At 58.0% G+C, this 113015-nt stretch overlaps 6 protein-coding genes, 1 long non-coding RNA gene and 1 pseudogene across 16 annotated transcripts; 3 read left to right on the top strand and 5 right to left on the bottom strand.

Moving 5' to 3' along the window:
* The first annotated feature begins 16222 nt into the window (after positions 1 to 16222).
* RFX1 (regulatory factor X1) lies at positions 16223 to 46926 on the top strand. Its single transcript, XM_012790373.3, has 21 exons — positions 16223 to 16327; positions 24328 to 24671; positions 31047 to 31156; positions 31388 to 31471; positions 32130 to 32237; positions 33140 to 33256; positions 34224 to 34319; positions 35734 to 35828; positions 38429 to 38807; positions 39748 to 39929; positions 40885 to 41004; positions 41095 to 41210; positions 42520 to 42638; positions 42724 to 42833; positions 43232 to 43383; positions 43472 to 43569; positions 44462 to 44611; positions 44690 to 44898; positions 45213 to 45366; positions 45450 to 45495; positions 45610 to 46926. The coding sequence occupies exons 2-21, from the start codon at positions 24377 to 24379 to the stop codon at positions 45777 to 45779; spliced, it is 2910 nt and encodes a 969-aa protein (XP_012645827.2). The 5' UTR covers positions 16223 to 16327; positions 24328 to 24376; the 3' UTR covers positions 45780 to 46926.
* LOC105885476 (uncharacterized) lies at positions 25275 to 29590 on the bottom strand. Its single transcript, XR_012918870.1, has 2 exons — positions 29140 to 29590; positions 25275 to 25616 (listed from the first exon to the last, which is right to left on the bottom strand). It is a non-coding gene; the product is annotated as an uncharacterized LOC105885476 (long non-coding RNA).
* Positions 46927 to 47002: 76 nt separating the features above from the next.
* DCAF15 (DDB1 and CUL4 associated factor 15) lies at positions 47003 to 54402 on the bottom strand. Its single transcript, XM_012790381.2, has 13 exons — positions 54249 to 54402; positions 52491 to 52588; positions 52270 to 52405; positions 51250 to 51356; positions 51012 to 51151; positions 50755 to 50925; positions 48827 to 49261; positions 48642 to 48733; positions 48425 to 48553; positions 48254 to 48339; positions 47982 to 48086; positions 47794 to 47909; positions 47003 to 47471 (listed from the first exon to the last, which is right to left on the bottom strand). The coding sequence occupies exons 1-13, from the start codon at positions 54378 to 54380 to the stop codon at positions 47416 to 47418; spliced, it is 1803 nt and encodes a 600-aa protein (XP_012645835.1). The 5' UTR covers positions 54381 to 54402; the 3' UTR covers positions 47003 to 47415.
* Positions 54403 to 63832: 9430 nt separating this feature from the next.
* On the top strand, positions 63833 to 69313 carry PODNL1 (podocan like 1). The gene is made up of 10 exons (XM_012790384.3): positions 63833 to 64078; positions 64272 to 64493; positions 65076 to 65169; positions 65446 to 65510; positions 65613 to 65722; positions 66477 to 66633; positions 66918 to 67033; positions 67458 to 68115; positions 68670 to 68818; positions 68927 to 69313. The coding sequence occupies exons 1-10, from the start codon at positions 64076 to 64078 to the stop codon at positions 69075 to 69077; spliced, it is 1725 nt and encodes a 574-aa protein (XP_012645838.2). The 5' UTR covers positions 63833 to 64075; the 3' UTR covers positions 69078 to 69313.
* Positions 69314 to 69717: 404 nt separating this feature from the next.
* On the bottom strand, positions 69718 to 86508 carry CC2D1A (coiled-coil and C2 domain containing 1A). Of its 7 annotated transcripts, none has more exons than XM_076001431.1 (29): positions 86377 to 86508; positions 84533 to 84668; positions 82901 to 83016; positions 82746 to 82811; positions 82336 to 82470; positions 82002 to 82236; positions 79032 to 79156; positions 78629 to 78701; positions 78387 to 78458; positions 78165 to 78295; positions 78006 to 78078; positions 77032 to 77165; positions 76754 to 76868; positions 76501 to 76673; positions 74811 to 74933; positions 74661 to 74719; positions 74460 to 74576; positions 73194 to 73267; positions 73060 to 73118; positions 72888 to 72939; positions 72697 to 72796; positions 72515 to 72605; positions 72103 to 72240; positions 71950 to 72014; positions 71357 to 71420; positions 71143 to 71269; positions 70389 to 70465; positions 70256 to 70303; positions 69718 to 70181 (listed from the first exon to the last, which is right to left on the bottom strand). In XM_076001431.1, the coding sequence occupies exons 1-29, from the start codon at positions 86434 to 86436 to the stop codon at positions 70161 to 70163; spliced, it is 2859 nt and encodes a 952-aa protein (XP_075857546.1). In that variant the 5' UTR covers positions 86437 to 86508; the 3' UTR covers positions 69718 to 70160. The 7 variants fall into 7 exon arrangements, with proteins under 7 accessions (XP_075857546.1, XP_075857548.1, XP_075857547.1 ...); XM_076001433.1 differs by having other exon boundaries at positions 71950 to 72011; XM_076001432.1 differs by having other exon boundaries at positions 76754 to 76865.
* Positions 85564 to 85660, bottom strand: LOC142870767 (uncharacterized; annotated as a pseudogene).
* Positions 86509 to 86788: 280 nt separating the features above from the next.
* BRME1 (break repair meiotic recombinase recruitment factor 1) lies at positions 86789 to 105127 on the top strand. Of its 4 annotated transcripts, none has more exons than XM_076001436.1 (10): positions 86789 to 86843; positions 87142 to 87201; positions 87706 to 87757; positions 91874 to 92048; positions 95257 to 95338; positions 95584 to 95688; positions 98144 to 99493; positions 102708 to 102802; positions 104105 to 104197; positions 104557 to 105127. In XM_076001436.1, the coding sequence occupies exons 3-10, from the start codon at positions 87727 to 87729 to the stop codon at positions 104705 to 104707; spliced, it is 2082 nt and encodes a 693-aa protein (XP_075857551.1). In that variant the 5' UTR covers positions 86789 to 86843; positions 87142 to 87201; positions 87706 to 87726; the 3' UTR covers positions 104708 to 105127. The 4 variants fall into 4 exon arrangements, with proteins under 4 accessions (XP_075857551.1, XP_075857550.1, XP_075857552.1 ...); XM_076001435.1 differs by having other exon boundaries at positions 86798 to 86843; positions 86984 to 87201; XM_076001437.1 differs by lacking the exons at positions 86789 to 86843; positions 104105 to 104197; positions 104557 to 105127 and adding an exon at positions 103318 to 103477 and having other exon boundaries at positions 86853 to 87201.
* Positions 105128 to 106529: 1402 nt separating this feature from the next.
* NANOS3 (nanos C2HC-type zinc finger 3) lies at positions 106530 to 109983 on the bottom strand. The gene is made up of 2 exons (XM_012790386.2): positions 108704 to 109983; positions 106530 to 106970 (listed from the first exon to the last, which is right to left on the bottom strand). Exons 1-2 carry the CDS (start codon positions 109164 to 109166, stop codon positions 106909 to 106911), a joined length of 525 nt encoding a protein of 174 aa, XP_012645840.1. The 5' UTR covers positions 109167 to 109983; the 3' UTR covers positions 106530 to 106908.
* Positions 109984 to 113015: the final 3032 nt, after the last annotated feature.

The following is a 113015-nucleotide window of genomic DNA, read 5'->3' as shown; positions in this document are numbered from 1 at the left end:
TGCCTCAGCCTCCCGAGTAGCTGGGACTACAGGCATGCGCCACCATGCCAGGCTAATTTTTTATTTTTAGTAGAGACGGGGTCTTGATCTTGCTCAGGCTGGTCTCGAACTCCTGAGCTCAAACGATCCTCCCACCATGACCATCCAGAGTGCCAGGATTACAGGCATGAACCACCAAGCCGTGCCTAGCATAATGTTCTTAAGGTTCAGCCATGTTGTAGCATGTGCCAGGATTTCTTTTTTTCTTTTTTCTTTTTTTTTTTTTTGAGACAGAGTCTCGCTTTGTTGCCCAGGCTAGAGTGAGTGCCGTGGCGTCAGCCTCGCTCACAGCAACCTCAAACTCCTGGGCTCAAGCGATCCTCCTGCCTCAGCCTCCCGAGTAGCTGGGACTACAGGCATGTGCCACCATGCCCGGCTAATTTTTCTTGTATATATTTTTAGTTGGCCAATTAATTTCTTTCTATTTTTAGTAGAGACAGGGTCTCGCTCTTTTTCAGGCTGATTTCGAACTCCTGACCTTGAGCAATCCACCCGCCTCAGCCTCGCAGAGTTGCTAGGATTACAGGCGTGAGCCACCGCGCCCGGCCTGGAGGACTTGTTAAAACACAAACTGCAAAGCTGGATGCAGTGGCTCACGCCTGTAATCCCAGTGCTTTGGGAGGCCGAGGTGGGAGGATCGCTTGAGGCCAGGAGTTAGAGACCAGAGTAAGTGACCTAGCAAGACCCCATCTCTATGAAAAATTTAAAAATTAGCCAGATGCGGAGGCACCTGTAGTCCCAGCCACTTGGGAGGCTGAAGCCAGAGGATCGTTTGAGCCCAAGAGTTTGAGGCCGCTGTGACCACGATGGCACCACTGCGCTCCAGCCTGGGCGGCAGAGCTAGACCCTGTCTCAAAAATAGACAAAAAACACAGGCCACTGAGTCCCAACCGCACTGGACCCAACAGGGCTGTGAAGGTCTGCCTTTCCAATCAGTTCCCAGGCGCTGCTTGCCCGGAGACCAGACTTTTGAGAGCTGCTGGGCTATTTACAGATGGGGAAACTGAGGCACGGAGGAATTTCACGAGGTGCTCGAGGTCAGTCAGTTGGTGGGGGATGAGGTTGGGGGTGGTTCAAACGGACCAGTCCTAGGGTCCACGCTCTGCGAGGGAAAAATCCCAATGATGTGAAAACGTGTCATGCAGCCAGAGTCTCAGTTTCAGAAGACGAAGGGTGCGGGGGACCGAGGCCGACGCTGGCGGCACAACGGCGTGAGCCCACTCAGCGCTGCCCAAGTGCCCACTTAAAAATGGGGAAGAGGAGCAATCTCATGTTGTGTGTTATTTCAGCACGGTTAAAAATAGCAATTAAAGAGTGTCTCATTGGCCAGGCTCAGAGGCTCACGCCTGTAATACTAGCGCACTGGGAGGCCGAGGCAGGAGGATCACTTGAGGTCAGGAGTTCAAGACCAGCGTGAGCAAGAGTGAGACCCCCATCTCTATTAAAAATAGAAAAAGACATATCCAATGTGCAATTCCTGAGTCAAAAAGAGAAAAAAAAAATGAAAAAGAATTAGCGAGGCGTGTAGTCCCAGCTACTAGGAGGCTGAGGCAGGAGGATCGCTTGAGCCCAGGAGTTTGAGGTTGCTGTGAGCGAGGCTGATGCCACGGCACTCCAGCCTGGGTGACAGAGGGAGACTCTGTCTCAAAAAAAGAAAAAAAAAGACCACATGTACTCACCAGTAAATTGGTATTAATGGATCAACACCTAAGTGGACATATAGGAAAAACATTTATCAGGTGGCCCGGTGGCCGGGCGCGGTGGCTCACAGCTATAATCCCAGCACTGTGGGAGGCCGAGGCGGGTGGATCGCTCAAGGTCAAGAGTTGGAAACCAGCCTGAGCAAGAGTGAGACCCCGTCTCTACTATAAATAGAAAGAAATTAATTGGCCAACTAATATATATAGAAAAAAATGAGCCAGGCATGGTGGCGCATGCCTGTAGTCCCAGCTACTCGGGAGGCTGAGGCAGGAGGATCGCTTGGGTCCAGGAGTTTGAGGTTGCTGTGAGCCAGGCTGACGCCACGGCACTCACTCTAGCCTGGGCAACAGAGCTAGACTCTGTCTCAAAACAAACAAACAAAAGAACATTTATCGGGTGTCTTGGCGGCTGGGAGGGGGAAGGAGGGACGGGCATATACAAACACAATGAGTGAGGTGTGCACCGTCTGGGGGATGGTCACGCTTGAAGCTCTGACTCGAGGGGGTAGGGGGGCATGGGCAATATATGTAATCTTAACATTTGTACCCCCATAATATGCTGAAATAAAAAAAAAAAAAAGAAAAGGCCAGGCGCGGTGGCTCACGCCTGTCATCCTAGCACTGTGGGAGGCCGAGGTGGGCGGATTGCTCAAGGTCAGGAGTTCGAAACCAGCCTGAGCAAGAGTAAGACCCGTCTCTACTATAAATAGAAAGAAAATTAATTGGCCAACTAATATATATAGAAAAAAAAATTAGCCGGGCATGGTGGCGCATGCCTGTAGTCCCAGCTACTCGGGAGGCTGAGGCAGGAGGATCGCTTGAGCCCAGGAGTTTGAGGTTGCTGTGAGCGAGGCTGATGCCACGGCACTCACTCTAGCCTGGGCAACAAAGTGAAACTCTGTCTCAAAAAAAAAAAAAAGAAAAAAAGAAAATACTTCCCCAAAAAAAAAAAAAAAAGATATTGCCAAAGTCACCCCAACCTTAAGCAACCACCACCCTGATCAGTAAGTAGCCATCAATAGTGAGGTAAAAAGATTGTAACTCATCGAAGATTCAGGTGATCATTAGCACTTTTCAGCAATAAAGTATTTTTCAATTCAGGTATGAGCATTTTTTAGACATAATGCCATTGCACACTTAATAGAGTACAATGGAGGCATAACTGTAACGTTTATTATACACTGGGAAACCAAAAAATTCGTGTGGCTCACTCTACCGTGGGAGTCTGAGATGGAATCTGCAATACCCCCAGGTATGCTTGTGTTATTTTCACTTTCCCTTCTATATGACCCACCAGCTGGTTGGATCCAAACCTTTCTTGTCAATTTTTTTTTTTAAATTTTTATTAAATAGCCCAATCGCCTCTCAATAAATTCTTTTTTTAAACTCAAAAAAAAAAAAAAAAAGTACCTCGTTAAAATCACACACACAGAGGAGCTGTGGTTCGCAGGGAAGTGACTAACCGTGGTCTCTCCAGCCCCGATTCGTAGTGGCTGTCAATTTCTGGCCGATTTCAAAATGTCAATGCCACGTCTCCAGATTCCTGAAAAGTTAACAATGGGCTCTCACAAGCTGCTGTGAACCAGCTTCGGCACACCACCGAAATGTGGAAAACACAGGTACAATTCAAAGAACTGTTGTAAACAGGACCCATGTAAGTCGTTACTCAGATCTGGAGACAGGATGGTGTTAGCACCGCAGATGTCTCCCCACCCCGTTTCCTCCTTCCGCTCGGTCCCTCGCTCCTTTCAGAGGTAGCTGCCATCTGACTTTTGCCATCATCATTTCTTTCTTTTTCTTCTTCTTCTGTCTTTTTTTGAGACAGGGTCTTACTCTGTCGCCCAGGCTGGAGTGCAGTGGCGTCATCATAGCTCACTGCAGCCTTGAACTCCTGGGCTCAAGCGATCCTCCTGAGTAGCTGGGACTACAGGCACATGTGACCACATCTGGCTAATTTTTGTATTTTTTGTAGAGGTGGGGTCTTGCTATGTTGCCCAGGCTGGTCTCCTACTCCCTGGCCTCAAGTGATCCTCCCACCTTGACCTCCCAAAGTGCTGGGATTACAGGTGTGAGCCACTGCAGCTGGCCAACTTTTCTTTTTTTTTTTTTTGAGACAGAGTCTCGCTTTATTGCCCAGGCTAGAGTGAGTGCTGTGGCGTCAGCCTCGCTCACAGCAACCTCAGACTCCTGGGCTCAAGCGATCCTCCTGCCTCAGCCTCCCGAGTAGCTGGGACTACAGGCATGCGCCACCATGCCCGGCTAATTTTTTTCTATATTTATTAGTTGGCCAATTAATTTCTTTGTATTTATAGTAGAGACGGGGTCTCACTCTTGCTCAGGCTGGTTTCGAACTCCTGACCATGAGCAATCCACCCACCTCGGCCTCCCAGAGAGCTAGGATGACAGGCGTGAGCCACCGTGCCCGGCCTGGCCAACTATTTTAATATTACATGTGTACATATGTTCACAGAGACACTATTCATAATAGCCACAAGGTGACAACAACCCAAACGTCCGTCCACAGGTGAATAAACACAATGTGGCATATGCATGCACTGGAATGCTATTCAGACATAAAAAGGAATAAACTCCTGACCCCTGCTGTGATGTGAATGAGCTTCAAAAACATAATGCTGGCAGGCGCGGTGGCTCACGCCTGTAATCCTAGCACTCTGGGAGGCCGAGGCGGGCGGATCACTGGAGGTCAGGAGTTCGAAACCAGCCTGAGCAAGAGCGAGACCCCGTCTCTACTATAAATAGAAAGAAATCAATTGGCCAACTAAAAATATATAGAAAAAATTAGCCGGGCATGGTGGCACACGCCTGTAGTCCCAGCTACTCGGGAGGCTGAGGCAGGAGGATCGCTTGAGCCCAGGAGTCTGAGGTTGCTGTGAGCGAGGCTGACGCCACGGCACTCACTCTAGCCTGGGCAACAAAGTGAGACTCTGTCTCAAAAAAAAACAAAAAAACAAACAAACAAAAAAAAACCCCACAATGCTGGCAGGCAAGGTGGCTCACGCCTGCAATCTCAGCACTCTGGGAGGCTGAGGCGGGCGGATCACTGGAGGTCAGGAGTTCAAAACCAGCCTGAGCAAGAGCGCAACTCCGTCTCTACTAAAAATACAAATTAATTAATTGGCCAACTAAAAATATATAGAAAAAATTAGCCGGGCATGGTGGCGAGTGCTTGTAGTCCCAGCTACTCAGGAGGCTGAGGCAGGAGGATCGCTTGAGCCCAGGAGTGTGAGGTTGCTGTGAGTGAGGCTGACGCCACAGCACTCACTCTAACCCGGGCAACAGAGTGAGACTCTGTCTCAAAAAAATAAAATAAAATAAAATAAAAAAAAAATACAGCAACAAGGGCTCTAATAATGGGTAGCTGTGGGTTTGAATTCCAGCTCTGCCTCTTTCTCGCTGTGTGACCCTGGATAAATGACTTAACCTCTCTGTGCCGTGGTTTCCTCACCAGCAACACGGGGCAGAGTCAGCGAGTGAGTGGAATTCTTACGACAGTCTCTGGCTTATGAAGTAGATGCTGTTTAAATGTTATCTCCGCTAGATGCATTCCCTTTGGATTAAAACTTTATCCTTTTGTCCTTTTGCTTGTCACAGATTCCTGGCCCCAGTTACCCCTGTCGGTGTCCCAGGCCAGGGCCACGCTCCAGAGGCAGAGGTCACTTCTGATGATGCGCTTTGAAAGGGCTGATGAATAATACACTCTTTTCCTCTGCATCTTCGCCAGGAAACTCAAGGGACGTGGCCTTCTGCCCTGGCCGGGGGGCGGTGAGCAACAAATGTGCAGGAAGTGTTCACTGCCTGACTTAACCGATGTGTCCACACCCAGAAGCTTTCTTTATTTTTATTTTATTTTATTTTATTTTATTTTTTTTGAGACAGAGTCTGGCTCTGTCGCCCAGGCTGGAGTGCCGTGGCGTCAGCCTAGCTCACAGCAACCTCCAACTCCTGGGCTCAAGAGATCCTCCTGCCTCAGCCTCCCGAGTAGCTGGGACTACAGGTGCACGCCACGCCCGGCTCATTTTTCTATTTTTAGTAGAGACAGGATCTCGATCTTGCTCAGGCTGGTCTTGAACTCCTGAGCTCAAATGATCCTCCCACCATGACCTTCCAGAGTGAGTGCTAGGATTACAGGCATGAACCACCACGCCCGGCCTAGCATAATGTTCTTAAGGTTCAGCCATGGTGTAGCATGTGCCAGGATTTCATTTAAAGGTAGCATGGGCCGGGCGCGGTGGCTCACGCCTGTAATCCCAGCACTCTGGGAGGCCGAGGCGGGCGGATTGCTCGAGGTCAGGAGTTCGAAACCAGCCTGAGCAAGAGCAAGACCCCGTCTCTACTATAAATAGAAAGAAATTAATTGGCCAACTAATACATATAGGAAAATGAGCCGGGCATGGTGGTGCATGCCTGTAGTCCCAGCTACTCGGGAGGCTGAGGCAGGAGGATCGCTTGAGCCCAGGGGTTGGAGGTTGCTGTGAGCGAGGCTGACGCCACGGCACTCACTCTAGCCTGGGCAACAAAGCGAGACTCTGTCTCAAAACAAAACAAACAAACAGAAAATAATAAAGGTAGCATGTTGTACACATTTTTCCACACTGTGCTTTCCCCCCCACTTACCAACAAATGCTAGAGATCCTCCTATTCCAGCCCTCTAAGCATCCTTCGTATCCTATTGTATTTTTATTTTTTTATTTTTTATCTTTTTTTTTTTTTGAGACAGTCTCACATTGTTCCCCAGGCTAGAGTGAGTGCCGTGGCCTCAGCCTAGCTCACAGCAACCTCCAACTCCTGGGCTCAAGCAATCCTCCTGCCTCAGCCTCCCCAGTAGCTGGGACTACAGGCATGCGCCACCATGCCCGGCTAATTTTTTCTATATATATTAGTTGGCCAATTAATTTCTTTCTATTTATAGTAGAGACGGGGGTCTCGCTCTTGCTCAGGCTGGTTTCGAACTCCTGACCTCGAGGAATCCTCCCGCCTCGGCCTCCCAGAGTGCTAGGATGACAGGCGTGAGCCGCCGCGCCCGGCCTGTATTTTTATTTTTTATAGCTGCATCGCATTCTGTTGTGTAAATGCCCCAGAGTTAATTTCACTCCCAGAGACAAACATTTTTCTTTTCATCCCTTTGCTCTTAGGCGGACACTGTAGGGAAGAAAGAGCTTTGCATGAACCTCGTTTGACACATATGCACGCGTATCTGTGTACACACTCCCCAAAGTGGGATTTCTGGCTCAGAGACTGTGCGCATTTGTAATTTTTATGGATATTGCCAACTTTTTCCCCTCAGGGGTTCGATAAATTAACACTCCCTCTAGCAATGGATACCAGGCCTGTGTCCTTGTAGCCTTACCAACAGAGGCATTGTCAAACTTTGGATTTTTGCCAATATGACAGGTGAAAACCAGTATCTCAGAGTAGAGAAAAATTTGCATTTTCCTTACCAGAAGCAAGGCAGAGCAAAGTCCCACGTGCTTGAAAGCTCTTAGTTTTCTCTGTACTCTCTGGTCACCTCCCTTCCCTGTCATATATTTGGGTGGTTGATCTTTTTGTTTTTGATTTTATAGGAGATTAATTGATTGATTGATTTACAGAGCCAGTACCAGGAGAAAGGAGTTCTTTATATATTAAGGAAATTTGCTATGTGGTTACAAAATGAGTTAGAAATATTTTTCCCCCAGTTTTTTTTCTTTTCTTTTCTTTTCTTTTCTTTTCTTTCTTTCTTTCTTTCTTTCTTTCTTTCTTTCTTTCTTTCTTTCTTTCTTTCTTTCTTTCTTTCTTTCTTCTTTCTTTCTTTCTTTCTCTCTCTCTCTCTCTTTCTCTCTCTCTCTCTCTTTCTCTCTCTCTCTCTCTCTCTTTCTTTCTTTCTTCCTTTCTCTTTCTTTCTTTCCAGCTAATTTCTATTTTTTTTTTTTTTTTAGTAGAGACAAGGTCTGATTCTTGCCCAGGCTGGTCTCGAACTCCTGGCCTGGAGCAATCCTCCCGTGTCAGCCTCCCAGAGTGCTAGGATTACAGCCATGAGCCACCACCCAACCATGCCAGCTTTTCATTTGCACAAGTTTTTTCTTTCTTTTTTTCCTTTTCTTTTGTTTTGTTTCATTCTTGGAGACAGGGTCTTACTCTCTTGCCTGGGCTAGAGTGCGGTGGTGTCATCATAGCTCACAGCAACCTCAAACTCCTGGGCTCAAGCGATCCTCCTGCCTCAGCCTCCCGAGTAGCTGGGACTACAGGTGAGCACCACCACGGCTGGCTAATTTTTCTATTTTTTGTAGTAGAGATGGTGTCTTGCTCTTGCTCAGGCTCGTCTCGAACTCCTGAGCTCAAGTGATCCTCCCATCTCAGCCTACCAGGGTGCTAGGATGACAGGCATGAAGCACCATGCCCAGCCATGCAAATTTCTTTAATATTAATGCCCACTTGCATTTATTAAGGACTTGATCCGTGCCTGGTTTTATCTTTTTCTTTTTCCCTTTTTTCCCCTTTTATTTATTTATTTTGAGACAGAGTCTCGCTTTGTTGCCCAGGCTAGAGTGAGTGCCATGGCGTCAGCCTAGCTCACAGCAACCTCAACCTCCTGGGCTCAAGCGATCCTCCTGCCTCAGCCTCCCGAGTAGCTGGGACTACAGGCATGTGCCACCATGCCCGGCTAATTTTTTCTATATATATTAGTCGGCCAGTTAATTTCTTTCTATTTATAGTAGAGACAGGGTCTCGCTCTTGCTCAGGCTGGTTTTTTTTTTTTTTTTTTTTTTTTTTGAGACAGAGTCTTGCTTTGTTGCCTAGGCTAGAGTGAGTGCCGTGGCGTCAGCCTAGCTCACAGCAACCTCAAACTCCTCAGCTCAAGCAATCCTCCTGCCTCAGCCTCCCAAGTAGCTGGGACTACAGGCATGTGCCACAATGCCCGGCTAATTTTTTCTATATATATTAGTTGGCCAATTAGTTTCTTTCTATTTATAGTAGAGACGGGGTCTCGCTCTTGCTCAGGCTGGTTTCGAACTCCCGACCTCGAGCAATCCGCCCGCCTCGGCCTCCCAGAGAGCTAGGATTACAGGCGTGACTCAGGCTGGTTTTGAACTCCTGATCTTGAGCGATCCGCCCGCCTCGGCCTCCCAGAGTGTTAGGATTACAGGCGTGAGCCACTGCGCCTGCCCTATTATTATTATTTTTTAGCTCCCACATATGAGTGAGAACATGCAATATTTATCTTTTTTTTTTTTGAGACAGAGTCTCACTCTGTTGCCCAGGCTACAGTGAGTGCCATGGCGTCAGCCTCGCTCACAGCAACCTCAAACTCCTGGGCTCAAGCGATCCTCCCGCCTCAGCCTCCCGAGTAGCTGGGACCACAGGCATGCACCACCATGCCTGGCTAATTTTTTCTATATATATCAGTTGGCCAATTAATTTCTTTCTATTTTTAGTAGAGACGGGGGTCTCGCTCTTGCTCAGGCTGGTCTCAAACTCCTGACCTCTAGCGATCCGCCTGCCTCGGCCTCCCAGAGTGCTAGGATGACAGGCGTGAGCCACCGCGCCCGGCCTTTTTCCCTTGTATTTCATTGGATATGCCTGGTTTTATGCTAAGTGATTCATACACACTATCTCTTTTTCACTCTATTGATGAGTTTTTGCCTCTAAATACTATACAGCTTGCATCTTTGAGAAGTAAGAACATTTTCCTACATAATCACAATACCGACGTTTACAGTCATCCCTCAGTACCATTTTACACTGAGCGCATATTCAAATTTCCCCGAGTCTTTGAAATGACTTACAGTTGGGTGAAAGCAATGCTGGCCAGTATAGCTTTCTCTGATGCTGATAAAAAATTGTCTATATCAATACTTTCTAAAACAGTAGTTACTCGCTCCATGTGGCTATTGAGCATTTGAAATGTGTCTGGCACAAATGAGGAACTGATTTGTTAGTTTTAATTCTTTTTAGTTACTTATAGTTTTATATTTATTTATTTATTTATTTTTATTTTTATTTTTTTGAGACAGAGTCTCGCTTTGTTGCCCAGGCTAGAGTGAGTGTCGTGGCGTCAGCCTCGCTCACAGCAACCTCAAACTCCTGGGCTCAAGCGATCCTCCTGCCTCAGCCTCCCGAGTAGCTGGGACTACAGGCATGCGCCACCACGCCCGGCTCATTTTTTCTATATATATTAGTTGGCCAATTAATTTCTTTCTATTTTTAGTAGAGACGGGGTCTCGCTCTTGCTCAGGCTGGTTTTGAACTCCTGACCTCGAGCAATCTGCCTGCCTCGGCCTCCCAGAGAGCTAGGATTAGAGGCGTGAGCCACCACCACGCCCGGCCTACTTATAGTTTTAATAGCCACATGTGGCCAGTGACTACTCTTGGGACAGTGCGGTTTAGCACCTGGCTTCCTGACCCAAAGTCATCTCCCCTGTACTCACTCTCCTCATTCCTCTCCTCCCGCTTGTCCCCCAGCCGATTGCAATGTGGTATCTGGCCCCAAAATACCACGAAACCCAGGTCCCATCCAGCCTGGCCTTTCCCCAAACTCTGTCATGCTTTCAGTCGTCCACCCAAACCCCTCCCTTGTTTAATTTCCACCCTTCCATCTCTGATCTCGAATCTAGGACCACTGCTAGCTTCTTCAATGTGTCAACTATGTATTCCTGAACAGGTAGATATCCTAGAATAATAGGATGTATCATTTTGTATACTTATATGTTTCTTTCATCTGTTTGCACAGGTATGTTGTAATTTTCACTGCAGCATTATATTCTAGATCTTAGTATACTTTGTATACAGAGCAAACTAGGATACTCTGTATACTTTTAGCTCAGTGCTACATTGTTTCATTTTGGTTTTCCCAGTCAAAGCATTTATTAACTTATTTCCTTCAGGCTCTGCGGAAGAAAAAGTTGCCTTTTAGCAGGGGGTAAAAAAAAAAAAAAAAAAAAAAAAAGACAGGTTAATACATGTCCCTGCAGATCTGCATGTGCCTGGAGCACTTTCTCTAAAAGCCCAAGGTATTAATATTTAGGGGATTGCCTATCAGGTTTTGTTTTTGCTTTTGAATCTCAGTTCATCCCTTTCTTCCCCAACTCTTCCTTTAGTTAGGACGATGCAAGAATTCCAGGAGTCGATCTCTAAGATGGTCTTCACTCATCAAAACTCTGCTTGTAACGTATTTTAGGAAACCTTTTCAGGGGAGTGTCCCCTGACACTAGATCCTGTTTTATCCACGGATATAGCTGCACAGCATTTATATATTTAGTTTTTTTTCTTTTATGCTATCATGCACATAGTTTGAAAAGTTTGTTAGAAGAACCAGCCTGTTTGTCATTCTCTGCACTTCCTGTATAGCAAGCAGAACTGTTCAGCTTTTATGACCAATTGCCAGTGTTTGCATTTTGTCGTGCCAAGTGCCAGATTCTTATTATATGAATTGCCCACACATTAGTGGGTGGTTTTTTAATTTCTTTTTCTCCACCCTCCTCCCTTTTATGTTTGGTATAACAGGGTAGAGACCTCTTGCCACTGCAAGGTTACAGTTTTTAAAAATGCTATAGTATCTGAGTCTGTCTTCATCAGTGCTACCATTTTTTTAAGAGCTACTTTGTTACTTTCGCCAGTTGGTTTAGTATTCTGTCCCGTGCAGCCTTATTATTTAAACTTTCTAGCCCCCCAGGGACTAGAAACCTACATTGCCTCCGGGTGCCTTAATGAATATCCTTATCTGGTACAAAACTTTCAATCAAGGTAAATACTTGGAGCAGGACTATGTAGGTCTTAGAGCTCCCAGTGTAGCAGGGATGCAATAAGTGGCTTAAACAAGACACAATGTTTACTTGTCTCAGCTGGCAGACAGCCTGGGGACCTGGGGTACTTGTTAGTTGCTTCCCCAGCCTCTGGAGACAGTGGTTCCAGACTGGGGGTGTTGGTGTTTTTTGTTTATTTGTTTGTTTAAACAGTGTCTCACTCTGTTGTCCGGGCTAGAGTGCAGTGGGGTCATTATAGCTCAGAGCAACCTCAAACTCCTGGGCTCAAGTGATCCTCCCACCTCAGCCTCCCGAGGAGCTGGGACTGCAGACATGCGCCACCACGCCCCGATAGTTTTTCTATTTTTTGTAGAGACAGGGTCTGGCTATGTTGCCCAGGCTGGTCTCAAACTCCTGGCCTCAAGCAAGTCCTCCTCCTTTACAAGTCCCAATGGTGGATTTGTCAAAGGGACTGGGAAAGCTATCTTCTAGTGTGCCCCGCTTTCTGGATTTGCCTGATGCTTCTTGATGTTGTCATTTAACTTGTTCCTCCACCCCTTCTATTTCCTGTAAACTGGAGGTTAGTTCAAGGGACTTGATCAGAGTGAGGATCAAGCTGGCAGGATGGGTCCCGAAAACTTCCTGGGTCTGCTTGTGCCTCTGCTGTGACCGTCAGCATCACTGCGGCTAACGCTGGTGACAGTCGTGCCTCCATGGTGAAGGCCTCTCCCCTACAGCCAGCAAGCCCTTTGGCGGGTCACACTTGGGTGCCCCCAGCAGACCTTGTTTGCCAGCGTCCTTGTGTTTTATGGCGCCCATACTTGATCACTGCCTAAATTGATGATTTTTTTGGCTTTGCAAAATGGCAATTTCCTTTATTTTATTTATTTTTTGAGACAGAGTCTCACTTTGTTGCCTGGGCTAGAGTGCCGTGGCATCAACCTAGCTCACAGCAACCTCAATCTCCTGGGCTCAAGCAATCCTCCTGCCTCAGCCTCCCGAGTAGCTGGGACTACAGGCATGCGCCACCATGCCCGGATAATTTTTTATATATATGTTTTTAGTTGTCCAATTAATTTCTTTTTATTTATAGTAGAGACGGGCTCTCGCTCTTGCTCAGGCTGGTTTCGAACTCCTGACCTTGAGCGATCCTCCCGCCTCAGCCTCCCAGAGTGCCAGGATTACAGGCGTGAGCCACCGCGCCCGGCCTAAAATGGCAATTTTCTAATTCTCTCTTTCCTTCCATGTTTTAAAAATTTCCAGCTGGCATTCTCCTTGGGCTGTTTGGTGGCCTTGAAACTCAACTACTATTGGAAAGGCAAGACTATGCTTAATTCCTTCCTTGTAATTACCAATATTTCTAGGAAGGGTTGGTTGACAGCTGTTTCCAGTGGCATCATAAAAGCATGAGTATTTTTTAAAACTTTTAAAAACTTGTCTTATTTATCTCACTGCTTGTGTTCCCCTTGCTAGGACGCAAAGTCAAGGGACCTGTTTTCTTCACCCTTACAACCCAGCGCCTAGCACAAAGGAAGCGTAAGGTTGGTTGAACTAGGAAACTGAAGCTCAGAGAGGTGGAGCCACTTTCTCAATGCCACACAGCAGAGCTAGAATTAGAACCCTGGGGCTCTGAGCCTTTGTTTTCTTTTTTCTTCCTTCTCCACCTTCATAGGGATGAGGCGTGAAATTTAAGGGGGTGCCAAAGAACTCAGTAATCAAGATAATTCATATTTAAAATATATATATATATATATATATATAACACATTGGGCCAGGCGTGGTGGCTCATGTCTGTAATCCTAGCACTTTGGGAGGCCGAGGTGGGAGGATCGCTCAAGGTCAGGAGTTGGAAACCAGCCTGAGCAAGAGCGAGACCCCGTCTCTACTAAAAATAGAAACAAATTAATTGGCCAACTAAAAATATATAGAGAAAAAATTAGCTGGGCATGGTGGCGGGTGCCTGTAGTCCCAGCTACTCGGGAGGCTGAGGCAGAAGGATTGCCTGAGCCCAGGAGTTTGAGGTTGCTGTGAGTGAGGCTGACACCACGGCACTCTAGCCTGGACAACATAGCCAGACTCTGTCTCAAAAAATAAAAATAAAAAAATAAAGCGCACACATCTTGGGTGAAGAGCTCAGTGAATCTGACATGTACACAGTTCCTCCTTTGGTACCCACCGGGGATTTGTTCCAGGACCCCTCGGGTACCAAAATCTTGCAGATGCCGAAATCTCCTACATAGAGCATAGTGTTTGCACATAACCTATGCACATCCGCCCGCACACTTTAAATCACCGTTAGATGTCACTTATAACACCGAATACAAGTGCTATGTAAATAGTTGTAATGCTGTTAGTCCTTTTATTGCTGTTGTTTCATTTATTTATTTTTCCAAGTATTTTCGCTTTCTGGTTGCTTGAATCCATGGATGAGGAACCTTCCTATTCACAGCGGGCCGACTGTATACATAATGGGCCACCACCACCAGATAAAAACATGCAGTATTCCTAGCCCCCGCCACGACAAAGGGGGTACTGAATGTTTCCCATGAAAGACACGTTCTCTGGGCTGGGCTGTGCACATCCTAAGGTGCTGGGACTTCTGGGACATGGGTGGGAGGTGGAGACAGACCCCACGGCTGGTCCCGGGGCCCTGGTCTCTTTCACGGGAGAAGCGGCAGGGGCTGCCTGGTGCCTCCTGCCCGGAAGCTGCATTAACTCCTGGGGGGACTTGTCGCTGCTGGCGTGGCCAGGCAGGCCGGGGCTGCTGCTGCTTCCGGTCACCCCCAGGGTCACATTCCCATCAAGGGAGACAGGCTGCCCCGGCTCTGTCTGCCGCCTCCACCCGCCTCATCCTGGGAGTTACTTCCCTGCTCTGAGCCTACAATTCGCTCACCTGTCACCTAGGGGGGAATGTGACACTTGGCTGGGGTTTTTGGGAGGATTTCTCCCATCTCACTGCCTGATGCTTTAACCCGGTGTTCCCGCCCTCAGCTCCTTCCCCCTGCAGTCCTCTCCACCTCAGCTCTGTCAGGTTCCCTTCTCCCCTCTCCACTCGGGCTCCTTCCGAGGCACCCCTCCTCCGATAACGCTGGCTACGGGATCCTGGCACCCAGGGAGCATAAGGTGGGTTGAACTAGGAAACAGAAGCTCAGAGAGGTGGAGCCACTTTCTCAATGCCACACAGCAGACCTGCAATTAGAATCCCGGAGCTCTGAGCCTTTTTCTTTTTTTTCTTCCTTCTCCACCTTTAAAGGGATGAAGGTACAAAATTAAGCGGGTGCCAAATAACTCAGTAATCAAGATAATTCATATTTAAAAAAGAAATATTAATGCAAGAACTACCCCAAAAATAAAAATATTAAAAAAAAAATTTTTTTTAAAAAACACAGGATCTGACTCTGAGCTTGCATGATTCACCTCACCCTAGTCCCGGTGCTGGCAGATCTTGTCTTTAGTTAAAATTTTGATGTTTTGTTGGTCACGGAATTTCCCAACGCTCCCCATGAATCTTGATATTTAAAAAAATGTTGCATCAGAATACTATTTATGTTGATGCGCCCAAGGCGCTCACCCTAGTCCGGGCCCCACTTCTGTCCCTCCTGCCCCTCCCCCTGTGCCTGGGCGGTCCTCTGGGGAAACTGAGGCACAGGCGGAGGGTGCGTGTGCGCGCGTGTGCGGGAGGGTGCGGAGTCCTGCCCGCGGCTCCAGCTCCCCCGGCAGAGGCCGGGCGCGACCTTTGCTTATCGCCCGCGGTGGGCGCCGCTGATTAAGTCCCCCGCCTCGCGGAGACCTTTCCCGCGGCAGCCGCGCCGCCTGCGGGGCCGAGATAGCTGCGGCCGCCCGGCAGCTGTGACCTTTCCCGGCCCGGCGGGGCAGGAAGCGGGGACGGGACGCAGCGGCCGCGCTCTCGGGCCAGCCGAGGCGGGGGAGCGGGGGGCGCCGGCGCCGGGCCCGGGAGCGAGCCCCGCCCCGGCCGCCCGCGTCCACCCAGCCCCGGCAGCGCGGCGGGCGGCGGAAGAGGCGCTCCCAGTGACGTCACCGAACCTCGAGCCCAGCCCCAGCCGCTGACGTCACAGAGGGGGCTGGGCAGCGTCATCGCATTCCTTCCCTGACGTCAGCGCGAGAGGCCAGAAACTGGTCCACCGAGGGAGGGACGAGTCTGAAGGCGGAGAGCTTTCCTTTCTCGCCTTTTTTTTATTCGGTAAGTCCTTCAAAGTACGTAGGAGCGGACTACAACTCCCGACTGGCCTTGCGTGGGGCGCGTGCGCACGGCCTCCAGCTGGAGAGCGCGGCAATCCTTTGGGTAGATTGACGTCCCTTCAGTCGAACCAGAAGGCAGGTTTTACAGCCGCCAGCCAATCCCAGCCTCACATATCCCACCCCTTTATTCTTAGCCTGCTGCTTCCTTGTGGGAGTGACGGGCTCCGCTGCCTTTGAGGGTTCAGTTTTCTTTGATGGACATTCAAACCGATGAATCAGAGTGCCGGGAAGTCGAGAGGGTGTTGAAAAGCGTGCCCTGCGACCAATAGCTTAGCGGCAAGGCCCGGCGCCGTCCAATCATGTCTCCCGGCGCCGCCAATCACCCATGGCTCCGCCCCCTGCGCGTGACGTAAGTAGGGTGGGTAGCAACAGTTGCCCCGGTGAGGGAAACGGAGGCGCCATAGCCACGGTAGTCGTGGCGACCAAGCAACCCGGCAACGCGAGTCAACAACAACAACCGCCCGGCCGACCCCCACCCCCACCCCCCCGGCCCGGCCCGGGGACCCCGGCACGTCCCGTCCCCCTCCCAACATCTACTCCGAGACCTCCGAAAAGCCCTTCCGCGGACAGAAGAGGGGAAAAGCCGAGGTAACTGGGGTGGCCCCGGGGTGGTGGGCCGGGCCAGGGCGGGCGGCGGGGCCGAGGCGGCGGTGTCGCTGTAATCACAGTCCGGGGGGAAGGGGCGGGCGGTCAAAATGGCGGCGGCGACTGTCTGGACCGTGGGGGAGGGGGCCAGGGCCCGGCCGGGGCGACACCACCCGCCCCAGGCTCGGCGGCCCGGCCCCCGCGAGGGGCGGGCGCTTAAAGGCCGGCGGCGAGTTGAGGTCGGCCGGCCGGGGCGGGGGGCTTTTATATGCCGGGAGGTGCGAAGGGGCGGGCCTGAGGAGGCTGGGCCAATGGGAGCGAGGGAGGGACGAGGCGGGGCCAAGGTGGATGGGCGGGGCCAAGCGGGAAGGTGTGGGCGGGACCAGCTGTCCCCCAGACCCCAAACCCGCGTAGGGCAGCAACCACCAGGCCTTCTCTATCCCCTAAGCGATCCTCTTGCCTTCTCCCTTAAGAGCCTCGCGGTTGTCCCCTGTCCCAGGACTGAGAGCTTGGGCGTGTGCCTGTCACATCCGAGGCCTCAGTTTTCCATCCTGTGAAATGGGGAGAACCATGGCCATCGCCCCTTTTCGACATTACAGGGACTCCCAGTTCCTTCCAGGAGTTTTTCTAGGTTCTCATCCTAGAACCTTTTACCCCTATCTGCTGTTTCTGAATGTGATTTTTGATAGATTAACAATTAGCTATTCTTAATTTCAACACTGCATTTCACTGCCTTGTTTTCTCTGGGAGGAGGCGAAGGAGAGAGAGTTTCTTGGAGGAGTTATGGGGCTAGGAGCAGACTTATCTTTAGCCTGGAGGGTTTGGTTTGCAGAAATCCAAGTCCATAGCAGGGAGGAGTGACCGTTGAGCGGCTGATTTAGAGGAACAGAAACCTGATTGCCTCTCTCTGGGCTGCTGTCTTAGACCTGGTGTGGTCCCTGGTTTAGGGGAGCGAGGGGACTTGTTCCTGGAGATGGGTGACCCATCAAGGTATCCTGTTCTGGGAATGGGGAACAAATGGCGCCTGAGGAAGTTTCTTAGATTCCTTAAGCCGCTTCTCTTGGCCAGACACATGTTTTTGTGTCAGGTGAGTGTCAACTGCCTCCTGTGTCACCGAGGAGGTTCCAGCCTCCAGAGCCACGTGGGCAGGACTGGTCAGAGGGAAGGGGAAGCTATCTACTTTTGTGAGAGAAGAATCCTTGCTACTGCTTTTCAGGGTGACAAGATCCAGCTGCTCTGGGGAAGAATTTTTTTTTTTTTTTTTTTTTTTTTTAAATAGCCAGGCAGGCAGACAGGCCAAATCTACTTGGCTTATTCCCCGTCTTGCTTCTGAGCTTAGTGTCAGCTGTGTGCCGACGACAGCTGTTTTCTTTGAAACCAATCAATAAACTCCAACAAAAAGGATCATTTCGGGCTTTTCCCCCAAGAATATGAGTTTAGTCTGGGGAGTCTCACTTTTCTCCGGGGGCTTTTTTTTTTTTTTTTTGAGACAGAGTCTCACTTTGTTGCCCAGGCTAGAGTGAGTGCCGTGGCGTCAGCCTCGCTCACAGCAACCTCAAACTCCTGGGCTCAAGCAATCCTCCTGCCTCAGCCTCCCGAGTAGCTGGGACTACAGGCATGCGCCACCATGCCCGGATAATTTTTTATATATATGTTTTTAGTTGTCCAATTAATTTCTTTTTATTTATAGTAGAGACGGGCTCTCGCTCTTGCTCAGGCTGGTTTCGAACTCCTGACCTCAGGCAATCCGCGCGCCTCGGCCTCCCAGAGTGCTAGGATTACAGGCGTGAGCCACCGCGCCCCCACTCTCTCCGGGGGCTTTTCTTAGGCCAGGCCCTCTTTGAGAGGAGGCAGGACTCCTTGAAAGTTAGGACTGATGGAGATTAACTCTCGGTAAAAATATGGAAATTCCAAGTTGCGAGGTGGATCATCGGCACCTGTTAGGAAGGCTAACTTTGAGCAGAGAGTGATGTTACCAGTTATCTGGTCCTGTTGAGTGCCCCAGACTCCCGCCCCCCAGTAACTTTTATAGAAGGACCTGAGCCCGAAGAGCCATTTGACTGTGGTGGGGAGCACTGGCTTGCCCGTGAAACAGTCAACTGTTTTCTACTTGTATGCTCTTCAGGCAAGTTCCTTGCCTTCTCTGGGCCTCCCATTGTTGTCATTTCATCTAGGGGACAGTGATCCTTGGTAATCATTGTAGTCTCATGTTACTGTGCTGTGGAGCCCATAAAATAATACATGTTGGGTATCAAATGCATAGTAATTTCTCAAGCTGTGTCAGCCTCCGCTGTCATTATGACGATTGTCCCTTCCTGCCCAAGCCTCGGAATTACACCGTTGGCTTTTATTTTTGTCATTTTGAATCCAGCGAGAGCCTCGTGGCTTTTAAAAGGTTGACTCACTTGCCGGGGCCGTGTGGGTCGGCGACGGGGATCCGGGAAGCCGGATGCCAGCACTCCAATTTGTAGTGGGAAAGTGTCGCTCCTTTTGCTGCGAAATGGCCTTCCTCTGGCTTTAGGAGAGTTGGCCAGAAAGAAAATTCCAGCTTTTGGGCCCAGGCCCGGACTCAGCCCCAAGCCTTCTAGGAGGCAGTGGGGTGAGTTGGGGTTCAATGTCATGGGAGAGGTGGGGGAGCTGGGAAGGGTGTCTCTGAGCTGAGGCTCTCACCCTCCTCCTCTGCCACATGCCTGAGCATCCGAGCAAGTGCACAGTGCACAGTCTTCCTAGGCTAGCTGAATTTTCTCCTCCTCGCTCCCCGGGCCTGTTCTGGACCAGCAGGCATTGCCCACCCCGGTAGCCGCTTCTGGGAGGAGGCAGTAAGCTCCTAACAAGGTCTCACCAGTCGACAGAGCCGAACTGGCCTCTGATGCCCACTGGCAGGGCGTTCCTGGCACGTTTATGCTCCCTGGACAGTAAGAGTTGAGCCCCACCGGGTGCCCGTCAGTTTTAGGGGCTGTGATGGGGAGCTTTGGCAGTTTCTGGGCAGAGGTGTGACAAGATAGGGCCTATGTTGTTTTGTTTTGTTTTGTTTTTTGGATTTCCATTAAGTTTCCAGGTATGGATCTATGTTTTCAAAGGATCTTATAGACTATAAAGGCAAGAGTGGGCCGGGCGCGGTGGCTCACGCCTGTCATCCCAGCACTCTGGGAGGCCGAGGCGAGCGGATTGCTTGAGGTCAGGAGTTCGAAACCAGCCTGAGCAAGAGCGAGACCCCGTCTCTACTAAAAACAGAAAGAAATTAATTGGCCAGCTAATATATATAGAAAAAATGAACCGGGCATGGTGGCGCATGCCTGTAGTCCCAGCTACTCGGGAGGCTGAGGCAGGAGGATGGCTTGAGCCCGGGAGTTTGAGGTTGCTGTGGGCTAGGCAGACCCTACTCACTCTAGCCTGAGCAACAAAGTGAGACTCTGTTTCAAAAAAAAAAAAAAGACAAGAGTGAAGCCAGGAGCTTCATGGGTCCAGGCAAAAGATGACAGCCGCTCTGACCAGCCCAGTCCTGGTGAACACGGAGGGAAGTGTGCAGCATTGGCGCGGTTTTGGAGGGAGTAAGTGACAAGCCGTGTGAACAGATTGGGTCTAGAGGACAAGGGAAACATACATCATTACATTTAATTTTCCCTTTCTCAGGCAAGTTAATTAGTGAAGCCATTCTACAGATGAGGGGCGTGGAGTTTTCTTTACATTTCCCTGGGAGGGCTTCACCCAGGATGTTAACTATTTGGTTATAGAACCTGGTATCTAAAATCAGGGGTTGGCAAACCATTGCCTGCCACCTGTTTTTGTATAGCAGATGAGCTAAGAATCGTTTTTAAATGATTAGAAAAAAAAAAAACAAACATCAAAGGAATATTTTATGACTAATATTTCAAGATGTGAAAAGTATGTGAAATGCACATCCCAGTGCCTAGAAATGAAGTTTTTTATCGGCACAGAGCCTGTTGTTCTGTTTCCCTGTATTGTCTGTGGCTAGTTTCACGCTACCATGGCAGAGTGGAGCAGTTGCAACAGAGGCTGCCCACAAAACCAAAAGTATTTGCTGTCTGGCCCTTTATAGAAGTATGCCAACCCCTGATTTAAAGTAATTGATTCCAACATCCTCCAAAATCAGTTGGTGGCTCTGCAGATAGGTGTAGCCACTAGTCCTTTTCTTGGTAGACTCATTGCCAAGGGATAGTTTCAGCAGTTCCTTTGTTGTATGTGCCATGCTTCGTAAAGAGAGGGGTCTCCCGCTCAAATATACGGGGAATATACCTCACACTACATAGATATATGTGATTTATTCCTCTTTATTTATTTATTTAGAGACAGAGCCTCACTCTGTTGCCTGGGCTAGAGTGCCGTGGCATCAGCCTAGCTCACAGCAACTTCAAACTCCTGGGCTCCAGTGATCCTTCTGCCTCAGCCTCCCGAGTAGCTGGGACTACAGGCATGTGCCACCATGCCCGGCTAATTTTTTGTATATATTTTTAGTTGGCCAATTAATTTCTTTCTATTTTTAGTAGAGACGGGGGTCTCGCTCTTGCTCAGGCTGGTTTCGAACTCCTGACTTCGAGCGATCCACCCGCCTCGGCCTCCCTCCCAGAGTGCTGGGATGACAGGCGTGAGCCGCCGCGCCCGGCCGGATTTATTTCTCTTTAGAGAGCACACCAGTGTAACTGCTTAATGTAGTCCTCCACAAATGGAAAAAAAGGGTTCCCTAATCAGATAGTCATGGGAAACAGATGGACAATGAAAGTGCTGAGAAGGCCTCCAGTAGAGAAGTTGGTTTAACTGTTCATCCATCTCCGGCTTTCAGGAACTCATGACTTTTCTCCTCCCCTTGCCCCCGAGTGGAAGGGATGAGGCCTGCTGGCTTTGTGTCCCTAGGAGGAGGAAGGGCCAGCCAGTGAGGAGCTTTTAAAGCCCTTTCCTTGTGGGAGGGGCCACAAGGGGCCAGCTCTCTCAGGGCTGAGAAAGTCTAGGCCAGGGTTTCTCAAAGAATGCCCTCAGGTCCACCTGCCTTGGAATCACCTGGCGAGGGGTTGGGGGGGCGGGGCTGGCTAAAACGGGCTCTGGAGCCATCTCAGACTCTCTGGGCAGTGGGGCCCAGGAGTCTGCATTTTAACCAGCTCCCCAAATGCTGGTGATGCTCATGAATGCTGAAGTTGGATTTCCTCTTGACCCATCCTTCCTAGCATTCGTGATGCTCATGAATGCTGAAGTTGGATTTCCTCTTGACCCATCCTACATTTGCCTGATGTAGAGTTGAAGGACCCTGTCTCCTTCCGCCTTTATCCCCACCTGACGTGTGTGTTTGTTGAATGAGTAATAAATAGCACCTGCCACTTGTGAGGGCTTCTCGGGTGCTGAGCTGATCTCCTTGGATCTTCACCGCAACCCTATGAACTGGTTGTTCTCATCGCCCCCAGGTGGCAGGTGGGCAAACTGAGGCCTAGAAAAGGGTTGGCAACATGTTTGTGAGTTAAAAGACAGTGCCGGGGTTCATGCCAGGCAGGTGTGACAGCAGGCAGATGGATGCTGATTGGCTACAGTGACTCAAGTCCTCGAGCTGGGCCAGACCTGGGCCCCCGAGGGTGTGAGGAGCCTTCAAGGGAGGCAGCCTCTCTTTTGCTGGCAGGACGGAGTTGGGGGAGGGCAGAGACCCCAGGAAGATGTCTCCTCCATGTGCAAGGCCGGCGGCAGCCTCTTACTTGCCCAGGTGGGCAGCTTCTTCCTTCCCCGCTGCCTGAGTCCCCAGGCAGGGGAGCAGCGAGGCTGGCCACCAGCCAGCTGGGGAAACCCCAGACAGCCCCCCATCCTGCCCACCCGGTGACCTGACCTGGCAGGGAAGGCGGCCCTAGGGCCCTGCTGGCTCCGCCCACACCAGCTAGCAGCAAATCCTGTGCCCCCTGCCCAGCCCACACCAAGCCCAAGGGACAGGCCCCTTTGTCCTGAAGTGGAGGCAGGGCCAGGAGGCTTTTTCCTCCTTCTGGAACCTTGTTAAAGGGCCCCGGGCAGTGTTGAGGCCAGAGCCCCTTCTGCAGCAGACCCTCGCTCGGCGAGGTGTTGCCCACACGGTCGGATTGAACTCCCCGCAGCCCCGCGTGGCACGGCCTGCTGTCCTCCCATTTCACAGATGGGGCGGTGGAGGCCCTCTCCAAAAGCCGCACAGCTAGGAGGTAGCCAAGTTCAAGTCACGCGCCCAGCCCTGTCCAGGGCCCGTCCCTCACCTGGCTTACCCCCTGCGGCGTCTTGAGTTTGGCACTGCAGGGCAGAACCCGGATCGTGGGGAGGGAGGTGGGAGGCATGAACAGCATGCCCAGCCCCGCTGGGGCTGCTCACCTGGCTCCCTGCTCCCTGGTCCCTGGTCCTGCCACCCTAACTGGGGCCCTGGGCAGGTGGCGCAGCCTCTGCAGGTGGTGCTGAGGTCTCCCTGTCAGCAAATTGGGGACGATGCCGTGTACCGATTGTGAGCAGCAGATGAGCCCTGCGCCCGGCATCCCGCGTGAGGATGGGGGCTGAGAGCATATGTCTGGGGGCCAGAGAGACCTAGCTTCGAGTCCTTCCCTTGCCGGTTTCTGCGAGGCTTTTGGTCCTCCCCCAGCCCCACCCCAGCCTTGGCTTAGCTCACCTGCGAAATGGGCGTGCCGGCGCCTCCAGCATGGGGCTGCCGGGGACAGATGATCCCAGTGGAGGGCTCTTGGAAAGACAGCCACAGTTGTTTTTCTCCTCCTCCTTCCCTTAAAAGTCCCCGTCTGGGTCACCCAGTGGCTGGAGGGCCGCCTGGGCGCGCCGCATGCAGGTGCTCAAGGGAGGGTGCAGAAGAGCCTCCTGCTCAGTGCCGGCGGGCTCAGAGTCACCCCGGGTCACGGCCAAGTGCAGGCAGGGCTCTCAGACGCAGACGCCTCCAGACGCCGGCCGCCACTGTGCAGGGGGTCGGAGCATCTCCTCTTACCCACTTACCCACTCGTTTGTTCCCCCGCCCCTCAGATGCTCAGGAGCGGGGGGCAGGGCTTCGTAGTGCCGGCCCCCAAGCCGCCTGCCCATCCCCTGCTGCGGCAAGAGTGAGCAGGAGGGCCCGTGCCCAGCCCGGCACCTGGGAGGAAGACCACGGCCCTTTAGTAGCCAGGAAAGCTGCCTCTGCCACCCAGCCAGGCCAGCCCCATTTCGAGGTCCGAGGTGGCTTGTCCCCGGCCTCGGAAGGGCACCGTGCCCTGAGGAGCTCACACCTGGTGTCGAGACCCACAACCACACCCGGGCAGAGGGCCCGAAAGCTCCTGTGGCCACCACCAGCTGGGGGGGGGGCACGTTTTAGCGTCACACGCCTTCCCGTGTCTGGCGCCCCACTGGGCATGATACCCAGTCGAGCATCCAAGTCCAGATGGCGGGCGCGTAGGGAGCTGGCATGGGCTTGCCGAGGGACAGCTTTCCCGGGACTTCGCTTTCTGGCCGTTAGCTGACTAGTCCCAGGTGCAGAACACCCAGGGTTCAAAACTCAGCCCTGCCGCTTACTTCCCAGCTGTGTGGCCTTGGGCAAGCGCCTTCACCTCTCTGAGCCTCCACCCTGCCCAGCCTACACAGCGCTCGGGAGATGCCACCGGGCATCGCTGCCCAGGGGCAGGAGGCAGGGTAGAGGCTGCCCCTGGCATCCGGGAGCCGGCCCAGTGGGAACGGTGCCGCCCATCTCCGGGTGAGGGCACAGAGCCACCAGACATGCCCGAGTCCCCCCGGCATGGGGGTGTGAATGACCCCACAGGGTGGGGGGTCCCTGGGCGCCAGGGGCAGGGGAGGAGGCAGGAGTCCGGACGCGGCCTCGGGCTCTGCCCGTCACCCTGCGGGGTGGGCTGGGGAGATCTGGCCATCAGCCTCGGGACTTAATTAAGTTACCCACGAACCCAAACGCATCTCCAGGGAGCCGGGAGCTGTCCCTGCTTTCTTCTTCCTGTAGATTAATTCCTGTTTTTCCTTCTTTTGTTTTTTTTTTTTTCCTCTCCCCCCTCCCCTTCTTTCTTCCCAAGGAAGAGAAAAAAAAAAGCCTTATTTATTATCATTTTCCCCACCGTTGGCATGGCAACACAGGCGTACACCGAGCTACAGGCAGCCCCGCAACCGTCCCAGACACCGCAGGCCCAGCCCCAGCCTCCACCCCCCGCCGCGCCGCAGCCCCCCCAGCCTCCCGCCGCCGCCGCCCCCCAGCCCCAGTATGTCACCGAGCTGCAGAGCCCCCAGCCCCAGGCGCAGCCACCGGGCGGCCAGAAGCCGTACGTGACGGAGCTGCCGGCCGCACCCACACCCGCGCCGGCCACCGGCGCGCCCACCCCAGCCCCCGCCTCCCAGCAGTACATCGTGGTCACCGTCTCCGGTAAGTGTCCTGCGCTGCGGGCCGGGGACTCTCCGAGCAACTCTGGGGGCAGTTGGCGGGTCTGGGGTGGCCACGCCCCTGCCCACCCGGGCGGCCCTCAGAGCGGTGTCCGAGTCCGTCCCCGACGGACCGGGCAGTGGGATCAAAGCCTGTGACACCAGCGCACCAGCCCCCCAGCCTCCCTGCCTCGGTCTCCTCATCTGTGAAGGGACCTTCACAGGCGCTCCTGCCCAGGGGACGTGTGAGAGGCGCTCACAGCTGGGCGGCCCAGGGCGGGCACCTCAGGGAGGTCAGCTGGGGCACCTGGAGGTGTCACCCCCCTTCCTAGAAGAGCCGCCCCGTTGTTGCCGGCGGGATCCAGGGGCCAAGCGGGGCTGTTGGCTGGGCAAGTTTGTGGCTGTCCCTTGCAGCCTTGGGGACGACGACAATGGGCACGTGGGTCATGGTGCCCGTGGGGTTTTGTCTCCTCCACGCCCTGGTTCCTTCCAGGACACAGCAGGCTGAGTGACAGGGAGCAGAGTGTTGGGACAGGTGGCTGACGCCTGCACGGGACCAGGGGGACCGGGCTCAGAACCAGGACTGGGCGCCGTTAGTGGTGGTTGGTTGTTTCTGTAGCTTTTTCTTTATTTTGGTTTCCTTTCTCGTGACATGCGCCGAGGCACACAGGACTGGGCAATGTAGCAGCGCTGCCTGGGGCTGCCCTAGGGCCGGGTCCGCGTCCTGCCTGCCCCGGGGCTCCCATGGGGACTCAGCAAGGCCCGGGTGTCAGGCTGGATCAGCTCGGTTTTTAAGGTGCTCGAAGCTGGCCCTGGTCCCTCCTGAAGTGGAGAGGGATGTGGCCAGACATCAGGGCGTGCTGAGAGGCGTGGAAGGGGCAGGTCCCGGCAGGCTTGGGGACCATCAGGCCATAGAGAGTCATCAAAATCTGTGGCAACTGACGAGGACCTGGGGGACAGAACAGAGGGGGCCGGGGCTCTGGGCTCGTCCCCGAGGCTTCTTGCAGAGCCTATACGGGAGGTCCAGGGTCCCCAGGGAAGACTAGGGGACAGGGGCATGCAGGGGCTCAGGGCAGCGACTGTCACGCGGCTGGCGTGGAGGGGTGTCCACACTTAGTGCCTGCCTGTGTGGACACATCCCTGCCTTGGTGTAGGGGTCACAGCTGGGGTCATCAGGCTGAAACCTACAGTGGGTTCCCCGCACTGCCCCCGCCCCACCTGCCGTCACTGCTGTCGCCTGTCTCCTGCTGCGCTCCTGGCCCCCGACCCCACAGTTGACCTTACGGGGGACAGGGTTCCATCAGATGACCACGAGGGCCCCTTCTCCTGCCCATCTCCTGGGATCCGCCTGCTCCCACTGGCTCTGCCTTCTCGCTGATCCCTGGGGGCAGAGGGGCTCCACGCCTGTCCCAGGCCACCCCCTCTACGACTCGCTCCTGCCATTGCTCCCACTGGTCCCCACTTTGTGGCTTGGTCTTTCCCAGCCGCCCATAGAGGTGGAACAGCCCCCACTTTCACCAGGAAGCTCCAGCTCCTGCACCCCCTGCAGCTGGTCCCTTCCCCCCAGAGAGGCCCTCCTGCGAGGCCTACAGGAGCCCACACCAGGCCCGGGTCTCTGCCCACCTCCTGGTGGCCCCTTCTTGGTTCTCCGTGCCATTTCCTCCTCATCTCCCCGACCTCGTTAGCAACGGAGGAAGAGTCCTGGGCTCACCATTAGTGGTGAGTAGTTCTCCCTTCAGGGTGGTCTCGTCCCGAGTCACGGCTCTCGTGTCCACTTTGAGATCTCCACCCTGCGCCTCGGCCCCGAACCCCAGGACCCTGAGTGCGGCCGCTACTGGCCCATCCGCTCAGGGCCAGACAGGCCTCCCGAACCAGCCTGGCCAAATCGAATTCTGGAATTTTTTCCCCTCTTCAAATCTTTGTTCCTTAGAGGTGTCTTTGTCCTCCCAGGCCCAGGGTCAGCCTTGAGTCCTGTCCTGCTCGTCCTTGAGCAGCAACTCTTGGCTCTACCTCCTAAACCCGTCCAGAACCGGCCCGCCTCTCCACCTCCCTGGCCCCCGCCCTGGTCCAGCCTCTGCCCTCAAAGTCTGTCCCCCTACAGCAGCCACAGGGGACCTGTTGACAATTGTCACTTAGGACCTCTCACATCCTAGCTCAAGCCAGATGATTCCAAGGCAGGTGGTCCCTGGAGCGCTCTTTGAGAAACCCTGGCCTAGGCTTTCTCAGCCTGGAAGAACTAGCCCCTTCACCCCTGCCCCACCCGAACAAAAAAGGGCTTTAAAAGCTCCACACAGCCTGTGCCTCTACTAACAAACGCCAAGCCCTCCAACTCTGGGCTGCCAGCCACCCAGCCCCACCCGCCTCCGCTGACCCCCGCACATACTTGCTCCAGCCCCTCTGGCCTTCCTGCAGTTACGCAAACCCACCAGGCTCAGTCCTGCCCCCTGGCCTTTGCACCTGCAGTGCCCTCTGCCTAGAGCACTCCCCTCTCAGACTTTCTGGCAGCTTGTCCCTCATGTCCTTCAGCTGTCTGCTCAGATGCCACCTCCCTGACTTCCACAGCTCTCTACCCTCCCCGCCGCCACTGTTCACTCGCTGTCTTCTTATTTTGCCTTATCGCCACCACTTTAAGTTATGATGATGGTGGTGGTGGTGGTGGTGGTGGTGGCGGTGCCTATCCCCAGTGCCCGTGGGGGCCAGGGCTTTGTCTGCTAAGTCTTTGTGGAATGACCAGCCAACTCCAGCCTGGCCCGGAACAGCCCTAGAGCAGGAACAGCTAGCGAAGCCATCGTGTGACCGAGGGCGTGCAGGAGGCCTCGCCTGCCCCCAGTGCGTCCGACCGCTCCTCCTGCTCTGTGCGGGTCTTTCCCGCCTCGGGACCCTCGGTGCCCAGAGCGAGGGTCTGGAGGGGCATGCAGCCCCAGGCCCCAGCACACCCCTAGTCCTTCCTCTCCTTGCTTTGGCCCCTCCAGCTCTTCCTGGCTCCCCCTACGAGGCCCAGTGCTTAGAGGTCATGGCCCCGGTGTGGTCTGTGGGTTGGACAGCCCCAGGCCAGACTGTCACTAGCTGCAGGCATGGGGAGGTGGCCCCACCCCCCCACCTTGGCGGTGTGCCTTGCGACCCTGCTGTCCACGTAACCCTCCTGGGCTCACTTGTTGGGTCGGGCGGTGGTTTACTCATCTGTCACAGCGGTCCCAGGGAATTTCATTTCCCTGCTACCGGCAGGAGCAAGTCTGTACCCAGAAGGGCCAGCGGGCAGTGCTTCCTTAATTTGTTCCGGGGGAGAGGAGGTTGGCTTGAGCCCTGCGGTCCGCCCCCGACTGCAGTGATTTCCTGGCCTTTCCCCGTGACCCTCCCAGGAAGGTGTCCCTTGTCATCTAAGGGCGGCCGGGGCCACGTGAGCCGGTCCCGGCGGGAGGGGGGTAACTGACACCAGTGAAGGCTGCCTCAAGCCACCTGGGATGCCTCCAGAGCCAGGAGCAATCGGAGATGACCAGGGACGCGGGAGTCAGCAGGCAGAGGGAGGGAGGGAGGGCGGCGCTGGGCCGGGACCTGGAGCCTGGGGCTGGAGGCCACGGAGAGCAGCCCGGCAGGCAGCGCCCTGCCCTGTCCTGGCGCACCCTGCCCTGCCCTGCCGTGACTTTGGAGGTGGTGGGAGGGAATCTCAGGTTTCCCTGGTCAGGAGCACGCTAGGTCCGGAGAGGCACATCCTCAGGCCGTCAGACTCCTGCCCGAAGCCCAGGTGGGAGGAGGGCGCAGCGGGCCCTGGCAGCCGCCCCCAGGAGGAGGAAACCGAGTTGGCCTGAGGGGGACACGGGCCAGCCTGACGGAGGACATCATCCAGCCTCTCCTCCTGCTGCCTCCCACTTGGGCTTCGTGGGGGTCCACGAAGACTTGCGTCCAGGACAGGAAAGTGGAGGGTGTTTGTCAGCATCCCCTAGTGCAGATGGGGAAACTGAGGTCTGAGCAGACAAGGGACACAGGTGCCTGGGCAGCAGGGCCCCAGAGGCCCTTCTGAGAGCCCCTGAGTAAAACCGTCCCTGGGAGGCGGAGGGCCAAGGCCAGGTGGCCGTGTCTGTCCCTGGGGAAGAGGGGCAGGGGATGCCAGGGCCCGGCCTGGCCCGGCTCGGAGCCCAGCCTCTCAGCTCCCTTCGTCTTCCCCGGGTAGCCGATCCCGAGGCATAAGCAGGTCTAGATGGGGAAGTGCGGGGCCCGGAGACGTTCGTTCATCAGATTGAGCAACAGGAAATCAGCCGCCACTTCCGGACCTGAGCCTGAGACAACAGGGGCCTCCCCGGCCTCGTGCATGTGCCGGGGACGAGAGCTCAGGCAGGCAGATGCAGACGCCTGTAGACACCGTAACCCCCGCCCCACGCACTTCCCCTCCCGGCTACCCCACCCCAAAACACAGCCTGGGCCAGGCACGGTGGCCGAGGGGCCAGGAAGCCCCTCCTCCGCGAGAGTAGACTCACCTCTCGTCTTCCTGGTGTGTCCTCTTGTGCCCTCCTGGCCTGGCGGGCGTGGGGGACCCAGGCTCGGCTGCTGAGGGTCCCACTCAAGGACCAGCCAGCCCCCCACTCACTGGCGCCAGGCACCATCCCTCGGACTGGGCCTGGCTCCCTGCGCCCGCTGACGCCCAGGTGTGCAGGGCCCTCACGTGACTCAGGCCTGTCTCGGGTTTCTCCCAGAGGGGCCGTCTCAGTGAGGGCCTCCTCTCTCCCGGATCAGGGAACCCTAGAGCGGATGTGAGGGAAGATTCTGGCAAAATATAGGGATGGAGCCTGCCAGAACCGGCTGCACGGGAGGCTGGCGGAGCAGGCCCGGGAGTGTCCGAATGCCAGTGCCACAGCCCGACACGTGGGGGCAGGGAGACTTCCCCCGGCACCTCCCACATCTGGCAGCCTCTGACCCCAACACACACCCCGTGCTCTGCCCCTGACATGGCCTCGAGGTCCTTGCACCTACCCCAGACAGCCCTCCTGCCCTGGCCAGGCCCCGCCCCTGTGTCTCCCCACACGTGCTCTGGATCTTGGGGTGTCCCCAGAGACCCCCAGCTTGCTTTTCTTCCTGTGCCCTCATGCTTGAGTCCGTACAACAGTGCCCTTGGGGCCCAGCCCATTCGAGACCAGTGGGTCCAGGTGGCGGCCTGCGTCCTGGCCTGCCAGTTCCCGGCTGGGTGACCTTGGGCAAGTCACTTCCTCTCTCCCGGTCTCTGTTTCGTGACCTGAAAACAGGTAATAAAAGCTGTCACTGTCTCCAGCTGCTCAGAAAGAGCCTAGCCTGTCACTCTGTCACTCCTTACCCACGGCGCGTCAGTCCTGCCGGGGCTGGATAACCCCTCTGACCCCCCCCCCCCCCCCCGCAGGGAGCCAGGCACATGTCCGCCCCCAGCCCCGCCTGGAGCCGCTGGGGTCAGGCCAGGCCACGCGGAGGGAGTGGGGTCGAGGGCCCGGGTCTCCCGGCCAGTGCCTCCTGGGGACACTGTGTTAATCACGCAGGGAGATGTACGTGAAACTTGACCTGTGCCCGCCTGATAGCATCGCCGGGCACCGGCCTCCCTCCTCACCCGCGGGCGGCGCGGCACTGCCCGGCCTCGTGAAGGCCCCGCTCGCTCTCGACTGGAGTGTTTATTCCCAGAGGGCAGGTGGCCGCTCCGCACGCACCGGGGGGATTAGCTCCCCAAGGTTGTGGGTATAAAGCCGCCCGCGCACCCTGCTGTTCCGACAGAGGCGGGCAGGGAGGAGGAGGGCCAGGCAGGCACCCCTGGACAGACGGACGGAGGGGGCGGGGCAGGCGGGCACCATGTTCTATGATTGCCTCTTCTCAGCTGCCTGTCAGCGTGAGTACCCGCCTGCCCAGCTCCCCCCACCCCACTGAGGACAGGGAGGCTGGGAGGGGCTCTTGGCGACAGGCCAGCCAGGCCCCCCAGGGACCGCTCCTGACCAGCTTCCTTTCCTAGAGGCCAGGGGTCATCCCAGGGGAGGTGGTTCCAGCGCCCCGGTCATTCCAGAGCTGCCAGGACCTGGGGGGTGGGTGTGTGTCACCGCTCGTCCACAAGTCCTGTCTGCTGGGAAAGGAGTCCAGCCCTCCGGGCAGTCTCGCCGCTCTGCGGTCACCCCTTCCGCGGGTCTGGCTTCAGGACAAGGACGGTGGGGGGCTGCGTCCAGACCGTAGGGATCCTGGGCCTCCTGCCCCTCCGCTCCCCGCCAGGCAGAGCCCCGAGAGGCATGGGCCGGCTGGCCAGGGGTGGGTAGGGCTCCTGGACAGGCCTGGCCTTGTTGGGGTGCAGCTCCGGCCTGTGTCACCCCCTCCAGACGGGCCAGGCTCCGGGTGGGGCCAGGGGCACAGGCAGAGCTGACCCGGTGACCCCTCCCCACAGAAGGTGCCATGCGGGCCAGCGAGACGGTGTCGGAGGCCAGCCCGGGCTCCACGGCCAGCCAGACCGGCGTCCCCACCCAGGTGGTTCAGCAGGTGCAGGGCACCCAGCAGGTAGGACACGGCCCTCCCCAGGGCGAAGGGGAGGGCACCCGAGGGGAGCAGTGCAGGATGGAGCCCCGAGGGCCCTCGTGTCCCCTCCCTGCCTTCCTGCCAGAGCCATCTGCTCACCTGCTCTTATCAAGATGTGCACTTCAGCCCCACCCCCGCCCACGGCAGGGCCTCCCCGGGGAACCGCCTGGCTCAGCTGCTCACGCCTCGTCTCGCTCCTCCTTGCCCCCGCAGCGGCTGCTGGTCCAGACGAGCGTGCAGGCCAAGCCGGGCCACGTGTCACCCCTCCAGCTAACCAACATCCAGGTGCCCCAGCAGGTAAGGCCGCCTGCCACACCCGGCCCTGGTCCTGGAAGCCTCCCCCAGGGCGGAGGACCGGGCCCTGTAGCCGGCTTGGACCTGCCTTGGCCACGACTGAGGACCTGGGCCCCACACGGCGGCCACCCCACCTCCTGGCTCTGCGGGGCCACCTCCACAGGGTGGGGCCGTGTCAGTCAGGGGCCACCAGGGAAGGTGGAGCCACACAAGTCATTTTAGCAGCGAGAGCGGGATTGGTAGTTTGGAAGCAGAGCCCAGGGCCGGGCTGGGGTTGAGGGCCCACAGCTGGCACAGAGAGGGCCGTCCCCCCGAAGGCTGCAGACGGGGTGCTGGGCTCACCCCCATTTTCCACCTGATCAGCACAGAACTGGACAGAGTACCGTCAGGTTGTGCAGATGACGACACAGTCTGCCTGGCCACCAACTTCGGCCCTGCTACTTCCTGGCTTCGGGCCCTCAAAACGGCATTTTTGCCATCGTGAGGCTGTGTCACCCTCCGCGAAGTGGGGGCAGTAATCATGCTGCATTGGGCCGTCAGGGCGATGCCTTGAGCGCACAGGCGGGAGGCGCTCTGTTGCGGTCACCCAGCACGGCGCAGGGGCTCCGTTCAGCCGCACAGGCTGCGCCAGTGACCCGTCCCCTCTCCCTCCCGGCTCCAGGCTCTCCCCACGCAGCGCCTGGTGGTGCAGAGTGCAGCCCCGGGCAGCAAGGGCGGCCAGGTCTCCCTGACGGTCCACGGTACCCAGCAGGTGCACTCGCCCCCTGAGGTAGGTGGTGGCCCTGTCGGCGTGTTCCCCCTGCTGCCCTGAGCACCCCAGCCCCCGCGCCCCTGTCGAACCTGGGCTGTGTGGTTTACCTGCCCGATTCCTGGCCCTGCCAGCTCCGAGCTAAGCAGCGGGAGCCCTGCTCCGGGAGGAGGAGGTGGCTCCCCCCCCAGCCCCGTTCCAGGAAAGGGCTGTGCTCCTCTTCCCTGGGGACCACAAACACCTGTGAGGGTGTTGAAGGCAGGCATGCCTTAGACAGCCCGGGGCACAGGTGTGGAGGGCTGGCGGTCAGGTGCCTGGCTCGGCCACTCAGCCTCTGGGCCTCTGGGCGGGCCTTTGAGCCTTCCCAGCCGGAGGTTTCTATGTGTCAAAGAGCTGCTGATCTCAGCTGCCCACCGGCTGGCTGTGACAATGACAGCCCTCGGCACAGCGTGGCAGGGGGCTCTGTAACCTGGCCGCCTGGGGTCAGCGCTGTGTGCCACCACTGGACGCGGTGTGTCCCTTCCCTCTGTGCCCCAGCGGGAAGCAGGGACGCGGTGGGGTGCCGGTGCACACGTCTGCAGCGCTCCGAGCAGAGCCTGGTGGGAGTCGGCCCAGTGCCACGGTAGATGCTGCTGCTGTCATTACTGCCTCAAGGGTCAGCCCCAGGGCAGCCTCAGATTAGAGAGGCTGCAGGTGGCCCTGAGCCTCTGGGCGGAAGCCCTGGCCCTGGCGTGGGGGGTGACTAGGGCTCTTGCATTCGGACGCATGGGATGCGTCCTGTTGCCGGCCTGGGAGGCTGGGGCGCTCCCTGCTGGCTGCCGCCCTCCACACAGCCTCCTGCGAGGGTGTCTGTTAGGCCCCGGGTGTCCCAGCGGGGACCTGAGCTGGCCCCAACGGCGCTCCTGCGTCTCCTTCCTTCACAGCGGTCGCCGGTGCAGGCCAACAGCTCTTCCAGCAAGACAGCCGGGGCCCCCACGGGCACGGTGCCACAGCAGCTGCAGGTCCACGGTGTCCAGCAGAGTGTCCCCGTCACCCAAGAGGTGCCAGGCCAAGGCGGGCAGTGGCTGGGAGGAGGGGGTTCCAGCCAGGCGGCCTCTGCAGCCTCCCGAGGCTGTGCCTCCGGTGTGTCAGAGCCGAGCCGATGGGGGTCTTAGGGAGCACCTCCACCTGTCTCCACACTCGGAGCCCTGGGGGAGGGGCCGTTGGGAGGACGAAATCGGGACCCTTTGGATGGTGCCTGAGGCAGAGCAGGCTCTGGGGACAGCTTGGAGAAACCACCCAGCCCCATTTGCTGGAGGAAGCTGAGAGGCCAGCCCGTCCCTGAGGGTTTGGGGGGGATGCCGCAGCCTTCTGGAGGGGCCACCCAGCTCTGAGCCACCTCCATGGCAACGGAGCAGGTTAGAAAGCTAGGACTGTCTGATCTGTACCCCTGAAGTTAAAGGAGTTCTCAGTCCCTCAAAAAATCAGATGAAAACCCTTCCCCCACGAAAGCAGGCATTCCATCCCAAAGGATTCACAGATGTCCCCCAGCCTGGTGCCAGAGCCCTGGGAACCTGCAGACCTGGGTTGGGGTCCCAGCCCCTCAACCCAGCACTGCCTCACGCCAGCCTCTGTCCCTCACTCTGTGTCCTGGGGCAATGCTGGTGTCTCTCCCCCGAGCGTGCAGTAAGAGGAGTTGGGGCAGAAGGTAGCCCAAGGCCTCCCCTGCTGGTTGCTGGCACCCCTACCGGGGCACGCAGGGAGAGTGGGTGGAGAGCAGGGACCCCTCAGCCAGTCCCAGGTTCGACTCTCAGCCCTGCTGCTTCCTGGCAGCCTCCCCTCACTGAGCCTCAGGTCTGCACCAGTGAGCGGGGGACAGCGTCTACACGGCGATGGCCCGAAGGCGCTCGGTGCCTGGCAGGGCATGGGGAAGCTCCCTCCTCATTTGGCTGGCGGAGGATCGCGGGCGGGGGTGGGCCGCCAGCGCTGCCTTGGTTACCACAGTCCCACCTGCCTTTCCCTTCCCAGAGGTCCGTGGTCCAGGCCACTCCGCAGGCGCCCAAAGCCGGCCCCGTGCAGCCGCTGACCGTGCAGGGGCTCCAGCCAGTCCACGTGGCCCAAGAGGTGTGTGTCCCCTCGCCTACCCTGGGGGCAGACTCTGGCTGGGAGAGCGGCTTGAGGCCGCAGGGAGGGCGTGGGGCCCGACCTGGCTCCACCTCTGGCTGGGGGCTGCAGACCCTGCCCCATCTCTCCCCTCGCCAGGCCCCTGGCAGCTCAGGGCCCAGTTTCTGCTAAGAGAGACCTGGGTTCGAATTCCGCTTCTTTCTTGCAACAGCCCTGGGTCACTTCCTCCCCTCCCTGAGACCCGGGCGGGGCTCTTCCATCGGGTTGCTGCGTGGGCTGTCCCCGGTGACCCCCCAGTGTCTCTGTTTGTCCTCCAGAGCTCAGACAGTCAGTTTCCCGCTAGGAAGGCAGAGCAGCGAGAGCCCCGGCCCACGCCGCCGCCGGAGCCGCCGCCCCGGCCGCCCACGCCCACGCCCGGGCCCCGGCCGGGCGCGCTGGCCCCGGAGCCGCCGCCGCCCCCGCCCGCGTGCAGCGGCGAGGCCCCGCAGCTAGGCAGCCCCGAGCCGCCGCCGCCCCATTACGAGCCGGGCGCCGAGCAGTGGGTGGAGCTGGTGGGCGTGCTGCCCCCGCACCTGCTCCTGCCGCAGCAGAAAGTGGTCCTCGAGCCCCTGCCCGGGCTCCCGGCCCGAGCCAGCCCCGACCAGAGGGTCAGGATCCAGAGAGTCCCCCAGGTGCTAGTGTTCAGCACGGCCGCCACGGCCCTCAAAGTAGGTGGCGGACGCAGGGGCGGGGGGCAGCGGGCGGGCAGGGGCGGGGCGCCCGGCCGGGCTGCCTGCCAGGCCCCGCGAGCCGCCGCGGAGACCCCACCTCTGCCCCATCTCCGCCCGGCAGGTCTGTCTCGGGACCCGCCTCTGAACCCCAACTCTGGTCCAGGTCCCAGGCTCTGCCCTGCAGACGCGGGAGGGGGTGGAGGTTGGGTGCTCAGGCCGCGCCCTGAGGCCCCGCCAGTAGTTCCAGCTCCCGGCCCACGAAGCGGGGCTTCAGGCCCCGCCCCCCGCGCCCGGGCTCCAGGCCCCGCCCCCGGAGCGCGGCGGCAATTCAGGCTCTGGCACTAGCCACCGCCCTGTCCCCGTGCCTGGCCCTGCCCCTGGGGTCCCAGCGTCACGCCCACCGTGGAGCCCTGTCTGGGGTCCCCTTGCTGTCAGGCCCCACCCTTGCCGTCTCCAGCGAAGCAGAGCCCTGGCTCCCCTCGCACACGTCTTTTTGCTGCCCACCCCTGGCACAGGCCCTGCAGTCCCTTGGCTTTTGACCTCTGGCCCCGTCCAGGGTGTGTCGTGCAGAGAGCCCAGGTGACACCCACCCAGTCGGGGAGCTGGGTGTCAGGGAGAGCCTGGGTGGCCGCCAGCCCTGCCAAGGCAGCAGTGAAGGAGCCGGCGCACCCCTGACCCTCCACACGCCCTTCCTCCCGTCCCAGGTGCAGCAGCTCCAGCAGGTGCCTGTCCCGCACGTGTACTCCAGCCAGGTGCAGTATGTGGAGGGCGGCGACGCCAGCTACGCGGCCAGTGCCATGTAAGTGGGCGGGGCGCTGGGGGAGGGGCTCAGGTCTGCCCTGGAGTACACCAGCCCCAGTCCCGTCAAGGGCTCAGGTGGGGGACAGGCCGCCACCAGGAGGGGGCAGAGGACCCTGGGAGGTCGGGAAAGCCATCCTGGCACAGCTTAGGGCTGTGGAATCAGGTGGGCCTGGTTTTTAACCAAAAAGAAAAAAAAAATTGTTTAAATTTTTAGAGGATAAAAATTTCCAAATAATAGAGAGTGTTAAACAATCGGGAGAAAACACCCACTTTCTCTCCTGACCTCCAGCCCTGCCCCACAGGGCTCGCTGTGACCTGCTTCTTTGTTTCCTCCCAGAGATGCTCAGAGTAGGAACTCTCCCCTTCCCTTGTCGGAAACAGGGGCGGCGTGTTCCCCCAGCCCTTCTTCCGCTTGTCCTTGTGGGCCCTGGTCACCCTCTTGACCACGGCGTCATACTCCTCCGTGCCCGTGCAACACGTAGGTGACGTTCACCCCGCTGGTGCCGCGCCTGGTGCAGCTCCGCCATCCTCGCATGTGGGCACATCCTCGCGGGCGCCGCGTCCCGGGCCGCCCCGGCCCCGGCCCCTCCTTGCCAGGGGTCCTCCACAGAGACGGCTCCGACTACCGTCATTGTTGTCGTCTTGGTTCCCAGAAGTTTCACTCACTTCTCTCTACATCTGTCAGGGTTTTCTGTCTCTGCCTCCTGCCCTGTGGGCGCAGCACTGCAAAGCTCCTAGGGCGACTGGGCCCCCGGGGCGTCCAGGCTCCCGAGTTGCAGGGCCGGGCCCACGGCATGCAGCTGCCTCCAGCTCCATCGGTTTCTTCCCAACACCACTCATGTCTGCCCTGAGCAGCCCACCTGAGCTGGCAGCGGCCAGCTGCTCTTTGCATTGCGAAGAGGGGCCTGTCTCTTTTGCTTCTGTTGGAATGCCCTGATCGCAGCGTGTGTGGTTTCACCTGCTGTCAGAGTCTTCAGCTGCATGAAGTTCTCGGGGCGATCCTGCCGTCGGCTGTGTCTTCTTTCTCTCCTCCCCAGTGGATTGTTCTCGGGTTCCCAACCCTTTCCCAGCCTGGATCCCCGCCCCGGCCAAAGCCACAGCCCCTGGGCCTCTGTCCCTGGCCCTGTCCAGGGTGCATCGGGAAAGTTATTTTAACTCTGTGTTATTTTTTCAACGAGAATCTACTGAAGCAATGTTTTTGGAGCACAGGTTGCATGCTGGACATTGGGCTGGGGATTTTTCAATTTTTTTTTTTTTTTTTAGTTTTAGACACATGGTCTCCCACTGTCGCCCAGGTTGGAGTGCAGTGCAGTGGCATTATCATAGCTCACTGCAGCCTCAAACTCCTGGGCTTAAAGCGATCCTCCTGCCTCAGCCTCCTGAGTAGCTGGGTGGGACTACAGGTGCATGCCACGATGCCCAGATAATTTTTCTTTTTTGGGTGGGGTAGAGATGGGATCTCACTGTGTTGCCCAGGCTGGTCTGGAATTCCTGGCCTTGGGCAATTCTCCCACTTCGGCCTTCCAAAAGTGCTGGGATTATAGGTGTCAGACCCACCGCTCCCAGCCTAAATTTAAAAAAATTTTCTATTTGAGATGGGGTCTTATAGTGTCGCCCAGGCTGGTCTCCAACTCCTGGCCTCAGATGATCTTCCTGCCTCTGCCTCCCTAGCAGCTAGGATTACAAGCTCACACTGCCGGGCCTGGCTTGGACTTTTTAATTTTAATGTTGCATTTTTTAATCACTGAAGCATGAATGGGTTCAAACATCAAAATCATGTCCAGCAATGTCTAGTGAGACGGTGAGCGAGGTGCCCAATGCCTGTCCCCTCTCCACGGAGCCCTCCACACCCACAGGTGACAGACATACACGCGAAACTTGGTGGCGTCTGCCCGTCCCACCATCCGGGCCCTGCTCTGCCTTCTTGCTACCTTACGGTGTGTTCTGGGGCTTGTTCTTTGGTAGAGCCGCAGGACCTTTCCTCCTCGTCGTCTTTCATCCCTGCATAGGAACCGTCATCTTTTAGCAGCCCCGAACGAGGGACCCTTGGTGGCTTTTACTCGCTCGCTACGATGCGCAGCCTCAAGCCTGCGCACCCAGTGCGTGTCTGGGGACGGCCGCGGGAGAGTGCCGCGTGCAGCACCCGGCGCCGGCCGCCTCCTGCCGTGACCTCTGCTTGCCTTTGCACGTGGCCTCTCGCCGGCCTCCCGGGGTGGGGGGGAGGGGCTTTTCCGTCTCATGCACGGCTGTGTCCGCGGTGCCTAGAACCGTGCCCGGCACACAGTGGGCACTCGGTAATGTCCCGGTGTGAAGGCGTGAGGTCCAGCGCAAGCTCCCCGACTTTTCCATCTCCGCGTCCTCACTGCCGACGTGGGGAAGGCCACCCGGATGCGCAGGGCCGCTGTCGCGACGAAGGAAGCGCCGCCCGGCAGGCACCTGGGGGTGGGGTGTACCTGTTCAGTCCTAGGTGTCCCCGGGGCTGCCGCTCCCTCGGTCCCCTCCTGGGAGCCCCTCCCTGCAGGACGCCCCTCAGTCGTGTCCCTCCGCCGCCCGCCGGGCTCCCAGCCCCCTGACGCGCCCCCCCCTGCCTCTTCCCAGCCGCTCCGGCACCTACCCGTACCCCGAGACGCCGCTGTACACGCAGACGCCCGGCGCCGGCTACTACGAGGCCACGGGCGCGGCGGCGCAGGTCAGCTCCCCCGCCACCTCCCAGGCGGTGGCCAGCAGCGGCTCCGTGCCCATGTACGTGTCCGGCGGCCAGGTCGTCGCCAGCCCTGCCAGCAGCGGGGGCGGGACCAGCAACAGCGGCGGCGGCAGCGGTGGTGGCGGCGGCGGAGGAGGAGGTGGCGGCGGCGGGGGTGGCAGCGGCAGCGGCGGCGGCGGCAGTGGAGCAAGCACCTACGTGATCCAGGGTGGCTACATGCTGGGCAGCGCCGGTCAGTCTTACTCCCACACCACTCGTGCCTCGCCAGCCACGGTGAGTGCCCCGGCTCCGCCCCAGACGGGCTAGGTGGGGGCAGACCGGGTGTGTGTGTGGGGGGTGTGGACACTAGAAGCCCCGCCTGTGGCTGTGGCTGTTGGCCTCCGGTTAGCAGGAGCCTGTGTGACCTAGTGACGGAGTGCTCACTTGCAAATGGCCTGCGATCAAACGCTTGCTGTGTGGCATTGGAGAAGTTACTCAGCCTCTCTGGGCCTCAGCTGATATGCATGAAGCTCTTAGAACAGTGCCTGATGACACCTGCTGCCCTCTATTCTGATCATAATCGGTAGGGGGCAGAGAGTGAGGACAGAGGGGCAGGCACCGCCATGGGAGGCTGCCCTGAGCGAGGTTCTTTGTGCCTCTGGAAGGCAGGTGCCGTTACGTCCCTCTGTCCCGAGGTGGCCTTGCATGCACTGGTGCAGACGAGTGTTTTACTTCTGAGTCTTTTATCGCGTGTGTGAATTTGGGACCCACCCCCCCCCCCCACGGTCAGGGTACAGAACTGTCCCATCGCCGCGGAGGTCTCCCACCTGCTGCCCCTGACGGTCGCTTCCTGCAGCCCCCCTCCCGACACCCCCAGCCCCCGGCAACCGCGAACCTGTTCTCCATCTCTGTGGTGTTGCCAGTTCGAGAATGTTCTACGAACAGAATCACAAAACACCACGTGGCCTTTGGAGAATTGGCCTTTTTTTTTTAAGAGATTGGCATTTTTCTGCTCGGCATACGTTAATATAAACTTGCATCTGACCAAGCTGCGTGTGTCGGCTGTATTGCACGGTGCAGTTCTAGAGAGTTCCGGGGGGGGGGGGACGGGGGGATGGCAGTGTTGCGGTAGGACGTCCCTCACGGCTGGGCTCTCAGGGTCACAGAGCGAAGCAGACACGGGCAGAGCACGCAGCCTCTGAGTGGCACGCTCCTGCCCTCCCTCCGGCCCCAGGTCCAGTGGCTCCTGGACAACTACGAGACGGCCGAGGGCGTGAGCCTGCCGCGGAGCACCCTCTACTGCCACTACCTGCTGCACTGCCAGGAGCAGAAGCTGGAGCCCGTGAACGCTGCGTCCTTCGGCAAGCTCATCCGCTCTGTCTTCATGGGTCTGCGCACCCGCCGGCTGGGCACCAGGTGGGGCCGCCCGCCCGCCCTGGGGGCTCACAGGGCAGCACAGGCCGCCTGGGACTCTCCACTCCAGCCCACTGGCCACTTGGAGGCTCCCTTGATTCACCCACTTATCCCACCCCAGGACCTTTGCACTGGCTTGTGTCTCCTCCCCGCCTCCTCACTCAGAAGTCCCCCGGCCGCCTTAGCACTGGGCACCCTCCAGTGTGCCCTTTATGTCACTGCTCGGCTTTTTTTTGGGACAGAGTCTCACTCTGTTGCCCAGGCTAGAGTGAGTGCCGTGGCATCAGCCTAGCTCACAGCAACCTCCAACTCTTGGGCTCAAGCGATCCTCCTGCCTCAGCCTCCCGAGTAGCTGGGACTACAGGCATGTGCCACCATGCCCGGATAATTTTTTCTATATATATTAGTTGGCCAATTAATTTCTTCCTATTTATAGTAGAGACGGGGTCTCGCTCTTGCTCAGGCTGCTTTCGAACTCCTGACCTCGAGCGATCCGCCCACCTTGGCCTCCCAGAGTGCTGGGATGACAGGCGTGAGCCGCCGCGCCCGGCCACTTCTCTTGTTTCTAATCTGTCCGAAATGCACACACCTTGAGGATGTGGGCGCTGCACACAGTTGGCACTTAATCAGGGCCCGCGAGCCAGCAGATTTGTGCCAAGAAGGACAAGAGGCCATCCCATGAATCCGGCCCTCGCTTCTTCTGCTTGGCGCCCCCACCCCCGCCAGGTTCAGCCCTGCTCATCTCAGTTCCGGTTCCCAGCCCGGGTGTCGCCGCACCCGTTTCTCCGTGCACAGCCCTGGGCCCGGCACCGGGGCTCCCCTGACACCCACGGCCCCTTCGTGTCCCCAGAGCAGCGACGGGGTGTCTCTCTAGCCAGTCCCCCCCCCGGTGAACGCGGGTGTGGCGCCGGGCCCCAGCCCGGCCCTCAGACCCTCACCCTCCACCCCCCACCCGCAGGGGCAACTCCAAGTACCACTACTACGGCCTGCGCATCAAGGCCGGCTCGCCGCTGCTGCGGCTGGTGGAGGACCAGCAGCACATGGCCATGCGGGGCCAGCCCTTCTCGCAGAAGCAGAGGTAGGAGGCGGGCCGCCCGGGCGCCGCGGGCAGGGAGGGGCGCTCCGCCCCCCCCCCACACGGCCGGCCTGCTTGCCCCCTGGCTTCCAGGCTCAAGCCCATCCAGAAGATGGAGGGCATGACCAACGGCGTGGCGGTGGGCCAGCAGCAGGGCGCCGGCCTGCCGGACATCAGCGCGCAGGTGCAGCAGTACCAGCAGTTCCTGGGTGAGTGCGCGCGGGCGCCCGGGCCGGGCGAGAGATGCCCGGGGAGCGTGGCCAGACGTCACAGGCCTCATCCACAGGGACGGTTCGGTCCCCACAAACCCTCTCTGAGGCGGGTTCCCTTCCACTTCAACGGGCGGCTTTTCCCCGGGTCTCTGAACCCTCCAGCAAAGCCCCCTTTATGTTTGTTTTCTGTTTTTTTGAGACAGAGTCTCGCTCTGTTGCCCAGGCTAGAGTGAGTGCTGTGGCGTCAGCCTCGCTCACAGCAACCTCAGACTCCTGGGCTCAAGCGATCCTCCTGCCTCAGCCTCCCGAGTAGCTGGGACTACAGGCATGCGCCACCATGCCCGGCTAATTTTTTTCTATATATATTAGTTGGCCAATTAATTTCTTTCTATTTATAGTAGAGACAGGGTCTCGCTCTTGCTCAGGCTGGTTTCGAACTCCTGACCTCGAGCAATCCGCCCGCCTCTGCCTCCCAGAGTGCTAGGATGACAGGCGTGAGCCACTGCGCCCGTCCCAAAGCCCCCTTTATGTCACGTGAGATCTTGAGTCCGGCCCAAATGGGCCTGGTTACTCGGACAGTCCACGGTATTCGCCAGTCCGAGGCATGGCAGGCAGTGACCGCCCCTGGCGAGCCCGTGTGCTGGCCGCTTCCTTGCCTGCCCAGCTGCTCCGCAGAGCCGGTGCATCTGTGCGGTTCAGCCCACTCGCCAAGAAGGCAGGTGTGCGCCGTCCAGGGTTTCTAGAGGTGAACTTCTAAAGAAAAACATACAAATGCAAACAACAGTCAAGGAAAACGAGACAAAGCGATGCTAAGTAAACGAGCAAACACCAGCAGCCCAGCGTGTAGCAGCCAGGCATCCTGGACGGTGACTCCGCGGAGGCCCACTTCCTGGGGGTTTCTGTTGACAAGCGCCAGACTCCCAGGCTGCCCTTGGGGGGGGATGACAGTTCTGACACAGTCAGGGGCGTCACCAGGGTGACTGTCCATGGCTGGGCCCTCAGGCTCAAGTCAGCATCCCTGTGGCCCTGGCCGGGCCTTGGGGGCCTGCTCCCTGGCCAGGTGGGTGTGGGGGCGCAGCCTGGGCTCAGGGGCCCACGTCCCAAGGGGGTGCCGGTGCCACCACTTGGCACAAGGCTGCCGTGTTCTCTGCTGGAAGAGCGTGGGCTCTGGAGTCTCCCCCTCCTGGGACGCCGGGCCAGGCCCTCGCCCTCCCTGAGCCCCGCCGTCCTTCGCCGCACACGGGGACCCCGACTTGGCGGTGGGAGGCGGCTGGGAGGAAGGGTCTCATCGCGCCCCTCCCCCCAGATGCCTCTCGGAGCCTCCCTGACTTCACGGAGCTCGACCTCCAGGGCAAAGTGCTGCCCGAGGGCGTCGGGCCCGGGGACATCAAGGCTTTCCAGGTCCTGTACCGGGAACACTGTGAGGTAGGACGGGCGGGCGGGGTCCCCGCCACGGGTGGGGCAGGGCCACGCGGCCCCCAGGCCCCCTGAGCGCCCGCGTCTCCCTCAGGCCATCGTGGACGTCATGGTGAACCTGCAGTTCACCCTGGTGGAGACGCTGTGGAAGACCTTCTGGAGGTACAACCTCAGCCAGCCCAGCGAGGCGCCACCTCTGGCCGTGTGAGTCCCACGCGCCACCCTCCCGGAGAGTCAGCCGCCCAGGGGTGGGGTGGTCTGGCATCGTGCGGGAGTGGGGTGTCTGCCCGACCCCTGCAGCTTGTGGGGTGGACATGCCCTTCGCTTCCCACAGTGTGTGTGCGTGTGTCCATCTGCGGGGCGGGGCGGGGCGGGGCGGGGCGTGTGCCACCAGTCCAGGCGTGCTGGCAGGACACCATCTCCTTGGGGTGGCTGGGTTCTGAGGCCCCTGCATTGTGCAGGGTGGGGTGTACGCCCCCCCCTGACCCCCGGGGGGTCTGCACCAGCCTGACCCCAGGGCGGGGACTGGGGGTGCCTGTGCCTTTCGGGCCCTGGGTGCAGGACCACGGAGTGCCTGAGTGACCCGGGCTGGGTGCCTGCAGGCACGACGAGTCGGAGAAGCGGCTGCCCAAGGCCAGCCTGGTGCTCCTCTCCAAGTTCGAGCCGGTGCTCCAGTGGACCAAGCACTGTGACAACGTGCTGTACCAGGGCCTGGTGGAGATCCTCATCCCCGACGTGCTGCGGCCCATCCCCAGTGAGTGTCCCGCCGCCGCGCCCCCCGACCGTGCAGCACCCCAAATGCACCACCCACCGCCCTGACCAGCCCCCGCCGCGGCCCACAGGTGCCTTGACCCAAGCAATCCGGAACTTTGCCAAGAGCCTGGAGAGCTGGCTCACCCACGCCATGGTGAACATCCCCGAGGAGATGCTGCGGGTGAAGGTGAGGGGAGCGCCGGCCTGGCGCCCGGCCCCTGTCCCCGCCCCTGGGGCCGGGCCTCGGTCTTCTCTGTTCCCTGGGGGCAGCAAGATTTGTCCCCCCACCTGTTCCGGGGATGGCAAGCATGGCCCCGTGGTGTGTGCGGACTCACAGCAGCATCTTAAAAAAAGTAAAAGTGGAACGGAAATCGACAGTGAATCTCTGTGGACGGCTTGGCTAGAAAGCGCTTTAGGTGTTCAGAAATAGATGAAGCGTTTCTTAAAAAGGCAACAACACCTGTAAGGAAACAGCGCAGCCCTTCTCGTCAGCGCCGCACACCGCTACCCGCTTAGACGCGGCATGGGCTGCGCTCGTCCCCGGGCACCAGAGGGCTGGCGGCCGGGTCACTAGGGTCCGGGGTCCTGTGGGAACAGTGGAAGCCCATCAGGCGAATTGGCGACTCGTGTATTCATGCGTTCAGGCTGCACGCATTTATTGGGCACCTGCTGTGTGCCCAGTCTCACTCTCAGAGCATAGTAATTGACAAGACAGACAAAACCCTGTCCCTCTGGAGCTGAGATTCGAGGGTAGGGTATTACAACAAAATGAAAACAAATGTTTATTAAAGCAGTACTTGGCCTTCCTGGCCAGTGCTCTCCATGTTTTCTATTGTCTTCTTTCATTAAAAGAAATAATGCCGGGCCAAACACAATAAGTTGATTTTTTTTGACCCACACTGGTGGGTGGACACCCAAAAGTTTGGAAATCTTAACCTCTTGGTCTCCTAACAAAAGCAGCGAGGCGCAGCCCTCCTTTCTTTAGGAAAGAGGAAACTGAGGCTCAGAGGTTGCAGCGGGTGGGGCAGAGGCTGGCTGGCGGCGGTTCTACAGAAGCCACAATCCCGACCCGCACGCAGGTGGCAGCGGCCGGTGCCTTCGCGCAGACACTGCGGCGCTACACGTCGCTCAACCACCTGGCGCAGGCGGCGCGCGCCGTGCTGCAGAACACCGCGCAGATCAACCAGATGCTCAGCGACCTCAACCGCGTGGACTTCGCCAACGTGCAGGTGCGCGGCGCCGCAGGGGGCGGGCAGGGGCAGCCTGGCGGGCGGCGGCTGAGCCCGCGTCCGTCCGCCGCGCTCTAGGAGCAGGCCTCGTGGGTGTGCCGCTGCGAGGACCGCGTGGTGCAGCGGCTGGAGCAGGACTTCAAGGTGACGCTGCAGCAGCAGAACTCGCTGGAGCAGTGGGCGGCCTGGCTGGACGGCGTGGTGAGCCAGGTGCTCAAGCCCTACCAGGGCAGCGCCGGCTTCCCCAAGGCCGCCAAGCTCTTCCTCCTCAAGTGGTCCTTCTACAGGTGCGCACGCGCCGAGGCTTCGGGTGGGGGCGGGGCCAGGGCGGACCCCACCTCCCGGTGAGCCAGGGGCGGGACCGGGTGAGGCGCCGCCCCCTGAGGCAGCGCAGGGGCTCTTCTGTGTAGATGGGAGCCTGCGGGTGGCGGGCAGTGCCAGGACCTGGGTTCCCAAAGTTGGCCCCCTAGGGAAGCCTGTGGGGGGCCCAGCCCGGGGGTCGTTGAGGTTGCTCGAGGCCCGGGGTGTTGCCTCTGGCAAGGGGTGGCGAGGGCCCGGGCCTGGCGGCGCCTGATGGCCTCTTCTCCGTCGCCTTCTCCAGCTCCATGGTGATCCGTGACCTGACCCTGCGCAGCGCCGCCAGCTTCGGCTCCTTCCACCTTATCCGGCTGCTCTACGACGAGTACATGTACTACCTGATCGAGCACCGCGTGGCGCAGGCCAAGGGCGAGACCCCTATCGCCGTCATGGGCGAGGTGCCAGGCGGCGGGGCGCTGGGGGCATGGGCCGGGTGCCAGGCGGCCGGGTCCTCACCCTCTCTCTTCTCCCCTCCCTCCAGTTCGCCAACCTGGCCACCTCGCTGAACCCCCTGGACCCTGACAAAGGTAGGCGGGACACGTTCCCACCCAGGGCTGGGGGTGGGCGGACAGGGCGGTGGCGGAGCTGGCAGGTCCCACGCCAGGCCTCGCGCTGAGCCGGTCCTGGTCCATGTGCCCCAGACGAGGAGGAGGAAGAGGAGGAGGAGAGCGAGGACGAGCTGCCCCAGGACATCTCGCTGGCCGCTGGCAGTGAGTCGCCCGCACTGGGCCCCGAGGCCTTGGAGCCTCCGGCCAAGCTGGCGCGCACAGACACGCGCGGCCTCTTCGTCCAGGCGCTGCCCTCCAGCTAAGCCCGCGGCCTCCCCCGCCCCGCCCGCCCCGCCCCGCCGCCCCTCCACGCCAGGGTCCCTCACAGCTTCTGTGGCTTCGCTGTCCCCGCTCCAGCCTCAGCCGAAATGGGGAGGAGGCCTCCAAGACAGGGAAGGCAAGGGGACCCCGCTCCGGATGGGGCGGCACAATCACTGGGCTGGGCGGAGCCGCAGCTGCAAACTCTGACACAAAAGACGTGCCTTAAGGAACCGTCGCGTGCCCAGGTGCCCCGCGGGGCGTCCAGCTCGGCCCCTTGGCCCCCACGAAGGCCGCAGCATCTCCCTCCCTCAGCCGCGCCCTCCCGGGGGCAGGCAGGCAGGCCCCTCCCGCTCAGAACTGTTAACTTATTCAGCTCGCTGGCTTTGCACAGCCTGACCTGGGCCCCGCCCTGAGCCCCGGGTGGGCGCAGGCGGGTGTCACCTGGGGACCCCCACTGTCAGCAGCAGCCCCAGGGCCCCTCCCCCAGGACCCCCACTGCTTCCCCTTCTTGGTATTAAGTGCAATTAAAGCCGTGGGTGTCGCATCTTCTCTGGCGCTGGGACCTCCCTTGCCCGGCAGCCTGAGAGGGGGCCCTGCTGGTCGCCTGCGGGGAGGGCGGCGGGGACGCGGCCTCCCGCTTCCAAAGAAGAGCCGCGGGCCGGAAGGTGTCCGCGCCTGCCCGTCCTGGGCCGGGTGCTCCCCAGATCCAAGACCCCGCGCCCCGCGCCTTCCGTGCCGCTGGTTTGTAACGGAACCTTCTACTCTTCCCGGAGACTGCGCTTCTCTGTGCCGTGCGCCCCCACCCCACGACTATTGTGCGATTTGTGAGCGCCGCCCGAGCGGAGTCGGTAACTTGTTGGGTTTTTTTCCAACCATCATGGCCTTATCTGTTCGTTTCCTCAGTGTTTTCAACCTGTGAGATAGATGTTTATGGCAAAAACAAAAATGCGAAAAAAAAGGAAAATCTGACCTATTGTATAAAAATCACTATTTTGTGTGCTCCGCGTGCTACAGCTTTTGGGGTGGTCCTGCCCAGGGCCCCCCTCTCCCGGCGGTGAAAGTGTCCACCCGTGTGGTAGTTTAGTGTGCCGAGCTGTTTTCTACCTTTTTGTAGTTCTTTCTTAAAACACAATAAATTCCGCTGTGGTATTTGTCTACTGCTGACTTGCCGGCCTTTGGGGGGCCTTCTGCCGGCCCCAGCTGCAGTCACCGGACCTTGGCGAGGTTCAGAAATTAAACATTTATTACACGAAGAGGAAGGAAGTGGGGATGGCCACCTGGGGGCGGGCAGATGAGGAACGGGAGCTCTCGGCCTCGGCCGGGGCAATGTCCACACCTGTAGCTGGGGAAAGGGGCGAATGCACAAGGGGCCCGGGCCCATGCCCAGCTCGGGGCAACGGCGGGGTGCTCGAGGCCGCTGGGGCAGGGGGCTCCCTCCCTCTGCCCCTTCCCAACTTAAATAGGCATAAATAGAAAGCGTCCAGACTCTCAGGCCGCCAGGGGCTGCCCCGCCCAGCGCCCTTCCCACAGCCTAACACTAGTGCCGGTCGAGGTCGCCAGCCAGGAAGAGGCCAGCCCGGGGCGGCCAGCTCCCGGCCGCGGAGGTAGTTGGAGTCAGTGTCCAGGGCGGCCGGGCCCTCACAGCACAATCCAGGTGTATCGCTCGCTGTCCGCCAGAACCTTTAGTGAGCACCCTGCAGGGACAGTGGGGACACAGCCGTGGGGTGCCTGGCCGTCTAGGCCCCATAGCCAGGCCCCAACTGGCTTGGTGCTAGAACAAGAAGGTTCCAGAAGGCAGGGACTCTGCTGCCATCCAATAAACTGTCTGTTGTGTGAATGAACAACTGGCTGGGGCTCCCAGGCCCCGCACCTGCCACCAAGCTGGGCTACGTCCGCCTCACCCCCCAGTCCCACCACGTCCACTGGCACGGCCAGCCTTCCTGCCCGTCTGCTGATGCTCACGAATCCGCCTGCTCTGGGCCCGGCCCCGCCCATCCCAGGGTCACCGAGCCCCACCTTTGTGCAGGGCCTCGTTGGTCATCCTGTTGACGTAGCGGCCGCTGCTCTCGGGCACCAGCCACTTCATGACCATGTCCACACAGCTCTTGCGGTAGGAGCTCCAGACACTGCCGCTGCGGGGCGAGGGGATGAGTGGCTCTCGTGGCCCTGGCTGCTGCCCCCCTACCACCCCGGCCCCACCTCACCTGGTCTGCCCTTTGACCTCAGTGAGGTCGCCCACGCTGACTGTCTCGAAGATGCCTGTGTTGAGGTCCCATGCCACCTTGAGGCTGGTGTGATAGGTCTTTGGTCTGCAGCGGGAGGGAGCCAAAGAGGAGCAGGGCTGGGAATTTTGTCTTTGGAGGGGCCCACCCAGGCTGAGGAACAAGGCAGCCTTCCCACGTCCCCTCTCGCCAAACGGAAGGGTCTGAACGTGGCCGCTCCTGGCGAGGGGGAGGCGTGGCTCCTGCCCACTCACCGGGGCTGGCCCTCCTCGGTGGGGGATGGGAACGCAAGCAGCAGCAGGCCGATGTTGATGAGGACCTGGTTGGTTTCCGGGCAGACCTGGGCGTGGAGGAGGACAGCAGCTGCTGAGGGGACCTTGGGACGCAGGAGGCCCCGAGCCCACCCTGCCCAGCCCTGAGCCCACCTCGAGAATCACTATGTCATAGTCGCTGAAAGAGCAGAACTGGTGGCCCCAGGTGGCGTCGTGGCGGATGACCTCGTTGATGACATACTCGAAGTCCAGCGTGAGCTGTTCCACTGTGAGGTACTGGCTCTGTGGGCGGGTGGGCACAGAGGCCGGGGGAGTCACACCCACAGCCCGGCGGGCGCCCTGGGGCTGTCCCTCGGCCTGCCGCACCCACCTGGACAGCCGTCCGCTCCCGCATGGGCCGCAGGTTGCGGCCACGAAGATCGGTCACCACGAAGGGCAGGGAGATCTTGTCATCCTCGAACTCTGGAGAAGCAGGAAGCGGGCGTAGAGGTGGCGCGTGGCCCAGGGGCCCCCTCCGGGCTGGCCCCTCCCTGCCACCGCAGGCTCCCCGCTCACCGTCCTCTGGCTCTGTCCCTTCTCCGGACTCCAGCACGTAGTACAGCTTGGTGTAGTTGACGTAGCCGGGCTCGGGCGCGGGGGCCTCCGCTGCAGGGGGGCTGTCCTGGGGCGCTGCCTCCCCGCACGGGGCCAGGGGCTCAGGGGGCGCAGAGCAGCAGCTGCCTGAGGGCCCTGGGCAGGCGGGTGGCCTGGCTTCCTCGGAGGCCCCGCCCTTGGCCTCTTTGGCCCTGCGGAAGATGTCAGCCACGAACTCCTTGGCTTTGGCGATCGCGGGGGAGGGCTCAGGGGCCCCAGAGGGCTGGGCTGGGGCCACCTCGGGGCAGAGGCTGGGGAGAGTTGGGGGCGGCTCTGGGCTCTGGGGCTCAGGCGGGCTGGGGGGTGCCGGGGGACAGGTGGTGTGGTCATACAGGATTTGGCAGAAGCTGCTATCGCCTGGAACAAGAAAAGTGACGGAGGTGGGAGAAGGGGTCAGTAAACCAGTTCAAGTTCTGCACACTCTCCCGACCTCCTTCACTGCCCTGGGACTCTTAGAAATCCACCTTGGGGAGACCCTTCTAGAAGACTTACCTATGTTTAAGGGATCACTTTGAAACACCCAGAAGGGAAAAGACCTTTACACACACGTGCACCACGCACACACGTGCAGACACATCCATTCAAACCCCCTTCCTGTGAGCACCCCACACCGAGGACACAGAGTGAACAGGGCAGACGGAACCCCGCCTCAGGGAGCTGGGAGTCTACGGTGAAGATGGGCAGAGCCACGTAAGTGTCACCCCACAGCCCTCTCCTTCCCGGCACACGCCAGACCCGTGCGGCACAGACCGGGTGCGTCTCCACCTGTCTGGAGACCAAGCGCCCCTCTAAGGACCGTAGGGGTCACATAGAGAACCCCAACATGTTCACCGAGCACCCTGGGGCTGGGCTCCGCACCAGGCCGCCTCTGAGCCCCACACAAGCAACCCTGGGAGAGGGGACCCGTGTCCTCGACTGCGGCTCAGAGAGGGATTTGTCCAGGGTCACCATGAGAGTCTGGGCTCCCGCCCACCACCGTGCTGGCCCTCCGTGGCGGGGCGGGGAGAGTCGAAAATTGCCAAGGCAACACCCTCCTGTGGTGTGTGTGTGTGCAGGTCTCTGACACACGCCCGCGGACGTGCGTTCTGGGGTTCTCACTGCTGCCCCCACCCCACAGGCCTCCGCCTCCCCATCCCCGGGGATGGACGCCAGGTGGCCCCCAGCTCCCCCCTGCAGCCCTGGATGTGTCGCTTACGGACCCAGTGAGAATCTCCCAGAGGGAGAGACCTGAGTGTGGCGCCACTGGGTCACAGCCATGATTCCATCGCCAAGTGGCCCCCAATGCCCCCCTCCCTCCCACCGCTGCAAGCCGGCGCATTCTCCAGCCTCCTCACATCTGTCACGGGCAAGGGACACCTTGAGATTTTCGCTGGCATTTCTCCGATATCAAAGATGTAAGGCGGCGTCTGCCCGCAGGATGTCTCACTGGCATTGCTCTTTTTGAGAGCAAGTGGCGCTTTGCTGCCCGGCCACCTTGGGCTACTTCAACTTAAAATAACGAAAATTAAATGACAGCAGCAGCTCAGTTCCTTGGTCACACGCGCCACATTCCAAGGGGCTACCAGAGGTGACCGTGGTGGACAACACGGATATAGGACATCCGAGGCCGGCAGAAAGTTCTAGTAGACAGCTCTGTGGTGGGGCGTGGCTGTGTTTGCACCCCAGCATTACCACTTCCTGGCTGTGTGACTTTGGGCAAGAGGCTTCACCTCTCTGTGCCTCAGTCTCCTAGTCTGTATCTGGGGACTGGAACAGAACCAGCCTCAGGGCACTGCTGGGTGGAATTGGAGGATAACAGGCCCAGGGCCTTGCAGCTGGTGCTGGCCTGTCCTCGGACCCAGGGGACCTACCTGCCGAGTGGACCGAGACGGCGCAGGCCACCAGGGAGTAGCTGGTGTTGAGTAGCACCACCTGGTCCTTCTTGAGCTGGAAGGCGGGCTGGAAGGTGGGGAAGGGGTAGACCACCTGGTACTTGGTGTGCAGCATGAAGCCGTGCCGTAGGCACTGTGCGCTCGGGTCGCCTGCAGCAACACAGGCCACAGCAGCTCACCTGCAGCCCCAGGACGGGGGCAGGCGGCCCGCACCCCGAGGTCCCCAGCCCCCTCACCTGGGTGGGCCCGGCTGGCATCCTGGCAGGCGGCACAGCGGCCCGGTGGCGGCACGGCCACAGTGCTGATGTAGATGTCGCGGTGGTTCTCGTCGCTCATCATCATCATGTTCATGAGCATCCCGTTGGCCGAGCGCGTGCTGGGGGCCAGCACAGCCTCAGCCGCCTGGCCCACGCCTCGGGGCCGGCTGCAGCCCTCCCCTGCCCATCCGTGGCCTCCCCGGTCCCCAGGTCTCACTTGAAGCCAAAGACGATGACCTTGGAGGCGTCACTGGGCCACTCACACACTGTTAGGTACAGGTCACTGTAGATCTCCTCGTCCTGGAAGAGCCGGACCTGCCGGACCTGAGCGGCATGTTCATGGTCAGTCCAAGGTCAGGAGCGGCCCAGACCTGGGGCTACACAAGGCTGGGCTGGAATCGGCCGGACCTGGGCTGGCAGGAGAGCCGCAGGCGGCCCCCACCAGACCCCTCGGCCTTGCCCGAGAACAGGCTGGGGAGGCCAGGCCCAGGACAGGACACAGCTGATGGAAGCCCTGTCCCGGCGGAGGGGACTTGCCCAGACATATTGGTTCTAAGCCCAGCCTGCCCTGAAACCCGTTCACCTGAGCTCATGTGTAAACAAGGCTAACAGCGCCCACTTCCTGTGGGAGTTCAAGGAGATCAAGGTTAAAGCCAGTGTGGAAGCCAATGTAGCAGCTTGCATGGCCCTGACACAGCTAGCACGTCCCACCTGGCCTGAGCCAATCATGTTCCGTGGGCTTTATATGCTGTGTGGAACCAAATGCAATTGCCACCATTTACCTATTTTGAAGCATAAAAATGGTAATTTCACTCTAGGAGGCCGAGGCGGGAGGATCGCTTGAGCTCAGGAGTTCTAGACCAGCCTGAGCAAGAGTGAGACCCCATCTCTACTACAAATAGAAAAATCTGCCAGCGCGTCTGTAGTCCCAGCTACTCAAGAGGCTGAGGCAGGAGGATGGCTTGAGCCCAGGAGTTCGAGGTTGCAGCGGGCTACGCTGACACCACTGTACTCTACCCGGGGCAACAGAGCGAGACTGTGTCTCAAAAAAAAAAGGTAATTTCATATGGTTCAACCTCACATATGGAATTTTGACAACGACCTCATGAATACATTATGGCCACTTAACACACAAGGAATCTGAGGCTCAGAGGGGGTGCTGTGACCTGCAGGGTCACACTGTTTGAAGGGCAGGATGACACTGGAAGCTCCCCGGGGTGGGGGGGCCTGGCCCTACCAGCTTGAGCTTGCTGTGGACGTTGAACTCCCACCAGTACAGGTGGTAGATATAGAAGGAGAAGTCGTCGTCCCCGCTGCTGCTGGTGTAGGAGAGGACGTAGCGGCCGCACTTGGAGAAGCCCAGGAAGATGTGTCTGTGGGGCGGGGGCGCACCGCGGCCGGGTCAGGGCGAGCCCAGCGCTCCCGGCCAGCTGCGCCCCCGCCTGGCCCCAGCCTCACCCTGCGTAGAGAAAGTCCTCATCCACGATGTTCTTGAGGGACACGCAGACCCGGGGTGGCAGCTTCCGGAAGAGGCGAGGGGAGAGCTGCCCGCTGATCTGAGGAAGGGGCGGTGGGAGCTCTTCAGGCACCATCTGCAGCCCCCCCCACCCAAGGCGGAGCAGCACCCAGAGGCCCGAGCAGGCCCACTTCCTGCCCGCCATAACAGCTAAGGGTCAGCCGAGCTCTGGGAGGTGGGAACAGCTGGGGACAGGGGAGACACACCCACCCTCCCATCTTCACCGCCTCTTCAGCCTCAGTTTCTCCTGCCTGAGACAAGTGTCACCTCCCCAGGAAGGCTCCTCAGTCACCTTGGCCCATGCTGGGCCACCTGGGATCCTCCCTGAAGACTGTCCCATGGTGCATTAAGCTGTCGGCGTCCATCCCACCAAGGAGGCTGGGATGGGGGCCTCAACAGCATTCACCTGTCCCTGACCATCCCAGCCTACAAACAAGGGGGGCTCAGGCTCCTTGGGACAGCCCTGGCCTCAGCTGGGGACCAGCTGAGGCAGACAGACTGGTGAGCCTAACCAATGTCCCAAAACTTCCGCAGGAGTCTCCTCTTCCCAATTAACTGCCACCTTCCACCCAATTCCCTCATCGCCAAGGAAGGATTTTGGGGGACAGATGGGCACAAGGCAGGCACTAGGGGATCAGAGCACCTTTAGTCTTCCGACCCAGGTTGATGGGAGACAAGCCCAGCCTTCAAGGGCTTCCAATCTGGTGGGGAAAAGCCCTGTCTGGGGAGCTCCCTGACCCATGGCAGCAACAGCCCTGCCCTCAAGGAGATCTCAGTCCGATGGAGGAAACAGCCCTGTCAGCGAGGCCCAGGCTGAAAGGAGACACACAATCCCAAGGAGCGTCCAAGCTAAGGGCGGAGCCACTGCCAAGAGCAGGGAGCTGAGCTCCCAGGCGGAGGGCGGAGACTGTCCCAGCCCGGGGAGCTCCCAGTCAAAAGGGGGAGACACAGCTCTGCCCTGACAGGGCTCCCAGCCTCAGTCCCTGTTCACAGAGACAGCCTCGGCCGTCACTGCCCATCTGACGGGAGAGTCACATCGCTGCCCTCCTAGAGCTGCCCAACTGATGGGGGAGACATCGCCCAGCTCTGGGAGTGTCCAGTCTGCTGGGGAAGACAGAGCCCTGCTTAGGTAGCTCCCACTCGGCGGGGGAAGACGCAGGCCTATCCAGGGAGCTCCCCGCATTCGATGGAGCAGGCCGACCCAGGTGTAGGAACTCCAGCTCCCGTGCGGTCGGAGCTGGGGCAGAGAGAAGGAACACCGGGCGGAGGAAGCCAAGGCCGGTGGTGGCAGGGGCTCTGCAAAGCGGGCGGGAAGGTTCCATGACGGAGGGGCCCTGGGAGCAGGGCTTTGAAAAATGGGTCCGACCCTGGGTCGCCCCTTCCTCTTGGCTTCCTGCGGGCTCTAGGGTCCCCTCGCTCGGAGCCCCCTCCCCGGGGCCCCGCCCCCAGGCCCCTCCATCCCAGCCCCTGCGCCCGAGACTCGCCCCAGCCTCCTCCATCCAAGCCCCCGCCCGCGTCCCGTCCATTCAAACCCCTCCCCGGGCCCCGCCCGGCCCCGCATCCAAGCCCCGGCCCCGCATCCAAGCCCCCTCCCCGGGCCCGCCCCCAGCCCCTCACCCCGCGAACGCCCTCCCTCCCTCCGCCTCCCTCGTCCCTACTCCCCACCCTCCGGCGCGCTCCTCCCAGGCTCCAGGCCTCACCTTGACCCGCTCCAGCTGCTTGAGGACATGCTCCCGCCGCCGCCCTGCTGCCCGCTTCCCCCCGGCGCCCCCGGGGCCGCCGCCGCCGCTCCCGGCCCCGCTGTTCCGCTCCGATTTCGAGCTGGGCGCCATTTTCACCCCCTCCCTCCACTTCCGGAGCAACCGGCCCCTTCGCCCCACCCCCGCCGTCTCCTCATTGGCCCATTCTCGAGACAGCGGCCCGCCGGTTGAGAGAAAGCCCGCACTCGCGCTATGCCTGTCCATCAACACCGTCTCGGCTCTTGATTGGTAGCAAAGGCAACGGCCCCGGCGGCCCGTCGCCGTATTCCCGCCCTCCCCCAAGGACGCACCGATTAGGAGCCCCGTTTGCCTTCCTCGCCCGGAAAACTTTGATCTGATAGGTGAATGTAGCTATCTATCTCAGAGGCGTCACGCCCCACTGTGGCCAGTGGGTTTCCATGGAGACCGCGGGCGGTCCAGGCCTGTGGGCGGGGCGATGGGAGCCTGTGGTCCAGAAGGGCCGGAGTCCCCAGCCCTGGGCTATCTGCGCCCACACCCGGTGGGCTGAGGCCTGATGAGCAGCATCCTTTGGCGGCCGAGCCAGGCCAAGGACAGGGATTTGCAAAAAATAAAATAAAAAGAAAGAGAAAAGGTGAGATTCGATGAAAGCATCTATTCCATGTGTGGGCTGGTGGGCTGGTGGTGACAGTGATGCCATCAATCACGGATCTCTTTACATGTGCAGAACACGGGCCCGAGCTTCCAACAGTTCTATGTGGTAGGGCCCTGTTATGCCCATTCTGCAGATGGTGGTCATGCAAATAATAATTGTTGAAAGTCAGCTGCGAGCATCGTCTTCATGTACATTAGCTCATGTCATCCTTGGAACAGTCTTGGAAATAGATTCTTTTATCTTCATTTTACACATGATGAAACAGAGACTTAAAGTGTAGTTCTCCTGAGTACCTGGCACGTGTACACCATAGATACAAGCTGTTGTTACTATAACCAGAGAGGAAATAAATGGATCTCTCTCTCTCCCTGCTCTTCTAGACTCTTGCATTCATTTATTCAACAAGTATTTATTGAACAGCTACTATGTTCTACATTCTGGGGTTACAGCAGTGAACAAGATAAATGATGCACAAGGAAATAGATATCTAACTCCAGTTAGGGTTCGAGAGGGGAAGGAAGAAGATTGTTTACAGAGGGCAGTTGGAGAAGTTCCCACAAAGGTGAGGAGGAGGGATATTCTAGCCAAGACAAAATTTTAGGGGAGTGAGGCACGGTGGCTCACACCTGTAATCCTAGCACTCTGGGAGGCCAAAGCGGGAGGATCGCTTGAGGTCAGGAGTTTGAGACCAGCCTGAGCAAGAACGAGACCCTGTCGATACCAAAAAATAGAAAAAAGTACCAGGGCATGGTGGTGTGCACCTGTAATCCCAGCTACTCCGGAGGCTGAGGCAGGAAGATGGGTTGAGCCCAGAGTTTGAGGTTGCAGTGAGCTATGATGACGCCCGCCACTGCACTTTACCCAGGGTGACAGAGTGAGACCCTGTCTCAAAAGAAGCAAAATAAAACAAAACAAAAAGTTTCAGGGGGATTGAGGTGGCATGATTAAGTGATTTTAAATAAACCAGTTGGACCACAGCAGGAATGAGCAAGGAAAAAATTGGGCAAGGAAAACAGAAGACCTCAAAATATGTAGGGAGTTTAGGGGGCTTGAAGGTAAGTAAGGCATTTAGATTTTACTCTTAAGAAGAAAAGGAAGCCTCTGGAAGGTTTTCAGTAGATGATGGAATCTGCTATGAGATTGCAAAGATCATTTGTGATCCAAATAATTAAATAAATCCTCATGAGTTTAAACAGAGACTTAAAGCGAGGCTCTTTTTTATACTGATATAAATAAATGGTTGAATAAATAAATGGGAAGAGGAAGGAGCAATCTTCCTTATAGAAGATGCCTAATTAATAAATGTAGAAGGAATGAGGGAAATAGAAAGTCACCCTTAGGCGAACATCACAGTAATAATTGCAGCAGGCAAGACCCACCAATGGATGCCAAACTTAGTAGATGAAACATTAAGGAGAAACAGGACATTTGCCTTCCCTCCACATATCTTTCCCCAAATATTAATTACCAGGGGATTTTTAAGACACGTGCATAAATTCTTTGTTACTCCTCCCTCCAAGAGCTTAATTCCCCTCCTTAGATATGGGCTGGATTCGGTGACTCGTTTCTAAGAAATAAAGCACTGAAAGGGGGAAAAAAAACGTAACTTGACAATGGAGAAACCTGGAATCTACTGTCTTGACCAAGTAATCAAATCAACATCACCAGTCGTGTTGACATCATGGGCCCCTGCCAATGTGAGGGGAAGGACACTTGGACCTATCTTATATCATCCCTCAAACCTGTAACCTCAACCAACTCATGGGACGGCATTAGACATCTGTCCCAATTGAAGAACATTCTACAAAATACCTGACCAGTATACTTCCAAGGTGTCAAGGGCATGAGAAAAAAAAAAAAAAAAAAAAAGACCAAGAAATTGTCACAGATCAGAGGATACTAAGGAGACGTGACAACTAAATGTAATGGGATGCTTTGGATGGAACTCTGGACCAGAAAAAGGACATCAAGGGAAAATTGGTGAAATTGAAATTTAAGTCCACAGTTTAGTGAATAACACTGTAACAAGGTTAGTTAGTGTCTTAGTTGTGACACATGTACCATGGTTATGCAAGATGTTAACATCAGGGGAAATTGGGTGACAGATAAAAAAAAAAAACTCTCTGTACCATCTTGGCAGATCTTCTATAAATCTGAAATTATTTCAAAATAGAAAGATTTTTGGCTGTGCACAGTGGCTCACGCCAGTAATCCCAGCACTTTGGGAGGCCAAGGTGAGAGGATGGCTTGAGGTTGGGAGTTCAAGACCAGATTGGGCAACATAGCAAGACCGCATTTCTATAAAAAATACAAAAAATATTAGCTGGGCGTGGTGGTACGTGCCTGTAGTCCCAGCTACCCAGGAGGCTGAGGCAGGAGGATTGCTTGAGCCCAGGAATTCTAGGTTATAGTGAGCTATGATCACACTGCTCCACTCCAGCCTGAGTAACTGAGTGAGAGCCTGTCTCTAAAAAAAAAAAAAAATTTAAAGAGTGGGGCAGGGGAAGGGTTTCAGGTACTAACAGTGAAATTGGAGAAAGGTGCCCATATTCAGAGCAAATGGGTCATGTTCATGGACTAAATATTGGGACAGGGGCAAGAAGAGTGAAATTAAAGATGACTTTAGCATCTGGGTGGAATATTTAGCAAAATGGTACTGCCATTTTCTGAAATGGGGAAGACTCAGGAGAAGTCAGTTTGGGCAAAGTCAGTTGAACATAGGGGAGAAAAAAATCCACCTGTTTTTCCGGCCAGGTGCGGTGGCTCAGGCCTATAATCCTAGCACTCTGGGAGGCCAAGGTGGGAGGATTGCTTGAGGTCAGGAGTTCAAGACCAGCCTGAGCAAGAGTGAGACCTAATCTCTACTAAAAATAGACAAAATTAGCCAGGCGTGGTGGCACATGCCTGTAGTCCCAGCTACTTGGGAGGCTGAGACAAGAGGATCCCTTGAGCCCAGGAGTTTGTGGTTGCTGTGAGCTATGATGGCACCACTGCGCTGTAGCCCAGGTGACAGTGGGAGACTCTGTTCCCCTACCCCCCCCCAACACACACACAAAACTTTTTCTTTCTATACTCATGTAACTCTCAATACTAGATGATGGGGGAGGGGGAGACTTCTCCTCTATCAAGCAATCTCCCAGGTCACCAGCTTGGTGTCCTGCAATTTAGCTCAATTCTGGCAGGATCTGTCTGGAGATAGCGTCCGATCCCACAGGTTAAGGACTCAGTCCCACAAGGCTTCCCTCCCTCCTTCCTTTGGATCAATCATTTGCTAGAAAGGATCACAGAACTCAGGCTTTAGTTACTATTACACATTTGTTATAAGAGGACACAACTTGGGACCGGCCATATGGAAGAGATGCCCCTGGCAACGTATGGTCTCTGGGCATGCCACCCTTCCAGCCCCTCCACACGTTCTGCAACCCAAGAGCTCTCCAAACTCTGACCTTTTGAGGTTTCATGGAGTCTTCATCGTGTAGGCACGACTGATGAAATCACGGGCCACGGGTGGTCGACTCAGCTTTCAGCCCCTCTCCCTTCCTTCCCAGGGGCGGAGACTGGTGCTAAGAGTTCCAACTCTCTAATCACAAGGTTGGTTCCCCTGGTAACCAGCCCCCATCCTGAGGCCCTCCAAGAGCCCCCAGCCACCAGTTATGTCGTTAGCATACAAAAAGACACTTATGCTTTGGAGATTGTTAGGCTGGGATCCAATCTGCAAGTGGCAGATACAGGCCAAGAGGACAGTTAGAAGGGGTGGAGAAGAAGGGAGGGGTGGAACCAGTCGGGAAGGGACTCCAGGAAAACAGAACACCTGACAATCAATCATCTGGTAACACCCCACACCTCCCTTAAACCGTCCCTGGGACCAGGCCAATGAAAGGAAACCAACCACCTGGAAGTCCTCAAACTCCACTGGTGCAGACTGGTACCCATTCCTCCCTCTCTTGAACAGATCTCCACTTTGTATAGCTTCCTTCTTTTCTACCCACTTGTACCTTTCTTCTCTCTTCCTTCTTTTCTACAATGACAGTGGTTTGTATGGAATTCCTTTCTGTCTGTGTTCACTCCCTCGCAGGAGCCCTGTTTGTGATTCTTCCAAGCAAGGACCCAAAGACTCAGGACAACATTTCTCTTTCAAAACCCAGCCCTGATAGAGATTCCAAGGGTTTCAGGAGCCGTGTCCCAGGAAACCTGGACAAAACCAATATATATATATTTGTTATTATATCACAGTAGGATAGCATATCTTTAGCAGGAGGGTCCCATGCCTTCTGGAGCCCCTAGGCCCTTGGGGAACAAAGCCTTTTAGTCAAGCATTGTTAGGAACCCAGGCTAGGTGACTTCCCAACACTGTGGTCAAACTGCTCTCCTCCTGGAAGCCTCAGGTCCTCTCTGCCAGTGACCTCACTCCCTGGAATGGCAAAACCATGCAGGGGTCCCCTTCATCTCCTTTCCAGACTCCTGCCTCTCCTCATCCCAGTGGAAGAGATTTTCTATCGGTTCCTGTGTAACAACCCCAAATACAGTGCTGTAAAACAACAATACCCATTTATCATGATTATCTCTCATGGTCCTCAGTGCTGACTGGGCTCAGCAGGGTGGTTTTCACTCCAGGTCTGTCACACAGTTAAAGTCATACAGTAGCTGGGGCCAAAGTCACCTCAGAGGCTTCCTCACTTCCTTGCTGGTTATTGGCAGGGACCTCAGCTAGAACTATCAGTCAGAACAGAACTGAGTGGCTTCTCCAATTGCCTTGGGCTTCCTCACAGCATGGCGTCTGGGTTCCACTGGCAAATCCTGAGAGACAGAACCAGAAAACATTTATATTGCCTCTCATGACGTAGGCTCTATATTGCAATGTCTCAGGCCCACTAGATTCTATTGATTTTATTTATTTATTTATTATTTAATTTATTTATTTAGTTTTTGAGACAGAGCCTCGCTTTGTTGCCCAGGCTAGAGCGAGTGCCGTGGCGTCAGCCTAGCTCACAGCAACCTCAAACTCCTGGGCTCAAGCGATCCTGCTGCCTCAGCCTCCCGAGTAGCTGGCACTACAGGCATGTGCCAGCATGCCCGGCTAATTTTTTGTATATATATTTTTAGTTGGTCAATTAATTTCTTTCTATTTTTAGTAGAGACGGGGTCTCACTCTTGCTCAGGCTGGTTTTGAACTCCTGACCCCGAGCAATCTGCCTGCCTTGGCCTCCCAGAGTGCTAGGATTATAGGCGTGAGCCACTGCACCCAGCCGACTCTATTGATTTTATTAGGCACAAAGATCCACCCGGAGTTGAAGGGAAAGTGGTTTAGAGGCCATTTCTTGATGGGAGAATGGCAAGGTTGCACTATAAAACAAGCACATGGTATATGACACACTGTTATGGCCATCGCTGAAAATTATAATACAATCTAACCTGGGCATTTCTTCTCAAATATTGAGAATATACAAAATAATATTTTAAAATATATGTACACTCTACCTATATAAGAAAAAAAAATATTACCAGTATCCTTACAGACCCCTAAGCTTATCCTCTGCTAAGATAACCACCTTCTAGAATTTTGTTCTATCATTCCCATAAGTTGGTATCTGTAAATGACATATTATTTGTTTTGCTGGCTTTGCCCTTTCATACAAATGGACTCATAATGGCGGCAGTCTCCTATAACTTGCTTTTTTCACTCAACAGTATGACACTGGGAATTAATCATATTGTGTGTAGTTGGGGTTCATTCAATTCTCACTTCCACGTAGTGAAAGCTCGGTGATGGGAAATGTGGATATTTCCAGTTCAGAGGGTGTCATACCAAGTGCTTCTAGAACACTCACGCACGTTTCTCCCCAGGCAAGAGTTTCTCTGGGGCACATACACCGGAATGGAATTATGGTATCAGTATGTGCCCAGTCGTTTTCTAAAGTGGCTATATCGATCCACACTTGCAACAATACAGGAGCATTCCAGTTGCACTGCGTCCTCACCAACACGGACATTGTCACAGGGTTTCTTTTGTTTTGTTTTTTACAGACAGGGTCTCATTCTGTTGCCCAGGCTGGAGTGCAGTGGTGTGATCAGAGTTCACTGCAGTCTCCAACTCCTGGGCTCAGTGATCCTCCTGCCTCAGCCTCCCAGGGTAGCTGAGACTATAGTCACATGCCACCACACTCGGCGAAGTTTTTTTTTTTTTTTTTTGAGACAGAGTCTCGCTTTGTTGCCCAGGCTAGAGTGAGTGCCCTGGCGTCAGCCTAGCTCACAGCAACCTCAGACTCCTGGGCTCAAGCAATCCTCCTGCCTCAGCCTCCCGAGTAGCTGGGACTACAGGCATGCGCCACCATGCCTGGCTAATTTTTTTCTATATATATTAGTTGGCCAATTAATTTCTTTCTATTTATAGTAGAGACGGGGTCTCGGTCTTGCTCAGGCTGGTTTCGAACTCCTGACCTCGAGCAATCCGCCTGCCTCGGCCTCCTAGAGTGCTAGGATTACAGGCATGAGCCACCACGCCTGGCCTTTTTTTTTTTTTTTTTTGAGAGATGGGGTCTCACTATGTTGTCCAGGCTGGTCTCAAACTCCCGGCTCAAGCAATCCTCCAACCTCGGCCTCCCAAAGTGCTGGGATTACAGGCGTGAGCCACTGCATCCAATCAGTCTCAGTTCCTCAGATAGGTCAGAAACACAGCAAGGATGTGTCATTTATCCCTGTTGGGAACATCCCGATGAAAAAATTTGTCCATATTCTGGTTACTGAAAAAAGATGTAACCTCCTCCAGGCAGTCTCCTGAGACCTCCACCCTCCAAGCTGGTTTTGGTGTTCTCTTTTGTGTTTTCTTCTCCTTTCATATCATGGCCACTGCCACAGTACAGCTGTGGTTTATGCACATTTAAGACATGTATATTCTACTAAACATGCAAATCATACAGAAGGACATTGTAGCTCCTGAAGGGAAGTCCACCTGCCAGCACACTTGCCTGGGGGCAGCGGGGACAAGCAGTGGGAGACTGGGAAGGGAGCTCGACCCACCTTTCAACTTCTATTTGTATCTCATTGCATAAACATCTTGCTGCCCCAAGCGAAATCTGGGGGCCCGTAGGTGGCTTTTTTGGGCATGCCATAGCACCATGGTTTGAAGGTTTGTCCCCTACAAAACACATGTTGGGATTTGATTGCCATTGTAAAGTGAGGGCACTAATTCCATTCATGAGGGCCCCACCCTCATAACCTAATCGCCTCCCCAAAGCCCCACCTCTTAATATCACCGCTTTCGGGGTTAGGATTGCAACATGAAACCGCCCTTTATAAAATGAATAAAGGGTTACAAGGTGGGAACTGTGGTAGGGGCCTGAACTCTGCAAAGCTATGGGCATAGTTGAAAAAAAAAAACAAAACAAAACAGCCATTGTTCCCTGGCTTGCCTGCCTGTGTTCGCTTACAGCTTAAGAGTCATGTCCCCTTGACTGGTGTGAGATGTGTGACTTCCCCAGTCGCTTCCATAGATTGCTATTATAAAATCCAAGACTGGGCTTTGAGATGCCTTCCAGACTCTGCATTGGGGAAAACCACCAGATGCCAAAGGGACCCACGGGCATGTGTGGGGACTGACTCAACAGGTCTGGGAACCCTGTACCCCAGAACTGTCTCGGCCAAGAAGACAATTTCTGCTTCTCAATCCTGAGTTCATCTTCAGTGCCCTCCCTCCCTCCCTCCCTCCCTCCCTCCCTTCCTTCCTTCCTTCCCTCCCTCCCTCCCTCCCTCTCCCTCTCCCTCTCCCTCTCTCTCTCTCTCTCTTTCTCTCTTCTTTTTCTTCTTCTTTTTGTCCAGACAGGGTCTCACTCTGTCGCCCAGTCTGGAATACAGTGGTGCCATCACAGCTCGATGCAGCCTCCAACTCCTGGGCTCAAGCGATCCTCCTGCCTCTGCCCCCTGGGTAGCTGGGACTGCAGGTGTGCGCCACCAAACCCGGCTAATTTTTAAATTTTTTGTAGAGATGGGGTCTCGCTCTTGCTCAGGCCACTCAGTGTTTCCTGTCCCTGTGTCACCACCTGTCATCTCTGGAATAAACGCACTCAATCCTCGTCTCAAGCTCTGCTTCTGGGAGACCCCAACCTCTGTCCCCGCCCTTGCCAGGCACCCAGCCCGGTGCCTCGGCCACTCCCAAGCGGAGCAGACACCAGTCTTAGAAGGTTCTCCCGCTACCGCTCTTTGCCTCACGACAACTCTTTGAGGGGAAGGGCTCTCTGCTGTCCCCAGTTTACGTGTGGGAAAGCTGAGATTTGGGCAGGACAGGGACTTGACCGAAGTCGCCCCCTTGGTAAGCGGAGGAACGAGGGGGTTTGACCTTGGGCGGAGACTGGCTTCCTCACCACCTCCCCGCGGCACCCCACTCCCATGTTGGGGCTTCACCCGCACCCCCTCATTCGATCCTTACACCACCACTGTGGCATGAGACAACCATGATCCCACTTTACAGGGAGGGAAACTGAGGCCCAGAGAAGCGGCAGAGCCCAGGTTTAGACCCAGGCAGGCTGGCACCAAGCTCACATCCTCAACCACCGGCTGGGGCCCGGATACATGTAATTTCCTCTCAAGCGGCTGTGGCCATTTGGGGAGGGGGGCGTCTGGCTGCCGCGGGACCGGCCGGCAGAGGGGAGGAGGGGCCGGGGCCGGAGACCTGGTCCAGAGCCCACCCACCCCAGGCTCCCCTCCAGACCCCTCCCTGCCGGCCCCTGCTCCTCCGTGGGGACGCCCCTGTGCCCCAAAGCCTCCCCACGCCTCCCTCCACACCCCTACTCCTGCGGTCGGCCCAAATACCAGACAGGGCGAATCTCAGCTTTTCCCCAAACATTCCTCGTCCCGTGGCCGGCCCAGGCTGGCTGAGGTTACGAAAGCAGAGCTGGGGTGGTTGTTGGAGGGGGACTGAGGGGACGGGCCAGCCTGTCCTCACCACCCCATCCGGCCGCCTGCCCGCCCTCCCCAGGGCGGAGAAGGGGGTGGGCCGGCGTCCCCCTGGTCCTCGGGAGAACCGGCTGTGCGCGGGGGGTGGCCTGGGCTGAGCGATGGGGGGCGGTGGCAGCCCCGGCAGAGGCTCCAGGAGGTGACCGCCTGGTTTCCATTAGGGAGCCTGGTCCGCAGCTCGGGGAGACGGCGGAGTCGGCCGGCTATGGTAAGGGGGGGCAGGGGAGGGTCTGAGGGTGGGGCCCACCGCCCCCCACCCCCCCACCCCAGCTCTGCCAGTTGGCTATTGCCACCCGCCCCGCCACCCAGTCCCTCCCCAGAGGAGGGGGATGCTGCAGTCGCCATGGCGACCCTGTGCCCGGCCTGGGGACACGCTGACCCCTCCCTCCTTCCCCTCCCAGCGGCTAAGCCTGCTACTGCTCCTGCTGTGGCCGGGCCCTCTGGCCACCCCCGGCATGGAGGATGCCACCTTCCCCCACCTGGGGGAGAGCTCGCAGCCCCCGCCCCGGGCCTGCCCCCCGCGCTGCTCCTGTCCCCGGGCGGACACCGTGGACTGCAATGGCTTGGACCTTCGTGTGTTCCCAGACAACATCACCAGGGCTGCGCAGCACCTCTCCCTGCAGGTGGAGCCCGGGGAGGGGACAGGAGGGTGGGGACCAGGGGGGTGAGACCAGAGGCCAGAGGTGCTGGCGGGGCATGCAGGGGCCCCACCCGTGGGAGGGGGTGAGGAGGTGGCAGCGCTGGAGGCTGGCCTTGACCGTGTGCCAGGGGACAGAGGGGCTGGCGGTAAGGGTTAGGGGATGCTGGGGTCAGCATCTTGGGGTTGTTTGGGGTCATGTGATGAGGAATTTGGCGTTGATTATGGGGGGCCCGGGGAGGTCAACATCTTGCCAGCGAGGGGAAGTTTGGGTGGGGTTGATTGTGGGGTGAGGGGGGTGTTGGGACCAAGGTCTTGGTGGTTATGGGGTTGTTTTGGGTTAAGGTGGGTTGATGGGGCATTTGGGGTCGACCGTCGGGGGGTTGGGGCATTTGGGGTTGATTGTGGGGGTGTCGGAGGGGTCAGGTCTTGGCAGTTTCTTGGGGTCAGGGTGACGGGGTGCTGGGTTTGTCTGGGCTGATGGGGAGCTGAGGATCAGGGCTTGGGGTCACTGGGCAGCGAACGGTCCCAGAGTCAGGGGTGTGACCGTCCCCACCCCGTCCCGCAGAACAACCAGCTGCAGGAGCTGCCCTACAACGAGCTGTCGCGCCTCAGCAGCCTGCGGACCCTCAACCTCCACAACAACCGCATCTCCTCCGAGGGTGAGGTCGCAACTGCCACCCCGCCCTTGCCCGCCGCTGCGGCAGCTCTGTGGCGGTTCCCAGAACTGCCCTCTGCTGAGCAAGACGGAAACTCGGGGTGGGGGGGCTGGAGGGGGCCATGTGGCTTTTGAGCAGGGGTGGGGGAGGGGGGGACTTGACGGGGGGGGGGGGCGAGCCTCTGCCAGTTCCCAGCTGGGCCCTGGGGCAGGCCGGAGCCCAGCAGCTCCCGGCCAGCAAGGCCAGGCCTGGGGTCCCTCACCGCCCCCGCCCCCCCAGGCCTGCCCGATGAAGCCTTCGAGTCCCTCACGCAGCTGCAGCACATCTACGTGGCCCACAACAAGGTGAGCTGGCCCCACGGGCCTGCCCAGCCGGGGAGCAGCCCTGGGGACAGCGGGGGACACGGGACGCACGGGACCAGCGTGCCGTGTGCTGTGCTACCCCAGCTCTCCGTGGCCCCCCAGTTCCTGCCCCGCTCCCTCCGCGTGGCCGACCTGGCTGCCAACCAGGTGATGGAGATCTTCCCCCTGACCTTCGGGCAGAAGCCTGCGCTCAGGTAGGCCCTGGCCCCGCCTGGCCCCGCCCCTGCCTCAGGTGTGGCAAGGGTCGCTGTCCCATTGTGAGAGGCTGGGGGGCTGGTTAGGTCCTTTCCCTGGGGGTCTGTAAGGGGCAGAGTTCCACCCTGGGGTCCCAAGGGGGAGGCAGGGCCCCCTACGCGTGTCCTGAGAACTGCAGGCTGCAGATAGAGCATGCGGGCACACACACGCACACACACGCACGCACACGCACCTGCACCTGCACCTGCATACACACTCTCACACACACTTCCAACGAGCACACTCACATACACACACTCGTGCACACACATGCATGTACATGCACACACCCGCACACACTCACTTTCATACACACATCCAACATGCACACTCACATATACACACATGCACACACATGCACGTACACACACGCACTCGCACACACATTCACACACGCAACTGCATACACACTCTCATACACACATCCAACGAGCACATATACACACACACACGCATGTACGCACATGCACACACACTCTCATACACACATCCAACGAGCACACTCACATATACGCACACGCACACACCCACATTCACACACTCATCCAGACTCGCACTCACACGCACACACGCACATTCATGCACACACTCGTGCGCACACAGCTGCACACTCACACACGCACTGGCGCGCTGAAGGCGGCCCCAGGCGGGTCGGGGCGGGAGGGGCTGCGGGGAGGCGGGGCAGGCCGGTGGCCGGAGCCTGGCTCCCCTCAGGTCCGTGTACCTCCACAACAACCAGCTGGACAACGCGGGGCTGCCGGCCGACGCCTTCCGCGGCTCCGAGGCCGTGGCCACGCTCAGTCTCTCCAGCAACCGGCTCCGCTACCTGCCGCCCAGCCTGCCCGCCTCGCTGGAGCGGCTCCACCTGCAGGTGCCTCCACCTCCCGGCCCGCCGCCGCCCGGCTCAGGCCCCCTTCTCTCGTCTCTGCCCTGGGGCACCCCCGCTTCCCATTCTCCCAAATATCCCCAAAAATCCCAGCGGCCGGAATGGCCTTTCTTTAAATCACTTCCACTGACACGGGTTGTTTGCAAGCACTCGCTCAGCGGCCTTGCTCAAGGCCGGCTCCCTGCCACTCCCTTACTCAAGAGCCGTCTATAGCTCCCCTCTGTCCTCTCTCCTGGACCCTCTGCCTCATCTTCTCCTCCTTTCTCCAGAACAACCTCATATCCAAGGTGCCCCGAGGAGCCCTGAGCCACCAGACCCAGCTCCGAGAGCTCTACCTCCAGCACAACCAGCTGACGGACAACGGCCTGGACACCACAACTTTCAGGTGCTGCCTGGTGGGGGCAGAGGAGCCTGCGTATCTATAGTCTGGGTGGGGGTCCCACCTTCTGTCCCCCTCCCCCGAATGGCTCTAACTCAAGGCCACACTTGGCGAGTGCCTCCTGCTCATGGGGCAGGTGTCCTCGTTCCCTGCCGCCCTGCACTGAGGTTGCATTAGCTGACGGACGTCAAAGCTGCCACACGCATTTCTCTCGGACCCAGGACTCTCTCCTGGTCACCTCCACAGCTCTCAGGCCGGCACCTGCCCCGAGCACCCCACATTTCCCTCCCGCCCAGATCCCTCAACTCACGACCCTCAGGTTGCAATCTCCGGCCTGAATCCGTGGACCCCTCCCCGTCACCGTCCCCGCGAGACCCGACAGGTCCCGGCTCTGGGTGCCTGTCCTCATGCCGACCCCCTCTCCCACCAGCAAGCTGCGCAGCCTCGAGTACCTGGACCTGTCCCACAACCAGCTGGCCACGGTGCCCGCCGGCCTGCCCCGGACCCTGGCCGTCCTGCACCTGGGCCGGAACCGCATCCGGCGGGTGGAGGCGGGGCGGCTGCGGGGGGCGCGGGCGCTGCGCTACCTGCTGCTGCAGCACAACGCGCTGGGGAGCGCGGGGCTGCCCGCCGGGGCGCTGCGGCCGCTGCGGGGCCTGCACACGCTGCACCTCTACGGCAACGGGCTGGACCGCGTGCCCCTGGCGCTGCCCCGCCGCCTGCACGCCCTGGTGCTGCCCCACAACCGCGTGGCCGCGCTGGGCGCCCGAGACCTGGCCTCTACGCCCGGCCTGGCGGAGCTCAACCTGGCCTATAACCGCCTGGCCAGCGCCCGCGTGCACCGCCGGGCCTTCCGCCGGTTGCGCGGGCTGCGTAGCCTCGACCTGGCTGGCAACCAGCTGACGCGGCTGCCCACGGGCCTGCCCGCCGGCCTGCGTGCCCTGCGCCTGCAGCGCAACCAGCTGCGGGGGCTGGAGCCCGAGCCCCTGGCCGGCCTGGACCAGCTGCGGGAGCTCAGCCTGGCGCACAACCGGCTCCGGGTCGGTGACATTGGGCCCGGCACCTGGCACGAGCTGCAGGCCCTCCAGGTCAGGGGCAGGCTGGTTAGCGCGCCGTCCCCACCCCTCCGCTGCCTGCCAAGTTCTTCCCCACCCCAAGGCCTCGTCCCCACTACGGGCCAGCCCTGGGGTTGCTGAGACAGACCCAGCCTCCGGGACTTTGCCTGTGCTGTCCTTGACACCCGGTCCTCTGCCACCAGCCCCTCCACCTCCCCGCCTCCGCTTCTAGTACTGTCCATTCCAGAGTTCTAGAAGCATCGGTGGGTGCCAGGCACTGGGCACTGAACGACACAGCTCTTGTCCCCCCCTCGCCCCCAAACATCCCGGTCAGGGAGCAAGGCAGTCTACCGCCATCATAATTAGTAAATGACAGAGTGTTAGAGGTGGCGGGGGCTGTGGTGTGGAGGAAATACCACCTCCGTCAGTGACTCCCTGAATTAGGCCGGGACCTGTCTGTCTGTCCCCAGTGCCGGGAACAGGGCCTGCCCCGGGAGGGCCTGCGGGGAGAGGGGCTGGGGGCCGCTGAGCCCGATGGCCCGGGGACCTGGGGCCGCCACGTAGCCGTCTCTGCCCCGCCCGCCCAGGTGCTGGACCTCAGCCACAATGAGCTGTCCTTTGTGCCCCCGGACCTGCCCGAGGCCCTGGAGGAGCTGCACCTGGAGGGCAACCGCATCGGCCACGTGGGCCCCGAGGCCTTCCTCAGCACGCCCCGCCTGCGCGCCCTCTTCCTCAGGTGCAGGGGCGGGCGGCTGGGCAGGTCGAGGGGCGGGGGAGCGCCCGGGCAGGTCAGGACGGTGGCGGCCCACCCCTGCCACCTGCCCATGGCCGCCTCTCTGTCCAGGGCCAACAGGCTTCACATGACGAGCATCGCCGCTGAGGCCTTCCTGGGCCTCCCGCAGCTGCGCCTGGTGGACACGGAGGGCAACCTGGAGCAGGTGCTGGTGCGGCTGCCGCCCGCCGCCCCGCGTGGGCCACGGGCGGGGGGCTCCTGAGCCCTGGGGCTCCGCTGGGCCATGGACTGAGGACACGGCGCCCACCTGGGGCCCCCCGCCCGGCTCTCCCGGGCCCCGCGACTGGGCTTGCTCCGCCCTGCGCTGGGGCACGCGGGAGGGACTGAGGCATGCAGCTGGCACGCTCCAGGTGCTGAGACCACGGTGGCCTGTGGGACACACCCTCCCCCCATGCAAATGAGGCTGGTGACAATAAAGCCTAACACGCTGAGTGCTCACCACGGGCCAGGTACCACTTGGGGGGCTCTGCCCACTGGCTGCTCCCCGCTACCCTGCAGTGGCAGCTCTCACCCTCCCCGAGTCCAGCTGGGGAAACTGAGGCTCTGGGACGCCAGGTCCAGGCCCCCGGGCCAGTGAGCAACAGGGTTGGATTTTGAGGTCCTGAGACACACCAAGCAGCACCACGCACCACCCAGCCCCATGTAAACCCAGAAACACGCAGAGCCACCTGCCAAAGAAACAGGTGACAGATGCACGGACCCTCCACAAGCACACTGTCCCGTCCGGCCACTCCTGTGGATGTGCCTCCCCATCCACCCTTGGGGACACTGCGGGAAGGTGGGGAGGCCCAGCCCAGCCACCAAGGGCCAGTGCAAGGAACAAAGACAAGACAGAGCTGAGCTGGGTGTGGCCCTGGCTGTTTATTCTGAGTGTCGGCCCTGGGGGCCCAGCTGGGCCACGGCAACCCCCTGCCAGCCTCAGCGGCTTCTTTGGGGTATAGGAGGGTTTGGGGTTAAGGCCGGGGAGGGACAGGAAGTAAAGTGCTCACAGGGGCCCTTGGGGCTTGTCCCAGCCGCCCTCCCCTCCCCGGGGCAGGCCAGAGGCCACACGCCCCTGGACTGTGCAAACAGGACTCTCCGCCGTCCAGGCCTGGGTGAGGGGCGGCCGCCATTGTCACGACGCCCCCAGCCGGGGAGGCTCTGGCTGGGCTGGGGGCCCTGAGGGGACGAGTCCAGAACCGATTGTCCGCTGATTGTCTAGTGTCCGGCGGGTGGCCGTGTCGGCTCCTCCCTCGGCCGTGGGTCCGCTACCCGCTGCTCCAGGGGCCGCCCGCCCGTCGGCCCCTCACCGGCGGAGCCGCTGCAGCTGGGGGACAGGCCGCTGGGGTCAGGGGGGTCCACGACCACAGCGACCCCCACCCCGCCTTCCGAGCCCCTTACCTCACTCTCCACCAGATTCCGCCTGTACAGCGCCTCCTTGGCAGCCTCCTGGGGGGACGGGCGGTCAGCGGGCCATCCCTGCCGGCCCCACCCTGTGGCCACCCGGTGCCCGCCCGGCCCGTGCCCGCCTCACCCTGCTGCCATCGTTGCCCAGGCGCCGCGCGGCCTCCGTGTAGAACTGCAGCTGCCGCTCCAGCTGGGCTGCGTACTCTGAGGGGCGGGGGCAGGGTGGGAGCAGGAGAGTGTGGGCATCCTCTGGGTTGGGGAGGGACTCAGGGGCCCCCGCCCCTCCCCCACTGTGCCTGTCCCAAAGGCCCTCCCCCATCAGATCCCATCCCTGAGCCCCCCCCAGCCGGATGCCCACCCTGAGCCCCTCCCCAACCAGATGCCCATTCCTGAGCCCCTCCCCCACCACACACCCACGTCCAAGCCCCTGCCCCGCGGGATGCCCGCGCCCAAGCCCCTGCCCCGCCCGATGCCCACGTCCAAGCCCCTGCCCCGCTGGATGCCCATGTCTAAGCCCCTGCCCCGCTGGATGCCCGCGCCCAAGCCCCTGCCCCGCCCGACGCCCGCGCCCAAGCCCCTGCCCCGCCCGACGCCCGCGCCCAAGCCCCTGCCCCGCTGGATGCCCGAGTCCAAGCCCCTGCCCCGCCGGATGCCTGCATCTAAGCCCCTACCCCGCCAGACACCCAAGTCCAAGCCCCTGCCCCGCCGGACGCCCACGTCCAAGCCCCTGCCCCGCCGGACGCCCACGTCCAAGCCCCTGCCCCGCCGGATGCCCGAGTCCAAGCCCCTACCCAGCCGGACGCCCGTGTCCAAGCCCCTACCCCGCCGGACGCCCGAGTCCAAGCCCCTACCCCGCCGGACGCCCGAGTCCAAGCCCCTACCCCGCCGGATGGCCGCGCCTCCCTGTTCCAGCTGCGCCCTCTGCCACTGGCTGCGCTGCACGATGTCCTGGTACTGCTGGGCCACGTCCGGGGGCACGGGCCGCCGTGCCTGCCTGAGGGCCAGGATCTAGAGAACGCAGAGGAGGCTGTCGGGCCCTGCCTGGGCCTGCAGAGCCCCCAGTCCTGCCCCGCGCGCAGTGGGGTGGCCGCTCACCTTCCGCTCCAGACGCTCCTGGTCGAAGGCCAGCACGCTGAGGCTGTGCAGGTTCCGGGCTGACCTAAGGGGCGGGGGAGGGATGAGGGGCTGCAGGGACTCCCTGCCCGACCCGGTTCATTCAGCTCGCTGGGCGTGGCTGCAGCACCAGACACACGGTGTCGCGGAGCCCACAGCCCAGCGGGGACGATGGCTACACACCCGGCAACTCTGATGCCTAGTGGGCAGGGAGGTTTCCTGGAGGAGGTTACAGTCAAGTTGGGACCCAAAGGGGGAGTCAGGGTTGGTCAGAGGAGCAGGAGGCAAGGGCACGGGAACACAGACACACAGAGGCCAGTGACAACTATGCACAGCCGTGACCAACAGGAGAGAGGGAGTGGGGAGAGAGAAAGCTGGCTCTATCGACGATGGTTAGATCACAAAAGGTCTTTAAGATCAATCCGAGGAGTTTAAACTGGATCCTCCAGGAGAAGAGGTGCCAGGAAAGGGTTTGAAGCAGGGGAGGGGCCTTTGTGCCTGACGAGAAACAGCCCAGGAGGGGCTGAGAGGGAAAGAGGGGGTTCCCTCCAGCATGGCCCGGCCCAGTCACCTACCTGTTCCCTGGCTCCCTTGCAGAGGCAGGCACAGGCGGGGCCTTCCCTTTGGGCCCGGCGACCTGCTTCAGACGACAGGATAAGTCCTGATGCAGAGCACGGGTCCCCCGAACCAAACCTCCCCCCGGGGCTGCTGGTGGGCAGGGGTCTCACTGTGGGCACAGCTGCTGGCACGGGGTCGATGACCAGCCACCTCTCCGTCGTCGTCTCCAGCTGCTGGGCTGTCAGCGGTTCCCGAATCCGGACCATCACCTCCAGCCGCCCGCCTGTGGGCCGGCGACCGTCCAGGACCTGGTGGGGTGAGATCACGCTGCGGGTGGGAAGCGGGAGGTGGCTGCAGGCCCAGGGACGGGCCCAGGGTGACTTCCAAAGTATGAGCCCACGGGTATGGCTGGGACAGCTCTTGACCCTAACGGAGCAGGGTGCTGGAGTACTTAGCGCTGGGCAGCAGGACAGTGTGGGACTCTGGGTCTGCAGAGGGGCCCTTGGGGACTCAAGGCGGGCGGCGTTTGGAGAACTCGCGGCATGGCCCTGCTGGCGCGTGCGGATGATCGTCCCCCCTCACCTCAAGGACCTCCCGGACCTCGCACGCCGTCTCCAGGGCGTCCAGCTTCAGCTGTGCCGTGCCCAGCACCCGGTCGGTCTTGAACAGCCCCCTGTGTGTATGCGCGTGGGGTGGGGACAGCACGGTTGGGCCAGGACAGCGCCCCTTCCTGGAGCCCACCCACGCCCGTGGCGCCGGCTCACCCCTTGTGGACCACTTCGAACTTGATGCCTTTGGTCTGGATGGCCCGGCGGAAGCCGCGGTGGCCGCGGTTGATGCAGAGTTTGAACTGCTCCTTGAACTCTGCGGGGGGGAAGGAGGGGGCGGGAGAAGGAGTTGGGTGGAATGAGACCACGGCCGCCCACTCCTGCTCCTGCCGGGGGTGGGGGCTCACCGGGGGAGTCTGTGTTCTTGATCACACCGGTCTTGTCTTTCTGAGCTTCTTCCTGGGAGCAGAGAGGAGGCGGGGACTCTCAGGGGCCCGGGCCGGGCCTCGAACCCCCTCCGTCTGACTCGCCTCCTCGCCCACTGGGGCTCAGCCCTGCCCTCCCCAGCCCCCCACGTACCACATTGGGATAGGGGAAGTCAAACCGAACAAAGACATCCAGGTCGCCAGGGGACAGCCCTGTGGGCAAGAGAGGGTCAGAGCTGGGCAGAGGGTGGTCCCCGCGACCCTGACCCCAGCCCGCAGCCCCCTCACCTGCGGGCGTGGGCAAGTTGATGCCCTTCACGATGAACAGGAGCATGTCGTTGCTGCTGAGGTCAGGGAAGATCCTTCCGTGCAGGCGGTGGGCAGGGAGACAGGGACCTCAGCTCCACTGCCCGCCTGCCTTCTCCTCCCTCAGTTGGGGGCGGGGGGACAGACCCCACCCTGGTCTTGGGGGATGTCCCAGCTCCTGGACCCCAGTTTTAGAGTCAGACAGACTAGAGTTCTCTGTTCAGGTCTGCCATTGGAGCCTTTCTTTCGTCTGCATGCGTTCATTTGGTACCTACTATGCGCCCACCAGTGGCCTCACTGCTGGGGGACCTTCCCTTCACTGAACAGTATTTCTTGGGCACCTACTGTGTGCTGGCCAGTGCCCTAACAGCTGCAGGACCATCCCTTTGCTCAATATTTCTTGAGTACCTACTGTGCGCCAGCCAGTGGCCTTGCTACTGGGGGACCACCACGTCCCTTGCTAGTTCTTAAGTGCTATTAAGCAGCAGACAGTGTCCTCGCTGCTGAGGGAACTTCCTTTCATTTAAGGACACTTTTGGAACACCTACTATGCGCCAGCCTTGCCGCTGGGGCTGTAGGAGTAAGTGAGGCAGCCCAGGTCCCTGTGCTCAGTCTGGCTGAGCGGGCCGATGACCACAGATACACAAATGGGGAAAAACAGAACGACTTCGTAGAGAATTCAAACAGGGGAGAGAACGGAACATGCTGGCAGGGGCTGCTTTAGACGGGGTGGCCGAGAGGGCCTCTCAAAGGGGAGGTGACATTGTAGGTGACTCTGAATGTCAAGAAGGCATTACCATGTGCCGGGTGGGGATGTGCTTGGTGCGTGTGAGGGACGGGAAGGGGTTTCGTGCAGCAGGAGCTGAGTGGACGTGGGGCAGCTGGGGCAAGCGGCGTGGGTCAGCCCAGGGGCGGCTGCACCTCGCCTCATCTAGACAGTGGAGAAGGTGATCTCCACTCCTCAGGGCATAGAAAGACTTAACAGGAGCAAGACCAACAACCACCAAAACTGTACCATGTCTCTGGGCTCCCTCGTCCCCAAAAGTGGTTCCAAATGTGTCACTGTTACTGCCACCTTCACCATCCTGCACTCGCAACCTCATGCCTGCCCCGGGGCCTTTGCATGTTCTATTCTCTCACCACCCGCCCAAACTTTGCTTCGGAGGCAAGTCCTGTGCTGGCTTGCGGGGAGCGTGAACCCCTCCCCAAAGGGGTGTCCTCCGGGCCGGAGGGCCATCAGAGCCTTACTTGATGACGCTGAAGGTCCTCTGCTCAAAGCGGGCGGCAGGTGTGGGGAGACCCCGGGCGAAGGCTTGCTTCAGGGTGTCCATGCTTCGCTTACAGTCCTCCGCCAGCTTCTCGAACCTGCCAGCGAGGGGGCTCTGCTCAGGGCCCTGGCCGCAGGGGTGGGCTGGGGGTGCAGAGGTCTGGCGGGGGTGGGGCACTTACTTGCTGGTTTCACCGATGTTGCCCAGGTGGGTGAATTGGTTAGAGTGGTTCAGGCACATCTGGGGGAACAGAGGGGACAGTGCGGGGAGGAGAGTAAGGGTCATGACCCTGGGGGCACAGCTGACTGTCCCGGGTTGGGGGCCCACTCACCTCATGCTGCTGCCTTATCAGCTTGGTGAGGTCACCGTAGCGCCGGATGGCCTCCTGAGACAGGCCGGGGCCAGGCCGCTGGACCAGGGCAAAGTCGTCCTTGTTGACGGGGGCAGGTGGCACCTGGGGAGGTCGAGGCTTGTGGGCAGGGCCCACTGGGGACTCTGCGGAAATGTCACCTCTCCTTGGGGAGGCCTTCCCTGACCACGACTCCGTCCGCTGCCCCCCTACTCTTCCCTCTTGGTCCTTCCGCTGTCCAACGTCACAAGATCACCCCTCAGTCATCCAAGAAATCATGTATGGAGTCCTACTACGCTCCGGACTCTTCTGGGGCTGGGGGACACAGCAGTGAACAAGAGAGACCAAGACGCCTGCCGTCGTGGGGCTGATGTGCTCTTGGGGGAAATGGGTGATATTCAGAAGAAATCGGTGAATCACGTGCTAGAGTAGGTGATAATGGTGACAGGAAAAGCAGACTTGGGAGGAGGCGCAGAAGGTTCCAGGTTAAAGGGAGGGATTTGAAATAGGAGGTCAGGGGAGGCCTCCCAGAGATGGTGACGTTTGAGCAGACACCTAACAAGGGGAGCAAGTGAGCCAATCAGGTATCGGGGGGGAGAGTGTTTGGGCAGCAGGGACAGCATGTGCAAGGGCCCTGAGGTCACACTGTGACGAGGAAGTGATGAGCAGATCGTGCAGGGCCTGTGGGCCACGAGAAGGAGCTGTGTTCGTTTGTGTGTTCCTGTGGTTGCCTAACTAGAATGTCCACTCTATGAGGGTGGGGATTTTTATGTTCTGTTCGAGACTATGTCCCCAGTGCTCAGCACAGGGCTGGACACTGGGTATGTGCTGCGTAAATATTTCCTATTATGGATGCTGCTCCATGGCATGAGATATCCTGGCTGTTTTGTTGTTGTTGTTTTTAAGCATCAGGGTCTCACTCTGTCACCCAGGCTGCAGTGCGGTGGTGCAATCAAAGCTCACTGCAGCCTCCAACTCCTCACCCCAAGTGGTCCTCCCATCTTGGCCTCTGAGAGTGCTGGGATTATAGGCAAGAGCCACCACACCCAACCTCTCATAGGTGTTCTTCTTAGAGGTGGGGACCACTGTCCCCAACTCCCCAAGGAGGAAAATGATACTCAGAAAGAAGTGAATGGTCCTACCCAAAGTGGCAGAATGTTAATGTCTCCCCAAATCTGATCCCTTCTCTGGTGGGACACATGGCGGCCCAGCAAGAAACTACATGTCCCAGACTCCCTTGCAGCTAGTGTGGCCATGTGACTTTGTTCTGGCCAATGAGAGACAAGTAAGTGATGTCACTTCCTTTAAAGGAAACCACTGCCTTTCTTTCTCGCAGGAAGCTCTGCCTTTCTTTCTCACATCCCTTCTCAAGGGGCTGGATAAGATCCACTTAGATCATGTGAACCAAGATGACCTCCTAAGGTGCAGCAGAGCAATAAGATGGAAAGAACCTGGGCCCTAAAGGACCTCCTGTTGCAGAGCCCAGACTGTCCTGAGTGTTACTTGCAAGAAATGTTAAATGTTTGTCTCATTTCGGGCTTAGGGGGGCCTATTTGTTATAGCATCTTAGCCTGGCCCATGACTGATACATTCCAGGTCACATGGCTGCTGATGGGCTGGAGCCTGACCGGCGGGTGCCTGGGCAGTTCCCGCAGAGGGCTGGGAGATTCACCTTGGTGATATCCACGGGCAGCCCGTTGCGCGAGGCCTCCAGCATGGGCTCCAGCCCCTTGGCCTGGCGCAGGTGCATCTTGGCGCCTTCCACGTCGTTTTTCTGCTTGGCTCTCAGCGCGGCCTGTAGCAGCTGCTTCTTACGGCCCTCCAGGAAGGCCAGCTGCTGCTGGGCTGTAGCAGAGGGGCCTGTGTGGGTGCTGCCGGGCCCACGGCCAGGAATCAGGCAGCCAGCGTGCAGAGGGGGCACCTACCTCTGGTGGATGTGCCTTTGGGGGCTGCTTTGGCTGCAGTGGCTGGTCCTGACTGTGGAGCCCTGGAGGATGGGGCCTTGGGCTGGACCGTGGGGGCCGCAGGGCTGTTCTGCTGCTGGCGGAACAGAGAGGACATCAGAGATTCCCTAACGCCTGCGATGAGTCCACTCCCCAAGGGTCAGGGCCCGACGCTGACCACAATGGCCACCTTAATGGATCCCTAGAACTTCACTTGGCTGCTGTCCCCTGCTTCAGCCCAAGGCCCCAGTCTCTCATACCTTCTTAGGCACCTCATCCTCTTCATCCTCTGGGCCTTCGTCCTGGTTGGCCAGCTTCATGGCGGTCTCCAGGACACCCACCAGGCTCGGCTGGGCAGGCTCGGTGGCCTCCAGGCCCTGGATGGGGGGAAAGCCTGGGCGGCCGGTCGGGGCCCGGTCAGGAAGGAGAGCACTGATGCCATTAGGGCAGACATGCATTCCTCCCCGACCTCTGGAGTGGATTTTATTTTTCAATTTTTTAATTGAGACAGAGTCGTGCTTTATTGCCCTGGGTGGAGTGCAATGGTGTCATCATAGCTCACTGCAACCTCCAACTCCTGGGCTCAAGCGATCCTCCTGCCTGAGCCTCCCAAAGTGCTGGGATTACAGGTGTGCGCCACCACACCCAGCCATCATGGGCCTTTAAATCTACTTGGAAACCAAGGACGGAGCTGCTGCTGGTCCTGTGTAGACACCAGGCCATTCCCAACCGCCCTCGTGCCTCTCGGCTTCTCCTGCCTGATCCCAGGCCTTGACAAGGCCTGCGGTGTCCATGTGAGGTGGTGCACTGGGCACTGGGCCTGGAGGGCTCTCAGAGCACCAAGATGCAGAGAGATAACTGTTCTCACGGAGGCTGCACAAGCAGTCTGAGAACTCAGAGGAGGAGGAGGCCTCCGGCCCACTGGGGGCTGATGGGACGCTAAGCAAGTGTCTGCAGAGCTGAAACCTGAAGACTGAGTGAGTCAAACAAAGATGAAAAAGGCAGCGGTGGGCTGGTAACAGGCTCTCAAAACTGGCCCCTGATTTTTAGAGTGTGCCCATTCCCATAGTGTAAATGCTTCTGTTATGACCAATGTCCAGCTACCCATTGTTTAACAAGCTTGCAAAACTGCCCCGTGTGTAGCAGCCAGCTCCCTGAGCCTGTGCCATCAGAAGGAACAGCATCTGCAAAGGGTCAGAGGCAGGCAAGGCAGGAGCCGGGAGTGGGGCCTTACCTGGGGGCACAGGCAGCTCGGCCACATCCACGGCTCGGCCAGCCTTGTGGGCCCGGATGGCGTCTTGGTATTGCTGTGGGGGATGCAGGTGTTAGGGGGACGCAGGTGCTACCTGGGGGAGGTCTCTGGGGGCTGCCCGCCCGCCCGGCGCCCTCGCACCTTGACGATGCGCTCGTGCATGCGAGCCTTCCGCGGGTCCCCCTTGCTTTTGGCCTGGGCCGCGGCCGCGTGGTAGCGCTCCATCCGCTGCTCTAGCGCCTCCAGCAGGGTCCTCGGGGCCGGGGGGACCTCTGGGCCGGACAGGGGGCAGGGTTAAGAGTCGAGGGAAGGGGAGACTGTCTGGCGGCAGCCTGCCCACCCCGGAGGGCCCTGGGCGTCTACCTGGCATGGTGGGTGCCGTGGCAGGAGTCGGAGGCTGTGCGGCTGGTGACGGTGGGTCTGGGGGCAGCTGGTCTGGGGACAGAGAGGTCCAGTCCGATGAGGGGCTTTGCTTGCCCACACCCGCCCCAGGCTGATCTGGCCCGAAGAGGTCTCTGGGCCTGACCGATGCGGGCGGCAGCACCAGGGAGAACTTCGTGGATGCCTCAAACCGTCCCGGAGGGTGGGCAGGACGGGGTCCTCACCAGGTGGAGGGGGCAGGCGGGACAGGTCCACGGGCTCCCCGCGGCTCAGGGCCTCCAAGATGGCATCGAAGCTCTGGGAGAAGGAAGGAGATCAGGGCAGGAGGTTGCAGCCGGGGGCCGGGACCCTGTAGCAGCCCCCTGTGCCCACCCAAGCCATGGAGGACTCCTAGCTCTATCCCTTTTTTTGCTTCATCTTGCTCAATCCTCTTCCTACAATAATGCCCATTTCACAGAGAGGGAAACTGAGGCTCCAGGGGGTACACCAAACTATAGCTAGGGAATGACCAAGCTGGGATTCAAATTTGGTTCTGCTTGACTCAGGAGCCCATGGACTTGGCCACCAAGCAATGTTGGGGGCAGCCTGCTTGCCCCCACACCGCCCCATAGGGCTGTCTGGACGCACCTTGGCCACGCGGAAGTATCTGGTGGCGGCAGCCATATCTCCCTGCTGCTTGGCGTGGAGGGCAGCCAGCTTGTACTCGTGCTGGCGGCTCTGCAGCTGGGCCAGGGGGCTGGGGCTGCAGGGACCTGGAAGGGGGAACAGCACACAGGAAGCCTCTGTTGCCTGGCCAACTTCACCACGTAGACCATTTCTATTTACAACTCACAACAAAGACTGGGGTTGGGGCCATTTGACAGATATGAGAACTGAGGCTCAGAGAGGGGATGTTGCCCCTCCAAAGCCACACAGCCTACAGACGGCATGGCGAGGACTCACCTCCCCAGGCCTGGCAGGCTCTAAAGCCACTGCTGTTTTGTCCCCAAGATAATTTGGGAAAACTTTATTTATGCAGCCTTCCATGCTTTTAACTTGATGTCTGTCATTTTTCATTTTGTGTTTAAAAAGTGGGCCGGGCGAGGTGGCTCACGCCTGTAATCCTAGCACTCTGGGAGGCCGAGGCGGGTAGATGGCTCGAGGTCAGGAGTCCGAAACCAGCCTGAGCAAGAGCAAGACCCCCGTCTCTACTATAAATAGAAAGAAATTAATCAGCCGACTAATATATACAGAAAAAACAATTAGCCGGGCATGGTGGCGCATGCCTGTAGTCCCAGCTACTCGGGAGGCTGAGGCAGGAGGATTGCTTGAGTCCAGGAGATTGAGGTTGCTGTGAGCGAGGCTGGTGCCACAGCACTCACTCTAGCCTGGGCAACAAAGCGAGACTCTCAAATAAATAAATAAATAAATAAATAAATAAAAAGTGGCCAAGGTTTTTATTCCCAGTGTCTTGCAAATATTGACAACTTGAAAAGGAAAACTGTCACACTACACATTTAAATGGAATTAATGTCTTTTAACTATAACAGACCTATATTCAGTTCTTACTTTTTTAAAATTGTGGTAAAACATACATAAAATTTGCTATTTTTTTTTTTTTTTTTTAGAAATGGGATCTTGCTATGCTGCCCAGGCTGGTCTTAAACTCCTAGCTTCAAATAATCCTCCCACCTTGGTCTCCCTAAGAGCTGGGAGTACAGGCTACAGGCATGAGCCACTGTACCTGGCCAAATTTACCATCTTGTGCAGTTCAGCAGCATTAAGTACATTCACATTGTGGTGCAATCATCATCACCATCCATCTATAGAACTTTCTCATCTTCCCAAACTTAAACTGTCTCCATGAAAGGCTAACTCCTCATCCCCCTCCCTAGCCCCTGGCACCCACCATTCTCCTGTTTTTTTGTTTTTCTTTTGAGACAGAGTCTCACTCTGTTGCCCTGGCTAGAATGCTGTGGCATCAGCCTTCACAGCAGCCTCCAACTCCTGGGCTCAAGTGATCCTCCTGCCTCAGCCTCCCAAGTAGCTGGGACGCACACGCCACCATGCCTGGCTAATTTTTTTCTATATATTTTTAGTTGGCCAATTAATTTTTTTCTTTTTTTAAATTAGTTATTCTTAATTCTTTTTTTATTCTTCCCCTGCTTAAAAAGTTAGACTTTCTTTCTATTTTTAAGTAGAGACAGGGTGTCGCTCTTGGTCAGGCTGGTTTCGAACTCCTAACCTTGAGCGATCCGCCTGCCCACACCCGGCCTCATTCTCCTGTTTATTGATCTGACTGTTCCAGGAACCTCATATAAGTGGAATCATATAGTATTTGGTTTTTTTTTTTTTTTTTTGAGACAGAGTCTCACTTTGTTGCCCAGGCTAGAGTGAGTGCTGTGGTGTCAGCCTAGCTCACAGCAACCTCAAACTCCTGGGCTCAAGCATCCCTCCTGCCTCAGCCTCCCGAGTAGCTGGGACTACAGGCACGCGCCACCATGCCCGGCTAATTGTTTGTATATATATTTTTAGTTGGTCAATTAGTTTTTTTCTACTTTTAGTAGAGACGGGGTCTCACTCTTGCTCAGGCTGGTTTCGAACTCCTGAATCCACCCACCTCGGCCTCCCAGAGTGCTAGGATTATAGGCGTGAGCCACCGAGCCTGGCCTGTATTTGGTTTTTTTGTGATTGGCTTATCTTATTAAGCGTAATGTCCTCAAGGGTCACCCGTGCTGTGGTGAGTGTCAGAATTCCCTTTCTTTTTAAGGCAAAATAATATTCCATTGCATGGATATGGACCATAGTCTGCTGATTTACTCATCTGTTGATGGACACTGGGTTGTGTCCACCTTTTGGCCATTGTGAATGATGCTGCTGTGAACATGGATATGCAAATAGCTGTTTCACTTCCTGCTTTCAGTTCTTCTGGGTACATACCAATGCTTTTAAAATATATCTTGGGTCCCACTTTTAGCAACTGGGAATCTTCTCCTCTTATTTCAATCCATATTCCTCACAAAATTTTATCCTAACATGATATATCTGTGTCCTTGAAACCCTTTTTTGCCTACCCTATCGTATATTTATACGACCAAAATACATTCATGCAATGTGTTTGCAAAAGCTGGGAAACCCAGGACTTGCTGCTTTTGAAACAGTGTTAGTTATAGTTTCAAATAATATGCTCAATATGTTTTCAGGAGAAGTTTCTCTAAATTTAAAGCAATGAGTGCACTTTTTTTTTTTTTTTTTTTGAGACAGACTCTTGCTCTGTCGCCCTGGGTAGAGTGCAGTGGTGTCATCGTAGCTCACTGCAGCCTCCAATTCCTGGACCCAAGCGATCCTCCTACCTCGGCCTCCCAAAGTGCTGGGATTACAGGCACGAGCCACTGTGCCCAGCCTAAACTGGTAAATATCATGTAAAGTACCGTGACAACAAAAAAACCTCTCTGTTTGTCTGTGTTCCCCTTGGAAAGTACTCCAGGGACACGAGGACTCCCGGACAGGAAATGTTGAAAACATGTAGCAATCTGTGCAAGGCCTGCACCCTGGCCGAGTGGCCTACCCCTGAATAGCCCATCGGTACCCGCACGAGCCCGGCCCTGCCCAGCCTACCTGGGGGCAGCTGGGGCTTGGCTGAGGCTGGGGATGAAGCTTGGGCGGTGGCAAGAGGCCCCTCCAGGGTGACCCTGGGCTCTGTGGCTGGCGGCATTGAAGGGGCCGGCTGGGTGGGTGCAGGGCTGTGGCTGGGCACAGCTGCTGGGCTCTTCCCTATGGCCACGGGCGGCGGGATGTCCTCTTCGTCGATGGCGTTGCCCTTCCGGACGGAGGCCAGCAGGTTTTCCAGCGTCTGAGACAAGGCATGAGGGTGGGGCTGGGAGAAGCTGGGAGCTTGGTGTAGGGGGAGTCGGGGTGGGGGGTCCCCACACCCTGCCCTCTGCCTACTCACCTTAAGCCCCCGGTCATAGCGCCGCACCTTGGCGCCGTCTCCAGCTTGCCTGGCGCTTTCCACTGCTCTCTGGTAGAGCACCAGCCTCTCCTGCAAGGTGGCCTCCACCCCCGGGGCCGGGGCTGAGGGCTTCGGCTGCAAGAGGGGCCAGGGGCACGGTCTGGGTGGTGACCTCACTCAGGCTACTGCCACTAGCCCCTCCCCACACTAACAGTCAGCCACAGGCCACCCCTGGGCCAGGCTCTCCTGCCTCGGTGGGGCAGAAGTCCAGGTCCCTGTTTCCCAGTGGGGGAAACTGGGGTCAGAGGCATCATGTCACACAGCCGAGAGGGACAAGGTGGGCCTTGAAGACCGGGCTGTCCGGGGTGGGGAGGCTGCGGTTCAAAGGAGCAGGGTTGTCGCAGCTGTACCTGGGCCACAGGTGGCTGGGGCTCCGATGCCTTCTGCTCTTCTCCAAGGACCTCATTCAGCTCCGCCTGCAGGGGCACGTGGACGGGGCGGGATGTGAGGGCCCAGTGGAGGGGGCGATGGAGGAAGAGCAGCCCCACCCGCCGTGGGTGCTTACGAGCAGGTCGTCATCCGCCTCCACGTCATCCTCATCCGTCCCCTCCTCCTCTTCCTCGTCCGGGTCTCTCATGCAGAGTCTGGCCATCTTCTCGATGGCCTCCATGGGCAGGGGGCCTGGCGGCAAAGGGAGGCCCCAGCTGGACCCAGATGCCCCAAGAGCCGCCCACCTCCCCATCCTGGACACCCTCGGGCCCTCCCTGCGCGGTGACTCCACCTCTCTTCCTCACGCAGTCCCAGTTCCAGGGCTGGGCCACCTGGGTTCGAACCTCAGCTCTGCAACTTTCTCACTGTGGGACCCTGAGCGAGTCGCCTTCCCTCTCTGGGCCTCAGTTTCCCCATCCGTTAAATGGGGGTGACAATAGTTTCTCCCTTACAGGTAGGTTGGGGGGATGGAAGGTAAATGAAGCTCTTAGAACATCATACGGTCAGCATCTTGTTACTTGTGTTAGTCTCATTTGCGGTACTTATGTTCTATAAAGTGGCTCTGAAGACTGAACTAGTGAATCCACGGGGCCACTGCTCCTAGGGGAAATTCAGGCTTAGGTTCCTATGAGCCCCCGGTGACAACATTTTCATCAACTGATTAATACTTCATGTGTATGTCTGCTTCAAGACACCTCGAATATATATGTAGTTAATTCATTAACTGTGAAAGCAGCACAGCCAACAGTATGGTAACTTACGCAGGAACGAAGCACCTCTAACACCCACGCTTTTGGCGTTAGGCACATCACTGCCTTCTCGCTCTTAGGCGCACTAGACAGCCCTTCTGCGTCATGCCCGGAGCCGTGATGAACAGCAAGATTACCAACAAAAAACCCCAAAATGAGAAAAATATGGCGCTGAACAGGCTCCAAAAGGGACCCTTGTTTACAGTATAAAAGCTGAAAGGAGAAGGCAGAGCGTCGTTCTACTTTATGTGTCAGGAGACTCAAACTTTTCACTGCTCTTTGTGGGTCCGTGAATGCCATAATTATTGATTTTGGGGCTTACAAACACGTTTGAGGGAGCCGTGAATTCACAAATATGAAATCCACCAACAATCAGGACTGGCTGTATTCGCTAAAATGTTTAAAGTTTCCACTTCCCCTCTGGGCTCCAGCTCCACTTGACCCCTTCAGGGTCCTGTGTCCCCTGCTATCTGCATCAGGGCCTTTGTACCTGCTGCGACCCCTCCCGGAAGTGCTCCCCACCTCTTCACCTGGCTCTCTCCATGGTGGGTACTTCTTTTAGCCCACGGCCACTCACAGGTCTCTCCCCACATCCCAGACCTGATCGTGGGACGGCGGGTTGGACTGATGAGGACCTGGTCTTATTATGTGTCAGGTGGCCCTGTGTGAACTGCTCACGGACCCTAGAAGATTAACTAACTCCTGTCATGTAACCACGGTTATTGTTCCCACTTTACAGATGGGGAAACCGAGGCCGACATGGCCAATAAGTGGCACAGCTGGGGTTCAAACCCCCATCTGGGTCCAGAGTTGATCATTACCCTCTTTCTTACCTAGTCCATGGGGTCCCAGAGGGTAGGGGTCTTATCTGTCTTCTGTCCCCCACCTGCCTAGTGCCCAGCTCTGAGTCCAGCACACAGCAGGAGATAAAACGTTCAGAGGTGCGTTAACCATCTTACCTTTGCCTTTAAGCTTCTCCAGGGCTGGGGGCTGGCCCCCCACCAAGGCCAAGAACTCAGCCTCCAGTTCCTCTTCGTTAACGCCATCCTCAGGGATCATGAGGCCGTCTGGGGAGAGGTCAACCAGCAGGCCCAGCTGGGGGAACAGCGAGGGTCAGTCAGACCTGGGGATGCACCACTGGGCCAGAGGCAGCCATGATGGACCCAGAGCCTCCTTGGGAAGAAGGAACCAAAGTGTCCTGGGGGAGCACCGGGAAGCTGGAACAGGCCCAGAACAGGTGTCCCAAGATGGGCCAGGCCTTCTGGCACAGATCAACATGGGGCAAAGGGCAGGCAGACCCAGCTCCCTGCTCTGAGTCCACACCTGTGATGTGCTGCTAGCCAAGTTCACCGGGAGAAGCAGGCCCCACACCCTGCCAAAGCAAAGCTGCTCTGCACACCTGGGCTGTGCCTTCCAGTGTCCTCATGCGGGAAGCCTGGAGCTTTAAGGACAATTAGAGGCCCCGACAACAGCGAAGAAGCCGAATTTGAGGTCTCTGCCCTGCAGACCTGTTTTTGTTTTGGTTAATGACCCAATCATGATGTGGTAATATTACGTTGAACTGTATGAAGTTGCCTGTCCTTTGATCAAAAAATGGCCAAATATTGGCAATTATGTATGATCCCACCTAACAGTAATAATGATGACATTTATGGAGTGCTATGTTCTAGCACTTTTTTTTTTTTGAGACAGAGTCTCGCTTTGTTGCCCAGGCTAGAGTGAGTGCCGTGGCTTCAACCTCAAACTCCTGGGCTCAAGCGATCCTCCTGCCTCAGCCTCCCAAGTAGCTGGGACTACAGGCATGCGCCACCATGCCCGGCTTATTTTTTCTATATATATTAGTTGGCCAATTAATTTCTTTCTATTTATAGTAGAGATGGGGTCTCGCTCTTGCTCAGGCTGGTTTTGAACCCCTGACCTCGAGCAATTCACCCGCCTCGGCCTCCCAGAGTGGTAGGATTACAGGCATGAGCCACCGCGCCTGGCCAATAAAAAAATTATTTTACGTGTCATGGCCCCACACAGGGGCCATGCTAATCTTCTCTGTATTGTTCCAATTCTAGTATACGTGCTGCCGAAGTGAGCACTGTTCTAGCACTTTCTATAAACTATCCCAATACATCTTCACAAATTGTCCTGGGACGTGGAGGTCTCTAAGAGGTATCCATTTTACAGATGAGAAAACTGAGGCTCAGAGCTGTGAAGTCAAGTGTCCAAAGTGCAGAGGCCAGGAGGGAACTTCAAGTCATCTAGACTTGACTATCTGAACACTAAGCCATGCCCTGGGCTCCTTCCATCAAAGCTGAGAAAAGGCAAACTCCCCCCTGCCTGGGGCAGAGGAGTTGGAGAGTAAGAAAAGGCTCAGCCACGGTCCTGTGAGCTTATGGCTGTAGCTCTGGATTTGCATCTAGATCTGGGCAAGCTGTTAATCCATATGACCTTGGACAGATGTCATCACCTCTCTGAGCCTCAGTGTCCCCGTATGTACAATGGGAATAAAAGGAGTCTGACATGGCCCGACTTGTGCAAGGGTTTGACAAGCCAGGTCCGAGGACTGACCCTCCCCTCCCCGACTGGAGCTGCTGTGGCAACAGGTGGCTTCGTGCCCGGGGCAGGACGCCAAGTGCTGGGGGGGTGCCAAGGCCAGCAGGCCGCACACTGGGGGCGGAGCCTCATCTGGGGGGCGGGGGCTGTGGCTCAGGGGGGGCGGAGATCGGGCTTCCCTTTGGGGGGGGCCCTGCCCTGAGCGTGTGACGAGGGTAGGGAGGGATCCCCCCGTTGGGACCGTGGAGCGCAGACTCACCTGGCGGGCGGCGGCGGCGCCTCGGCCCGGGGGTCCTGGGGGTCCCTTCCTCCTGTGCATCTTCCAGGCTTGATGCCCGGACCACCGGCCCCGGCGCCCGGCCTTGCCCTGCCTCCTCCTCCGGGGCCTGTCGTCGCGCACGCGCCCTTCCTAAGCCCTGCGCTCCTCTTCGGCTCCTCGCGACTGCCGACCCCGTGCCCTGGCTTCCCCGGTTGGTCGCCCCACTTCCGCCTTGGCCTTCGGTCGCCTCAGCACCTGAGCGCGGCCACTGGACTCGCCGGGGCCGCCGCACCGAAACTACAAATCCCGGCATGCCATGCGCGACGCGCATGCGCTCGGCGGGGCGGTGCAGCTGGCTGCGCCGGAGAAAGGGGCGGGGCGTGCGCGGGTGTGAGCAGCGGCGCTGGTACTGCGCGTGCGCGGGGCGTGGCCTCGCGAGGCGCGGGAAAGAGGTGGAGCGCGCGCAGGTGTGAGGGGCGGTGGTCGCCGTGTTTTTAGCTGCGCCCAGTGATCTCTCACGGGCTCCGGGCTCACCGGGGCTCCCAGTGTAACGAGTCCTCACTTTTCTGAAAAGTCCTCACTTTTCTGTTTTCCTTTCTGGTGTTAGTGGGCAGCTGGTCGCCAGGAGCCGGGTCCACAGCGCCCTGGCCTCGGGCCTCCTTCGCCTCCTCACGCTCGGCCCAGGCTTCCGCGGGGACCAACTTGGCCCTTTGCTTATTCAAAAAAGCGTAACGCAAATAATTCAAGCGACTTATCCGCCAACAGGCCCAGGCAGACTTTGTTCCTGATAAGGACAGAGAGACTTCAACGACTTCTGTGGCCCAGGTCGGTTTGGGCTTGCCTGGTCCCCAAGGCTGGAAGAAATCGGCCTGTGGCGACTCCTGCCCCTCCAGGGCCCTGGCTGTCCCTGGAAGGGCCCCAAGCGGCCCCTTTAAAAACCCTAGATAACCTTGGAGGGCCCCAGGTGACCGCCGGAAAGGCCTCAGGTGTCCCTGGAGGGGGCCCAGATACCCCAGCCTGGAGAGAGGGGCTTCAACCCAGGCACGAGAGCTGGGGTCCCCAGGGCTTCCCATGGAGGACTCGCCTGGGCCCATGTACCTCTCGGCCCTTGGGCAGAAGAGGGGCAGACCCCTCTGCAGCGTGGAGGAGGTTTGAATTCCTACTCGACCGTGGGGTCCCACCCTGTGTCCTGTGGGGGCTCCTCTGACCCCTCGGGGCGGCCAGATGGGCTGAGGTGGAGGTGAGGGGTAGCCTCCTCTGCCCTCAGCTAAGGCCACTGGATGGGGACAGGGACTGCTTATAATGATGGGAGGTTTTGCTTGTTTTCAGATTTCTCAAGGGACAGATAAAATGAATAAGAGGAAGAAGCTTCGGACCTCAGGTATTTTTGCTCATTCAAGTTGACACTCCATGATGGGTGCTTGTGCTTATAGGAGGCGTGTGGGTTTATTTATTGCAGAAATGGCTAATACGCCCCAAGGTTTTTAAAAGAAAACTAGGATTTAATACACATTAGAAAGAAAAATAGAAATTACAGAGAAGGGCATATACAGGAGAAAGTAAAAGTTTTCTGGAGCTCCTGCCAGTCCCTGGTGGGGTCCCACAGCTTAGGGAAGCTCCCCCCCCCCCAGGCTTCAGAGCAGGGACACAGTGTGAGATGACCCCTGAATAGAGCTTGATGTGCTACAAAGCTACTGATACGTGGCTGACTGTTTCACTCTGGGTCCCAAAATCTGAGTTCATCCCAGCTCTCCTGCTCATTGTGTGATCGTGGATGACTTACTCTGTGCCTTAGTTTCCCCCTTTTGTAAATTGAGGGTAATACAAGCGCTACCCTTTCCTTTAGAGCAGTGGTTCTCAATCGAGTGGGAGGGGTGATTTGCCCCCTAGGGGACAGTTGGCAACATTTAGTGACATTTTTGGTTTTCGCAACTGGGGTGTGTGTGTGTTGGGGGGTGGTGATATTAGCATCTAGTATCAACCAGCTACCCCAGTTGAGGCCTGGGGTGCTGCTCAAAATCCTACAATGCACAGGATGGCCCTGACCACAGAGAATGATCCAGCCCCGAATGTCAACAGTGACGGTTGCGAACCCTGCCCTAGAGCACAGGAGTGGATTAGTGTCTGTAAAATACCAAGAGCCGACCAGAGGTAGGGCCCAGATGTACGCTGCGTTTAACGATCATCCTTCCAGACTTTTAAAAAAAAAAACCTTTTCATTTTGAAATAACTCGGGGCTTACAGAAAAATTACAAACACAAATATGGTTTTACTGGAAAATAGAATCATCCCACTGCCACTGCCATTTTTCACTTTGAAGTAGAGTGTAACCATCTTGTCAATAAATCTATAGAAAAGAAAAACACCCAATAATATATAGTATGGCTCCATTTCCCTGTCATTCTCTTAAGGTTAACTTCTTAAAAATTTAAAAACGATTTTTTAACTTAGGGATGAATTTAGGGAGTGGTGCTCTTTTTCTCCCCCAAGATGTGGGACAGAAAAATTATCAACAGATTGGAAATGTTTTGTGCAGAGATTGGCAACAAGCTGCTTGAAGGCACAGGAATTTCTCTGACCTTGGAGAGAGAAACTGGGGAGAGCCAGGCCCACCCACAGCAGGTCATTTGGGGCCTCTCTTGGCAGTGGACTGCTCAGCTCTCTGGACCTCTGGGCTGGCCCTAGACAGTTCTTTCTGTGTGTCCTGGGTGGGGTGGGGTGGGGAGAGAGGAAGAAGGTTCTGGCAGGTGGTGAAAGAGTCCCTTTCCCCCTCCAATCTCTTCAGCCTGTGGTGTTGAACACAAGGTTCTGCCTCATTTTTTCTTAAATTAGTCCCATGGGAACAGATCACAGGAAGGAAATAGGAGGCTCTTTGCTTCTGTTGATATTTTTGCCTTTTATTTGGTACAAATGTCCATTGGATCGGCCAAGTGAGCAAGTGTTTGGGAATCTTAAAAAACCAAATAAACAAAAGCTGCTATAATTTGCCTTTTCTGGCAGACCACAAGGTGGGAATGTGTTTGTGCAAGCAACATCCATCGGAGGCTTACTCAGGGTGCAGGGCTCGCTGGGGTTGCCACCTGGGGGGGCCGGGGCAGGGGCGAGGATGAGCTCAAAGGGTACAGAAGATTCAGCTCCTGCCCTGGGGACCCTCAAGATATAGTTAGGGGGAAAAGGAAAACGTTTCTCACAGAGAGAGCTAATCAAATACACAGCAGTGGGACAAGGCTCTCAGTGGGCACACACATGGCATAACTGAATTAGAAGAAATTACAGGAAAATCGCTGTGGTTTAGTGAAGCACAAACAGCTGACTAAGGATGGAGGAAGACACTAGCAATTGATGTTGGGGGCAGGGGGACTTACTGCGTTGGTTTACTTCGAGGTGTGGAGGTGTGTACAGACCTGGGGTTAGGAAGAGTCCGAAGTCTGCCTTTTTTTTTTTAAGAGATGAGGTCTCTGTCATCAAGGCTGGAATGCTGTGGTGTGATTATAGTTCACTGCAGCCTCGAGTTCCTAAGCTCAAGTGATCCTCTAGCCTCAGCCTCCCAAGTAACTAGGAGTACAGGTGTGCACCACCACGCCTAGTTATTTTAGTAGAGATGGGGTCTCACTGTGATACCCAGGCTGGTCTTGAACTCCTGGCCTCAAGTGATCCTCCATCCTCAGCCTCCTGAGTAGCTGGTATTTCAGACACACAACACCACTCCTGGCTACTGGTTTGTCTTTTTTTTTTTTTTTTTTTTTTTTTTGAGACAGAGTCTCGCTTTGTTGCCCAGGCTAGAGTGAGTGCCATGGCGTCAGCCTAGCTCACAGCAACCTCAAACTCCTGGGCTCAAGCAATCCTCCTGCCTCAGCCTCCCGGGTAGCTGGGACTACAGGCATGCGCCACCATGCCCAGCTAATTTTTTTTTTTTTGTATATATATTTTAGTTGGTCAATTAATTTATTTCTATTTTTGGTAGAGACGGGGTCTCGCTCAGGCTGGTTTCGAACTCCTGACCTTGAGCAATCCGCCTGCCTCGGCCTCCCAAAGTGCTAGGATTACAGGCGTGAGCCACCGCGCCCAGCCTGGTTTGTCTTTTTTTGTTGTTGTTCATAGAAGGTGTTTGGTAAATGCTCAAGTACTCTTAAATGTGCCACCTCTGGAGGTGGCCTGGGTCCCAGTCTTGGTTCCTTGGCCTGTGTGCGCCTCAGTATTTCCATCTGTAAGGCTGGCATAACAGCCAGCTTTGTTGTAGTACATACAAGTTCTTAGGACAGTGTCTAGCATGGAACTCGTTAGGGTCAACCCTTATCATTTGCTCATCGAATACGTGATTAGGTCAGGACCAAGTTTGGGGAGATCTTACAAGCCAGCTGCTATTGGCAGTTTCTATGTAAGGGAGTTTGCTCCATTCAACAAATAGATATCTAGGCAACAATGGCAGACTAAAAAAAAAAGAAAAAAAAAGAAAAAAAAAACAAAAAAACAAATAGATATCAATAAGAAGCTTTAGCCTTTCAAGCACAAGAAAAAGACATACTCCAGTTGCTTTCAGTGATAGGGGAGGGAGGGCAGAGGTGCAAGGGACCAAGAAGTAGCCAAGGCATCACCTCTTTAGCGCCTGGTGACTCTGGGTCCCAGTGTCTTCAGGATGGGTATTCTGCAGGTGTTGCAGAAAACCAGAGTGGCGCATAATTTAGTCTTGCCTGCACCTGGTGATGTGCATTTTCTGCATGCGTTTATTCAGTCATGTACTAAGTATGTATTGAGCGCCGACAGTGTACTACATGTTCCTCTAGGTACTTGGGACCCAGCAGAGAGTGACACAGATTAGGCCCCTCCTCACACGCAGCCCAGTTATAGTGGAGGGGTGGGGGAGTAGATGACCCAGTACAAGGGATACTTGCATAAAAGCCGAGAAGTGACTACGACAGACTCGTGGGCCAGAAAAGAGATGCTCAGAGGAGAAGTCAGGGAAGGCACCTGTGCAGGGCCATTTGAGTTGAGACCTACCACAAACCTCTAGCCACTTCCCCAGAGAGAGAGTCTGCTGAACCGGATTGTCCCATGTAGTTGGGAGCCAGGCCACACCAGCTCAGGAGTCGGCTCAGTCAAGGCCAGTCCATAGGTAAAAAGCCCTTGAGTAGTCCTAGCTACTTGGGAGGCTGAGGCAGGAGGACCACTTGAGCGCAGGAGTTTGAGGCTGCAGAGAGCTATGATGGCACCACTGCACTCCAGCTTGAGCGACAGAATGAGACCCTGTCTTTAAAAAAAAATAATAAGGCCCTTAAATCCCATGTCTGTGTGTAAACTTGTGGGTCCCACTCCTGGATGAGGTTCTGTCCCTTCATTTGCTCACCTGGTGAGCAACAGAGCAGGAGTTTCACGCCCTTTGGAATAAGCTTGCCCACTTACGGAGCAGCAACGGCCTTGCTAAGTATGGTTGCCAGCCATGGCAGTGCACGCTCCCAGTGTCTGCCACCCCTTCATCTCCCTCCTGTCCCTAAACCAGGAGAAGGAATCCATCCTGCAAAACCTCCAAAGAACCCAAGGCTAGGAGACTCTGATGGCGGCCCCCAGGGTTCCAAGCCGGACTGTTTGCGTCACCTTGAAGAGTCAGAAGGCACGCCAGGACCTGCTTCCTCTACACAGTACAGCAAGGAGGAACCGGGACAGGCGGTCTCCAGGTGGGTGGCTCAGAACATTCCAGCAGGCCTCCTCACTGACACACACAGCCGCCTAGTGACCAGGGATGCGGTGGGAAGGGAACCAACATGACCCATCCAGTGCTGTGAGCTCCCCCCTCCCCAGAGCTCGGGGCCCTCAGATCTTGCTCTGATAGCTTTCCTCCCTGGTGGAGAAAGGTTGTTATTTTAACCACGGGCAAAGATAACATTGAATTATTCAAGGTTACAGAATGAAACTCGTGATCTGTCTGTCTGCTGGTCAAATCTGTATTTCTTCCACATTCCTCCCCCTCAACCAAGAAGGGATGGAAGGAGTCACTGGTGTGTGAAATAATAACCAATAAAAAGAAGAACAATGAGTATGTAACAGGCAGCATGCTCCTAAGCACTTTGCACGCATGAGCTTATTAAATTCTTACCTAGCTGTGAAATATGTTTTTTTAATCCCCAATTTACAGGTGGGGACCCTGAGGGCTTAGAGAGATGAAGTGACTTGCCCAAGGCCTCTGGGCTGGTGAAGGCAGGCTGGGATTCTGGCTGCATCCATTTCCGGTGTTCTTAACCACTACGGATTCCTGGGTTCCTCATTTCATTAAATATGTAATTAAGCATGGTGGAGAGGAAAGAAAGACCTCAAGAATGATTAGTATGTCCACAGGGCTTAAACCACATATGTGTAACTATGGGAAAGTAGGAAGAGTTAGCTGGAGTTAGAAGCAAGGTTTCTGCTAGCTGAAGTCTTCAGAGAAGGCACTGTGGGTTGGACTACCAGATTTCCTGAGGAGAAAAATTGAGGCACATGGTTTGACCAACAGAACTGTTTTCTAAGCGGAGTGTGCATTATGTCTGTCTGATCTTAGGTCATTATAATATTAGGGCTAGAGCCTGGATCACAAGGCCAGAAACACTCGGGTCCTTTGGCAGCCCTGCTGTGTGAGCCATGTGAAGAGAGGCTGTGTCACACCGAAGCCATCCTCTCAGACAGATGTGACAGTGTCACTGTGCTCCTCTCTCTTAGCCAGTGGGCTGTCCCGGTCATGGCCGCTGCCCACCCACCCTTCTAAGTCCACAAGAATGGTGAATTATGTGGATTCCCACCCTTTTTTGTTTTTGTTTTTGTTTTTTGAGACAGAGTCTCGCTTTGTTGCCCAGGCTAGAGTGAGTGCCTTGGCGTCAGCCTAGCTCACAGCAACCTCAAACTCCTGGGGTCAAGCAATCCTCCTGCCTCAGCCTCCCGAGTAGTTGGGACTACAGACATGCACCACCATACCCGGCTAATTTTTTTCTATATATATTAGTTGGCCAATTAATTTCTTTCTATTTATAGTAGAGACGGGGTCTCGCTCTTGCTCAGGCTGGTTTCGAACTCCTGAGCTCAAACGATCCACCTGCCTCGGCCTCCCAGAGTGCTAGGATTACAGGCTTGAGCCACTGCGCCTGGCCTTGTTTGTTTTTTAAACATTAAAAAATATCATGGGCTGGGCACAGTGGCTCACACCTGTAATCCTAGCATTCTGGGAGGCTAAAGCCGGAGAATCGCCCAGGGGTTTGAGACCAGCCTGAGCAAGAATGAGACCCGGTCTCTACTAAAAATAGAAAGAAATTAGATGGCAACTAAAAATATATAGAAAAAATTAGCTGGGCGTGGTGGCACATGCCTGTAGTCCCAGCTACTTGGGAGGCTGAGGCAGGAGGATCGCTTGAGCCCAGGAGTTTGAGGTTGCTGTGAGCTAGGCTGACACCACGGCACTCTAGGCCGGGCAACAGAGCGAGACTCTGTCTCAAAAATAAAATAAATAAATAAATACCATGTACACAGAAAAAGACAGAGAAAAAAACAACATGAAGCAAACAGAGCTTAAGATATTTATGTTAGAAAATGAAATCTTGCCAGTGCCCCAGAAGCTGCTCAGATGACCCACCCCAATTTTAAATTTTCCAACAGACTCTTCCTCTTCAGGTCTAGACTTTGCCCTTCACCTGCCTTTCTAACCTCCCTGGAACAATTCAAGCCCTTTGGGGGATCTTCATGCTTTTCTGGGCACCACTTCCAAAGTCGAACTTATCTGAAATTTTAGTTCCAGATATTGATTTTTTTTTTTTTTACAAAATACATATCCACGTTTATTTAGATATAACCCTGTCTGACCAGTTTTTTTAGATGTTGTAGTTTTTGGGTTTTTTTGCTTTTGTTTGAGATAGGGTCTTGCTCTGTTGCCCAGGCTATAGTGCAGTTGGCATTGTCCTAGCTCACTGCAACCTCAGACTCCTGGGCTCAGGTGATCCTGCCTCAGCCTCCTGAGTAGCTGGGACTACAGGCTCTCGCCAATATCGTATGTCTTGTATTCACAATATCCTTTCTCTACAGTGTGCAATATTGGGAGCTAGAGTGTCGGTCCAAATGACAGTCCCATTCTTGGCAGGATGCAGTAGCTCATGCCTGTAATCCCAGCACTTTGGAGGCGAGAGGAGGATCACTTGGGCCTAGGAATTCGAGGCTGCAGTGAACTATGATCATACTACTGCACTCCAGCCTGGGCTGTGACAAAGCAAGACCCTGTCTCTTTAAAAAAAAAAAGAGGCCGGGCGTGGTGGCTCACGCCTGTAACCCAGCTCTCTGGGAGGCCGAGGCGGGCGGATTGCTCAAGGTCAGGAGTTCAAAACCAGCCTGAGCAAGAGCGAGACCCCGTCTCTACTATAAATAGAAAGAAATTAATTGGCCAACTAATATATATAGAAAAAATTAGCCGGGCATGGTGGCGCATGCCTGTAGTCCCAGCTACCCGGGAGGCTGAGGCAGAAGGATCACTCGAGCCCAGGAGTTTGAGGTTGCTGTGAGCTAGGCTGACACCATGGTACTCACTCTAGCCCGGGCAACAAAGTGAGACTCTGTCTCAAAAAAAAAAAAAAAAAAAAAAGAGAGAGAGAGAGAGAATCTCTGTTCTTATGTCAGGAGCCAATTCCTGGGATTTTAAAAATGCTGCCAGATTAGGTCGTTTGTATCATTGGTGTGAGACTCTGCACCCTCCTTGGCAGTTAAATGTGATCAGGCCACTGCCCCTCCTCCATCCCACCCTTTTGAAGTAGGTCTTCTGGAGCCTCTTAGCACCCATTTCCTCCTGGATTTTATTTTCTGTTTGTCTTAATGTGTGAGTTGACAGCCTAGGAAGACTTCACATGCCCCTCAGTTTTGTCTCTGTACACACAGCTCCCCTGATGAGGAAACCGGAGCTCCGTACAGGCTCCCCAGGCCACCGGAGAGGGAGCCAGCTGCCCTTCCTCCTTCCCAGGTGAGCCTGCTCTGTGGCCTCGGATGCGAATGTGTAAGACTCCCTTAAGCTCAAGTGTCTCTATTCATCCTCTAGAGCTTCTCATGGCCAAGGGGGCTGGAGGGAACGTGCACAGGCCTGAGGGCAAGGACCAAGTTCTTTCAAGGCCATGGGAAAGGAACCGGTTTGGGGTTGTTTTTTCCCTGAGACCTCATTCTTCCCTTATCTTTATTGCTGCTTTGTTCTTGTTGTATCTGGTTTAACAGAACTCAGTTGGGAGGTTTGTCCCCCAATTTTCAAACCCCAGGAAGATGGTGGCAAGAAAAGCAGAGACCAGGGAAGAGGACCTCGGGAGTGGGACCTTCAGCCCGGTAAGACCCTAAAACCCGACCGCCAGAGAGCCCCGAGCACATGCAGCCTCTTGGCCCTGCCTCTGCAGCCGTGTTGAACATTGGTTTTCTTCGGCCATGGCTAGGCCTGCCCCTCCCCACCTGCAGGTTTCAGTACTTGGCAGCTACAGTTGGCTCTTGGGTGTGCACCTGACTTGCTGGGAGCTCGCAGGCTGTTGGGCGCATTCAGGACAACCGCACCTGCACTGCCGGGGTCGAGGCCAGAGCCCCCTGCCCCAGGTTGCATGGAAATGCTGGATCTCAGAAAGGCATTATGTGCCAATTAAAGATAATAACTTTTTTTAAAAAAGGCAGCCTACATTCTATCCCTGATCCCCTCTTTCTCAGGGGCTTTGGTGCAAATCAGGGCACCCTTTACAGCTCTCTTTTCCTTCCCATCATGAATTCTGGGGGAACTCATGATAAGCCTCTGGCAACATACGCCCCTAAAAAAAAAAGTAGGTGGTAAACATTGACAGCTGCTGTGTTTGCCATCACCCCAAACTGGGAACACCCCATATATCCTTTGACGGGTTCAATGAGCCATGGTCCATCCACCGGGAAACAAGGCTGCGCAATCTAAAGGACCACACTCTAGTTAGTGATGCACGTGACAACGCAGTGGCTCTCCTGGGCAACATGCACAGCGGGAAAAGCCAGTCCCCAAAGGCTACCTACCATAGGATCCCATCTACATAACATTATTGAAGTGACAAAATTAGAGAGATGGAGGACAGATTCGTGGTTGCCAGGGGTTGGGGACAGGGTGGGTGGGGCATGGGAGTTGGATGCAGCTAGAAAGAACAGCTGGTATAAAAGGATCCTTGTAGTGTTAGAACCGTGCAGTTGCTTGACTGTGGCGGTGGCTACACAAATACACAAAGCCACACAGGTGACAGAACTGTCAGGAACTTAATACACCCTCAAACGAGTACACATCCCAACAGGAAGATCTGAATAAGGCCAGTGCATCTTATCACCGTCAATATCCTTCTCACGATACCGTGTTTGAGTTCCACAAGAGGTTACCTTTGGGGAAACTGGGTAAAAGACACGAAGGTTCTTTGTGTATTACTTCTTACAAGTTTTATTTAAGGAGGGGCATTAGCGTCACTGTGGATTGAAGATGTGTGATAAGGGCTGTTCGTAGCTCCTCAGGCTAACAGTTACATTTCATGTTAGGTATATTTTACCACAGTGTTTTTATTATTGTTATTTTCCAAAGACAGGGTCTCACTGTGTTATCCAGGCTGGAGTGCAGCGGCACAATCATAGCTCACTCCAAGCTTGAACTCCTGGGCTCAAGCGATCTTCCTGCCTCAGCCTCCTGAATAGCTGGGACTACAGACACGCACGACCATGCCTGGCTAGTTTTTCCATTTTTTTTTTTTTTTCATTTTTGTTGTTTTGCTGATATGGCAGAGAGACTCCTGGCCCCAAGCAATCTGCCCACCTCAAGTTCCCAAAGTGCTAGGATTACAGGTGTAAGCCATTGTTCCTGGCCAAGTGAGTTAAAAAAAATTATGGTAAACTAGCCTGGACAACATGGTGAGACCTCATCTCTACCAAAAAAAATTAAAAACTTAGCCAGGGCAACTGAGGTGAGAGGATTGCTTAAGCCCAAGATTTTGAGGCTGCAGTGAGTTACGATGACACCCCTGCACTCTAGCCCAGGCAACAGAGTGAGACCCTGTTTCAAAAGAAAGAAAAAAAGTTAAGATGGCAAATTGTATCTGTTTTTTTTTTTGTTTTGTTTTGTTTTGTTTGAGACAGAATCTTGCTTTGTTGCCCAGGCTAGAGTGAGTGCCATGGTGTCAGCCTAGCTCACAGCAACCTCAAACTCCTGGGCTCAAGCAATCCTCCTGCCTCAGCCTCCTGAGTAGCTAGGACTACAGGCATGCGCCACCATGCCCGACTAATTTTTTCTATATATATTAGTTGGCCAATTAATTTCTTTCTATTTATAGTAGAGACAGGGTCTCGCTCTTGCTCAGGCTGGTTTCGAACTCCTGACCTCGAGCAATCCACCCACCTCGGCCTCCCAGAATGCTAGGATTACAGGCGTGAGCCACCGCGCCCGGCCCTGTTTTTTTTTTTACCATGTTAAAAAAATAAAATAAAAGCCAGTACAGAGAGGTTCCAGTGTTCCCTCTCTCAGCTTCCCATACTGGTAACGCCTCCCGTGACTACAGCCCATCATCAAACCCAGGCAGTTGACATTGGTGCAATGTGCATGCCACCTTGGTTTTTACACCCCTGACCCTCCCAAGTGCCCATGCTGGCAGGGAGAAGGACCCAGTGGGAGGAGAGGTGTCCGTACTGGTACTGATGCCTATTTTGGTTCACAACGGTCGCTGCCAACATCTGACTCTTTGGACAGGGGCAATAATGCTTGATGATTGAAGGCCCCCAGGGCTGAGTCTTTTTTTCTCCACAGGAAACACCTCCAGAGCCCAGTGCCTGGCAGGCAGGAAGTCGGCAGCAGGAGGAGTCCCCAGGGCTCGCTGTCCAGGAGGGCAGGAACCCGATGCAGGCAGATGGCGCCTGCCCTGAGCAGAGCAGCCAGGACCCCGCGAGCCCCCTGCCCAGCCGTGGGGATGCTCAGCCTGAGGCCCCTCCAGAAGGTGGGGCAGGACCCGCTGCCCCGGAGACGGCCAGCCATGACCAGCTTTCGGAGCCAGGGACCAACATGCTGCTTGGCAGAAACTCTGGGAACAGCGGCCCTGAGAAGGAGAAGACCTGGGTTCCAGGCAGCGGTGGCCAGGAAGGGCATGTGCCAAGCAGCGATGCTAAAGGGATGGAGCCAGATGGAGGAGCCCCCCAAGACGGAGGAGCCCCCCAGGAGGGAGGTGCCCCCCAGGACGGAGGAGCCCCCCAGGAGGGAGGTGCCCAAAGGGAGGCAGAGGCTGACCAGCCTGGAGGGTCCCAGGAGGAAGGAGACAGTGTCCTCAGTGCCCCACCGTCAGCTTCTCCCTCAGACCCTGCTCGGGGACTGGGCCCTGCCACTGGGTGCCCAGAGCCCAGGTGTGTGGCCCAGGATCCCCCTGACCCCTGGCAGACACCCCATGGGACTGGCGGGGTTGTGGAGCGGAGCCGCAGCAGCCCAGGATGCACCTCACTGGGGGAGGCTGTCATTGCAGACCTGAGCGTGGACCCCCCAGAGCTGGAACAGAGGGCCCTGGAGGTGGCCGGGTCGGATGAGCAGGCCGATGCCAGCTGGCCTGCCTCTCCCAGGGGGAAGGACGCTGACGAAGGCCACAGGATGGCCCTGCCGGGCTGCACACCCCTCACCGGGGAGACCTCAAGAGGCAGAGGGGAGGTGGGGCAGGAAGACCATCCTCCTGGCGACATCCCGGTGGGCCCTGCGACCCCCCTGGCTCTGGCTCCTGGGAACCAAGAGCCCACAGTGGGCACTGGAGATCCTGGCCATCTAGCCCCAGATGCAGGTCCAGGTGTCAGTCAGAAACAGGTGCCAGGCCCTGACCAAGAGGCAGCTGAGTTAGGCAGCCGGAGCCACGAACAAGACCCCAAGGGGCCCAGTGTGTCCCTCCAAGCCTCAGGTCTGCTGGAGCACAGCGAAGGGGCGGGTGGCCCTCAGGAGACCCAGGCCCACCAGGACAGTCCAGACACCCCTGCAGACCCAGGGGCACCGCAGCCCGACCACCCTCCTCATCCTGCAGACCAGGCCACCTGGGGGGGCTCCCTAGCCGTGGAGCTCGACTTCTTGCTGGACAGCCAGATCCGGGAGGCACTGGACGCCTCTGACTTTGAATCCCCGCCTGAGCAGGTGAGAGCTGCTCCGAGTTACAGACTGGCCCGGGGCGGGTGCGGAGTAGCCGAGAGCCCTCTCCCCAGACCGCCCAGCGGCGGAAGGAAGGTGGGGCTCGTAGTGTCCCATGGATACAGCAAACTAGGAGTCGGGGTCAAAGCTCTGCTGGGCAGGCTTTCCAGAAAGGGCAGACTTACTTTTCTGCAAGGGGCCTGTCCGTGAGGTTGCTGAGGAGTCCCAGGGTAGTGACACACAGGCACTTTGTCATCCAGGGCCCTCCCACACTTGAACTGGAGCCCCCAGGGGTGCGAACCCCTGGCAGCTCCCCCTTTAGCACCTGCCGCTGGCCACAGGCTCCCGAGGGGTATACTGAGGGCGATGGACCCAAAGGGGTGGCCCGAATAAGCCAGTTATGCTCTGGTTTCTCTTCAGATTGTATAAATCTTACGCCTTTTACCAAATAAGCTGGTGACTTCACAGCTGGGCCTGTGGAGGGGACTTCACTCCCACGCTGGAAATGAGCCTTTGCCTGTCTACGTGGGGTCACTGGGGAGTCCCGGTATGATTCTTTTTTCAAACATAGATAAAGAATTCTGGTTTTTTGCTGGAATTTCTAAGGGCCTTACCTCTGCCCACTGGCAGGCTGCCCGGGTGTTGCCTTCCCTGACTGCAGAACCTGTTGCAGTTGCTGGCGTTCACCTGTCGAGGCAGATGGCAGCGTGACTGTCCCACAGTTGGCACACCTGAGCCTAGGCTGAGGGCCCTGGGAGGTAGGCGGCTCCTTCCCACACACTGGGTGTGGCAGCAAAGAGGCTGAAAAGAGGCCATGCACCTGCCGGAGGTGAGGCAGGTGGGAGGGCAGGAGGCTGGGTTGGCACCCAGGTCCGCCCGAGTCTGAAGCCGCACCCCGGCTGCCCTGTTCTGGGACACGGAGCCCAATCAGCTTTCAAACATCAGCCTCTGTTTGGCTGTCTCTGTTGAGATGTTAAACAAAATTTATTCAGGCTGTGCTCGGTGGCTTCTAGCACTTTGGGAGGCAAAGTCGGGAAGATTGCTTAAGGCCAGGAGTTTGAGACCAGCCTGAGCAAGAGCGAGACCCTGTCTCTACAAAAAATAGAAAAATTATCCAGGCTTGGTGGTGTTTACCTGTAGTCCCAGCTACTAGGGAGGCTGAGGCAGGAGGATCGCTTGAGCCCCAGAGTTTGAGGTTGCTGTGAGCTATGATGGCGCCATGGCACTCTGGCTGGGGTGACAGAGCGAGACTCCATCTCAAAAAAACAAACAAAAACAAAAATTCATTCAGTATGTGTATTTCTTGAGAGCCTGCTCTGTGCCAGGTGACAGTGGTGAACAGATCGGACGTGTCCCTGCCCCTGTGGGCTCTATGGTAGCCCCGTCCCCACCCGTGTCCCCCAGAGCGAGCATTTTGTACCGTCTCATTCCGGCACTGAACGAGTGTTTTCGCAGGACGCATCCCCACTTGCAAGTGAAGGGTTTCGTCTGGGGCGCGGCTGAAGAGGCCGCGGCTGTTCCCACTTTGGAGGGGAATGTGGCTGGGCCGGGCTTGTCGAGAGGTGGCTGTGGGTCTCCAAGGCACTGCTTTCCTAAGGGATTTCCAGGGCTCCTTTGCGACCCTCTGTGGTGCGTCTGTGCTGTGATCTTTCAGCCTTTCCTGCCACACAGCGTGCAGTGTCCTCTCTGTGCCGTCCTGGGCCCCTCAGGCCCACCCGGCTCAGGCTCTCATCGTCACCAGATGGATGCGATCGCTGAAGGCGCGCGCAGTGCGGTTCAGCCACGGTGCAAACACCAGCGCTTGGGAAAGGTAGGGGCTCAGGTGCTGGGCACGGGTGAGAGTTACGACAAGAGCCTCATCCCTTGGAAAATGCGGATCCTGCCCTCGGGCAGAACTGCCTCTGTTGCCTCCAGTCTCGCCTCCTAGGCAGCGGCTAGGAGAGAAGGCTGGGATGTGCTTGGGGCGCGCGGGCTCGGGCGTGCCCGGTGGCGCCCAGCCGGCGAAGAAGCCGGCCCCTGCAGAACAGGCCGCCAGAGCTTCAGAAAGGTGTCGAAGAAGTCGGGATCTTCGGGATCCGGGGCAGACAACCAGCGTCACCGCCTTTCCCAGCTGGGGGAGGAGGCGCCGCCCTGACCACACCACCGAGGCCGGGCGTGTTTGGTTCTGGCACTGGGCGTTCCCAAGCAAGTCAGGGCGACCCAGACGAGGAGCACGTTCCCGTGGGAAGGCAGAGGCACCTGGGAACAGAGCAATGACTGACGGAGAGGACCGTCGCGGTGGCCTCCTGCAGGCCTCACCAGGGGCACACGCTGTGTGAGGAGGGGACTCGGGAGTTATACAGCAGTGACACCAGTTTCGACCCTCAAGCCAGAATCTCCTCATGGTGTCTCTGCTCCCACCCTCTGTCCAGTGGAACCTGCGCAGGCTGCACACGGACTCATTTAAGAAGCTGAGGCTGGCCGCAGTGGCTCATGCCTCTAATCTGGCACTTTGGGAGGCCAAGGTGGGAGGATTGATTGAGGTCAAGAGTTTAAGATCAGCCTGGGCAGCATAGCAAGACCCCAACTCTACAAAAAATTTTTAAAAATTAGCCAGGCATGGTGGTGCCTGCCTGTAGTCCCAGCTACTCAGGAGACTGAGACAGAAGGATCGCTTGAGCCCGGGAATTCAAGGTTGCAGTGAGCTATGATCCTGCCACTGCACTCCATCCTGGGTGACAGAGCAAGACTTTGTCTAAAAAAAAAAAAAAATGTATATATATATATATATATATATATCTCCACACCTGGTGCAGTGGCCCGTGCCTGTAGTGCCAGGTACTCAGGAGGTTGAAGTGGGAGGATCACCTGAGCCCAGGAGTCGAAGGTTGCAGTGAGCTATGGTGACGCCACTGCACTCCAGCCAGAACAGAGCACAAACGTGCAGAGACTGCAGCAGTGTGGGAGCCAGAGAACTTGGTGACGCCACCCCCCACACAGCCACCTGCGGGAGGGTCTGGGCCCAGGACAAGATACCAGAGCCAGGCCCGGCACTGCCACGTCCGTCCGCTTTCTTTCTGAGGGGGAGGGCGAGAGCAGCCCCGGCTAGTCACCCCAGGTGCCGCCATCACAGTCCCCGCACCCCGTGTTTCTCCCGAAGAAGTCCTGCAGTGACTTTGGCTTCCCCTGCAGGGCTCGCCCAGCGGTGTGCTCACACGCGGTGCTCTCTCTCTTTTTCCAGCTGTTTCCTGCGGGGAGCAGGCCGGGCCCTGGCTGGCCCGGCCCCAGCCCATGTACCAACGGAGACCCCATCGAAGTGGCCAAGGCCCAGCCAAGGTAGGTGCAGGGCGGGTGGGTGGGACACAGCTCCAGGACCCTCACCTGTTTTCCCGAACAGGGTGACGGACCTCACTGGGCTTTCCTTTCCTCCATCCCATAAGGGAGCAGAGCCCCATCTTTCAGTCTGTGGGTGTCCCCTGCTCCCAGACGTGGGAGACCAGCGATCTGCACCCAAAGCAGTGTCTCCCTCTGGGAGTCCTGGGACGGGGACCCCAGCCCTGCGGGTGGTTTCAGTGCGCACACGTGGGTCTCTGGGAAGAGGGGCCAGAGCCTTCCTGGAGTCTCGGTGGAGGGAAAGGGGACGCGGCTCGGAGCCAGGGCTGAGACGCTCTTGGCGCCATTCCCAGGGCTGGCACTGGGCAGGGGCTCAAGGGACTGTGACCTGCCCTCGTCCCATCACCTCCACCTGCACCCATGCCCTGCCCTAGCGCCCTTCCCCAGCCCTGCCCGCAGCCGGCGCCGGCGGCTGCCCTCTCCTGTTACCGGGTACCTGAGCCTGCCTCTCCGCACAGGCGGCAGCTCATCTGTTATTTATGGCCGAGTTTCTGCTTCTGTCTGGCAAGCGTGGAGGACTCGGGACACGGCCCTTAGCCATGCGAGGCCCCCTCCCGCTCCTCTCAGCAGAGGGTGGCCGAGTTCCCATCCTGCCCTGGCACACTCGCTGGGCCCGCCACCTGCCCTGGCACACTCGCTGGTGCGTTCCTCGTACACCCCAGGCGCGGCCTGCACGCGGGCCAGAGGCAGGTCTGTCAGAGAGGCCCCGCTACAGCTTGAACAACCAGGAGGGAGATTTCGTGTCTGAGTCTCCAGCGGTCTCACTGGGTCAGTGCGACCCTGTCCCATGGATGTCTGGAAGCCCCCAGAGAGGGTCCCAGGGTCCAGTGCACACCCCGAGGCTGAATGAGACGCCCGGGGCGCCACGGGCAGGTGCGGTAGGACCCGGGTTCCCCTCCTGACAGCCCTGGAGGTGCGGCCAAGCCTGGGCTGCGGTGGCTTTAGGGAAGCCACCACTCTTCTGTCCGTCCCACGTCTGAGGGGCTGCAGAGCCTCAGGAGGGACTGCAGCCGGGCCGGGTGTCCACCGTCACAGCCCTGGTGCGGTGTGGCAGGCAGGCTGTAGGGCGAAGAGCGGAGGAGGCGGTGGCAGCAGTCAGAGCGGCTGCACAGAGAGTAGAGCTTGGGGGCTGGGCTGCCAGGGCTCTGCCGGTGACCAGAGAAGGGCAGGCCGGACTTCCAGAACAGGAGATGGCCCGAGGCCCAGGGAAAGGCCCTCGCCTCGACTTCCTTCTCTTCCCACCAGGACGCACGTTGGGGTCCAGGCCTGTGAGGCCTCCGGGATGGAGGACGCCACAGCCGTCGTGCGTGGCCTAGTCGTCGAGCTGTCCAACCTGAAGTAAGGGCCGGGCTGGACCCACAGGGGAGGGGCGGAGGGGACAGGGCCGCGGGAGGGACAGGGCCGAGGGAGGGACAGGGCTGCAGGAGGGCCCGTCGGGGCAGGGAGAGACTGAGGCGCGAACCCCCACGGTGGGCGGCGAGGGCTGGGCCTCCACTGCGGCTGCGCCCGTGTGGGTTCACTGTCCGCGCAGAGCTGTTTGGGTGGCAGGGGCCGTCCCAGCCTGCTGTGCCACAGGCCAGTTCTGGCCGTGTGCACGCGCGTGACCAGCAGGACAGACGCGGGGGCCTGTGAGGGGCGGCGGCCCCCGTCCTCGAGGAGACCGCCGAGCCCCTCAGGCCGTGCCGTTTCCGCCGCAGCCGGCTCATCATGAGCGCCCACCGAGACCTGGAAGCCTTCAAGCGCCTCAGCTACCGCAAGGCGAAGCCGGCAGGGAAAGGGCCCCCGCCCTTCTCCCCCAAGGGGGCTGGGAGTGTCCCCCGGGGGGAGCAACCCTGGAGGGACTTGTAGGCTGCTTCCCAGGGGCCTGGACAGCGACCGACTGGGGTGTGTGTTTTCCTCTGCACCCCTGCCCGTGCCCCTGGGGCACCTGGTGTTTTGTTTCCCCTCCAAGATGCTCCAGGGGGTCTTAGTGGCCCGGTAACCTCCCCTCAGCCAACCTGGCCGTCAGCCCCCCACGAGCTACACACAGGAGGCTGGGGTCCTGCCCTGGCCACCTGGCACAACGGGAGGGAGCCTGTGTCCCCCACAGCCACAACCACTCCAGGAGGCCCCAAGCCGAGGTTACGGATGCTTCAGAATTTGCGTCTTTCCTAAGTAGTAAAGGGCTCCTTTGTCGTGTTTCTCCCTATTTTCACTTTAGTTCTCCTGGGAAGATAATAAATGATCTGTCAGGAGGCCCCCTGACCTGTTGTTTGGGGTTGAGACATTCGACATCCCGCCAAACCTCTCTGACCACCTCTTTCTCCTGGAGTGTCACTCGGCCTCCCGGGGCGGGCCTGCTGGGAGTCTGCGCCCAGGAGCCGCCAGCTGTGTCCGCGCGCACGTGTGCACGCTTGAGCGCTCGAGCACACACCAGGTGTCTGTGGAGCGGGGAGCCCACTGAGACGCCGTGGGCGACCACCCAGCGAGAGTGTGAGTGCGGCACCCAGATGGCCCGGCCTGACCTCCACCGGACAAGCCGCTTCCAGGCGCCCAGCCAGGAAGGCGGGGACTCTGGGCGATGACGCGGCTCAGGGCGCACACAGCACCAGTGCCGTCCTCCCCAGCTTTCAGAAACCGGCGTCTCTGTGAAATCGCTCACTGCAAGGACGACCAGACCCCAGGTGTCATTAGTGGCTCTGCCTGTGGCTCCTGCACCTGGCCCCCCACGGCCAAGGCAGAGTCCCCCCCCTCATACCCAGGGGACACCGTGCGGGAGGACAGCCAGGTAGGCCACACCCCGGCTGCTATGACTGTGCAGTCGGCAGTTTGCAGACAGCTGACAGGTTGCTGTGTCCCACCCAACTCAAGTCACAGACCCTTGGGGCCGCTGGGGTCTTTCTGTGTTTCCTTCCTCCTCCCCTCTCCCCCCATGTTCCTGGCGGCAGGCCCTCCTCGAGGACTGTTAGTAGCTCCCATCCCTACTTAGTAGCAGAGGGGGACCCATGAAGTCCAATTCCTGCTCCCCTCCCCCGCCCTGGGAGGCCGAGCGGGCTGGAGCCCAGGCCCTGGGGCCAGTTGAGGCCATCACCACCCACCACCCCAGCAGACGAGGCTGGGGGGTGGAGGAAGCTGGCAGGGGCAGGGGGATTCCTCCGAGGGCAGCCCCCCGCACCCCGAGAACAGGGTCCCATCCCTCTCGAGCTCCTGCCCAAGCTGACCCAGGCTACTGCCGCCCTGCTCAATCCCATCCCTCAGGACGTAGTCCCACCCCTGCCCCCACGTGTCCCCTTCTTGTCCTGGGCTGCCTGGCACTTGGCTCCTAGGCACTGGGGCATCCAGTGACACACACACACGCACCCAGGGGCTCCTCAGTGCGGAAGCTGGGGGAAGGCTCGGCTAACGGTCCCTCAATTTCCCCCTCAAATCAAGCCCCAGCCCCAGGGCAGGGCTAGAGGGTGGGTGGAGGGAGGTTGCCAGTCTTGTGTGTCAGCGTGCAGGGGGTGGCTGCCGTGTCTGCAGAAAGGGCGACACGACGCTGACCTGGCCCCAAGTGGTGTGTTCAGAAGGGCCGGGCTGGGGCCCTCTTGGAACCCACAGCTGCCCCGCGGCGCCCACTCCTGTTTCTTGGCACGAGGCAGCCCCCCTACACCCCGGAGTGAACCGAAACTCAAACATCCATGGGGGTGGGGGAAGGAGGTCCAGGTATAGGACCGTCCTTGCAAGGTTCACACGACCTTGTCCCAAGACTGGGCCTTTTTGGACGTTGGTTGATCCATTCATAAGCATTTATTGAGCGCTGACTGGGTGCCCGCACGGGCGGAGATGACAGCTGTGAGCAGCAGACTGTCACTGGGCCGGCAGCTTGGCAGGGAGGGTGGGGTGCCCGAGAACGGCTCCTTACAGGGGTGGGGAGGGGATGGGGGTGTTCCCTGGCCAGCCCCAAACAGCCACCATCTCCCCAACACACACTAGGAAAGGTCTAGGGGCGGGTCCTCCTAGGGTAGATCTTCCCGGAAATCCAGCCTCCACCGCCGCGCCTGGGTCCACGTCCCGGGGAAGGCGGCCTCCTAGGTGGAAGTGGACGGGCAGCAGGAAGAGGGTGGTCCGGACTTCCCGGCACCTTTGGAACCTGGATGGTAAAGCAGAGGGGGAGGGAGAGAAGCACTGAATCCCGGGCACCGGCCCGTCCTCCCGGAGAACTCTGGGTTCAGCCCACACGGCTGCTGGGGCTCTGGCGCCACCCAGGGGCTGCTCCTGAGACAGCAACCGGTGACATTCCTGGCCGGGGTGGGACCCAGAGCCCCAGACAAAGCACAGGAATTCCGACTCCGGTGACCGGGCTGCCTCCTGGTGGCCGCCGGGCTCTGGGGTCCCGGATCCGTTACCCTCAGAACAGATTAATCCGGGTGGCCGGCGCTGGCAGCCTTTCTGTGCCAATACGGTGGTGAGGGCACCCCGCCGCCCCACCCTCCACTCCCGGAGACAAGTTTTCCTGTTCCCTAGGACTTAAGGGGCTAAAAGAAAAAAATCTGAGACCATCAGCTTGTAGGGACTGGCAGCGGGCCCTAATCACACTTCCCAGGGAATACTGCCTTCTAGAGGCACTGTCACGCCATTCTAGCGCTCACTGCCGCTGCGCCACCGGGTGGCGGTGCCCAAACGCGCCAAGTCAGACCTGCCGCCTCCGCGGGCGGACTTCCTCGAAGGCCATTGAAGTTGCTAGAACGGGTTTCTCTTTTAAAACCCCACAGGACTGAGGTCTTTTTTTTTATTTATTTTTTTTTTACCTCAAGACAAGCAGCAATATGGACTGAGGTCTTTTGCATCCAGCATAGTAACCCCTGCCATTTCTGCCCCGGGCTGCTCAGAGCTTCGGTTGGGAGGTTAGAAATGCAGATGCCCGGGCCCCACCCCACCTGGGGGAGACGTGCAGTCTAAGGGGAGCCTGCCTGCTCAGGCCCCCTGGGCACAGCTCTGTCCTAAGCTTCAGCCCCAGCTGTCCTCCCGAGCTGACCCCCCCACAGCAAATTCAAAACAGGGTGCACCTGTCCAACCTACCGTTCCCCTCTCTCCTCACTGCCTCGGACACCTCTGCCTGGAGGGCCACCGCAGCTTCCAAGGCCCTCGAACCCAGTTAGCTGCGGTCTAGCTCACTGTCGCACGCAGACCTGGTCTCGTCCTGTGGCTCCCTAGTGCCCGAGTCCAAACTTTAAATGACCCTACAAGGACGCTAGTTGTCCCCTGAAATCTGACATCTCCCCTCCATCGTTCAAGTACACACACTCCCTCACCCCACACACCCCGAACTTCACTGAGCTCCTGAACAAGCCCCAATGCCTAAGCCACTCTTCCCAGCCCTCCAAAGAACTGAATTAGGCTACCAGAAGTCACTTCTTGCAGGACACCCTCACCTGAGTCAGGTGCTTCCTCTAGACCCACTCACTAAGCACTCAGCACCCTGTGTTTTAACTGCCCCCTCCCATCCACCCTGTGCACTGCCCGGCCATGCAAACTGGCAAACGAGTGAACACATGGTGGATCCAGGGTTCAGAGAGGCTGAGTAACTTCTCTCAGGCCACACAGCTCTTAACTGCCAAGCAGAACGGGAACGCCTGCTGTACCTGCCCCAGGGTCTCCCTGCCAGACCACTCCATCCCTGGTGAAGGACGGCATTTTCCCCATGGGCCCAGAGAAGGAAAGCGACTTGCCCAAGATCACACAGCAAACCTTGGTCCCAGTCCCCCACCCTGGCAACACTTCTAGAATGCCGTTCCAAACTCTCTACGCAGTTGCTCTCCCCCAAACCCTCAGAGGTGGGTGCCGGTAGGGCCTGGGGCAGAGTCCCGCCACCTGTGCAGGCACCTGCTCCTGCCGCTCCTCCTCCTCCTCGGCGGTGGCCGGAGTCCTGCGTCTTCGCCTTGTCGGGCCGGACCAGCCTCTTGCCGGCCGAGTTGCGGGTGGTGTAGCTGTAGACGGAGGTGTAGCCCTGGCCGGTGAGCGGGCAGAAGCGCCGCGTGTGGGCACGCTCGCGCGTGGCGCCGCACTGGGGGCACACGTAGTCGCGCAGGATGGGGCACAGCACCCTGCCCGCCTCGTCCTTCAGCACGTGGGACTGGTAGATGGCCCGGGACTCGCCGTTGTGTTTGCAGAAGGAGCACAGGCGCTCGGGGGCTGGCGATGACTCTGGGCTGGGCTCCTGACCCTCTGGGCTCGGCGCTGGCTCTGGCTGGGGGTCCAGCCTGGCCTCGGGCTCCTCTTCCCCACGCAGAGCCCCAACCAGGCGTGCCAAGCCGAAGTAATCAGTCCACAGGTCAAAGGTCCCCATGGCTGGGCCACAGGTGCCAGGCAGAGGGGCAGAGAGAGAAGAAACCCTGCCTGGCCCAAGCTCCTTCCTCTGCCCCTGCCCCACCGCCCCTCCCTTCACCTCCCTGGAGCCGGGGAGTCTGGGCTGTCTATTCCCTCCTTTTACCTCCAAGGGGGTGTGAAGGGGGAGGAGTGGGCTGTGGGAGGTTCCTTATTGTCACAGGGGGGCTCGGTGCCCCCTTAATGCACCTGCCAAGGGGATTCATAGTCTCCGGGTGGGCCGGTGCACACAGCGCACAGCAGGGCAGAGGCCGCAAGGGGCACCCGAGATCCAGTGCCACACACCCCAACACCCCCAGAGCACCGGGGCTACCCTGCCTCCGCCTCCTTATAGGAGGCCACCCCCTCCAGCCCCACTGGAGGTGGGTACATGGCTTGGGAACACCTCCCCCAAAGACTAGCACTGAAGTGACCAGTAACTTAGTAACTTCTTTCTTCCTGCTGTGGGCTGGGGAGGGGCCAGGTGCCCCTGGGCTCTTTGATGGGGGGGGTATGCTGATGCTCCTACTGTCTGTGGAAGGAGGGTAGCCCCTGGCTTGAGGGCCAGAGTGACAAGGACCACCCTCCCCAGCTCAGGCCTCCCTGGGGAGTTTTCCCATCCATTGTCTCAGTGGAACTCCCATTTAATGGATGAGCAGATTGAGGTTTGAAGTCACTGGTCCTTTAGGTTATGTATAAAGATAAGCTCAAACTCTGCCTCCTCCTCCCAGTTACCAGAGCCCCCAGTTACCGGAGTTACCTGGAGGCTGGGTGCTGGGGCAGCAGCAGACCCCTGGCCCAGGGTTATTGGGGGGAGACAAAACACTCTGGAGGAGGGGGTTAGGGAGAGCAAAAGCCAGGTGGGGCTAATGGGACCCCCAGCACTTGCAGCTCTTTGGTTCCCCCCAACCTCCCTCAAATGAGATCTCAGCTCCCTCTCAAAAGGGTGGGTGTGCCCAGGAGTCACCCAGCTGACTCCCAGCTGGAAGGATCCAGTAGCACCAAGACATGCAGAGAGCAGGGTCTGGGGACACCCAGCTAGGAGGGTACAAAGCTGAGCCCAGGACTTGGACACACAGAAGAGGGTTGGTTTTGCTCACACACCCCAACCACCCAGCCACCCAGCCAAGAAAGCTTCACTGAGCTCTCTGGGAAGCAGAATTCACCCTGCCCTTTCAGAAAAGGTTTCCCCGCTGCGTGGCCCCCAGCCTCTGATTTCCCCACCCCCACCTCCAGGATTCATGCCCCCAATCCAATCTGTGTCCGTCAAGATCCCAGACACCACCCTCCCCCCCAAGGCGCCGGGAGTGTCTGGCATCAGGGCAAGGAACAGGCTGAGTGATTCTGGGGGGCAGGTCAGTCCTCGCTCCCTTCCCACCCCCCTGAGGCCATGTCTGGCCCAGCCACAGTGACATTCATCCCCCGGTGGGTCTGGCCTCCAGTCCTCACAACCCACCGACAACAATGAATGTTGATTGTGACCTTCGCTGTGGCCTAAGGGAGAGGCTGGATCAGGGGCTCCCCCAGCCCCCCAGATCTGGAAGGTTGGGGGGGTCACAGCTGGATGGACGAGAGGACGGCAGTTCCAGGCCTCGGGGTCCACTCAACGGTCGATGGTTTGCCTGAGCTGCCCAAACTCACCGACAGGTTGAATGTTCCCCCAAACCCTTGGCAGATCTCGGGGACCTGGAGTTTGGGGTGGGGGAGGCAAAAGGAACCCGATAAGGTGATGGAGCAGCAGAGAAGGGAGTTAAGGGTCCCACTGACTTTCATTAAGTCAGCAAACAATTATTAGGTGGTGCCAACTGTCTACTCCTAGACCTGGGAGAAACACAAGGCAAGTATATTAATAAACAGTGAATATTTATGTAGCCTTTGCTGCACAGATGTCGCAGTGCCCTGAAGTTCGCTCGAGCAATCCTCAAGACAGCCCTGGGGGTGCGTATTACCCCCATTCGTCCAGTGGGGAGACTGAGGCCAAAGGGCACTGCTATGGCAGGCGGTGGAGGAGAAGGAGGATGGATTCCAAGAGGTGGCCCCGGGAAGTCTGGCCGCCGGGGGCATTGATGCAACTTGGAGATAAACAAGTCATTTTAATACAATGTAATACCTTCCCAGAGCCTCGCGGGGTTCCGGGCACATTGTTTATGATTCACAACAGCCCCCCAGGGGCCGGCAGCCCACTTTGCAAGTGCGGGGGTCCTGCAGGACAGGGGAGAGGCCGCCCGCCCGCGGGGCCTCGCGGCTCCTGAACCGGGAGCCTGCGGGAGCCAGCGCGCAAGCGCACCAGCGCGCGGGGCTGCGCGCCCCTCCTCGCGGCTGCTCCCTCCGCCCGGCGGCCCGGGTCCAGGCCTGCAGCTGCTGCCCCCCCAGAAGTGCCCAAGCAGTGACCAGGAAAGGGGAGCGCGACCCCCACCCCAGCTGGCTCTGGGGACCCCGAAGACCGCCTGGGCAGAAGGAGCCTTCACATTTCCCGGCCCCTGCCGTTTCCCCGAGCGGAACGTTGGGCCCCACGGAAACTTCGTGGCATAATCCCGAGGCGGACCGGGGACCCCCGAGTGAGCCTGGGCGAGCCCCACTATAGCCCTCGGCGGCGGGGGCGGACGACCCGCGCCCCCCCAGGGCCCCACCGGAGCCCGGCCCTGGGAAGCCACCGGCGCAGATTCCTTCCCGGCCCCGCCTCTTAGAGCCCAGTCCCTCACTAGCTGTCCCTAGGACACTCTCCAAGGCCCGCCCCTGTCGGCCCTCGTGGACCCCGCCCCCAAACCCGCGCCCCGTCAAACCCGCGCCCCGAGCGGGCGCCCGCAGACCTGGCCCTCCGCGGCCTGCCCTGGGCTCCGTCCCCAGAGCCCCCCACCCTTCCCGGCGCCCCAGGTGGCGGCTCCGGGAGCGCCCGGGCCACAGAGCCCCGCCCCGAGGCCCTGCCCCCAAAGCCTGCTCGCTCAGAGCCCCAGGCACTGCGTCCCTAAGGGGTCCCCAAGGCTCCCGCATGGAGCCCAGTCCACCCAAGGTCCGCCCGCCCGGGCGCTCCCCCAAACCGAACGATCTAGGCCCCCCTTGGAGCCAGATCTCCGCAAGATTCCTCTCACGAAAACCCCGACACCCTCCCCACCCCCAGCCCGCCATCTGACCCCCAGGGCGGGGGGGGGGGTCTCCCTCTCGCAGTCACGTTCCACCCCCAGCCTGGAGCTCCAGGTGGGCGCCCTTCCCGCCCGGGCCAGCAGGCTCCCGTTCAGGTGTGGGGGTGCCGGGGCTGCTTCTCCTTACGCGCCCCCCTCGAAGTGTTGGGGCCCTTCCCGGGGAGAGCAGGGTCGTGGCTCTAACGCCCAGAAGGGAGGAAGGCGAGTTGGGCGCAGAGGTTGTCTCTACCACGGCGACGACGGTGACCGTTTACAGACTTCGCCCCGCTACTGGGATGCCCATTTTACCGATGGGAAGGTTGAGGCTCTGGGAGTTCAGTGGTTGCTCCTGAGCTCTGTTGCCGTCAGGAGGCTGCCGGGGGCATGAGGCGTGAGACCTGGCGGCCACACTGGCAGGTGGGGGGCGTCCCCAGACACGTCTTCTGCGTGTCCTCTCTGCACCCTCCCAGGGCTTTGGCCTTGACCTGCCAAGGAGGGGCCGCCCTGTGAGGGGTATCCCCAAGAGAGGCGAAGGCACGTTTTGGGGAGGGGGTTCCCATCTGGGCAGGGAGGAAGGCAGCGCTGGGGCAAGAGGGCGGGGCTTGAGCCAAGGGGAGGGGACCCGGGGCCTGACTGTCTCCCTTTGTCTGGCCGTGGTCGGCGCAGGCTTCCCGCCCTCCGTGTCTGTCTGGGCCCGCCTGACTCTTTGTCAG

This window comes from Microcebus murinus, chromosome 4, assembly GCF_040939455.1.
Source record: "Microcebus murinus isolate Inina chromosome 4, M.murinus_Inina_mat1.0, whole genome shotgun sequence".
Taxonomy (NCBI): Eukaryota; Metazoa; Chordata; class Mammalia; order Primates; family Cheirogaleidae; genus Microcebus; species Microcebus murinus.
This window is presented reverse-complemented; position numbering and strand designations above follow the sequence as displayed.

What these genes read in the sequence shown, in the direction of transcription:
- RFX1 (XM_012790373.3), top strand. Translation starts at nt 24,377, where the DNA reads ATGGCAACACAGGCGTACACCGAGCTACAGGCAGCCCCGCAACCGTCC. An exon ending in GTGTCCCCGTCACCCAAGAG is followed by an intron (nt 33,257 to 34,223) that starts GTGCCAGGCCAA and finishes TTCCCTTCCCAG; the next exon opens with AGGTCCGTGGTCCAGGCCAC. An exon ending in CAGTCCACGTGGCCCAAGAG is followed by an intron (nt 34,320 to 35,733) that starts GTGTGTGTCCCC and finishes CTCCCGTCCCAG; the next exon opens with GTGCAGCAGCTCCAGCAGGT.
- DCAF15 (XM_012790381.2), bottom strand. Translation starts at nt 54,380, where the DNA reads ATGGCGCCCAGCTCGAAATCGGAGCGGAACAGCGGGGCCGGGAGCGGC. An exon ending in GTCATCGTCTTTGGCTTCAA is followed by an intron (nt 51,152 to 51,249) that starts GTGAGACCTGGG and finishes GCTGGCCCCCAG; the next exon opens with CACGCGCTCGGCCAACGGGA. An exon ending in AGGGACAGAGCCAGAGGACG is followed by an intron (nt 48,734 to 48,826) that starts GTGAGCGGGGAG and finishes CTGCTTCTCCAG; the next exon opens with AGTTCGAGGATGACAAGATC.
- PODNL1 (XM_012790384.3), top strand. An exon ending in GGGCAGAAGCCTGCGCTCAG is followed by an intron (nt 65,723 to 66,476) that starts GTAGGCCCTGGC and finishes GGCTCCCCTCAG; the next exon opens with GTCCGTGTACCTCCACAACA. An exon ending in TGGAGCGGCTCCACCTGCAG is followed by an intron (nt 66,634 to 66,917) that starts GTGCCTCCACCT and finishes TCCTTTCTCCAG; the next exon opens with AACAACCTCATATCCAAGGT.
- CC2D1A (XM_076001428.1), bottom strand. Translation starts at nt 86,436, where the DNA reads ATGCACAGGAGGAAGGGACCCCCAGGACCCCCGGGCCGAGGCGCCGCC. An exon ending in CACGGCACCCACCATGCCAG is followed by an intron (nt 78,296 to 78,386) that starts GTAGACGCCCAG and finishes TGTCCGGCCCAG; the next exon opens with AGGTCCCCCCGGCCCCGAGG. An exon ending in TGGGCAACGATGGCAGCAGG is followed by an intron (nt 70,304 to 70,388) that starts GTGAGGCGGGCA and finishes CCGTCCCCCCAG; the next exon opens with GAGGCTGCCAAGGAGGCGCT.
- BRME1 (XM_076001436.1), top strand. Translation starts at nt 87,727, where the DNA reads ATGAATAAGAGGAAGAAGCTTCGGACCTCAG. An exon ending in CCGGGACAGGCGGTCTCCAG is followed by an intron (nt 92,049 to 95,256) that starts GTGGGTGGCTCA and finishes CTGTACACACAG; the next exon opens with CTCCCCTGATGAGGAAACCG. An exon ending in GTCGAGCTGTCCAACCTGAA is followed by an intron (nt 104,198 to 104,556) that starts GTAAGGGCCGGG and finishes TTTCCGCCGCAG; the next exon opens with CCGGCTCATCATGAGCGCCC.
- NANOS3 (XM_012790386.2), bottom strand. Translation starts at nt 109,166, where the DNA reads ATGGGGACCTTTGACCTGTGGACTGATTACTTCGGCTTGGCACGCCTG. An exon ending in AGGAGGAGCGGCAGGAGCAG is followed by an intron (nt 106,971 to 108,703) that starts GTGCCTGCACAG and finishes TTTACCATCCAG; the next exon opens with GTTCCAAAGGTGCCGGGAAG.